Below are 132,989 nucleotides of genomic sequence, written 5' to 3' on the forward strand. Positions count from 1 at the left end.
GCTACCTTCTATAAGAGGGCTTTCTTGATATGAGCACACTCTTTCCCCCTTGAAACTATTTAGTGTATACTTTATAGTTTCTTATTTGGGATCATGTTATATATAGTTCACTTGCCCAACCAGATAAATGGTAGCTCCTTAAAGTCAGGGTCTATTCACTTTTGTCTTCATATCCCCAGTTCCTAGCACTGTGCTTAGCACTTTAATAAAGGTTTGTTAAATGTATTTATAAAAGAAAGTTTCAAGGAGGAGAAAGTGATCAACAGTGCTAAAGATCTGCAAAGAGGCCAGAGAGAATGTGGATTGAGAAAAGGTCATTGGATTTGGCAACTAAGAAATCATTAGTAACTTTGGAGAGAGAAGTTCTGGTAGAATAATGAAGTGAAAAGCCAGATTGTAAGATGTTAAGAAAAAAGTGACAGGAAAGAAAATAGAAGCACCTATTGTAGATGGGCTTTGCTGTATGACCTTGGGCAAATCACTTAACTTTTTTTTTTTTAGGCAATTGGGGTTAAGTGACTTGCCCAGGGTCACACAGCTAGTAAGTGTCAAGTGTTTGGTTGGAGGCCGGATTTGAACTCAGGTCTTCCTGACTTCAGGGCCGGTGCTCTATCCACTGTGCCACCTAGCTGCCCCAAAATTATATTTCTATGGACAGAACTTCCACTTTTTTTTTTTTTGCTTTTTGGTGAGGCAATTGGGGTTAAGTGACTTGCCCAGGGTCACGCAGCTAGTTAAGTGTCAAGTGTTGGAGGCCAGATTTGAACTCAGGTCCTCCTGACTCCAAGGCCAGAGCTCTATGCACTGCGCCACCTAGCTGCCCCCAAATCACTTAACTTCTCAACTTCTGCCTCAGTTTTCTCAATTGTAAAATGATCTGGAGAAGGAAATGGCAAGCCACTCCAGTAACTTTGCCAAGAAAACCCTAAATGGAGTCACAAAGAGTTGGACACCACCGGAAAACAGCAAACAACAGTTTTTATGAAAAAGATATCTAGAGGTTTTACTGGATTTTCAAGTTCAGTATGAATCACAGATCCTAGTTTTTATTATTACCCCCATTTTACAGGTGAGGAAACTGAGGCTGACAGAGGTTAAGTGACTTGATCAGGATCAGACATTGAGTAAGTGTCTGAGGTCAGATTTGAAGTGAGGTCTTCTTGAATTTGGGTCTGATGCTTTATCTACTGTGCTAGCAAGCTGACTTTAAAAATAATTTACAAAGAGTAGGTGTTAATTCCTCCTTAAACATTTGATAAAATTCACCTATAAATCCACCTAGACCAAAGAGTTTGCCCCTCTCTTTGTCAGCTCCTTTATTGTTCAATATCTTTTTCTGAAATTGGGTTGTTTAAGATCTTTATTTCAAGTTCTATTTTCTTTGACATATTGTTGTGGACAATTATAGATTTAAAAAAAATTCTTGATTTTGCTAGCATGTAATTGCGTATAGAAAATTCCGATAATTTTATTTTGTCTTTGTTGCGATTTCCCTTGTTTCCTTTTTTATTTTATCAATTTGATTTTCCTTTCTTGCTTTATAAAATGAGATTAATGTTTATCGATTTTATTACTAATGTTTATCAATTTTTTTAGTCTTCAAAGAACTAGATTTTAGATTTGTTAATCATTTCTATTGGGTTATTTGCTTTCCATTTTATCTATTTCTCTTTTAATATTCTTATTCATTTGTTTTTTCAGTATTTTAACTTTAATTTTTTACTATGCTAAAATTGATAAACATGAACAAATATCAATATTTCCTTATACAAAGAATAGAAAAAGAGGATCATAGTGCATGAAACCCCCATTTTCTTACCACCAACTAACACTCCAATTCTATCTAGCTAGTTATTGTTACATACTGTTTATATATGTGTATGTATGTATATATACATAAACACACATACACATATGTGTTACATATGTGTGTGTATACTTTCAACATATTAGACGCAAAGCTATCCTACTTGTCTGTTTCTCTCCCTGAACCTTGTGCTGTTATCTTCTATCCACTGACTTTTTTTTTATTGACATTCTTTCTTTCTTTTTGACGTCTCTGTGTAGTACCTCTACCTCCGTTATCCCCCTCCCCTAATAAAAAAATCCAACCATTCTCTCAAACAAGTGAGTACAATCAAACAAAAAAAACCTACACATTGATCATATCTGAAAATGTCTTATTCACCATCATCTCTCTGTCAAGATGTAATTGAAAGGATTACGTGCTGCACAGATTCAATTTAGGTTTGGATCCCAAGATAGAATGACAAATACTCAGTGTAAACTTAACAAATAATCACATTTATTTTACAATGATTAATAATGATTAAGTCAAAACACACACATAAAGATAAGAATAACATTCAATATAATAAGTAATAATCAACATAAGGGAAAGTAGGAATAAGAAAAGGATACACACTTACTGACCAGGCAAGCTCAAATACCTAATAGAATGGGGAGACTGGAGAATGGCCCAGAGGTCTGCTCAGGGAAGCCGATGGAGCGGCATCCCGCTCTGACTCAACAGAAGCCGTGCACGCGGTCCGCTTCTGAACACAACAGAGTTTCGGCGTCCCTATCTCTGAAATCAAAGTCTCCAAAAATCCCCTTCCAAATGACCCCTTTTATATCTATATATAAACCAGGGAAAAAACAATCTTGATATTTTTTTTTGTGTATGTATCCTTGGTGAGCTCATGTCCAGGCACGCACACATCTTTAACAAAAGTTGGGGCTTGATCAGAGCCCCAAATACTTGTTTGTTGTGTAAGTCTTCAAGGAGTGATCAATTCCTTGGACAGTTACACACCTTTCTCAAGAAAAATGTTCTTTAAAAAAAAAAAGAAAAGAAAAATGTTCCTTGAGATATATTGCTTTCCCAGGTAACATAGTTTGTTGGTTGTTTAATGTTTCATCTCCATGGTCAGCTCTGGCCATTCATGGTAACTCCCATCTATATTTATGTTAGGTCATGAGGCACTTACACCATTAGGTCATGAGATGGTTACACAGGGGGCTGAGAAGGATCTATCCTCCTCAGTTTCCCTTACACAAGAGGTGGGAAGGATACTGAACCATCAGTCTTTTGGTGTTGTGTTTGGTCACAGTTTTTAAATCTTTCAAAATTATTGTTTTTTTTTTATAATGGTACAGTTGTATAAATGATTTTCCTGGTTTTGTTCATTCTATTCTGCGTCAGTTCATATAAGTCTTCCAAGGTTTCTTTGACTCCATTTATTTCTTCCTTTCTAATGGTACCATACTATTTCATTAATTCATTTACTATAATGTGTTCAGCCATTCCCCAGTTGATGGGAACCCCCTTAGTCTCCAGTTCTTTGCTATAACAAAAACGCTGCAAAGAATATTTTTGTATATATATACCCTTTCCCTCTTTCCTTGATCTCTTTGAGATAATGTCATAGATCAAAGAGTATCAATTAATGTACAGGTATTTACTAAGCACCTCCTACATGCTAAATACTGTACAAATACAATGAGTGAAATAATATCTACTTGTAGGGAGCTAACATTTTGACATGTTATATTTTAATAAAATAACCCTACATATCAGCATATGTAAAATAAACAGAGTAATACAGAGTAGTTAAATATAAGGTAGTTTGAGAGGGAGGGTACTAGTAACTAGCAGTTACTGGAGATCAGGAAAGTCTTCACATGGAAAGATGTGTCTTGAAGCAAAAGAGGGATTCGGTGACTTGGAAATAAGGAGGAAGTGTGTTCCTGAAATGGGGGACAGCCAGTTCAAAGGCAAGAACATAGGAGAGCCTGTGTCTGTGTGTGAGCAAAAGAGATAAGGTCAGTTTGGCTGGATCACAGAGTATGGGAAGGGAAATGTACACAATGAGATTAGAAAGGTTGGGAACAGGTTGGAAAGGACTTTAAAAGATAAATAGAGGAGTATATGTTTGATTCTAGCGGCAATAGGAGGCCACTGGAGTTTATTGAGTGGGAGGAAAGGACGTGATCAGATCTGTACTTAAAAAGATGCTTACATAAAAGAAGGGAATAGAGGATGTAATAATGCCTGTTACTGGACAGGAGTGGGAAAGGGAAGTCAGAGAAAAGGTACTTTGGAACTTTTTTCAATTCACAGCTTCAGTCTGAGTTCTTTGTTCCAAGATGCTCAAAGGGATCCAATAACCCACCTGGATTGTGCCCTTTTGAAAGAGTTCAGCTCTTTTTTTCCTCTTTTTGTCTGTTGCCTCTGTGCCATTTCATCCTCCACCCCCGTGGCTCAGTCCTGAGTGGGTCTAAGGATGCCCTCTGTTGCTCAGCTCATGTAGTTCACCCTCTTCCCTCTCCTCCTTTCTGGGTATGCCTTTTCAAAATTCTCAGGAATGATTCAAGTTTGCCTGCTGGTCTAAACCACTTTCAAGGATTAAAGGAAATGTTTGTCCCTTCAAAATACAAATCCTAGAATGCCAGTCAATTCTCAGACCCCTATTACATTCAATTGACAAAAAAAGACTCTTTTTCCATGTTCAGATATAGTATTTTTTTCTTCCAGCTTTTCTATGATTTTGTTTTGTTTTGTTTTATTTTTGTTGTCAGGCTCTGGGCTCACTCTCCCGACCCCGTGTTACATCCTCAGAGGGTGGCTCTTCCTCTTCTTAGGTTTCTAGATGTAATGCAAGAGGGAGAGTGGTGGTTTCCAGTGCTATTGATCATAAGCCTCAGGCCAGTATATTTTCCCCAATATCAACCTGCTCAGTTAATATCTCCCTTATGTTTTTAATTAACCAGTTGACATCAGTTAGCTTTATTGTTGTTCAGTTGTGTCTGACTCTTTGAGACCCTATTTAGAATTTTCTTGCCAAAGATACTGGACTAGTTTGCCATTTCCTTGCTTTTTTTTTTTTAAGAATTTAAAAAAAATTTATTCTGAACTTAAGAAAACGAGCATTTCCATAACATAGTAGAACAGAAAAAAAGATGATTGCACGTGAAACTGCAAATCTGTTATATGCAATTTGCTGTTCCTTTTAAATATGTAATAAAGTTATGTAACTTTTTTCTTATTTTTTTCTTTTCTTCCCTCCTCCCCTCACCCTAGAGATGGCTACCATTAGACACAAATTTGTGTGTATATATGTAAAACTATATCATACATATTTCTATTTATCAGTTCTTTCTCTGGATGTAGAAACTGTCTTCCTTCATAGGTCCTTTACAGTTAATTTGGGTATTTAGAATAGTCAAAATGACTTAGTCACTCAAAATTGCTCTTAAAACAACATTGTTGTTCTGTATACAATATTGTCTTGATTCTGCTCATTTTACTCATCATTATTTTGTGCATGTCTATCCATGTTTTTCTAAGATGATCAAGTTCACCATTTCCTATAGCAGAGCATTCCATCATGATCATATGCCACAATTTTTTAGCCATTCCCCAATTGGTGGACATCCCTGTGACTTCCAGTTCTTTGTCATCACAAAGATTGCTGTTATAAATATTTTAGAATATATAGGTTCTTTTCCTTTTTCCCTAATCATCTTGGGAAACAGATCTAGTAATAGTATTGCTGGGTCAAAGGGTACATAGGCAGTTTAATAACTCTTTGGGCATAATTCCAGATTTTTCTCCAAAAGGGTTAGACTAGTTCACAGTTCCACCCCCAGTTTTTCCACATCCCCTCCAACATTTGTCACTTTCCCCTTCTGTCATTTTAGCTGATCTGATAGGTATAAAATGATATCTCAAAGTTGTTTTAATTTGCGTTTCTCTAATCAATAATGATTTAGAGCATTTTTTCATATGACTATAAATTGTTTTGATTTCTTCATTAGAAAGCTGTCTGTTCATGCTACCATTTATCAGTTGGGGAATGATTTGTGTTCATATAGATTTGACAGTGTCTGAGGCCATATTTGAACACAGGAAGAGGAGTCTTCCTGAGTCCAGGCCTGGCTCTCTCTCCACTGTGCCACCTACCTGCCCTGCAACTAGCTCTAAGAAAGGGATATTTAGTGGGCGGCTAGATGGTGCAGTGGACAGAGCACCCGTCCTGGATTCCGGAGGACCTGAGTTCTAATCTGGCCTCAAACTAGCTGTGTGACCCTGGGCAAGTCACTTAACCCCACTGCCTAGCCAAAAAAAAAAAAGGGGGCATTTAATAAGAAGCTACAGCAAGAACTGAAGCATAAAAAAATCCTCCTCAGAACAGGGTTACACTTTGTCCTTTACATACCCTCTTCAACCTTGGGCAGAATGCCTTTGTTCCTATTCATATGCTCCTAAACAAAGCTGGAGAAAATCAAGAAACTATGCTGAAAGATTTAACTACAAATTGGTGTCACATAATCTCAACTGGCATCACTCAGAGACCTTCCCCCACTACTTTGTCCTACATCCTTGTAGCTCATGAAGAAGTGGCCCTTCTTGCCAACGCAAACTCTCTATGTGCACAAGTGATCTCCTTGTCTTCTCCAGCAAATTACCACTCGCCCACTCTATTCAATCTCTCTAGCTGCATCTTTACTGCCTGGAAACATGCGTATGTCTCTCTCATCTCCCTCAAACCTTCACTTGATGTGCCCGTCCCTACTAGCTATCATCCTATGCCTTGGCCGATCAGGTTTGGCTTTTATGACTGTGGGCAAACTCTATTGTAGTGTCTAGCAGTTGGACCTCTGACAGCTCTTCCAACCCTTTGAAGCTCACAAGGTTGTAACCTGGTCTGTTCCACCTCTGACGTCCAATCATTTAAGACCAGGAAAGAATAAGCATGACAGATACAGAAGCAATGATATCATGCATTTGTAGCCATATGGTGTTTGGGTGGGGAGGTGAGGTATTCAGTGGCCACCTGCTGCTGCTTTTGCTGCTGCTGCTTCTCAAACTCAGAGGCTTACAGCAATTCTTTCCCATTTGCCACCAGGGAAGAAGAAAGAGTTTGTGTGTTCAAACCTTTTATACGTCTGAAGCTTTTGCTCAGTAGCCAATTAAGTGACTTTATCACTGCACTGCAGTAAGCTGATAGGAATCAGTCACAGGATATCTGTTTCATGCTCTGAATGGAAGAAGGGGAGAGGAGGGGAAAGACCCTCCATCATGCATTTCTGGAAACAGGTTCACCAAGCCTCCATTCGAATTGGCAGTAGGTAGCACATGCTCTAAGGACTGGGCTCCCCTTGGTCAATGCTCCCATCAAATTAAAAAACAAACTATTTTTAGGTCACTACTCTAATTAGTTTATTCTGTTCTTTGGTGTGTCATGTGGATTTCTATACCTATTCTTGAAATAATTCCATAAAGAATATTTCCATGATCTGAAGTTTCTCTTTCAGTGCCATTACAATTTGTTTGTATGTCCTATCAATCAGTCAACCAGCATGTATATATTAAACACCTACAGAGTCAGGCACTTGTTCTTTTCTCTTGTACACTCTAAGATGACTTAGGTGGTGTCTATTTTTGCTACACCTGCCCCCTCCTGCCTTCTCTTAATACCTCCTATCCTGCCTATACACATTTCTTTCATTTGTCTTTGATTTTAAGTGGGACACAGAGAAACTAGAGCATTGTTGTTCATCCTTTATATTTGAAGAAGACCAATGACATCACGATGTTGGAGTCAAGATACAATGTTTAACTATGGCTGATCAGTCCAATATGAGCAGGGAAGGCTCTACCACAGGCCGGGCACAAATAGTCCATTTGGGGATATCTCTAGATTTGCTCATTTTACATTTCCTTTGTGCTACTGCAATTCTGCTCTGCTCATAGAGCATAACACCTTCTTTGATGTGGCCATGCCATGCTGGGTGATCCTCTACTAGCATCTCTCATTTCTCACAATTGATTTCAGAGTTCTGCAGAGAGACTTTGAGAATGTCCTCGTGTCACTTCTGACTTCCACGTGTCACTTGCCTTGTGTGAGTTCTCCACAAAATAATCTTTTAGGTAAATGTACATTTGGCATTTGGGCTATGTGGTCTGCCCATCAGAGTTGCGCTCTCTGCAGTAGAGTTTGAATGTTTGGCAGTTTAGCTCAAGCGAAGAACTCAGTGTCTGGTACCTTATCTTGACAGGTGATCTTCAGAATCTTCCTAAATCAATTCAAATGGAAGTGAATCAGGTTTCTGACATGGCCCTGATCTGTCGAGTAGGGGGTTGAACTCAATGACCCCTCCAGCACTAAAATTCTGTGACCTATGACCTGTTCAAGGTCACATAGCTATTAAATGGAGTGTCAGGTTCCTTGACTTCTAGTCCAGCTCTATTTCTATTACACGATGATGTAAAAATGACAGCCAGGGTAAGAACTGTGAAGATTCTATATGCTTGGCATCTGACAGATCTGATTTAGGGGGCTCTGAACAAGAAAAAAAAAGAGTGGGGTGAGGAGAAGAGTGACAAAAGTACCCAAATATAGTTTAGAATTCTAGAAGGCAGCTGGTAAGACATAGAAAAATAGAGTTGGAGCGTGCTGGAGCTAGCTCAAACTAGCTTGCTAGAACTGATTGTTAAATTTTTAGTGTGAGCGTCTACACCTTGAGAATTGGCAAATGCTACAAATCAGGCTCGATTTATTGTTTTGTTGATTGTCTAATCATAAGAAAGTGATGGAGAAAATATTATTAATGCAGATTAAACTTCAAGTGTGCCATGGGCATATTCTTTTTTTGTTTTTGTTTGGAGAGCTGCTTCTTAAACATTTACCAGCACACTTCTGAACAGAATACTCAGTAATCTAAAAAGAAGAGGACCACAAACCATATTTATGGGCTCAGATGGCCTGCTATGTTATAAAGAGAACTCAATAGGGAGACAGAAGGCTTGGATTCAAATATTGCTTTTGCAATTAATAGCTATGTGACCTTAAGCAAGTCACTTACATTCCCTGAACCTCAATTTCTTCAGTTAGGGGAGGAAATACTTTCATTGTCTGGTGCACATTGAGCAATTTGGGGGGATTAGGACAGCAAGTGGTTAATTGTGAGAATTGAATGAACCACACTGACTCTGTCTTGTGACTCAATTCAAGAGCTATCTCAGTCCCCTCTTGGTTCAGTTATGGGTTTAATCCAATTTCTGCCTTGTGAGAAAACTTTATTCAATTGTGGGAATTGGGAGAAAAACTTTATTGCATTGTTCGAATCTAGCCCTGTGTGTCTGGGAAGGTAGGCCACCTCTCCCTGCTGCTTAGAGATTTAAACTAAGAACCTTAATCCCAATCAGATCTGAAGACTGATGCAAGGAATTTTCTCACAATTGCACATGTAAAGCAACCCATATGTTTTATCTGAAAACTGGCCTGATCAGTTATTATTTCCATATTCATTTGATTGTTTACAGACTCTTGGGGGGAGTGGGACACCCCTTTCTGAATTCAGGGAATTACATCAACTATTGGTTAATAGGATAAAAAAGAGAGAAGAAAAATAAATTAGTAGTATCAAAAATGAAAAGAGTAAGTATATCACTAATGAAGATGAAATCAAATAAATTATTAGGAGTTATTTTGCCCAATTATGTTCCAATAAATTTAACAATTTAAGTGAAATGGAAGAATATTTACAAAAATATAAACTGCTTAGATTAATAAAAGAGGAAATAGAATATCTAAATAAACCTATTTTAGAAAAAGAAATTGAACTGGCTTCCTGAGAAAAAAGTGTCCAGACCAGAAAGATTTACAAGTGAAATCTACCAAACATTTAATGATCAACTAATTCCAATATTAAATATGTTATTTGGAAAAAATAGGCAAAGAAAGAGTCCTACCAAACTTCTTTTATGAAACAAATATGGTGCTGATACCTAAATGAGGAAGAGCAAAAACAGAAAAAAGAAAATTATAGACCAGTTTCATTAATGAATATGGATGCAAAGATTCGAAATAAAATACTAACCTGGATACTGCAACAATATATCACAAAGATTATATATGGTAAGCAAGTTGGATTTATACCAGGAATGCAAGGATGGCTTAACATAAGGAAAACTGTTAACATAATTGATTATATCAATAACAAAAGTAATAAAAATAATATGGTTACATCAATAGATGCAGAAAAAAACCTTTTGACGAAATACAACACTCATTCCTATTAAAAACACTCAAAAGCATAGGTATAAATGGATTTTTTCCTTCAAATGATAAGAAGCATCTACCTAAAACCATCAGCAAGCATTATCCATTATGGGGACAAACTAGAAACCTTCCCAATAAGATCAGGAGTGAAACAAGGATGCCCAACATTATTCAATATTGTATTAGAAATGCTAGCAGTAAAAGAAAAAGAAATTGAAGGAATTAGAATGGGCAACGAGGCAATAAAATTATCTCTCTTTGCAGATGATACTATGATATACTTGGAAAATCCTAAAGATTCGACTAAAAAATTAGTTGAAACAATGGATAATTTTAGCAAAGTAGCAGAATACAAAATAAAACCACATAAATCATCAGCATTTCTATATATCACCAACAAAACACTGTAAGAAGAAATAGTAAAAGATACGACATTTAAAAAAACAGCAATTGTAGACTGCATAAAATACCTGGGAGTATATCTGCCAAGACAAATCCAGGAACTAAATGAACATAATTATGAAACACAAATAAAGTCAGATTTAAATAATTGGAGAAATATTGTTCATGAGTGGGCAGAGCCAATGTAATAAAAATGACAATGCTACCTAAACTAATCTACTTATTCAATACTATCCCAATTAAGCTACCAAAAAACTGCTTTACTGAGCTAGAAAAAATAATAGTAAAATTTATTTGGAAGAACAAAAGCTCAAGAATATCAAATGAATTGATGAAAGAAATATGAAGGAATGAGGGTTAGCAGTACCAGATCTAAAACTATATGATAATAAGGCAGTAATTATCAAAATTATCTGGTACTGTGTAAGAAATAGAAAGGTGGAACAGTGGGAAAGAATAGACATACAATACACAGTAGTAAATGATTATAGTAACTTTGTATTTGATAAAAGCAAACATTTAAACTTTTGGGATAAGAATACACTATTTAGCAAAAATTGTTGGGAAAATTGGAAAGCAGTCTGGAAGAAATTAGGTATAGAGCAATATCTTACACCATTTACCAAGATAAGGTCAAAATGGATACATGACCTAGATAGAAATGGAGATATCATAAGAAAACTAGAAGAACATGGAACATATTACCTATCAGACTTACGGATAGGAGAAGACTTTATGATTAAACAAGAGATAGCATTGTGAAATGTAAAATGGATAGCTTTGATTACATTAAATTAAAAAGGTTTTATACAAATAAAACCAACATAACCAAGATGAGAAGGAAAGCAGAAAAGTGGGGCAAAAATTTTATGCACAGTTTTTCAGATAAAGGTTTCATATGTCAACTACATAGAGAATGGTCAAATTTGTAAGAATGTGAGTCATTCCCCAATTGATAAAAGGTCAAAGGATCTTAACAGGTAGTTTTTTGAGGAAGAAATCAAAACTATATATAGTCATATAGAAAAAATTCTCTAAATAATTTTTGATTAGAGAAATGCAAATTAAAACAACTTTGAGATATCCTCTCACACCTATTAGTTTGGCTAAAATGATAGAAGAGGAAAATGACAAATGTTGGAGAGGATGCGTAAAAAGTGGGACATTAATACACTGTTGGTAGAAGTGTGAATTGATTCAACCATTTTGGAGAGTAATCCGGAATTATGCCCAAAGAGTTATAAAATTGTGTATACCTTTTAATCTGGCAAATTTAACACCACTAGATCTGTTTCCCAAGGTGGTCAGGGGAAAAGGAAAAAAACCTATATGTTCTGAAATATTTGTAGCAGCTCTCTTTGTGTTGGCAAAGAATTAGAAATCGTGGGGATGCCCATCATTTGGGGTTTGGCTGAACAAGTTGTGGTATATGATTGTGATAAAATACTACTGTGCTATAAGAAGTGATGAGCTGGTTGATTCTAGAAAAAACATGGAAAGTCATGTATGAAATAATGAAAAGTGAAGTGAGCAGAATTAAGAGAACATTGTACATACAGTAATAGCAATAGTGTTTGAAGAATAATTATAAACAACCAAGTTACTGGGTACTATAAATACTTGGATCAACTATAAGGACTGATGAAGGAGATGCTATCTATATCTAGAGAAAGAACTGATAAATAGAAGTATGCATAGTATGGTTTTACATATATTAAATCTGCCTCAAATGGTGACCTTCTCTAGTGCAGGGTGGGGAGGGAAGGAGGGAGGCGATTTGGAACTTAAAATGTAACACCCCCCCAAAAAAAAAAGAGGAAAGAAAAGAAAAGAAATTTTTAAAAATTGTACGTATCAAGTAACCCATATGTATTATCTGAAAACCGGCCCTATACTATCTAATGTTGTGTTGTTTCCTTTTAATTAATTGGCCTTTTCTGATGAATTCTTCTTCTTCTTTTTTTTTTTTTTTTTTAGGCAATTGGGTCAAGTGATTTGCCCAGGGTCACACAGCTAGTAAGTGTCAAGTGTTTGGTCTGAGGCTGGATTTGAACTCAGGTCCTCCTGACTTCAAGGCTGGTGCTGTATCCACTGCACCACCTAGCTGCCCCTGATGAATTCTTTTTAATGTATAAAAGTCTGTTTCTCCCTGTATTAGAGGTCCAGCTCTAGCTGAAGAGGTGTAGCCCTGATTTGTTGTACAATTGCCATGTATTGCTTAATAAATCGATATGCTAGAAAGATTGAACTTTTGTTTCCTTAGTCATTTCATCTGTCACCCACCACAACATCAATAAGTCAATAAACATTTATTAAGTACCAACTATGTGCTAAGCACTGAGGATACAAAAAGAGGGAAAAAACAATCCCTGCCCTCAAGAAGTTTACAGTCTAATAGGTAAGACAACATGCAAACAAATCTATTCAAAGCAAGCTATAGACAGGTTGAATAGGAAAAAAATAATAGAAAGAAGGCACTAGAATTTAGAGGAGTTGGGAAAGGCTTCCTGTAAAGGACTGGGGAGGTCAGTAGGCAGAGCTGGAGAAGGAGAGCATTCCAGGCATGGGGGGCAGCCAGAGAAAATGCTGGGAGACAAGAGATAAAGTGTTTTGTTCACGGAACAGCAAGGAGATCAATGTCACTGGATTGTGACTATGGTGAGGAAAGTACTGTGCAAACCATAAGGTACTCTATGAGTTGTTATTATTTTCACACACCAGAACATTAAGCATGAGAATATAGTTTGAGGAGAGGAAGGAAAGAAGGAAATGAGCATTTATCAAATGTCTCCTATGTGCCAGGTGTGCTAAGCACTTTACAAATGCCATTGCATTTGATTCTCCTAACAAATTGGGGGATAGATGCTATTATTATCCCTATTTTATAGTTGAGGAAACTGAGGCAGACAGGGTAAGTGACTTGCCCAGGGTCATACATCTAGTTAGTGTCTGAGGCTGTATTTGAACTCAGATCTTTCTGATTCTGGGCCCAGCATTTTTCTTGGTAAATATGAGGTTATAGGTATTTGAAGGATTATTGAGAAAGAGTATTAGATTTATTTTGCTGGACAGGGAAAGGCAGAACTAATAGGTGGATGTTTGAAGAAGGCATATTTTAGTTCAACATTCCAGAAAAACATTTTTTTTTGAAGAATTAGATCTGTCTAAAGGTGGTCTATCATGCTTCAAGGGACAAGAAAGCGGGATGTCCCTGTGTCAGGGAGAGTCTCAGGTGCGGATTCTAAGCTTTCCTCTGACTCTAGGACTGCATCATTCTTTGTTTCACATTGATTGAATCATATTTATTTCCTTTTGCTGTCATATCGGTTAAGAGACAGGGATCAACATATTTCATACCTTGGCAAGAAAATTCTCTAGGATAAACAGCCCATTTTGACACCAATGCGTTAAGATTTAGATCTGGATCCATGGCCAGCAGACTGGGGTCCAACCCTAAGAGCTAATGCATTTATGCTTTCATCAAGTCCGTTGACCTTTATTTCCTTTCCAAAGTAAAAGCCCTCCCCCTCTTTTTTTTGCACCTTCATCATACACTTCCCTCCACCCCTTTTCCCACTTACCATCGATATAGCGCAAGTTTATTGGATGAGGCCCAAGTACTCTTTCTGTTTTATGATTCTGACCTTTTTTATGAGCAAATACATGGAGTGGACTTTGATTTGTCTTCTTCCATTCTGAGGCTTCTGTTCATGATTTGCTAATATATGTGTTCTCTAAGCCCTGGGAGTGAGTGCTGGGCAGTGCCAGCGAGGTGGGTGGAGTAAAGCTAACTGAGGGAACCAGCTGGAGATCATCCTTTTAGATTCCCACTTTTCTTTATAATCTCAAGTCCAAGAGCAGTGAGCGTGAGAGAAATGGGCTTGAGGTGAGGGGGTCATGAAGAGATTAGTGCTGGTTCTGACTCTGTGGTCCCTCCTCTCTTTCCAGGGATGGGGGTGGTTTTTGCCTCAAAACAAGGCATGTTACAAAGATCATTATGGGATCAGTGTATTGATGATGAATAACTCAGCCTTCCTGGAACCGCTGGAAAATCTGAGACTAGCTATGGACAGGAGCTTGGAAGTGGTGAGAAACCTGCTCAGAAAAGGTAAATATACAGTGAAAGGATTCGCTCCTTATTTTCCTTACTAGCATTGTTGTCTGGGGTACAAATAACTTCCAAAGATTCAGGTCTGACCTTCTACTCTTTTTCTTACCCTAATTTTTCTAAGTGCCTGATGACCCTTTTGTGTCAAGGTAGTAGACCCATAAGGGGAAGACTAATTTATAAAACTGACCACATAAATTCTATCTACAAAAGACCGATCCGTAGGTAACAAGGTGCTCCAAGAAATAGTACAGTAGTGACATGACCAGGGTATGCCTGACTTTATAGGTGTTTTCCTTGTTCTTCTGTCTAAAAATAATCTTTTTTGATATCCTTTGTTTTAATATCACCTACATTCCCTCCTGTATCCCTCTCCTGTCCCTTCCAAGACAGCCATTCCATATAACAAAGATTTTTCTTAAAGAAAAAAAAAGAGGAAGAAGAGAAAAAAAATATAGGTCTTTTCTGTGGAGGCAGAGATGTTTTGTTCTTTTAGAGGAAAAAAGATATTAGTGACTTGATTTTGAAGTTAAAGTACACATGGTTATCTGTTGAGTTCAGTAGACCGATCAAGGGCACAAAATTCCTAAATTTTTGCTTCCTTTGGGGCTCTTCCTTAGATATTTCCTGTGAAAGGTATTGTGATTGCTATCCTTGGGAGCTGAACATCTGATATAAAGAAACTTTAATTCATTTTATGTTGTTATTTTTATAACATCGAATGTACTTTCCTTCTATAGTTTGAAGATGATTGTACATTCTAAATTATTAATTATTATGTAATTATTGTGTATCAGCTCAGATGTGTTCAGAAATTCAATTTAATTTGCATTTATTAAGTGCCCATGATGTTCCAGGGCCAGGGATTACTAAGAGCTGGGGCTGTAAAGACAAACACAAAATAGTTCTTGTCTTCAAAAGGTTTGTATTCTATTGGGGAAAACAATACATACTTGGATAATTGAGGTGGAGTTGCATCATGCTAATTAATTTAAGATAATTCAAGTATAAGACATTTGGCAAAAAAAATAAAAATAAAACAGAGAAAAAATAATAATGTAAATGGTGCCCACCATTCCATTGAAAGAACAGACATGAATATGAGATGGAGAAGAGGACAAATATGAATCTGTCTTCAGCCCTTCTTTTGCACATAGCATAGCCTCCCCAGACACAGAACCCTTGCTGTCCCTTCCCTTTCAGGACAGAGTGCATAGGTGGAGGAAACTCTAGGGGAGAGAGACAGTAAAGGAGGGGGCAGCCATCTCCCCTTTGGAATTTTAGCCCAACCAACCCCGGCCCTTAGAGGCAAATCTTTATCTCAAAAGAACATACCCCGCCTGCTGATATCTCTTTCCTACAGTGTTATAATGTGAACAGTCTGTAGACTGTGGAGACTTGCTACAAAGAGCAGTAATTTTGACTCTATGAGGTTTTTGTTTTATATGCAGACTTTAAACCCCAACCCTTGTTTGACGTGCAACTCCACAATAAATATGAATATACTTCCAAAGTAAATATACCATAATTTGTGGGGGCTGAGGGAGCACTATTAACTTGAGGGGACTAGAAAGGCTTTGATTTGACCCTTGAAAGAAGCAAAAGTATTCCAAAAGGCAAGGGTGAGGAGGGAGAGCACTCCGTGTACAGAAGCCAGGCTGTACAAAGGCATGAAGGTAATGAAAGTGCAAAGAAAGAATGCCACATATGGGGAAGACCTTTCTGTTGTCACATTTCCTTAAGGGAGATTTATGATGAGGAAACTATGACCTGAGAAATGAAATAACTTATTCTAAGTCACACAGCTAGTAAATGTTGTAAGCTATCTCTCTGTTTCTCTCTCTGTCTCTCATTGTGTTTCTTTCTCCTTCTCTCCCTCCTTTTCTCCTCTGTTTTCTGCTGCATAAGCTGTACCTCCCCACTACCATATTCTTGGATTCCTATTTTCCCCCCACCAGCCATCTCATCTCCGATCTGCTAGGGTACCGTGACTAGAAAGTCTCTTTCTGATGAAGACAGTTTTCAGATCTTTTATTACAACTAGGGGTTATGACACAGCTAACAAAATGGTATTGATTCCAACTTCAGGATTCTTTTTATTATAACATTATTATGTAATTACTAAGTGCAACCTTGGGTATGCCCAGAAACTCAACCTAATTAGCATTTATTAAGTGCCCATGTTGTGCTATGCAAGGAAATCAGTCAAGAGAGACTCATGAAAGGTAAGAACTATAAGAGACTTTCGAGATCATTGAGTTTAATTCTCCCCTCAATTTACAAATTAAGAAACTTAGGTCAGATGTAGTCCAACTGGGGCAGAGTACAGAAGGACTAATTCCTTTCTTGTTCCAGATACTATATATCTTTCAGAGAGACATAAACCAAGATGCCACTATTAAAAAAAAATTTGGCCATCATGTTAAACTGTTGACTCACACTGAGTTTTCAGTCCATTAAAATTGTTTTCCACAATAACTGTTATCTAGCCATAATTCCTCCGATCTATGCTTGTGATGTTGATTTTTGAACTTGGGAGCAGAAGGATTTTCCTGAGCCCAAAGATTCCTAATCTTTATAGTTGATACTCATTTTCCCCCCCAGGACTACTGAACAAGTTGTAATTCTTAGGATTATTATCAGTGTACCACTGAGGGTACTGTCAATCATTTGTGGGTCCCCCAGAAAAATTACTCCAAGTTCAAGTTATATCATGGTTTGGTATTTACTTAAAAGCAAAGCTCACAAGTGCCTACCAGTGTTTTTACTTTAACTAGACCAACCAAGGGACATATTAGTTCAAAGTAAATGCTTTTGATGAAATAAGCTGAGTAAAAAAATGGCAATACAAACCCCTACCCTGCATAAACCTGAGGCATACTCTACCATAAATAGATTGGACACATGCTTGGCCAAGGTACATGTATGGAACAGCACACCTGTAGGGATCACATATGGCCAGGGCACACATGTAGATGGGCAGTGCAGGCTCTTAACATTACAGAGCAGCATATATCTTTTGGTGGTGTCATTATACTACTATTCCTCAGTTTGCTCCATGCTAAGTGCCTATCCCTGTTGATCCTCCTTCTAAGTGTTGTGTTACATTTCTGCTGCTTCCTAGGTGGGTATTATGTCTTTGCTGTTTTCTCTGACTATTTGGCTATCTCTGTCTCTGTCTTCTCTTTTCTCCACTACATACATCACTGTAGTGGTCTCACATGTTGCTTCCTACTATCATATTCTTGGCTTCGTGTCTACTCCAGCCCCCACCAGCCATCTCAATTTCAATCTATTAGAGTGCAGTGGCTAGAAAGCCTCTCTCTGATAAGGGCAACATATAGATCTTTTGTCACAGCCAGGAGTTATGAGTCACTATACACAGCTAACAAAATTCAGGTAAAACATCCACAGACTAAGCTTAAATCTTTTCTTTTTACCTGTTTCTAGGCCTGAATCGCAGTCATTTGTCCCAACCAATTATACTATTTACTTGATGTTCAAATGAATTTGAGCCATAATAAAATCTTAGAAAAGGAAGCAAAATCATTGTTCTGTACCCATCTGGCCGGTACTCCTAACAACAAAACTTCCTAGCTTTGGTGCTATATTTTGGTCAGCAAAACATTTTGCTGTCTCCTGATATTAGCAAATAGAAATGACGTTAGTTTTTTGTTGTTTTTTTTTTCTTCCTCATTTCTGGATGACAGACATAAATGTGAGCATCTACTACCACTACTCCTTAACTTCAATCTACAAGATAAATGACTGCTCTACTAGCACTTGTGAAGGCTTGAGTGTTCTTAAGGCTATCAGAGTAAGTATGGAAACCTTACTGTATTTTGATAGAAACTACTTGTTGTCTTTCAGCAAAGGGCAAATTTTCATGGCACAGAGTAGGTATGTTTGGCTCACACTTCCCTTACCTACATGTTTCTTAATGTATCTTACTGATTACAGGATAGGGTCTACAGTAGATTTAGATCTGAAATAGCTTGCTATTTCAGATATGAACTATGTCTAGCTATGTTTAGTCAGAAGTCTAGGGGAGAATATCGGTTGTTCAATACCTCTACTCTGTTTGGGATGTGTAGTGAAATCATTTTATAGTCTCTCTTTAAACATTTGTTAAGTTTTCTCTTTCAACATTAGTTTAAGATGATTTGTTCTGGATAAGCTACTGACTGACCCTTTAGGAGAGTGTCTGGTATAATATAAACTGAGATTTTTGAATCTTTAAGTTTAGATCTGGGCTAACTAAAAGTTTTTATTTGCTAAAGAAACCATTGTATTAAATAAACACAGTGTTCTCCACTAAGGTCCTATTTCAATGCTTCCTCTTAATATGGAGGTGAGAAGGTTCTCAAAGACTAGGCTAACTCAGTGTTAGCTCTGGCAAATTCAACCAAGCTTCCAACACTTTTACTGTCATCAAAGGAACGGCCCAGATAAGAGCAATAGCTCATCCCCAGGAGGCTGGTCACTTGGTAATGAATCTTTTTGGACATAGCAACTCATGGAGACTATCTACTGAGGTGTAGAAGAATTCAGTCTCCATTGATGGGGTAGTAAATACCATAGTTAACAATCAGACTCCCATTGGCTTCTGATCACATGTAGGGGGAGTGGTGTAAAACAATCCCTCAATCAAGAAGCATTTATAGGGGCAGCTAGGTGGCACAGTGGATAGAGCACCGGCCCTGAAGTCAGGAGGACCTGAGTTCAAATCTGGTTTCAGATGAAACACTTGACACTTACTAGCTGTGTGATCCTGGGCAAGTCACTTAACCCCAATTGCCTAAAGAAAAACCCCAACAAACAAACCAGAAAACAAAAAAAGAAGCATCTACTACGTGCCAGGCACTGTGGATATAAATACAAAAGTGCTATAGTCCCTTCCCTCAAGGATCCTACATTCTATTGGGGAAAACAACATGTGCACTTATAGATATATACAAAATACGTATAAAGTCAGTACAAGGTAATTTGAGGTAGAGAAGTACTAGCAGATAAGGGAATCAGGAAAGGCTTTATGTAGGCAGTAGTACTTAAGGTGGGACAGCTAGATGGCTCAGTGGATAGAGCACTGGGCTGGGGATCAGGAAGACTCATCTTCCTGAGTTGAAATCTAACCTCGAACACTTACTAGCTGTGTGACCCTCGGCAAGTAATTTAATCCTGTTTGTCTCAGTTCCTCATCTGTAAAATGAGCTGGAGAAAGACATGGCAGACCACCTCAATATCTTTGCCAAGAAAACTCCAATTGATGTCACCAAGAGTCACACATGGCTGAAAAAATGACTGAACAAAGCACATAAGACGAGCTTTGAAAGAAGTGAGGGACCCTAAGAGGTGTAGGTGAAGAGGGAATTCATTCCATGTATAAGCATGGAGTCAGGAGAAGGAATATTGGACAATTACTTCCTTCTTTTTAGAAGAGAATGTCAAATGGCTTATCCCAGGGGTGGTGAACCTGCAGCCTTAAGGTCACATGTGGCCTTCTAGGTCCTTAAGTATGGCCTTTTGACTGAATCTAAATTTTATGGAACCAATACTTTTATTTTTATTAATACATTTTTGTTCATCTTTTATGTTTTTATTTTATCTTTAAAATGAACATATTTAAAATACCAAAGAATAAGATAAGTTTCAACAAAATAATCCTCTCAGATTGACCAGCACAATTAGTATATTAGTAAACCATAAGGGCTAAGTTGATGGCTGCTATGCTCATTATTTAGTTCTAACTTTCCCCGCCTGACTACCGCACAAGGCTGGTTGGCAAGTGCTTATAGGAATCAAGTATGCCAGTCTGTTATCAGCTTTTGACAACAGTGCACTGCATTTCTCTTTGAAGTGGAATTTGTGAACAGTTGCGCAGCTCGACGTTATTTTTAAAATTCTGTCTGCTTAACAGCCCATCATGTCAAAGAAAACCAAGAAAACTCTGAAGAAAGAAAACAGTTTTTTAATGAGGAATGGGAATTGCGATATTATCTTGTTTCTGCCAAAGATAAGATGATTTGCTTGCTCTATGATACTGCAATATCAACATTAAAGAAATTCAATGCTCATCAGCATTGTAACGCTCATAAGGACTACAAATACTTTAAATTAAAAGGGAGAGGCAGAAAAGGTTGTAGTACAGAAATTAAAAGATAAAAAGCAAAACCAAAGACAATTCTTTCAAGCATCAATAAAACCTGGAAATAATGTCACCGAAGCAACTTACAAAGTAGCTTATACACTCAGGAAAAAAAAGGGAAGCCATTCAGTGATGTAGAAATTGTGGAAGAATGCATTGTTGAAGTTGCGGGATGCTTAGACCCTGATAACGTTTTAAAGTACAAACAGCTGCCTCCCTCAAGGAGAATCATAATTGATAGGCAGCATGAATTAGCCTTCAACTTAACAGAACAACTTCATGCAATACTTCAAAAGGAAATATTTATTATTCAACCACTTCAGATGAAATCAACTGATACTACTGATTTGGTGCAGGTTTTATACTTCATTCAGGTCACAACAAAAGATTTTCTTTGCTATGAAGAGTTACTTGCTTTGGGCACTCTTGTGAACAGAACACAGGGAATAGATATCTTCAACAACTTTCGAGATAAATGTCGTGAAGTTGGACTGAATTTGGTAAATTTAGTGTACCATGTGTATGTACGCTTTCCATAGCAGGAAAACATGAAGGATTTATTACACAGAAAAAAAAAGTATTAACAGATCCAGATGCTCTCATTTCTTTTCGTTTTTGTATCTTGCATCAGCAAAATTTCTGTGCTAAAGAAACTATATTAAGTGACACTTTGCAACAAGCTGTAAGTATTGTTAACTCTATTCATGCAAATGTAACATGGCATTGTCAGTTTGGTAACATGCTAAAGTTGAATGACGATGAAATCAGTGTGGATTTGCCGTGTCATTCTAAAGTGTGTTGGCTATCTCTGGGACAGAAGGTAGCCAAAATTTTATCTCTGTGAGAAGATGATTAAGTTTTATGAAGAACAGAATCAGCAATGTGAATTATTGAAAGATTTCTGTAGGAATGCAGTATTTCTGTATGATATCATGTCAAACCAAAATGACTTAAATATTTCTTTGTGAGTTAAAACTAAGTCTATATATGATATGTGGCAAAAAAAAAATCCAAGCAGTTTGAAAAAAGCTGTCTTTTTTCATAACACTTCTTCAAAAAGGAAATTTCAGATGAACATTTTCCCCAGTTAGCAAAGTTCGTTGATGAGCAGGATGATATATGTGAATCATTTGAAGAATATGCAGCTGTTAACAGACCTATTAATTGGAGAATATAATTAAAGGTTCACTGACTTTGGGAATCATGACATCACGTTCAAATTAGCATTTCAGTCTCACTTAGTTACTACCACCAAAGCACCTAAAGAACTACAGATGGAATTGATTGAGTTCTCACTAGATGACGTTTTAAAGTCATTGTCTGATGCTAAGAAAGATCCAATTGAAATATGGGAAAACCCAGTAGAATACCCATGTCTTTGGTGACATTCCCGAAAAATGCTTTCTTGTTTTTCAACCACTTATTTCTGTGAATCTACATTCTCCTATCTAATCCAAATCAAGATGCCCTTAAGGTCACAGATGACTGATATCCATCTAGAGGATCAACTTCAGACCTCCATGCTGCAACCAAATATTCAAGTGCTTTCCAACAAAAAGCAGACACAACAAAGTCATTAAAAGATTAGTTAACTTCAAAATTAGCAAATAGTTTTCATTTTTTGAAATTATTAACTACATAGTAGTTAGATTTTAACAAAATAATGCACATTTTAAAGTATATCTAATTGAAGTTTCTTGAATGTGGCCTTATTTGCTTCTGGCTAAATGTTAATGTGGTTTTCCAAAATGAAAAGATTCCCCACCCCTGGTTTACCTAGTTAGGGTAGAGATTTACTATTAGGCTGGAATATCTATTCTTCTGCTTCTGATCTTGTGGGACAGGGGGAAGAAGCAAGAGAAGACACCAAAAATACCAAATAAAATAACAAAACTAATCTCTTTGCCCTAAGGGCACACAAGGTAAACAGGGCACTTATGGTTAGGATAGGAGAAAGACATGGCAGTGTGGTATAGTTGTAATAGTGCCAGATTTGGAATCAGATGAGCTAGTTTCAAATTCCAGGTCAGGTGCTTTACTGAGTGACCTTGGAAAAGTGACCTAACTTCTCTTGGTCTCAATTTCCTCGTATATAAAATGAGAAGTTTGAACTGTATGATCTCTAAGATCCATTCCAATTCTCAATCCTAGGAACAACCTAGTGATTTTTGAATTCAAGGTATCCTAAAGTCTCAGAGATTATGGATAATTTCTGGAGAGGCAACTAAGGCCACGAAAGGACCGGATTGAAACTGAATCATAAAAAAGTGTTCTAACAAAAATAAAACAACTCTGAAATTTCAACCCATACCAAGCATTTTGGCAAAAATGAAAAAAGATGAAAAAAAAAGTCAATATCATAAGGAAGACAGACACACTATTATACTATTACTAGGGATGTGAATTGGCCAAACTATTTTGGAAAACAATTTGGAATTATGGTAAAAGAAAATGACTAAAATGTCCATACTTTTTCATCCAGTAAGAACACATTGGTCTTTTATCATATTTTGTATATTTCAATGCTGCTTTGAAGCTCTCTTTGCTGACTTAATCTTGACTTCTCTTTCCCCACAGTCTGTCTCCCATCCTGCACTAGAGATCCCCTTGATACTGAATTCATAGAAGGACTGGTCTATGAATAATGTTCCCATTCCACTCTGCAGTTCCAATCTGGTACATAAACACAAGTTGGCCAGTTCACTGTCACGTGGATCTATGATTATGTCTTTATTTTCATCAACGCCCATGGTTGCTCCTTTCTTTGACTTCTAATGTCTTGGCTTGTTTCCCAGACTGATACCAACCATAACTCTCATTTCTCTACTTTGCACTCTAGTATTTCTAAGCTGCCAGTCTATCCTGTGACCCTCCCTTCCTCTATCGATATATTCTTTTATATAGCTAAAAAAACATGGAACACTTCATGAATATGCTAATTCTTCTCCGTATTGTTCCAATTTTAGTATATGTGCTGCTAAAGCAAGGACCTATTGATGTATTCTTATTTTTTACAGGACAACAACTCTGTGGGATGCGCTCTCCTGGGACCTTCCTGTACCTATTCCACCTATCAGATGTAGTAAGTAGTTTCCTTCTTTCTTTCCTTTTCCCTTCCCTCCACCCCTCCCTCCTTCATTCCCTTTCTTGTCTCCCTTCCCCTCCCTCCTTTCCTTCCTTCCTTCCTTCCTTCCTTCCTTCCTTCCTTCCTTCCTTCCTTCCTTCCTTCCCTTCTTCCTTTCTTTCTTTCTTCCTTCTTTTCTCCCTCCCTCCTTCCCTTTCTTTTCCCCTCCTTCCCTTTCTCCTTTCTGCCTTCCTCTCTACCTTCCTTCCTTCATCTTTTCCTCTACCTCCTCCCTTCCTCTGTTCTTCCCTCCTTCCTTCCCTTCTTTTCTTCCTTCTGTCCTTCCACTTTCCCTTCTTTCCTTCCTCTTTCCATTCTTTCCTTCCTCCTTCCCTCCCTCTTACTTCCTCAGGACATTTGTGAGCTTCTCTTCCCTTCAGAATTGGGGCCCAATTCAGAAAAAGTCTCTGACTTTGACCTTATCTGATTTGCCAGGAAAACCCTTCTCCCAACTTGAATATAATGCCCTAGACACAGAAGTCACACAAAGTTCAGGGGCAGTTTGGACCCCTTGTATCTCAGAACATGTAATCTCTGGCATCCCAGGAGTGAGATTCAACCTACATCAAGTATCTCTCGTATATTCCTTGTAAGAAGGTCATTTCTTCCACGTGTTTTGCCTAACTCTAGTGTACCTTAGAATTCTCTTTCACAATTTTTAAAAATTAATCCTCCTTGTTCTTTTACTGTGGCATAGTGGATACAGGGCTGGTCTTGAAGCCAAGAAGACATGGGTTTAAGTCTCTGACACATACTAACTGGCTCATATGTGCCTCCTTCTCTTCTGCCTCTGCTACTATCCTGGTGCAACCTCTCACACCTGAGGTATTGCAATACACTATTGAGGTGGTTTGCCTGCCACAAATCTCTCCTTCCTGCAGTCCATCCTCCACCCAGTTGTCAAAATGATCTTTCTCAAACCCAAGTCTGCCTATGTCACTCCCCCTTGCCCTACTCCTCCATTCAATAAACTCTTTTTTGTTGCTTAATCATTTCTGACTCTTCATGAGCCCATTTGGGTTTCTTTTGGGCAAAGATACTGAAATAGTTTGCCATTTCCTTCTCCTGCTTATTTTACAGATGAGGAAACCGAGGCAAACAGGGTTAAATGACTTGCCCAGGGTCACACAGCTAGTAAGTGTCATATGTCTGAATAAACTTTAAAAAAAACCTATTTATATTTAGTTTTCAACATTCACTTTTATAAGATTTTGTTTTAAATTTTCTCCCCCTCTTTCCTCTCCCTTCCCTCCAAGACAGTGCGCAATCTGATATAGGCTATACATGTAAAATCATATTAAACATATTTCCACATTGGCCATATTGTGAAGAAGAATAGGAACAAAAGGGAAAAACTGTGAGAAAGAAAAAAAAAGAGAAAATAGTATGCTTTGATCTGCATTCAGACTCTATAGTTCTCTCTCTGGATGTAGACAGCATTTTCCATCATGGGTCTTTTGGAATTGCCTTAGATCATTGTATTGCTGAGAAGAGCTAAGTCTATCAAAGTTGGTCATTGCACAATGATGCTGTTATTGTGTACAATATTCTCCTGGTTCTGCTCATTTCACTCAGCATCAGTTCATGCAAGTCTTCTCAGGTTTTTCTGAAGCCAGCCTGCTCAAAATTTCTTATGAAACAATAGTATTCCATTACATTCATATACCACAAATTGTTCAGCCATTCCCCAATTGATGGGCATCCCCTCAATTTCCAATAAAAATTTTTTAAGTGTTGTAAATGCTTTCTGGGCTTCTTATACCTTACCTGCTTACGCTCTGAAAGTCATGAACACTGGCCTCCTTGAAGACTCCTTGGTGTCTCCTTGAACTGGGCATTTTCACTTGCTTCCCCTGAGCCTAGAATTCTAGCCCTCCTCATTCCTGCTTCCTGGCTTTCCTGACTTCCTTCAAGTCCCAGTTAACATGCTTTCTTTGAATCCCCAGTACTTAGCATAGGGCCTGGCATAGTAGTTACTAGGTATGTGCTGGTTGATGAACTATGTTACCCATGGCAAATCACTTACCTCCTCGGGACTCTAGGCAGGGGTGGGCTAGTATGTTTAACAAGTGGCCTGGGGTGTGGGTGGGGGAAATGGATGTGTGCACAGACATACTTTTAAGTTTAAACTGCATTATTAACATTTTCTCCAGTACTTTCTTATATCTATACAATGAGCAAAAAAAAAAATCAAGCCCTGATTCATTTGTAGGGTTTGCTGGTTTCCTAGGTGTAAACACTCACACTGAAAATTTAACAATCAGCTCTCTGAGGTAAGATCTGGCTTTAACATGTGCCTGAACTGCTACCTCTCTTTGTAATCATTAATGAATTGACTATAATACTAGTCCCCATTCAAATATTCCACCCTCCCCCCAAAACAGGAGCATTTATCCGTATCCATTAGTATCACTGTACTAATGTCTTTTCGGGGCTGTTTTACTGATTGTTGGTAGTCATTTCAAAAGAGGATGGTTTGAATATCAAAGTATTGTCATAGATCCTTGAGAAAATTAATGAAGTCCTTGGATATTTTTATGACAACAACTTTTTTTAGAGAGGCAAATTGGGGTTAAGTGATTTGCCCAGGATCACACAGCTACTTAAGTGTCTGAGGCCAGATTTGAACTTAGGTCTTGACTTCAGGGCTGGTGCTCTATCCACTGCACCACCTACCTGTCCCTCACAATAACTTTTTATGCAGAATCAAACATGAAGTGAAGGATGCTATATCATGCTGTCATACAATTTCGTCAGAAAAAATGCTCCCCCCATCAACTCTTTTTTTTTTTCAGCCAAAGACAAGGTTTATTAGAACATCCATCATACTGGGCAGACTCTTAAGGAGTCTGAACATTAGTGAGCTATTGGCTGGATTGCAAAATCTGAGCAGTGGCTAGATTATAAGAATCTAAGCGCCTCCCCCCCCCCCCGCCCCATCAACTTGTGATGAATTCTTTGCTCATTCTAAGAATGAACTCATAGTTCCAATGATATTATAAGCTTAGTTAAATATAAGATAAAATAATTCTTTTTTGCAACTTGTGGTTTTATTTTTCAGCTTGTCCCAATCAAACTTTCCTTTACTATTTATTTGCTTTTTAATGTTGGCCCCTGTTTAAAGATGACCTTTTTAATATTGATTATCCTCATTTAAGAATAGTTTTTTAGGTTTTTGTTTTTATTTTGGGAGGGAAGGGAGAAGATTTGACAGCTAGAATTCCATATAGAAAGTCTTCATGCATTCACACAACTACCAAATAAATTCTTCTGATGCAGAGGCCCTTAAGGCAGCCATCCATCAAGGTCCTTCTGGGTCACAGAAACTTCTCAGAGGCACAATAAAGCCAATCTCTTACTCCATAGTACGAACAAATACAATTTCATTCTTCCTTTCTCACCACTTTCCCATCCTCCTCTCACCTGGCCACTTCAAGAAAGAAAGGAATGTTTGGAGAACTTGTGAATAGAAATCTATGGAGGATGGTGTATGTGGCAGAACCAAAAGGAAGAATTCTGGGAAGAAAGAGATAAGCTACAAAGATTTGGCTATCACATGTCCTGTGAATGGAACTGTATTTTTCTTCCACCAAGAACAATAGTAGTGGTAGCATGATATTTGACCCATTTCCCAATTCCTATTTAGCTAAGCTAGAACAACATGGTAAGATAAAACTGAAAAAGCAATTAACCTGTATGGAAAGGACATTTAAAAAGTTAGAACCCTTGCGTCATTTAATCCATCAACATTAATGCACATATCCCCAAGAGGTTTAAAAGTGATTAGTAATTGCATTTTTATAAAATTGACATTAATGCTCTTATCTCTCTTCTTGTTCTCACTCCCCCACCCCCTGCCCCTTTTAGCCTTGACACAATTTTGGAGTTCCCTATGATTTCGGCGGGAAGTTTTGGATTATCATGTGACTACAAAGAAACTTTAACCAGATTGATGCTTCCAGCTAGGAAGTTGATATACTTCTTAGTTGATTTTTGGAAGGCTAATGACTTGCCATTCAAAAGTGTTTCATGGAAAACAGCCTACGTTTATAAGAATAATAATTATTCGGAGGAATGTTTCTGGTAAGAAGTTTTCTTAACATTATGCTGGCTTCTGAGAAAATATCTCTGGGATTGAACCAGACTGCCTAGACACTTCTAGGTTCACTCCTTTCTTTTTGTTGAAATTTTGTTCTGAAGTTGATACCCTCTCTTCTCACACTCCCTCCATCCCCCCGGCCCATGGACATTTCTATATACATTGTAGAACTATGAATCTCCATCATGTAGGGCTTGTTTTTCTTTCCAAGCAATTATTCAATGTCATACCAATCGAATAACCAAACAGAGCTAGAAAAAATAGTGTAATTCATCTAGACCTCTAGGTCCTCAAGTGTGGCCCTTTGACTGAATCCAAACTTCATAGAACATATCTCCTTAATAAAAGGATTTGTTCCATGAAGTTTGGATTCAGTCAAAGGGCCACACTTGACGGCCTAGAGGGCCACATGTGGCCTCAAGTCCACAGGTTCCTCACCCCTGATCTAGAGGAACAAATGGTGAAGAACCTCAAGCGAAACAAATTCGTGCATTGTCTGTGTCCAAAAAATAAATGTTTCTCAATTTCAATCAATATTTATTAAGAGTCTACTGTGGGCCAACTGTGCTAAGCCCTGGGTGTACAAAAAAAAGACAAAAGACAACCCCTGCCCTCAAGGAGCTTACAATCTACTGGGGGAGACCACATGCAAACAAAATACATACAAAGCAAGCTCTGCGCAGGATAAACAGGAAATAATTAACTGAGGGAAGGCACTAGAACTAAGAGGGGTTGTAGAAGACTTCTAGTAAAAGATGGGATTTTAGTTGAGACCTAAGGGATACCAGGGAGATCACTAGTCAGAAAAGAGGAGGAAGAATTTTCCAGGCATGGGAGACAGCCAGAGAAAATGACTGGAGCCAAGAGACGGATTGCCTTGCTTGTGGAACAGTCAGGACAGTGTCACTAGATCTAAGGGTATGTATAGGTGAGCAAGGTGTAAGAAGAGTGAAGAGATAGGAGGGGACTAAATTATGAGGGGTGCTGAATGCCAAACAGAGCATTTTATATTGATCCTGGAGGTGATAGGGAGCCATTGTGATTTATTGAGTAGAGGGGTGACACATGATTAGACTTCCCTTTAGGAAAATCACTTTAGTGGCTGAATGGAGCATAGACTGAAAAGGGGAGAGATGTGGGGCAGGCAGACCCACCAGCAGGCTATTGTAATAGTCCAGGTGTGAGGTGATGAGGACCTGTATTAGAGTGATGTCAGTGTCAGAGGAGAGAAGGGGGCTCATCTGAGAGATATTATAAAGGTGAAAGCAAAAGGCAACTGAGGGGATTAGAACACCAAGTGGTAGTGGGGATTAGTGAATCATATAGACTTTATTTTGTGACTCAATTCTGGATCTAGCTCAGTATTCAATTATAGTTCTAGTCCAATTCCTGTCTTGTGAGAAAATTTTATTCAATTGTGGGAATCGGGAGGAAATGTTATTGCATTGTTTGAACCTAACCCTGTGTGGCTGGGAAGACAGACCACCTCTACCTACTGCTTAGAGACCCTTAATTAAGGACCTAAGTTATGCTGACTGGAGACCCAGTCAGATCCAAAGATTGATGCAAGAAGTTTTCTCACAATTATATGTTTCAAACAACCCATGTATCTTATCAGAAAACTGGCCCCATGCGGGTCAATCAGTTATTCTTTCCATGTTCCTTTGATTGAATATCAACACTTGAGGGGGGAGTGGTTTCAGAGAATTGTACCTATCTGCTCTTTCCCTCCCACTTTGGAAAGTCCCTAATCTTTCCTCTGGTTAGAAATCAGATTACCTAATTTTGTATCCTGGCTAATTGTTTATTTTAAAATTAATTGGTCTTATTTGATTATTTTTAATGTGTTAAAGTCTGTCTCTCCCCTGTATTTGGGATCCAGCCCTAAGCTGAGGGGATCTGGTCCTGATTTGTTAGATAATTGGCACGCATTGCTTAATGAATTGGTGTGCTCAGAAGCTTAAACCTTTGTTTCCTCAATCATTTCATCTTTCACCCACTACATAACAGATTGGGGTGGGGGGGGGAGGGTGAGAGATAGTGAAGAATCCAGGATCACTCCTGAGTTGTGAGCCTAAGGGATTGGGAAGATGGTGTTGCTCTCTACAATAACAGGGAAGGTTGGAAGTAGGAAAGGCAAAGGGGTAAGATAGTGAGTTCTGTTTTGGACATATTGAATTTAAGATATCTATTAAACATCCATTTGAGATGTCTGAAAGGCAGTCAAAGATGTGAGATTGGAGGTCAACAGAGAGTCTCAGCCAGGATAGGTAGATTTGAGAATCTATATATAGAATCTATATATTTGAGAATCTATAGAGATGGTAATTAAATGCCTGGTAGCTGATGAGATCACCAAATGAAGTAGTATAGAGGGAGAAAAGAAGAGGGCCCAGGACAGAACCCTGAGGGACCCCTACAATTAGTGAGTATGATCTAGAAGAGGATCCATCAAAAGAGTGAGAGAAAGAGTAGTCAGAGAGGTAGCAGGAAAACCAGGGGAGAGTGGTGTCCTGAAAACGTAGAGAGGACAGTATCAAGGAGGAGAGAGTGCTCATCAATGTTGAGGCGATACTCAGAGTCTGTCGCCTCTGCCAGGAGTAAGGTAATATGTTTTATTTGAGTTCTCTGGAATTATAGTTGGTTATTGTGTTGAATTCTTAAGTCCTTCAAAGTTGTTTGTTTTCATGATGTTGTTCTTACTATATACATTATTCTTCTGTTTGTAATCACTGTGTTCTGCATCAATTCATAAGTCTTTCCAGATTTTTCAGAAACGGTCACTTTTATAATTTTTTACAATGCAATAATATTCCATTATATTCATATATCATTTTCCTGTTGATGGTCACCCCCTCAGCTTCCCTTTCTTTGCTACTTTGAAAAAAGCTAACATAAATATTTTCTGTACATGTGGATTCTTTTCCTCTTTCTTTGATCTCTTTGGGTTATAGATTGGTTATCAATGGATCTAAGAGTATGCAAAGTTCAGTGACCTTGCAGGCATAATTCCAAATTGCTTTCAAGAATGACTGTACCACTTTATACCTCCTCTGGCAGTGTAGTAATATACTTGTTTTTCCCATAGCTCCTCTAGCACTTGTCATTTTCCATTTTTGTCAATTTTGCCAATCTGATGAGTGTGAGATGAAACTTTGGGGTTATTTTAATATGAGGTTTTAAAAAAAAATTTAGTGTTTTGAAGCATTTTTATGTGGTTTTTTAATAGCTCATATTCCTCCCTCTGAAAACTGTATTTTCATATCCTTTGATGATTTATCAATTGGGAGATGACTTATCCTTTAGAAATCAGAATCAGTTCTTTATATGTCTTTGAAATGAAACCTTTACCAGAGAACCTTGCTACAAAGATTTTTTTCTATCTTTTGTCCATTTCTCTCCCAATTTTAGCTGCATTCATTTTATCTAAGTAAAACCTATTTTTTTTGGTTTTATGTAATCAAAACTGTCCATTTTACCTTCTATCACCATATATATTTCTTGTAAGGTTATGAGATTTTTTTCCCCCTAGCCATAAGTCTAACAGTAATTTCTTCTTTTCTCCTCTAGTTTTTTTTTTTATGTCAACTTTATTTCAAAGTCATATGCTCATTTGTAGCTTATCTTGGCATATAGTTTGAGATGAGATGCTGGTCAATACCTAGTTTCTGTCAGATTGATTTCTAGTTTTTTCAAGTTTTTTTTTCAAATCACGAGTTCTTACTCTGATAATTAGGATCTTTGGGTTTATCAAATACTAAGCTATTGTGTTTATTTGCTTCTGCATTTTATGTACCTAATCTGTTTCACTTATCAATCTCTCTGTTTCTTAACCAGTACTAAATCATTTTGACAAATACTACTTTGTAGCATAATTTGAGATCAGATATTGCTAGGCTTCTTTCTTTCCCCCCTTTTTTTCTTTATTTCCCTTGAGAAATACTTTTCCTTTTTGTTCTTCCAGATGAATTTTGTTATTTTTGTCTAATTATAATTTATTGATAGTTTGATTGGCATGGCACCAAATAAGTAAATTATTCATATGTCATAAATATATGACAATGACAATTGACAATATGACAAAAAATGACAATTCATTTTTATTATATTGGCTTGGCCAACCCACGAGAAGGTAATATTTTCCCAATTATTTGGATTTGTCTTTGTTCAGAATGTTATTGGAAAGACCTCTAGTATATCCCCTATACATATAATGCTGGCTGTTGGTTTTAGATAGATACTACTTATGATATTAAGGAAATCTCTGTTTATTCTTATGCTTTCTAGCTGTAGTTTTTTAAAGCAAGAATGGGCATTGTATCCTGTCAACAGCTTTTTCTGCATTCATTGATGCAGAACGTCCATTGATGCTTTTCTGCATGATTCATATTTTTTATAAAGGTGCTTTACACACCTGAAAAATATGTATCTTCCTTTCTATTTCCATAATCTGCTTCTGAACATGCTCTTTGCTCAGTGTGTAGCCTAGGGTTTGTGACTGCTCATTACCTAGAGTGCCACCTGTAAGTGAAGGTCCTTTTCCTCTGCCCAACCTAATTCTATGACTTGAAACTGCATAGTAAATTATCATGCTGATAGTTGGTATTTATTCTCTCATCTTACATAAGGTGGTAGTTTTCTGATATAGATAGATATCTCTTAGATCAAGAGTCTGGAACTCTTTTTATGGTACACAGCCTTCCTTCCTTCAGTTCCTGTGTACTAGAATGCTTTGTGCAGCTCTCTTCTGTCCAGACCTCATCCTCAGTGCCCATAGACCTCTCTGTCTCCCTATGCTGACTTGGGTTAGAAAAATAACTCACTGTGAAATTTTTCCCTTTGAATTTCCCAATCAATACTTGATCATCTGGGCAGCTAGGTGGCACAGTGGATAGAGTGCTGGATCTAGAGTCAAGAAGATTCTTCCTGAGTTCAAATCTGGTCTCAGATACTAACTGTGCAACCCTGGACAAGTTACTTAACGCTGTCTGCCTCAGTTTCCTCATCTGTAAAATGAACTGGAGAAGGAACTGGCAAAACACTCTAGTATCTTTGTTAAGGAAACTCCAAAAGTGGTCACAAAGTGTTGGATATGACTGAACACAACTTGATCTGCTGCTTTTCCTAAATTTTTATGGAGGAGTTGTGGAGGAGAGCTTGGATGTCTTTCTTGTTACTCTGTCCCTCTACCAATTCATTTTTTATTCTCTTGCCTTGCATTTGACTGATCACAACTATTGCTTCTTGTCTTTCTGAAATCTATTTCTTCAGTCATCAGTTATGGGAAATGGGACTCTGTAGTTTAAAGGAAGTACTTGCTACAACTATTCTAGCTTAGTCATTCCAGAGGATTCACCTGAGCCATAACGAAAGCCTAGGAAAGTGCTTCCTGCTCTCTAATCTTCAGGGTAACCTTATCCCTGTTCTTCAACTGGTTTAGGAGAGGTAGTGTGGTACTGTATTGAGTTGGTAAGCAGGCAAGCAAGTCTATCAATTAGTGTTACATGATTTTGTGGGCTTGGCTACTCCTCTCTTTTGACATGATTTTCACTTCAGCCACTCCTTTGACCTCTCTCCCCTCTGGGAGTGGCTTTCCTTTCAAAATAGTTAAGGTGCTCTGTCTTGTGACCTGCCAACCCAGCTAGTCTCAGCAGCCACTACTGCTGACTCAGCTTCCTAGAGGAATACTGGTACACACACACACACACACACACACACACACACACACACACACATTATAGAGTCTCTATATATGTATATATATGATATGACATGATATGATATGATATGATATGATATGTAAAACACACACATATTCTATGCCCTGGGAAATTATAAAATTGAATCAATAACTTTTTTTTTCTATAACTGAGCTCCCAGCTAGAGATTATACTGCAAATATCTCAGTTTTAAATTTATCTTTCTCTCTTCCCAGGAAATTTCCCCAATAACTTCATATTATTTGGCGCATGTTAACAGTTCAGGGTAGTTAGCATCCTCTATCGCAATTGCCTAAATGTTTAAAACACAGGGACATAAACAAATTTAAGAATATGGATAAGCTTCTTGCCCGTAGAGTAAAACTTTAGGTTCAGACCACTCAGTACAGAAGAGAAAGAGGAAAACAGAAATAAAGGTGCCATTCTTCAGTTCTAACCAGTTTCAGCAGCATAGCATCTAACCCATGTCTCATGTATGATTTCTTGTATGTATGAATCTTGTTCAGATTCTGGAAATCTGGCACATATTTCTTATGGCTGCTGCCTCCTCCTCTACTTCCATTTTCTCAGATCATAGGGATTCCTCTCTCCAGATCCCACCTTGACTTTTCTTCTCACAAACCTTTAGGATGGGTGGGACTAGCTAATGAGTCACATCAGTCCCACTCTGCCAGTCCCAAGGTCAGAGCAAAGCTTTCCAGGAAAAAGTGCATAGAGGACTCTCGGAGGTGTCTGCCATAAATTGGCACACATCTACCTCTATCATCCTGAACTCCTCGGCAACACCAATAATAGGAATGATTAAGACAACACTACATTGGGACAGAATGATTTTAAGGCCTTTCATCTTGGTCACCCTTTTATGAATGTACTGTAGCCAATGTCTTTAAAATAAAATCTGAGTCATTCAAGCACCAAACAGTGAAGTTGAATGCTCTCACATTGGTGACCCAGAAATCTATGGCTTTCCACTATTCCCTATCTACATTTGTTTATTGATCAATAGATGGAAGGAGGTAAGTTGTTCTTATTGTATGAGAATACAACTTCACTGTCTGGTCATTTAATGACTACGAGGTGCAGTTTCCCAATAATTGGCTAACTACATTCCTTAAGTGTCAGCAGTTGGGAAAATTGCAATCACATGTGACCTGGCAGTGAGTTTAAAAACTAATTTTGAAATAGTGATGAGCATAAACCATATTTTGAGATATCTGCAATAACTGTAATCTGAAATGAAAATGTGGTTTCTATTGGTGGCAAAGTTACAGATACTGCTAATACCACCATAGTTTGTTGCCTACATTCATAATTAAAGGAAATTAACTTAAAAATTAGTAAGAATAAAAATGTATTGTTTTCCTCATCCAAGTTCATGGATCCCTGCCCCCCGCCCAGATCTATCCACATCTCTTTGGGGGTCCATGGATCCCAGGTTAAAAATTCCTGCTCTAGATGAATTTTCATTAGATGATTTCATCTAATTTTATGAAATAATCCTTTGGCAATTTAATTGAAATGACACTGAGTCTACAAATTAATTTAAGTACTATTGTCATTTTTACTTGATTGACATGGCCCAACCTTGAGCAACTGTAATTAATTATTTTATTTATTTATTTGGTGAGGCATTTGGGGTTAAGTGACTTGCCCAGGGTCACACAGCTGGTAAGTGTCAAATGTCTGAGTCCAGATGAACTCAGGTCCTCCCTGACTCCAGGGCCGGTGCTCTATCCCCTGGGCCACATAGCTGCCCCTGAGCAACTCTAATTATTGAAGCCTTTATTTCTGTAAAAAATGTTTTATAGTTGCATTCATACAATTCCTATTTGTATCCTGGTAGGTGGGCACCTGGATTTTTTTTTTACATTTTTTTTTTAAATAGACTTTATTCTTCTACCTCCTCCTACTGATTTTGTTGGCAATATACAGAAAAGTAGGCAAACAGGAAGTAAGTATTTATTAATACTTACTACATGCCAAGTGTTGTGCTTAATGCAGGGATACAAATAGAAATAAAAACAAAAACAGTTACTGCCCGCAAACGAGTTTACATTCTAATGATGGAAAAGAACATATTAAAAGGGAGTTGAAAATTGGAATGGAGTGAGGCATGAAGAGGTGACCTGTGCTGAAGCATGATGGCAAAGTCCTTAGAGTCAGACGTACAGCTAGGAGAGAATGTAGCACAGCTCTCTTGGGCCCATCCATGAAATGGTAGCCCTGGAAGGAACTCTTCAGTGGGAGAATAGGACCAGCATGGCAGAAAGATGTATCCAGTGAGATGTATCAGAGATATATCCAAATGCTGAGGGAAATTCCAGGGTAAGAATGTAGCTGAATCAAAAATTCATGATTAGAGAGGGCAATAGGGGCAGCTAGGTGGCACAGTGGATAGAGCTCTGGCCTTGGAGTCAGGAGGACCTGAGTTCAAATTCTGCCTCAGACACTTGAAACTTACTAGCTGTGTGACCCTGGGCAAGTCACTTAACCCCAATTGCCTCACCAAGAAAAAAAAGAGAGAGGGCAATGATTTTTGAGAGATTGTGTTACAGCCTACTACTTAATTTGAGTTATTGTTCAAACTAATTTTTATTTGAATCTTTAGGTTAAGTAAACCATGATGTCATATGCAAAAAAATGGTTGTTTCCTTTTTGCCTCTGCTTATTCCCTTAATTTCTTTCTTTCTTTCTTTCTTTCTTTCTTTCTTTCTTTCTTTCTTTCTTTCTTTCTTTCTTTCTTTCTGGTTTGTTTTGGTGAAGCAGAGTTAAGTGACATATACAGCTAATCTCTTAATTTCTTTCTTTTCTTTTTGTTTTTGGTTCTATGGTTATAGCTAGAATTTCTAGAACTATATCAAATACTAATGGTGGAAATGGACATGCTTGCTTTATACCTGATCTTTTACCCTGGAAAGGTCTTTAGTATTTCTCCATTATAGGTAATAATAATGATGACAATAAAAACTATCATTTGTATAGTGTCAACTATGTGCTAATGCATTATGCCAAGCTGTTTATAAATATTATCTCATCTGATCCTTGTAACAACCCTGGGAGGTAGGTGTTATTATTATCCTCAATATACAGTTGAGGAAACTGAGGCAAACAGGTTAAGTGACTTGTTAAAGGTCATCTCGTTAATAAGCAGCTGAGGCCAGATTTGAACTTAGGTCTTCCTAACTTCAGATCCAGCTCTCTGTATACCATACTGCCTCCATATAATATTAGTTTCAGGTTTTAGATAGATACTATTTGCCATATTGAAGAACAATGTGTTTATTCCTATACATTTTAATGAGTTTTTTTTTAACATAAAGGGGTGTTTTATATTTGTCCAAAGTTTTCCTGTATCTATCAATCAATTAATAAGCATTTATTAAGCACCTACTATGTTCCAGACACTGTTCTAAGTGATGGGGATACAAATCCAAAGAATGAAACAATCTTTACTTGCTTATGTTTTAATGCAGAAGACGAGAAGTATCAGGCACTTAATGGCTATGTGACCTTGGGTAAACTACTTAATCTCTGTTTACTTAAGTTTCCTCAACTATAGAATAGATTTAATCATAGCATCTGCCTCTTACAGTTATTGTGAGGATCAAATTAGATAATATTTATAAAGCACTTAGCACAGTGCCTGGCACATAGTAAATGTTATACAAATGCAAGCTGCAATTATTATTAATAATAATAATTCTTCAGTCAATAATCATTTATTAAATACTTATTATTTGATCATATGGACAAATATAAAGAGGATAAGTATAAACAAATGTAAAATGGTTAAATTTTAATACCTAAATAAAAAAAGTTCACAGTAAATAGTTAAAGAAAAAGTGCCTTCCAAACATGGGAGATGGCCATTGCAAAGGATGAATGAAGGCTAAAAGACCACATGAACTGGCAATTAAGAAATCATTGTTAACTTTGGAGGAGTAGTTTCAGTTGAATGATAAGGTTGGAAGCCAGATTACAAAGGGTTGAGGAATGAGTGAGAGGAGAGGAAGTGAAGCAATGACTGGAGATAGGGTTCATTTTTTTTTTCCTAGGAGTTTGGCTAAGAAAGAGATGAGAGATATTGGATGATGTCTTGAGAGAATGGTAAGGTCCAGTGAAGGTTTTTTTGTTTTAGTTTTAGTTATTGTTTCTTAAGGATAGTGGAGACTTGGGCATGTGTGAAGTCTACAGTGAAGGAACCGGTAGCTAGGAAGAGAATGAAATGATTTTTATTATTTTTGCTACTAATATAGCCTATTGCATTTACATGTGTTCAGTTGTTTCCATCATGTCTGACTCCTTATGATCCTATGTGCGGTTTTTCTTGGCAAAGATACTAGAGTGATTTGCTGTTTCCTTCTCCAGTTCATTTTACAGGTGAACTGAGGCAAACAGGGTTAAGTGACTTGCCCAGGGTCACACAGCTAGTAAGTGTGTCTGAGGCCACATTTTAATTCAGGAAGATGTCTTCCTGATTCCAGGACTGGTGCTCTATCCACTTCCTCACCTAGCTGCCCAATTGTATTTACAGTTTTCTCAATGTTGAGAAAACTGCTGTCCTGGTATAAATTGAACCTAGTCGTAGTGCATAATCTTTTTGATCTATTGCTGTAGCCTCTTTGCTAGCATTTTATTTAATATTTTCCCATATATGTTAGAAATGTTGTTGCATATTTTTCCCTCTTTCCCATTACTTAACTTGGATTAAGTATCAAAACCATGTTTATTTCATAAGACAAGTTTGGTAGAACTGCTTTTCACTCTATTTTTTGCAAGCAGCTTATGTAATATTGGAAATGTTTTTTCTCTGGATGTTTGATAGAATTAAATTGTAAATCCACCTGGTGCTGAGGGTTGGGTGGATGCTGTTTCTTTGGAAGTTCATTTGTACCTTGTTCAATTTCTTTTTATGAGATTGGCTTATTAAATGCCTTATTTCTCATTATGTTTATCTTGAAATATTATGTTTTTAAGGTATTCATCCATTTCATTTAAGCTATCATTCTTGTTAATATATAATTGGGCAAACAGTTTCTAATAATTCCCTTCATTTCTTCTGAATTGGTTGTGAATTTTCCTGTTTTCTTTTCATCAATTAGGTTTCCTATATCTCCCTCTACCAACCATTGCTGTTCTTCTCCCTTGATTTGATTCTTTTGCAGTTTTCTAATTCATTAATCTGTTCTTTCTCTCCTTTGTTGATGCAGGTGTTTAGATATATAGATTTTCCCCAAAGGGCTACTTCGGCTGAATCTAAAAGGTTTTGTTATATTTTCTGATTATTGGCATTTTCTTTGATGGAATTTTCCATAGTTGCTATTTGTTCGCTGACCCACATATTTTTTCAGATTAAATTCTTTGGTCTTTGTTTAACTTTGGATCAGTTCCTCAAAGTCCACTTATTGACTGTCGTTGTTAGGACACTGTGGTCAATAAAGTATGTGTTTAGTATCTCTACTTTTTCCCTGTGTTTCTGAGGTTTTTATGCCCTAGCACATGTTGGTTTTCGTAAAGATGCCATACCCAGCTGATTTATCTGTCTGTCTGCCTACCTAACTACTTACTTATACAACCCTGTGTTTATGCCATTTGTAGGTTGAATGAATGATTTCTTGACACTCACTGTACCTGCTTGAGGCACAGAGCTAGTAAGAGTTTGGGAAAGGAGAATTCTTGCCTTCTAGCTTTCAGATTTGAGCAAAGACAAATGTGGTTCTAGGATCTCTTCAGGGAAAGATTCTTTGAGGGAGACAAAGACTTTGGGAAGAAGTCAGCGTATAGAAGAGCTAGCACCTTGAGGACATTTCTATTTCTAGGTGCCTCACTAAAGTCTTTGGATAATTTCTCCCTGTGTGAAATTGGGAATTTTCTGTTGAATTAAGATATCTTACTCCCAGAGGGAGTGCTCCTTCACTCTCTGTATTGTCTGTTACATTCTAATCTTTATACATTTTCTGATTTCTGTTTGCTGTCATCTTGGATAAATGGGCTTGCTATTCACTGTTGTGATGGTCTTTGTGTAATTGGCATTAGGAAGGAAATGAAGTCAAGCCTTTGGATAAAGCTTGGGACACTAACTCCCTAATAGGGGATAACAATCGGAAGAGTTGCTTGAACTTAAAAAAAGCTTCCCCCTAGACCAGCAATATTTAGGACGGCAGATGGATTCTAGTCCAATATCCTCTTGTCCAATATTCTCTATTCATGGAGAGGAGAGGAAAGGATGCCAGCCCTTGTCCTCTGTACCCTCCTGGTAGGAATCAAAGTCTTCTGTGGAGAAGGATGAGTGAGATCCCAGAAGTATTTGTTCATGCTTCCCTGCTAATGGCATTGAGTCAGATCCATAATCTATATGAGCAACACATTTGTCTTCCATATACACACACATAGACAGGTATACATGACATATACACACAGATATGCACACACATGTATATATGTGTACATGCACAGGCATCACACATTATACACACACATACATATATACATATGTGCACACATATATATGTATATATGCCCCTTTTACTTCCTATTTAGAAATCACAAGAGAGCTAACTTTTCTAAAATTATATTCAAAGTCTTAAATTCTTTCCTGTTCATCTTTTTGTTAGATTTGCATAGGTGAGAAAGGAGCCATGTTGAGGATCTTTGCTTTTTATTTGTCATTGTAACTGTTTTAATTTTTCTCTTAAATACTTAAATGCTATTCCTTTTGGTGCATATATATTACATATTTATATTACTTTAAAAAAATTTCTACTGATTTTAAATATAATGTAATTTACTTGCTTAATGTCTTTCAACACAGCCATTTTTACCATTGCTTTGTCTGAGATCATGACTACTAATTCTATTTTTTAATTACCAAATATATAATAAATTCTATTGTAGCCGTTGTTTTAACTCTGTGAATGTTCCAAATGTATTTATTTTTCCCAAAACAATGCATTGTTTGATTTGGCTTTCTAATCCATTCTATTATACTCTGTTTTACTGGTGAATTCAGCCAATTCATGTTCACAGTTAGGACTGTTATTTACTTCATTCCATCATATTCTCTTTTACTTTTTCCCTACTTTGTCCTCTACCTCCTCTTTCTACAGAAGAAAGAGGTAGTGAAATAGAAGGAATTTGATCAATATGAGAAATTTGTAATCAAAATAGTTTTCAGAGCTGTTCTAGAACCAGGTTGAACTGACTCATGAGAACTGACTGTTAAATTTTCAGTGTCAGCATTTACACTTCAGAAATGAGCAAACACTGCACATCGGGACTTGGTTTATTGTTTTGTTCATTGTCTAGACTTGAGAAAATGATAGAGGAAATGTTTAAACTTTTAAATGTGCCTTGTGCACATCCCCCCCCCCCCCCCCAGAGAACTGCTTGTTAAACATTTACCAATACACCACTGGTAAATGAGTAAGCCTCATTGGATGCTCCTTTTCTCTATGTTTGTATACTTTTCTTCTCACTCTTCACTTGTGAGAAATAGTAAGTTCCTCATTTCTTTCCTACTGCATTCCTTTTACCTCCCCTTTCTCCCCTTTTAAAATAAATAAAACAGAACAAAATCCCACCCAGGTGTTTGTCTTTCTCAGCTCCCTCTATGACCTTAAAAGATTTTGGGCTTTTGAAGAGACTATTGTCTTCTTTCCCCCTCCATTAGCATTAATACCCTTTCCAATTGCTCAAATTTATTTACCTTTTTAACTTTCTATTTTCTTCTGTGTTTGTGCTTCAAGGTCTGTTTTGTTTTGTTTTAATCAGAAATGCTTCAAAGTTCTTCGTTCTATTAAGAATCCATTTTTTCTTCTATAGAATTATACTCAGTGTTGTAGAGTTAAATTATACATGATTGTAAAAAATTATCTTTTGTCTTTTGGAATGTTGTATTCCAGGGTTTTCTCTCTTTTATATTAGTTACAACACAGTCTTCTGGGAACCTGACTATGGTTCTTTGGCCCTTCCATTTCTTTTTTTAAAGAATACTTCATTTTCCTGGATAGATAATTGACATTTTTGTTTTTTTATGTGTCTTCTGTCCATTACAAGGTCCTGTTAGTGTATACAACTAGATTAACCTTGGTACGTGTTTATCATTACAGTGATAGAGTCAGACAAATTCTAGAAAGCAATCCAATAAACAATTCAGCTAATTTGAGAGTGTGAAATATTACTGAGAAATGCAAATTGGTTTGCCAGAATTTCTATTGTCTTCCAGGTACCTCAATGCTCTGGAAGCTGGGGTTTCCTATTTCTCACAGGAACTTTACTTCAAGGAGGTGTTGAGAACTGAGGAACAGTTTCATGATATCTTGAAGAACAGGAACAGACAAAGCAATGGTAAGAAACCCTTCCACCTTTTTTCTTCAGAACAGCCTCTTCTAAAGTCTTTCTACTTACTTTCCCCCAAATCTAGTACAGTTATTCTTGCTACCCTTTTCAAGGTTATATTTTTAGATTTCTGCCATTTTGTATGATTTGTGATATCACCCCCATTTTATTCATTTTATATTAATCATTGAATGAAGTTCAAAATCTACACTGAAATAAGAAAACAGAATTTTCAGTTATCAATTGACAAAGAAAAGAAAGAAATGTCATTTTTCATATGCTAAAATGATGCTTCCCACGGAACATCTATAAAATGTGCATTTTTAGTTCAATAAATATTTAAGCATCTACTATTTGTTCAATGCTGAGGCTATAAAGAAAAATCAGAACAGACTTACCCTCAAGATACCAATATTCTCTCAGGGGAGAAACTATACACACACATGCATATGTATATGTTATATACATGTACATACATATATATGTGTATATGTATACATACCATAGTTATTTCTTCCAATAATGGAAAGGAATTTATGCTGATTCATTCACATTCTCTTGTTCTTGAAGGGGCCTATCTATGCAGATCCGGTGTTGGGAAAAATAAGCAAAATTTATATTTGAAGCCCCCTCATCTCCTTTTTAGTGTCTTATTTCACTTTATGAACTCTCACAACCATTTCAAGTGCCTATTAGTCCTCTCAGCTAGTTGTCAAGGTTGAAGAATGAGTTAAGAAATCTATCCCAAATAAGATGCTAGGTGATACAGGAATATTTATTTTTGTTTCTAAAATGAGAACTAAAACAAAGAGATGTTTGCTGTCATACTGTCATGGAACATGTGTCAGGAAAAGTTTAAATGGAAGAGGAATTTCCTATTGATGGTGAATGCCTTCAGAAGCTCCTGTTTAGGGGTGGCATTGTGCTGATCGCAAGACATCCTTGAATACTACAAGAATGCACATTGCCAGGATTTTGTCATGGAGGAGCTACAGCTTATTGAATTAGTCATGATGATGATGATGATAATAACTACTAACATTTACATAGTGTTTACTATTTGCCAGGCACTGTGATAAGTGCTTCATAATTATTATCTCATTTGATTCTCATAATCCTAGGAGGTAGGTGTTATTATCCTTCTAATTCAACCTCTTCATTTTATAGATGAGGAAAAAGAGCTTATGTAACTTCCAAGGGTTATAGATTAGTAAGTGTCTGGGGGCCAGATTTGAACTCAGGTCATCCTGACTTCAGGCCAACACTCTATCCAGTGTGTCACCTTGCATAGATGTAGGTAGTCTCTCCATAGATAGATATCATTGCTTATACTTGTATCCTTAGCTTCTAGCACAGAGAAGATGCTTAATAAATACTTGTTGACTGATTGATTAAGTAATTGGTGGCAATCACACAAGAGGAGAATTCATGGATGGTTTGGGCTCTGCATTATTGGAGGGAGTACCCACACAGATGACATAATGAATCTATTGAAATATTGTAGGATATATTTAAAAAGGGCCTCTGGATGACCAAAAAGACTTTGAGAACCAAAGTGTTTAATTTCTAGGACTTGCAGTTCCTTCACATGTAAAACTAAGATAGTGATGCACTAACTACCAACCTTACAAATGTTAATCCGAAGGCCAAATGAGATAGTATATAGAAAGTGCTGCTTACCTTCTATTTGCCTTAATTTTCTCATCTGTAAAATGGGAATAACCAACTCCCAGTGTTGTTATAGAAACCAAATGAAATAATATTTACAAAAGGCTTAGCTCAGTGCCTAGTACATAGTAGGTACTACATAAATGCTAGGTATTATTATTAATAAATCAAAAACCACTATGTAGACAAAAGGCATTATAAACTAGTTTTTTTTTAATTGAATGCTAAGAACTTCAGGTACCGTAGAAGGAGGAGAGACTTTCAATCAGGGAAATTTTTCTGGGTGCTCCTCAACAGACCCTGAATGGAACACCCAGCATGTGCAACATACTCTACTAGGTACTAGAAATACAAAACTATGTCACTCTTTTCAAGAAGATTGCAACCTTGTTGAGGAGATGGAACTTACACAGAGACACTGTGTATTTGGTCACAAGCTTTTCTTATTCCTAAAATCAGATCTATCTTTATGAGGTGACTGGCTTGAGGGCTGACTACTTTCAACAGTCAATGGATGGAGAGAAGTTAGCACACAAGGTTCTAATTCAGGTCTTAGAGATCATTAGTGCCATATCCCAATTAAGTGATTGTTCAACAAGCCAAGTCAATAAGTATTTTTAAGGGCCTACTATGTGGTAGGCACTGTGCTAAGTTTTGAGTATACAAAAAAAAAAGGCAAAAGTAATACTTGCCCTCTAGGAGTTCACAGTTTAATGGGAGAAACAACATGTAAATAATGATGTATAAACAAATTATATACAGGATAAGTTAGAAGTAATCACAAAGTAAATGCACTAGCATTAAGAGCTATTAGAAACGTTTTTTTTTAAAGGAGGGATTTTAGTAGGCACTTGAAGGAACCAGGAAAGGTGGAGATAGAGGATGACCACAGAGATAATTTGAGGTATCAATGACAAGGCAGAGTTGGGAGACAGAGTTGCCTGTTCAAAGAACAGAAAGGAAGCCATTGCTACTGGATCTTAGAGTATATGGTGGTGGGAGTGGGATAAGTTGTAAAAACACTGGAAATATAGGAATGGTCCAGGTTTTGAAGGGCTTTAAAAGTCAATTAGAGGATTTTATATTTGATCCTCAAGATGATAGGAAGCCACTAGAGTTTATTGAATGGTGGGGGTTGGGGGGAAGAGCCATGGTCTGACATGTGCTTTAGGAAGACCACTTTGATAGCTGAATGGAGGATGGATTGGAGTGAGGACAGACTTGAAGCAGAGGGACCAGCCAGAAAGCTATTGCGATATTATAGACATGAGGTGATGAGAGCGTGTCAGAGAAGACAGAAGGGAATGTAATAGAGAACTGTTACACAGGCTTTGGTAACAGATTAGATATAAGGGGCGAGATAAACTGAGGATTTGCAGATAATACCTAGGTTGTGAACCTGGATGAGTAGTAGAATTATGGTATCCTTTGGTGAGTAGGACAGCAGTAGGAAAAGAGGAGAATTTTGAGAAAAGATAATGGATTCAGTTTTGTATATGTTGAGTTTGAAATGTGAGATTGGAGGTTAGGAGTAGATAAATAGTTTTGAGGATCATCTACATAGAGATGATAATTGACCATGAGAACTTTCACCAAATGAAATAGTATAGAGAAGAGAAGGCCCAGGACAGAGCCTTGGAGGACAGTCAAGGTTAGTGAGTACCAACTGGATGAAGATCTAGCAAAGTAGATTGAGAAGGAGTGGTCAGATAAGTAGGATGAGGGCCAGGAAAGAGTAGTATTATGAAAACCTAGAGAGAAGAGAGTATCAAGGAGAAAAGGATTATCAACCGTGTCAAAGGCTGCAGGAAGGTCAAGAAAGGTGATGATTAAGAAAAGGCCCTTAGATTTGTTGATTAAGAGATCACTGATGACTTTGGAGCAGTTTCAGTTGAATGATGAGGTAGGAAGCCAGTCAAGAAAAGAGAGTGAGAGGAAAAGGAAGTAGAGGTGCCTATTGTAGATGGCCTTCTCAAGGAGTTTAGTCATGAAAGGGGGCAAAGATAAAGAAAAATAGCTAGTAGGAATAGATGGATCCAGCAAAGATGCTTGGAAGATGGAGAAGAGATGGGTATGTTTGTAGGCAGTAGAAGCAGTCACTAGACAGAGAGAGACTGAAGATTAGTGAGAGAGTGGGGATGACAGAGGGGACAATCTACCAGAGAAAGCAGAATAGAATGGGATCACTCATGCATGTAGAGAAGTTAGCCTTGAAAAAAAGAAGGGCCACAGTGCAGCTAGGTGGCATAGTGTATAGAGCACCAGCCCTGGATTCAGAAGGACCTGAGTTCAAATCTGTCCTCAGACACATAACACTTACCAGCTGTGTGACCCTGGGCAAGTCACTTAACCCCATTGCCTAGCCAAAAAAAAAAAAAGGGCCATCTCCTTTTGTAAGATAGGGGTGAAAGGAGATAGTAAAGGAAGGCTGAAGTGATGTGAGATGAGGAGGAGAGTAAGGGAGCTCCTCACAAATGGAGGGATGAAAAGATTTAGAAAAGCTGATTTGGTGAGTGGGATAGTGAATCAGTTAAGGAGGTATGAAAAGCATTGCCCTGCTACCATAAGGGCCCCATCATGATTATGTAATATATATTTGTTGTAGGCCCAATCAGCAGTTTTATGATTTTCTCCAGCTTCATTCAGCAGCATGTAAGTAGAAATGAAGGCAGCAGATGGTAGAAGTATATCCAAGACTGAGACTTAGTAGGACAAGATTGATGGTAGGATAAGTGGACAAGGAACACTATATAAGAGGAGGAGGTTGAACTGGTTCACCATAGGGTTGAGATAGGGAAGGGAGGAGCTTGTAGCCAGGGCAGGATGATGGCCTACCGAAAAACAGAGGGATTTGAGTCACAGTAAGGGTAAGAAGAAGAGTTGTGGACAACGAACTGTGATCAGATGAGGAAATTTCAGCATTCACAAATGTGGAAGTGGAACATCTGTAGATACTGACAAGATCTAGGGTATGAACAATGCTGGGTAAGACCTGAAGTGGGATGAAGGCACAGGTGATGGGAAATAAGTAAGTTGAGCAATTGAGAGGCTAGATTGCTCGAGGGAATATCAATATGAATGTTGAAGTCCTATAGGATGGGGATGCAAGTTGGGAAGAAAAGAAAGACAGTGAGCCAGGAACTAAATTTGTTGAGGAAAGGAGAGTGTCCTGGAAGCTGGTAGATAACAGGTATTAGAATCTTGATTGGATATTGAATATGGATTCAATGAAGCTCAAAGGAGGAGAGTTATTGAGGGAGAGCCTGGCAGTAGTAATGCGGAGCAAGGAGTATTCTGATCAGTGAGTAAGGAAGGCTATGAGTAAACTGTAACCAGTGTTTGAAAGGGTGGCAAAGGAGGCTGCATCATCAAGAAGGAGTCAGGTCTCAGTGAGAGCAAGAAAATTGAAGAAGTGAGAAAGGAAAAGTTTTAAGATGAAAATAAGTTCACTACATACGGAGCACTGTGGAAGGGTTGGGTACTTTTAGTGTGGAATGATAGGGTACGGGGGTTGGGTTAAGGAGGGTGAGAATAAGGCAGTGGGCAGTGGGGGATGGAGAATGAGGTTTGAACAGTAAGACGTGGAGGGTTCATAACCGCTGGGATGAAGAGGGTATGATGAGCTGGAATTATGTTAATTATTGAGGAATGAGTTCAGGCAGGATAGCATAACCAGGGCAGGGGAGTTATAGGGAGATGTTCAGCCTGAAGGTTAGTTATTCCGGGGCAGCAGGCAGCAGAGTATAACTGGAAAGGAGTGGGAGGGGACCCATTTAGTAGCAAGGGCTGGTGAAGCAACTCATGTGGAGATGGTGTTGTAGGAGGCTGGAGAGAGTGTTGTTGAATTAAATTACTAAGCTACCAGACATATACTTTTATATGAGGGAATTCGTTGATGTAATTAAAACTAAGGAATGTTAGTTTTAAAGAAATGTGTTAGATTACAGTTCACACATCTTCTTTTTTAAGCATAGGTTTGCTGCCCTTGGCCAAACCCCATATGGAATATTGTGTTCAGGCCTGGATGCCAAATTGTGTAGGCAGGATATTGACAAGCTAGAGTGTATTCGAAATTGGGAGATAAGAGTAGTCAAAACAACTGAAAAAGTGCAAGAGGGTGGAATCTGTAAACTATAGGCTAGAGGGGTTTGACTTTTATTACTGGAAAAATTCTTGAGTTTGTGAGTACTTAAAAAGTGGAATAGTGATCTAAAAGTTGGCATAATAGTCTCATCAGAAACAGGTTATGCCAGATTAACTTAATTTCCCTTTTTGACAGAGTTAATATTAGGTAAACGCTGTAGACGTGATATACTTAGATTTTGATAAAGTCCTTTGATAAGTTTTTGATAAAGTCTCCCATGTTACCCTAGTTATACAATCCATAAGGGATTAGATGACAGCACAGTTGATGCATTTGGAGTCATTATGATCCAATTCAACAAACATTTATTCAGTGCCTACTATGTAATAGATGCTGGGAATGCCAAGACAAAAATGTTGTTCAGTCACGTCCAATTCTTCATGACCCCATTTGGGGTTTTCTTGATAAAGACAGTAGACTGGCTTGTCATTTCCTTCTCCGGCTCATTTTACAGAGCAAGAAACTGAGTCAAACAGGGTTAAGTGACTTGCCTAGGGTCAAACAGCTAGTAAGTTTCTGAGGACGGATTTGAATTCAGGTCTTCCTGACTCCAGGCCTGGCGCTCTATCCATTGTACTACCTAGCTGTCCTCAGACAAAAATAGAGGAGCTTTTGTCTTCAAAGAATTTAAATTCTACTGGGTGGGTGGGTAGGTAGAGATAATATCTACACTGATTGTTCAATGCTAAATTATTTGAGGAGGGAGAAAAAACCAAAAAGTGGGAGATAATTAGGATTAGAATCATGGAGAAAGTAGCATCTGACTTGAGCTTTGAAGTAAGATGAAGGATTCTTAGAGGTAGTGATGATGAGGGCGTACACTCTAGGTCTGGGGGGACAGTTTAAGCAAACAGATAGAGGATAGAGGTGGCACAATATTGGCGTGGAAAGAGGTGTCCAGTGGAATGCCCCAGAGATCCATCCTTGAGCATGTGGTGTTAAACACTTTAATAAGTAATTTGGATGAAGCCATAGAAAGCATTCCTGTCAAATTACCAGTTATTATGATGATGGGAGGGTTAGCTAACACACAGCATAACAAAGTCAGGATCCAAGAAGATTTTGTTAGGCTAGAACAATGGATCAAGTTGAGTAAGACAGATTTAAAGTTAGAAATAAATGTGAAGTCTCATTTAATCCTTCCATAGCTGCTATCATCTTATGCCTCTTCTGCCCTTTGTAGATAAACTCCTTGAAAAGGCTATCTTCAGACCCCTTGAAAAGGGGTCTACACTCTCTCTCCTCTCACTCTCTTCTTAACCCTTCTTAACCTTAACCCTTAACAATCTGGCTTCCCACATCATCATTCTACCAAAACTACTCTCTCTAAAATTACTAATGATCTCTTAGTTGTTGATTCCAATGGCTTTTTCTCAATTCTCATTCTCTTCAACCTCTCTACAGCCTTTGACACTTTAAAAAATTTAATATTATATTTTTTCAATTACATATAAAAAGAATTTTTGAATTTGTTTTTTTTTTTAAATTTTGAATTCCAAATTCTCTTCCTACCTACCCTCCTCACTCCTTGAGAAGGCAAGCAATTTGATATAGGTTATAAATGTGCAGTCATGTAAGACATATTTTCTTATAAGTCAGATTGTGAAAGAAAACACAAATAGAAAAAAACCCAACAAAACCAAGAAAAATAAAGTTTAAAAAATATGCTTTGATCTGTATTCAAAATACTCCATCAATTCTTTCTCTGGAGTTAGATAGCATTTGTCATCATAAGTCTTTCAGAATTGTCTTGGATCATTGTATTGCAGAGAATAGTTAAGTCATTCACAGTTGCTGTTATTGTGTGTAATGTTCTCCTGGTTCTACTCATTTGACTTTCCGTCAATTCATGTTAATCTTTCCAGGTTTTTCTGAGAGCATCCTGCTTATCCTTTCTTGTAGCACAACAGTATTCCATCACAATCATATACCACACTTGTTCACTCATTCCCCAATTGATGAACATACTCTCAATTTCCAATTCTTTGCCACTACAAAAAAAAGCTGCTGTAATTTTTTTTTACATATATGTCATTTTCCATTTTGTTTTTTATCCCTTTGGGATATGGACCTAGTGGTGGTATTTCTGCATCAAAGGGTATGCACAGTTTTCTAGCCCTTTAGGCACAGTTCCAAATTGCTTTCCAGAATTATTGGATCAGTTCACAACTCCACCAACAATGCATTAGTATTTCAATATTCCCACATCCCTCCAACATTTGTCATTTTCTTTTTCTATCATATTAGCCAATCTGATAGGTGTGAAGTCATACCTCAGTGCTATTTTAATTTGTATTTCTCTAATCAATAGTGATTTAGAGCATTTTTTTCATATGACTATAGATATCTTTGATTATTTCATCTGAAAACTGCCTGTTCATATCCTTTGACCATTTATCAACTGGAGAATGACTTGTATTCTTATAACTTTGACTTGGTTGTGTATATATTTGAGAAATGAGGCTTTTATTAGAGAAACTTGCATTAAAATTTTTCGTAGTTATGATTACTGTGTATTTCCTTCCTTTTTATTTTCCCTACTTATCCTACTCTTTCTCTTTCCTCTCACCCTGTCCCTCCCTGGAAGTGTTTTGCTTCTGACTGTTATCTCCCCCAATCTGCCCTCCCTTCTGTTTGCTCTGCTCCTTATTTTATTCCCTTCCTTTCCCACATTCTTGTAGGAAAAGATAGATTTCCATACTCAACTGAGTGTGTATGTTGTTTCCTTTTTGAGCCAATTCCAATGGGAATAAGGTTAAAGTGTTTCCCCCCACATCTCCCATCTTTCCCTCCATTGTAAAAGCTCTTTTGCACCCCTTTCATGTGAGATAATTTACCCCATTCTACCTTTCCCTTCCCCCTTCTCCCAGTGCATTTCTCTTTCTCATCCCTTAATTTTACTTCTTTTTTCTAAAAAAGATATCATCTCATCATATGCAACTCATACCCATGCCCTCTGTCTATGTATATTCCTTCTAATTGCCCTAATAATGATAAAGTTCTTAGGAATTGCAAGTATAGTTTTTCCATGTAGGAATGTAAACAGTTTAGCCTTATCAAATCCCTTTTGTTTTTTCTTTCTTGTTTTCTTTTTTATGCTTCTCTTGAGTCTTATATTTGAAAATCAAAATTTCCATTCAGCTCTGGTCTTCTCATCAAAAATGCTTGAAAGTTCTCTATTTAATTGAATATTTGTTTCCCCCTTATGTTCAGTTTTGTTGTATAGATGATCTTGGTTGTAATCCCAGCTTTTTTTGCCTTGCAGATCATTATATTCCAAGCCCTTCTATCCTTTAAGGTAGAAGCTGCTAAATCTTGTGTAATCCTGACTATGGCTCCATGATATTTGAATTGTTTATTTCTGGCTGCTTGAAATATTTCCTCCTTAACCTGTGAGCTCTGGAATTTGGCTATAATATTTCTAGGAGTTTTCACTTTGGGATCTCTTTCAGGAGGTGATCAGTAGATTCTTACAATTTCTATTTTATTCCTTAGTTCTAGGATATCAGGGCAGTTTTCTTTGATAATTTCTTGAAAGTAATGTTGAGGCTCTTTTTTTTTTTAATCATGGCTTTCAGATAGTCCAATAATTCTTACATAATCTCTTCTGGATCTATTTTCTAGGTAGTTGTTTTCCCAATTAGAAATTTTACATTTTCTTCTATTTTTTCTTTTCTTTTCTTTTTTTTTTAAAGGCAATTGGGGTTAAGTGACTTTCCCAGGGTCACATAGCTAGTAAATGTCAAGTGTTTGGTCTGAGGCTGGATTTGAACTCAGGTCCTCCTGACTCTAGGGCCAGTGCTCTAACTATTTTTTCATTCTTTTGATTTTGTTTGATAGTTTCTTGATGTCTCATGGAGTAATTAGCTTCTACTTGCCCAAATCTAATTTTGAAGGAATTATTTTCTTCAGTGAGCTTTTGTATCACCTTTCATATTTGGCCAATTTTACCTTTTAAGGAGTTCTTTTCTTCAGTGAATATTTATATATCTTTTTTCCATGTGGCCAATTTTGCTTTTTAAGGAGTTCTCTTCAGTGAATTTTTGCATGCCTTTTTTTTCATTTGGACAGTTTGCTTTTCAAGGACTTTTTCTTTTCAATGGATTTTTGTGTCTCTTTTACCATTTGGCCTATTTTGTTTTTTAAGGTGTTATTTTCTTCAGTTTTTTTTTGTCCCTCCTTTACCAAGCTGTTGAATCTTTTTTCATGATTTTCTTGCAACACTTTCATTTCTTTTCCCAATTTTTCTTCTACCTCTCTTATTTGATTTTTAAAAATCCTTTTTGAACTATTTTAAGAATTCTTTTTGGGGTTGAGAGCAATTCACATTTTTCTTTGAGGCTTTGGATATAGTGGTTTGACTTTGTTGTCTTCTTCTGAGTTTGTGTTTTGATCTTTCCTGTCACCATGATAACTTTCTATGGTAAGGTTCTTTTTCTTCTTTTCTTCTCTCTCTCTCTCTCTCATTCTCTCTCTCTCTCTCTCTCTCTCTCTCTCTCTCTCTCTCTCTCTCTCTCTCTCTCTTTTTTGTGCTCATTTTCCAGCCTATTTCTTGACTTTTAAATTTGGGTTCCGCTCCTGGAATGGAAAAGGCACTGTCCAAAGCTTCGGGGTTTTTTGTGCAGCTATTTGCAGAAGTAGTTCTGAGGGTCTGTAAGTTTTCAGTTCTTCCAAGGTGGTATGATCTAAGAAGAGGTGTATTTACTCCTCTTCTGGCATATGCTCTGGTCTCTAAGCAACCACATGTACTCTTTTCTCCTCTGGCACTGTGATCGGGGTCCCACTCTATTGTGGCAGCACGCTCTGGTGTGCTAGAGCTCCTTCTCACCCTGGGACTGAGACCCAAGTCTGTGATACAGATCCTTGCATGGGAAATGCAACAGAGTTCTGCACCCAGTACCAGCAAAAGGACCTCTTCAATCTCCTTTTGACTGGTTGTCTGACCCCTTTACTGTCTGTGGCCTGAGAACTGTGGAAGCCACTACTGCTGATTCAGTTGCCCCGAAGGCCTGCTGCTGGCTTGCTAAAGTGGGACCTGCTGTTGACCTGCCTTCTTCCTCTATATTACTTCACTAGGAGATGCCATCAGCTCCTGTGGATTTAATTACCATCTCAAGGCTGATCATTCTCAAAGCTACATTTTCTGCCCCAATCTCTCCCCTGGCTTCCAATCTCATATCTCTAATTGGCTTTAAGACATCTTGAATTGGATGTCCAGTAGATAACTTAAACTCAGAATGTCTAAAACAGAACTTATTGTCTTCCCCCACAAACCCTCCTCCCGCCTCCCAGCTTCCCATTACCGTAGAGGCAACACCATCCTCCCAATACTTCAGGCTCTCAACCTTGAAGTCATGCTGGATTCCTCACTATCTCTCATCCTTATATCCAATCTGTTGCTAAGGCCTGTTGCTTTTACATTTGCAACATTTCTTGAATATGCCCTTTTCTCTCCTCTGATGCTGCTACCTCTCTAGTGTAGGCCCTCATCACCTCACACCTAGAAGATGTCACAGCCTGCTAGCGAGTCTGCCTGCCCCAAGTCTCTTCCCACTCCATCCAGCCACTAAAGTAATTTTCCTAAAACTGGGTCTGATCATGTCAGCCCCCTACTTGATAAACTCCAGTGGCATCCTATTGCCTCTAGGAGCAAATACAAAATGCTCTATATGGCATTCAAAGACCTTCATAGCCTAGCACTTTTTTATTTTTCCAGTCTTCTTCCACCTTACTCCCTAACACATAGTCTTTGATCCAGTGACACTGGTCTCATGGCTCTTCTACCCCATCTCTTAGCTCTAGGCATTTTCTGACTGTCCCCCACCTGGAACATTCCTCCTCTGCTCCGACTACTAACCACCCTGGCTTCCTAAATCCCAACTAAAATCCCATCTTCATAGAAAGACTTTTCCAACCCCTTTTAATTCCAGTGACGTTCTTCTTTTAATGTGTGCCTGTTTATCCTCTATATAGCTTGCTTATATATACATTTGTTTGCATGGTGTCCCTCCCCCATTAGATTTTTAAACTCCTTGAGGTCAGGGACTGTCTTTTTCCTGTTTTTGTATCCCCAATACTTAGAACAAATGCTTGGTATATAGTAGGAGCTTAATAAATGTTTACTGATTATACTCATATACACATATATACATATGTATATATGTGTATGTATGTGTATGTGTGTGTACACATATACATGAAAACAGCTGCCTTGGGAGGTGCTGAGTTCCGCCCCCCCTCCCCGCAAAGGTTTTCAGATAGAGACTGGACCACCATTGCTTGTGTTATTGTAGAGAGAGAATGTCTGGTTGGGTGTGAATTAGACTACATGACCTCTGAGGTCTCTTCCTCCTCTGAGTTTCTGTGTTTTTATGTCTGGCTTTGTCTCTTTTCCTTCCCCTCGCAGTGATTATCATGTGTGGCACACCCGAGTCTGTTAATACCCTCAAGAGTAATTACAAATCAGATGAAGAAATTGTCATCATTCTGGTGGATCTTTTCAAGTGAGTATTGCTTCAAGCCTCTCCTCCTCTTGAGACTGTGATAAAGAAAATGATACAGTGAGTAAAGCACTGGGTCTAGGCTCAGAAGTCCTAGTTCAAATCCCACTATTACCTTAAGTAAGCCTTTGCCTGGGCCTCAGTTTTCTCTTGTATAAAATTAGGGGGTTAGACTAAATAACTTCTGAGGCCCTTTGTCACTCTCAAGCTATGATCTTATGAACACTCTTCCCCATGAAACAGAGTCTCCTGCCACATTTCTCATGGCATCTGTGGATGATGTACTGAAGACATATTTTGTTTTTAGAACTACAGCTTCATTTCTTCTTTAAATTCCATTCAATTAAAAATCACAGACTTTTTGGACTGCGACAGACATTAGAAATGATCTAGCCTAATTTCCTTATTTTGTGCATGAGGGTACTGAGATCCAGAGAGTGATTTTTTTTGGCTAGCCAATGGGGTCAAGTGACTTGCCCAGGCTCACACAGCTAATAAGTGTTATGTGTCTGAGGCTGGATTTGAACACAGGTCCTCCTGAATCCAGGGCCAGTGATCTATCCACTGCACCACCTGGCTGCCCCAGTGAGTGATTTTTAATAAACATTTGTTGAATGGCTAAAATTTATAAGGCACTATACTAAGACTGAGGGAGATACAGAAATAGATGACATGGTTTCTAACCTCAAGGAGATTACAATCCATTAAAGGGAGATAAGATATGCATGGCTAAATATTATAAAAAGCGGAATATAATAAATGAATGGGGGTTCAAAATGAGATAACATATTGAAAGTGCTTTGTAAAGTATCAATAGTAGAAATGAAACTATTCTAGTTATTTTTAGTGCTCTTACTACTAAGAAAACAAAGCTTTGTGAAAGTTCAGAAGATGGAGAGATGACTCCTAACTAGAGGAATCAAAGAAGGCGGCTATGCTATTTGAGCTGAGTGATAAGAATGGGTAGTATTTCAACAGAAAAAGCTTGATGGAAGAGCATTTCAGGTATTAGGAATGGTGTGAACAAAGGCCTGGAAATAGGAGAGAAATTTGGCCGTAGTATAGAGTGAGTGAAGGAGTATAGCAAAAGATAAAGCTGGAAAGATATGATGTAAGTAACCTAATTATCAAGGATCTTGAATGTCAGACTAAGTAAAATTGACTTTACTACAGTAGATGACATGATGGGGACCCATGGGAAATTTTGAATGGGGCAATAATGTCATGAGAACTGTGCATTCAGAAGATTCATTGGGGAATTATTTGTAGGATGGTTTAAAAGGAGACTGGTCTCGAGGTTAATGCAATAGCTTAGGCAGAAGTGATTCAGGCAGTGAGAGTGGAAAGAAAGAAAGGAATATGAAAGACATTTTAGAGGTAGAGTAGCTTGGGAGAGAGATGAGGAAGAATCATAGGTGATTCCAAGGTATAAAATCTAAATGAGTTGGAGGATAGTAGAGTCATGAGCAGAAAATAGGGAAGGTGGGAGGAAGAAGAAAAGGAAATTTGGCAGGTGTGTGGGGGAAGATAATGAGTTTAATTTTGCTCATGTTGAAGGTAATGTCCAGGGGCAGCTGGAAATTCCCCATTTGATTCTACTTAGTTTTACTGCTAGCAGTGAACAGACTAGAATTCATTATAAGATGAAATAAAATAGGAATTTGAAAGCTCCATTACCCTGCACTCTCATTCGCCTGCCTAGCCAAGTCTAGCAGGAATGATGAATCAACTGATTACCGGCTTTATACACCCAAGAATGTAATCAGCCTTTCCATTACTAACAGCCTTTGCTCCCAGTTTACTTTCCTTAGGCCTGTTTTGGTAAGAGGTGAGTTCTAGATAAAAAGGCCTGACTTGTATAATTGATCTTTACCATTAGGTAAATATAAACTATAAAATATATAGAGGCTTTTAAAAAATTCTCTCTTTACTGAGACCAGGGAAGGAGAATTCTGGATAAGGAATTTCTCCCTCTTTTACCTTCCTTCTTCCTTATAACTACTATAAATTAATTCAGAGTAGACAGCCTTACAGAAGAGCCAATGGGCAACTCAGTAAGTGGTGATTCTCTGGCCATTTGCTTTAGTTTGAGTCACATGATTGTTTCCTTGTCTGAGGGGATGATTAATTATCGCTTATCTAAGTTTAAATTTTAAAAGTTCAGGCCAAAGGCTATTGCTTTATTTACTACATGCCATATTTTCCTAGCCTTATCATCCACCCTGAATGCATTTGAGTGGTCATGTTTTCACCACAGGGGGAAAAGCATGCTTTTCTGTTTGAGCTGAATGTTAAATGCTGGGAAAAAAATCAGGCCAGCTGCAAGGTTTGGAGTTCTTCAATAGTCTTAGTATATTGAGCCAAAGGAACACTTTGATTTTCTTTTCATTGGATCATGGATCAAAGGACAGAGGCCATCTGGTCCAAACTTATCATTTTATAGACGAAAAATCTATGGCCCAGAGAAGTGCCCACACCACATAGGTAATATGCATTAGAGGACAGATTTGAACTCAAGTCTTCTGATACCAGGCCAATGCTCTTTCTACTGTACTACACTATCTTAAAGTACTCTATAAATGATATTACTAATTTAAAAAGTTGGATCCCTGCATATTTGTAAGAACAACATCAGAAAATCAAATGCATTTTTTTTTGAGGCAAAGAGATATGAGGAAACTAGTTTTGAGGCTGATTTAAACCTCTTTTATATTGTAAGAAAGTTGCATCTTTGTTTTGGGGTACTTATTTTCAAAAGGCAACATATGCTTTTTATTTCAGTAACCAGTACTTTGAGAATACCACATCAGCTCCTTACATGAAAAACGTCCTCGTGTTGACATTGATGCCTGCGAATTCCAGCTTATCTAACTTATTAAATATCTCATTGGTAATCCACATTTGGTACAATTTTTTTTTCTGTCCAAGGGGGCCCTGTATGCTAGACCTGACTACAATTTCTGCTTGTCTCACAAACTATTACCATCATTAAGGTCACATAACACTGCACTAAGTGTTGTCATGAAAGCTTCATATTGAGAGAAACATCTGTCAAACATAAGTAGAAAGATGAACATGGGGAGCTCTTAGGAGTCCCCTAGTTTTGCCTTTCTGGTGGGCATTGATATGTAATAACATTTGATGAAGGATGAGAAGCTTCTCATTCTACCTCCCTTCCTCATCCTGCTAAGTATCTCAGACAAGCCTGTCACCATTAGAGATTCATTTTTGGATTAAGATATTGTCTGTTGTTAAAATTAATATACCATTGGGGAGGATGGGTAGTACAGTAATAAATCACTATTTTAATGTGAAAATGTTTATTCAAAACTTTTTAGCTTAGAGTCTTGGGAAGGCTAAATTTGGATAGGTGAAGACTGATGTAGGGGACCTTGGATATATAGTAGACATTCTGAGGGCCCCGGGAACTTGGAGGGTTGGTCCAGGTTGAGGTGAAGCACACAAATAGGTGGTATTATGTAATTTGACCAAGAGCTATTTCATGCCATAGTCTGAGACTCTTCTATACAACTCTACTTATGTCCTATCTTAGGGTAGAAAGGGTGCTCTTTGGAGAGTCAGGAGACACCTGGTTTCAAATCTGACCCTTACTAGCTGGGTGACTATGGGCATTTAAGCTTTGTAAGCTCCAGTTTTCTTGTCCATAAAATAGGGAGAATACTACTTGTAGCATATATTTCATAGTGCTGTTTGTGAGGATCAAATTAAATAATGCATAAATGTCAGCTATTTCCCCCTCAATGTTACTCTCTTGTGCTGAACTCAACTACATAGCCTTGTGATATGAGCCTAAAACTAGAGTATTTGTCTAGACTCAAATTTTCTGTGGGGTGCTCCCCATAATCCCTTCCTTTTAGGTGAAAGATGACTTTGTTCTTGCCCACATGGATGGAATCATGCTGTTTGGACACATTGTGAAGCAATCACTTCAAGAAAAGTTTACCGCTTTTCCTTATGCTTTCCGAAACCTCACTTTCCAAGGTACATATGTATAAAATGCGTGTGTGTGAAATCAGTACCTTTTAAAGAAAGTTGAAAAAAGGTTTTGACATCTGAATTGACTGTAGGCAGCAATGGAAGGATTTGATGGGATGGTCACTCAAAACATTATCATGTATCTATTATGTGGAGATCCATAATTCAACTTCTAAAGAGGACTAGGTAGGATTTAAGTTGGCAGAGGGAAGGCTAAAAAGGAGGATGTCAAAAAAAAAAAAAGAGAGAGATCCACCCCAGGAATTCTAGAATTGTCTAATTTATTGAGACTAAGTATCCTTAAAACTCCCCACATTTTCCCCCTCACCAGTTCTAATTAGCTAGCCAAAAAATATGAACTTAGACCTCAGGGATCTGTGAATTACATCTGTGTGGTATAGATTACAGTTATTCCTTCCACACTGTACTTGTTAATGGCATGGCACCTCCCTTCCCCCCATCTGGAAAAATCTGCATAAAAATTTTTGGCCCTCCCTTCGTACCAGAGAAGAAGTCTGAATTATTATGATATTAAATGACGAAATATGTTGGTATTATATAATACTATACATATATTTTACACACTTCTGAATTTCTAAACTTTTTCTGCACTGTCTGTGGCTTCTGCAAAACTCCAAAATATTTTCATTTAGTTGATGCCAAATCCCGATACGTAGAAACCATAATGGGGAAAGTTGCAATGTGGAAGGGATAACTGTACAACCTATTTGCACTTTGCTTGTGTCGTTAGTTGTTACGGACAAAAATCTATCACTCAAGTACTAGCCTTGGAAATATGGTGAGTCTTTCTAAACTTAGCCTGGCTAAATTTCAGACAATACACACACACACACACACACACACACACACACACACACACACACACACACACGCACACACAAATTTCCTTTACAGAGGCTTGTACTTGAAGCCTTTCTACCTTGGGAGGGCTTGTCAGAGTTTTTACTCCATTAGTAAAATTTTCAAACCCTTTGGGTCACATCCATCCCATCAGACCAGTCCGTTGATGGAGGTTGATCTTCCAGACCAGTGACATTTACCAAGCATATTTGTTGCCTCTTCTATAGTGATGCTGCAGACCTGTCTTCTACCTCACAGTTCCTCTAATGCATTAGCTATTGCTGTTCCTCCATTCTACCTCTTTCTCCTTCACTCCAGAACCCTCCATCTTTCTGATCTCTTAATTTCTTGCTATTGGATATTACAACAGATGAAGCTGCCTGATTTCTGTTACACAAAGCACTGTATACTCCATTCATCCTGTATATTTTTTGAGTATGAGGTATCACACACTTGGGATAATTTCTTTTTCACAAAAGAAATAATTTTGTGGACTACCAAAAGTATAAATTAAAAACCCATACTGAAACAAAAAGCTACTCTCCATGCTCCCCATGCCTCTTCCATGAAATTTTCTCTAGAAACTGTCTTGCCACACAAGAACAGAATGGTGCAGTAGAAGGAGCCAGGGTTTTGAAGTTGAAGACCTAAGTTCAAAACTCCTGGCTCTGCCACTTCCATCCCTGAAAAATCTCTAAGACCCTTTTCATCTCTACGTTTATGATGCTAAAGTCCATCATTCCTTCACTAATTTCCCCTGCATTGAGTTCTTAATGAATCTCCAGAAGGTCAAGCTGGCAAATTGGAAAGGGAAGGGAATAAGCATTTCCATTCCAGTAACCTATTATGTGCCAGGAACCGTGCTAAGTACTTGGACATATATTTATTCTCTTATTTGATCATTTGAAAGGGCAACTCACAGTCAGAAGATCTGAGTTCAAATTTCACTTGTTGTATGACCTTCTTATTTCCTCACCTATAAAATGTGAGATGTGTACTAGATGTCCTTGAAGGTTCCTTTTAACTCTAAATTCATGATGCTATGATACTCTCTAGGAGAGGAATCATCCCCCTGAGAAGATGAGTCTCAGCATTCTCCTCGATGACTGTTAGCCATGAGCTACTGAAATCTCTTTTCCAACCTTTAGATGGCAGCATAGTTCTACACAATGTATGTGATAGGGGTGAGGTAGGCAGAATGTATGGTGCAATGACTGGTAAAGAAAGATCACAAGTTTTTCTTCCTGTATTCCGGGACCTATGGGGCATGGGTGCTAAAGTGGTGGATTGGGGAGAGAAAGAAAAACGTGCTTTGGGTTTCTTCATCCACTCTAATGATCACTTAAGAAGTCATTGATGGCTGTGTCTGCCTAAGGCTGTTCCAATTCATTGCTGGCTAAAATAAGCTGGAAAATACTATGCTCCTGCTATTTCAATCAGTCTGTCAATACAAATTGCACAAACTACAGCTGGTCGAATCCATTGCTTAATGGTTGTTCTGCTGCAAGTGGCAAATATGATCAACTGTACTTGAATCTTTGACCCAATACACATTCTTAGGAAAATGCCATTGTTAAAATCATCAGGAAACCTCCAGGAAGTGTCTAGTTACTTGTTGTGCCAACCTGGATGCTGTGTGAAAAGAGTTTTTCCCTTGAGTAAATAAAAACACTTACTTTTTCTTAAGCGTTCTTCAGAGATTTCCTGGGAAAACCAATTTAGTACATCCTTAATTAGCTATTGGAAACAAAAGGTACTTCATTCATTCATTCATTCAGTTTCATTGCAGCATGACATCACCTATAGCCAGAAAATATAAGAAATTTGGTGGTGCGATTTGCTTTCACATTATGGTGCAAGGTACTACAAGCTTGGGATAATTTCTTTTCCGTAAAAGAAAATAATCTTGTGGACCACCAAAGGTGTAATTTAAAGCCCAGGCTTTGAAGCAAAACGCCATTCTCCCCATACCTCTCCCATGAGATTTTCTCTAGAAACTCTCTTGCCACATAAAAGCAAAATGGTGCAGGGGAAGGAGCCATTGTTTTGAAGTTTTGCCTCTGCCACTTTGAAGTCTGGGGATTTTGGTTCTGTCACTTCCATCCCACTTCACTGTCTTAACATCTCTAGGACTGAATCTGAATATCGACTACTAATCCTTACTGATTTTCCCTGGCAGGAACTCTAGGTCCTGTGACTGTGGATGAGTGGGGGGATATTGATAACAATGTGACTCTTCTGTACACGTCAGCAGACACTGATGAGGTACGTTGGCCTCCAAAAGCTGGATAAGGAGGGATGACTAGAATAGCAAGAATACGGTGGGCATGTGGCCTAGCGGGTAGAGTGCTGGACTCAGGGTCAGCAAGAACTGGGTTTGAACCTCAGACACTTGCTAGCTGGGTGACCATGGGCAAGCTATTTAACATCTTTTAGTTCAGTTATATGTGAAATTATAACCTTGTTACCTGCGTTAAAAAGTGGCAAAGTGCACCTTAAATATAACACAATAGTTACAAAGCTGCTTGTCTGTGTCCCCTCCTCAACTTCCTTCTCTGTTGTTTGTAGTGTATAATTGTTGTTCTTTTTGTTTTCCATCACTCTCAATATCTATTAACTCCCAGCCCACCCAGCCTCTCAAATTATAACCGATAATTAATAATCAAGGAAACGAATCTACATTTTGGCCCTGTCTAAAATTATGTGCTTCCTTCAGCATCTTTAATTTCATTTCCTCTCTGATGAGAGGTGGGAAACACAGGTATGCTGCAGCCATCTCATATTGGTCAGAGAGCCAATTGTTTAATTTTCAGTGTGAGTATTCACACATCAGAAATCTGCAAATGCTATAAATCAGGGCTTGATTTGTAGTGGTTTTCATTGTCTAGACTTAAGAAAATGACGGAGAAAATGCAGATTAAATTTAAAAGTATGTTCTGTGTACATTTTTTTGAGAGCCAGTAGTTAAACATTTACCACCATACTCCTAGATACATACTTAATCTTTATCAGTCTTCCAGAATTGCTATTGATCATTGCATTAATCAGAATTCTGAAATTTTCTGAAATAGTTCTTCTTTATATGGTTGTGGTAATCATGTAAATTGTTCCCCTGGCTCTACTGGTTTCACTGCATTAGTTCATATAAGCTTCATAAAGTTCTAACAAAATGCATCTTTCTTTTTACTGGCTTTCTTTTCATTTACTGCCACAGTACAAAGTTCTTTTGTACTATGACACCCACCTAAATAAGACCATGTGGTATGAGAACAGCCCCCATTTCACTTGGAAGAATCAAAAACTTCCCTATGATGAACTACGAAAAGGTAAGCAAGGCATCTTTGATGCATTTTCACCTATTAAAGTAGTTTCTGATAGCAAGGAATAGATCCCATTGTTGAATGCGGCTTGTGTTTCTAGGGTTTTAATCTTAAACATATTATCTTAAATATTAGATTTGCCAATATGCTTATGTAGGTGGAATATGGCTAGAGCCAAATAACTTTCTTCCATTTCACTTTCAAACATCTTAACTAGTGCTTTGTCTGAAAATGACATAGAATCAGTCCCAAATAGTCTTTCTTAGTCGCTGATTCTCTGGTCTAGAGCTTTATCTAAAAGTCCATGAATTTAGGGGGAAGGGATACTAAGGAATAACTTACATTGGCACTGGGAGTTTCCATCCTGGTCATATATAGGTTGATGAAGCCTGGCTTATAAGGTATAGAAGAAATTGAGATTAATTTTAGCATAGTTCCTATAGGATTAAACACCAAGTAATAGATGGCCTGCCTACAAAACACTTTAGAAGATTCTCAACAAATTAATTCCAGGAGAATATTCTCAGGCAAACACTGCCTGTGAATAAAATGTTGACGTCTGTTACCTCACTTTGGATTGTGATTATGCTGCTGTTTGGGAATAAGACATACCTTTTTACATGTGATCTTAGAAATCTTAGACTCTCCCTACAGATTTCTCTTCAGGTGAAGCACTCCTACTTCCTTTATTAACTTATGAGGCTGCCATGTTGAGCTATTGATTTATATTGAGCTAAAATCACCAGATTTTTTCCATACTACCTTCTGTCTACCAAACCTTCCCTGTCTTGTGAAGATGGCTGTTGAACCCAAATGCAGGACTTCAAATTTGTCCCTATTATATTTCATCTTATTAGATTTGGCCCATCATTCTAGCCTACTGAGATATTGTTGGATTCTGATTCTTTCATGCAGTAAGTTAGCTATCCCATCTAGTTTCATGCATGTAGTCTTCAATTTCAATAAGCATGTCATCAGGACCTTCAATTAAGTTATTCATGAAAAATATTAAGCAGCACAGGACCAAAGACAGGTCCACGAAGCACTCCAGTAGAGACCTTCCTGAATCATTCTATCAACCTAATAATGATAATTTTTAGGTATGGTCATTCAACCAATTCTGAATCCTTATAACCATATTATCATCTAGCCTAGCAGCCCACAAAACCAAGCTCCTGAGTGCTTCCTGAATCAGATTCGAATGTAATTGGGAAATGTTTAATCAATAAATAAAAATAGAATACAACTTAGATAATGTTAATTTGTGGTTTTCTAAGTCAATATGCAGCTTACAGGGATCTGTTTCAATTTGAGTTTGACATCACCGATCTAACCTATCTCCATTCTTTGTATAGCATGACTTCTCAATTATTTATTTATTTATTCATTCATTCATTTATTTATTTATTTAATCACTCGTTTATATCTATCTATCTATCTATCTATCTATCTATCTATCTATCTATCTATCTATCTATCTATCTTTCTATTTATTTATTTATCCATTCATTCATTCATTTAGTTTTTGGCTAGGCAATGGGGTTAAGTGACTTGCCCAGGGTCACACAGCTAGTGTCATGTGTCTGATGCCAGACAGATTTGAACTCAGGTCTTCCTGAATCCAGGGCTGGTGCTCTATCCACTGCACCACCTAGCTGCCCCAATAGCATGACTTCTACTCCCTTTACTGGATTGCCTTCCTTTTCAGACTTACTCCAGGTAGCCAATGTCTTTAAGAAACCACAGAAAAATTATTTTTCTAAGCTGTCTAATACCACCGCTTACTTTTTAAAAGATCATTCCCATAGTTTTCCATCTTCCTATTCTAGCATTGCCTTGAGATAGTGATTTTCTATCTATTGGGGCAGCTAGGTGACATGGTGGATAGAGTTCTGGGCCCAGAGTCAGGAAGAACTGAGTTCAAATTCATCCTCAGACACTTACCAGCTGTGCAACCCCAGGCAAGTCACCTAACCTTTGTTTGTCTCGATTTCCTCATCTGCAAAATGAGGATAATAATAGGGTTGTTGTGAGGATCAAATGAGATAATAATTGTGAAGTGTTTAGCACAACACCTAGCACATAGTAAGAGCTATATAAATGTTAGTTGTTATTTTTTTTCTAGTACAGCAAATTTCTATCATCAAAATTGTGTGCATGCTGGAAAAATAATTTTAATGCCACACGGCTCTGCATGCCCTGATTTAAGAATATTCAACAGAATTTTTGATAAGAGAGAAGAGATACATAGTGCAGAGGTGGCTGCATCATCCTTTCCCCTTCTTTCCCCTACCTCTCCCACATCCAGTGCAGCAGTCTAATGGTATGGTTTCTTCTGAGGACAGGGAGAAGAGCACATATAGAAGCCAAAGAAGATGAACCAAAATTCAGGAAAACGTTTGGATAAAACCTAGACTCTTGCTTCCCCTCTAAGTAGCATTGACAACTGTGATTTTTAAAATAAATGCTTTTAAAGGTTTCTTCTCAATGATTTGCAGTAACGCATTATTCTTTGTCTCTGCTACCATAGATCCTGAAGTCCTGATGACTGCTGCCTTTGCACTTACAGGAGCCATCATATTGGCACTACTCATTGCTCTGCTGGTGTTCAGGTACCACCTCTCCTATTGGGGGGCAGGACACACACACACACACACACACACACACACACACACACACACACACCCCTTCTACTATTCAGAATGATCTTAATCCATACTTTCACACAATGCAGCATGGTGTAGTCAAGAAGACATGAACTCGTAAAGTCTGGAAATTAGATCTAAATGTGGGAGGGACCTCAGAGATCATCTAATTAATTAATTAATTACACAATTAATTAATTAATTGCTCTGAGGGGGTTGCCCTTATTTTATAGATGAGGAAACTGGGACCTACGAAGGCTAAGCAAATTGTTCTAGGTCGAATAGATAGTAAATATTTGAGATAGGATTTGAAACTGGGTCTTCTGAACATACCTTGATGCTTCCCGGATCTCATTTCTGATATTTACTAGTTGTAGGACCTTAGGTAAGTCTCAACCTCTCTGAGTCTCAGGTTCCTTATCTGTAAAATGAGGATAAGAATACCTTTAGTACCAACCTCTCAGAGTACTTATGTGGTTCATATGAGCTAATGTATGTAAAACTTTTTACAAATTTTCAAGTGCTACAGAAATGGCAGTAGTATTATTCCTTATTCTAATTATACTTGATAATTATGTTCCTAATATAGACAACAAATTCAACAGACATTTATCAATCTAATCTGTTTGTTTCTTTATTTATTCATTTTGAGGGATTGTCTGGACCTGCTTATGATTTTATCAGTACAGGGAACTCCCTATACCAGAACAGAATATGTGTGTCCAAAAACAGGCCTACCAAGCCTCCACTTGGACTGGAATCAGGAAGGCATATTGTGCATGCTTTAGGACAGAACCCTCATTGGCCAGGGCCCTTTCACATTGCTTTCTACATGTATCTATTTATCTACAGCTATGCTATATAATTGTATGCGTGTCTGTGCAGCTCCCTTTCTAGTTAGCAGGGATATATAGAAGCTGGAGATGGCCAGCATGGAAATCTCCCAACATTCTTCTTAATTCTCCAGGAAATAACTCTCACGTGGACTAATGTGGTCATACTAATTGACAAGTTTGTGATGCTCTGTGTAAATGCCTGAGGGCGTGGACTAGACCGAAGCACACCAGAGAGAGTGAGCTGGCCATAGGCTCCCCCATAAGCAGCTATGCCAGAAAGTAAAGATGTGGGCATAAATCTGGCATGGAAGCAAGTAGAGCCACCATCATCACTGCCATGGCAGCAATGTTGGGGCACCAAGACCAAAGAGCTGTAACTCACCGTCGTTCATACCTCAATCAGCCCATTTCAGGGCAGCTAGGTGGCACAGTGGATAGAGCACTGGCCCTGAAGTCAGGAGGACCTGAGTTCAAATCCTGCCTCAGACCAAACCCTTGACACTTACTAGCTGTGTGACCCTGAGCAAGTCACTTAACCCCAATTGCCTAAAAAAAACCCCCAAAAAACAACAGCCCATTTCTATGATTCCCTTTCAAATCATACATTTCTTGGATAATATCTTTTATTTAACTACTTATATGCAAACTACTAGTAGTAAAATGCTGCAGCCAATTTATGCCTTTGCATTCTCTTTGAGTTACCCACAATTTTGATTCTTCAAATACTGTGGTGTTCCATGACTCATAACTATATAGCAGGAGAGGATTTTTGTTTTAAACCAGACTTGTGATTTCTTTACCACAAGAAGTTAGGGTGAGCAATTTCCTCCTACCGAAGCAGATGGGCACTTTCTCAGCCACATAGAGACTCAAAGAATTGCCTGAGGCAGAGAGGTTATGGAACTTACTCTGGGCCACCCTGGCAGTGGGTGGCCAAGGTGGCCTGAAACCCAAGTCCTCCTGAGTCCAAGGGCAGCCCTCTAGCCACTAAGTCATGCTGCCTTTCTGGGAGGACACTAATGTTTAAAAGATACATTTTTGGGTCAGGATTAGCTTGAGATCATTGAAAGCTCTATGCTATTTCTCACATGGAGTCCAGCTCTCTTTCTTTCTGTCTACTACAGTATATATTTGTATATGAATGTGTATATTACAAGTATATATGTGTGTATGTATGTATATATATATATATATGTGTGTGTGTATATATGTATATATGTGTGTGTGTGTGTGTGTGTGTGTATATGTGTGTATGTAAATAGTTATCCCTCCCACGTTGTGGGGATTAGGGGTGTGGTTCTCCTGCGATCTGGAAAATCCATGTAAAATTTTTTGGCCCTTCTTTCATACCAGAGAAGGGGTCTGAATTATTATGATATTAAAAGATAAAATATGTCAATATTATATAATTTATATATATGTTTTATGCATTTCTGAGTTTCTAAACTCTTTCTGTGACATCTGCTGGCTTCCACAAAACTCCCCCCCCAACTCCCATTTAATTTCTTTTTTTGTTTGTTTTAAAATATGAACAATATTATTTTAGTGTAAATAATGTGATTTAATATCTTCACTTTTTTAATTTTATTTTTTCCACTTAATAGTATTTTATTTTTTTAATTACATGTAAAGATAGTTTTCAACATTCACTTTCATAATATTTTGAGTTCCAAATATTTTTCTCCCTCTCTCTCCTCCCCTCTCCCCAAGGTGGCAAGCAATCTGATACAGGGTATACATGTACAGTCATATTAAACACATTTCCACATTAGTCATGTTGTGAAAGAAGAATCAGAATAAAAGGGGGGAAAAAACCATGAGAAAGAAAAAAACAAACAGAAAAAGCGAAAATGGTATGGTTTGATCTGCATTTAGACTCCATAATTCTTTCTCTGGATATGAATGGCATTTTCTATCATCCTATTTAATTTCTTTTTTGTTTTTGTTGTTTTTTGCTTTTTTAGTGAGGCAATGGGGTTAAGTAACTTGCCCAGGGTCACACAGCTAGTAAGTGTCAAATGTCTGAGGCTAGATTTGAACTCAGGTCCTCCTGACTGCAAGGCCAGAGCTCTATCCACTGCACCACATAGCTGCCCCCCACCACTTAATATCTTATGCCAACCTGCGATATATTGAATCTACGATGGTGAAAGGTGTGATATGGAAGGGATAACTGTATATCTATATGTGTTGTTGTGTTTGTCCTTCATTCTTGAAGAGAACCATGACATCAGGGAGATGAAAACATGACTTGAAATTGACTTTGATTTTAGTAGGGGAGGGCTGTGCAAGGTTGCCAGCCTCTCTTTCTCCTCCAGAGCCATCTGGGTCCAGTGGAGAGATACAGATCAGAATGACTGGAGATGGCCCTGAATGCAATGGGAGACCTTGGACTTTTTAAGCTAATGTCTTCTCAAGTTCTCACTTTAAGTGAGGCAACGCCCATTCAGTGAATGAGCCTCTTTAAGGAGTGAGTTAAGGGATGGCCCTTTTAATTAAAAAAAAAAAGGAAAGAAAAGAAATCAAACAGGGAGGGGAAGACCTTCAGGGTTGCTCACCAAAAGAGAAACAATTCCTATTTACATTCACTCTGAGCAAGGACGGCCCCAAAATAACCATTAAGTGGTGCTTGGGCAGGGACCTGTATGCACACTGGGACATGTGTATACATACATACATACATACATACATACATACATACACACACATTATATATATATACACACACACATATGTGTGTATAATTTTAAAATTAATTCTGATTTAATAGAGAAATGATTTTAAGATTGGTTGTCCATATGTTGTCTATGCATAATTTTCTTTTAACCAGAATATTTAATAAACAAGAACACCTCTGTTCTGGTATGGACCTAACTGAGGCCAGTCCTTTGGCAGTTTAGGTTTAATACTGAATGAAGAGAAGACATTCATAGATAATTCAACAGTTAACAAAAGGTAATTTACTTAGCTATAGCAGGAGGAGAGGCACTGAAGATGGCTCAGGTTGATTTAACTGGAAGAGGCTCCGTAGACTGAGGTGTCCATAGTGATTAAAGAGAGCCTCTGGTGCTCCTCATGGCTGCTTCATACTCAGAAACCAGGAAGTGATGACACAGGCTGAGCCTTTATTTTCCCCAACCAACCAATAAAAACTGACCTTATTTATATGGGGAGAAGGATTAGGATATTGCTCCTATCACATTCCCTTTCTGCAATTCTGCCTAGACTAGTTTGTTGTTCAGTTGTTTCAGTCGTATTCAATTCTTTGTGACCCTATTTGGGGTTTTCTTGGCAAAGATACTGGAGTAGTTTGCCATTTCCTTCTCCAGCTCATTTTACAGATGAGGAAATGGAGGCAAACAGGATTAAGTGACTTACCCAGGGTCACACAGCTAGTAAGTGTCTGAAGCCAGATTTGAACTCAGGAAAATGAGTCTTCATGATTTCAGTCCTGGCACTCTATCCACTTCACCACCTAGCTGCCCAGATGTAGGTTACTTTGTGTGTATTATACATTCTTTGATCAGCCAATCAATAGTGTCTAACCTAAGGACCCCACTCCTCTAGTTTGTTATTTAGAGGTTTATACAGGGAAGTGGACAAAACCTTCTCCCCAGCATGATGGAGAATGTTGTGCTTAGCTATTCTACCACTGGACACAGAGAAATTCAATATTTGGGAGGGTCTTTTGTATATGGGTGGCTCAAGAAGGAGAATCAGTGGCCTCCTGTAACTTCCCAAATTGAGAACCTTGGGGAAGGAAATTAGTCTAGAATAAGGTTGTAAATATTTTTTTCATAAAGTGGTATCCCAAATAAGGGAAACTATCTAAAGTAAAGGTAAATCTCAAAGAAGTAGATAATTGTAGAGAGATAATAGAATTTGCCTACTGCCCTAAGTATCAGAGATGAAGATTATAGATGAACAAAAGAGCTCTCACAGGGGAGGTTTACTCCCGTAGATTTCCATTGAAGTGTTCTATGACAATTCATGAGGTCATGACCCACAACAGGGGGTTGAGAAAAATTTGACAACAGTAAAAGATTTCTGAAAGCACAATGACCAAAAATTAATTAAAAATCAAATGCTTAGTGAATCTAAGGTGTTTCTGGCAGTGCTTGCCACTGTTGCAATGTGAAATTTCACTGCAGCTTTGGTTCTGAACACATAGCATGCGCACTTTGCACTACACATGCCCTCAGGCCACACAACTACCACAAAGCCAACTAATACTGCCTAAACATGAAAAAGGAGTCACAAGTGGAAAAAGTTTAAGAAGCTCTGTTCTGTGTAAGAAAAGAAGCTAACTATTTGTGGGGCCCTCTTTCCCAACATGAAAGTCATTTGGCACTGCTGGGGTTAGAAGCTGGAATGTCCTTAGTCATGACTGGGGTGAGCAAATATGCATTCACTGGGACCCCAAACACCTGGCTAAAGATCCAACTGTGTGCCATTTCATAGATTCTCAGAATGTCAGAGCTGGAGGGGGCCTTAGAGATTATCTAGCCCAGTCCCTTCATTTTATAAAAGAGGGAAGCTAATGCCCCATGAGTTTGTAACTTGTCTAAGTTCATGCTGTTTACTGGCAGAGCTCTGATTTGGGCCCAGGTTTTCTGATCACAAGTCCAGTGCTCTTTCTACCAAGTTAGGCTCTCTCATAGAATGTTAAGGGATTTCGGCACTTGTGCTGAAAGAGCTCAAGTTTTCTGCATGACAGATGAATGATTAACAAGGAATCTCAGAGGCAGTCTAGTTCAGGTGTATGAAATAGTTGTAAGGCCAAAGCTGTTTTTATACAAGTTGATATCTACACAAACTGGTTCCTCTGTTGCTGGACAATTTTCAAATTAAAATTTATCTTTGAGGCTCTCATCTCTTGACGTTTCTCTTTTACTTTTCAGTGTGGTAAAGTGAAAAGGGCACTGTAGCTGAGAGTTAGGAGATCTACATTTTAGTCCCATCTCTTTCTGTAGCTCACCATGTGAGTATGGGAAAAACAAACAAACCAAATAAAAACAAACATTTGTCCTTTCTAGGCTTCAGTTTCCTCATCTGTAAAATGGGCATTAGGTTGAATAAGATGACATCCATGGTCCATTACCATTCTACAGGTCTATGACTATTAAAAGGAGCAAAGGGGGCTCACATCCAGGGCTAACAAGGGGGCATTAAGGTTCAATAGAAAGCTTTACTGTTAGAGGTAAACCATTATCTGGGAGAGCCAATGTGTTACAAATTTCTTTGATTACCATGAAGCTGTATGACATGGTTGCTGATAGCCACCAATTGACCAGTTCTATTTATGTAAAGGGCAAATAGAAAGAATAATGAACTTCGTCAGAAGAAGTGGTCCCATATTCCAACAGAACAGATCGTACTTCTGCGGACTAATGAGACCAGCCATGTGAGCCTGAAGGTAAGGCCAAAACCCTTTCCAACCCCCTTTCTTTTTAAGAAAATCAAGAATGGGTTAAATGTTTCTGTGTATAATCTCCTAAGACCATGTCCCGTGCTAGACAAATGCATTACCTTTCCTCTCCCTAACTTTTGCCAACAGAATTTTTTTGATAATTGCCCTCAATCCCTCAAGGCCCTGCTCTCTGCTTTTCTGGATGGAAACTAATTAATTTGATAAACTCATTGGTGCTGGTGCTGTGTTAGTAGATGCTCATGGCTTAGTATGTTATGTTTCACATTTGCATTTTAATAGTAACTTTCTGTAGATTCTGAGGCGAGAATTTCATTCAGGGATGTGCTGGTAAATGTTTAACAGCCAACTGTCAGAAAAAATGATGTAGGACACACTTTAATCTGTTATTAACATTTTCTCCATCACTTTCTTAAGACTAGAGTGACAATTGATAAAACAATAAATCAAGCACTTATTGGTAGCATTTGCCTATTTCACCCTGAAAAACTGGCTCTCAGGAACCTGTGTTTATCATATCCTCGGGTTATTCTTTACAGAAAACCAGTACAGGACATTGCTGCCACACTAGGGCATTTGTTTCTCTTAAAAAAACAATCAAACAGGGACAGCTAGGTGGTGCAGTGGATAGAGCACTGGCCCTGAAGTCAGGAGGATCTGAGTTCAAATCTGACACTTACTAGCTGTGTGACCCTGGGCAAGTCACTTAACCCCAATTGCCTAAAAAAAAAACAAACCCCAAAACAAAAACCAATCAAACAAACCCTAAGCCCCTCAAAAACTACCTATTCCAGAAGGACCTAACCTGTTCAGCAATGACCACTGTAGCCTGATCAATACTCTCTGATAGACAAAAGATGTCACTACTCTGTGATCAGTGTTGTCAGACTTCATTCTCCTCACATTGCCCTCCAGCTGCTCAGAGTCACCCACTTCCAGCTCCACCAAAGTGTGGCTTCCTCTCAGCAGTGTCTCTTGTTCCAAAATGGTGTCTTCTCTTCCCTGATCACCCTCAAAACTGGCTATCTCAACTAGGTATTAAGAGGAAAATGAGCTGATTAAACTAATTCACACTGAGGTGTAAATGAATGAGCCTGCCCCCTTAATTTTCCCAAAGGTGTTGGCATTTTTATAGCAGGAACCAAAGTGAATATCTGACAGTAGAAGTGCCCAAATAGAATAGTTTAAGTAGGATATACGATAAATTTTAGGGGCAATTAGGTGGATAGGGAGCCATGCCTGGAGTCAGGAAGACTCCTCTTCCTAAGTTCAAATCTGGCCTCAGACATTTAGAAGCTGTGTGACCCTGGGTAAGTCACTTAACCTGGTTTGCCTCCATTTCCTCACCTGTAATACGAGCTGGAGAAGGAAATGGCAAACCACTCCAGTATCTTTGCTAAGAAAACCCCAAAGAGGGTCATGAAGACTCAGACATGACTCAGCAACAAAAATAAGAGAAATTTGGGAGTAGGAGTGGGGTGTGGGTGGAAATCTTACAAAGCCACTTAAATCATAACTTGTAGGTCAGTGGTGTCAAACTCAAATAAAAGGGGGCCAGTAAACCATAAATAAGCAGCCTGTGGGGGCATATTAACTTAGAAAACCAGATATTAACAATGTTTTTTTTGTATTTTAATTTATTTTGTTAAATATTTCACAATCACATTTTAATGTGTTTCCTACCTCACTAAGAAGTATTATGGGTCTCATTCTGCCTTCAGGTTGTGTGTTTGACACCTCCATTGTCGGCCATCTCTACCATACCTGTGCACAAAGTCGACTCTACTTCTGCCCCCTAAAGATCTCTTCAACCACCTGCCATGCTATTTGAAATCCCAATAGTTCAGGGGCAGCTAGCAGGCTCAGTGAATAGAGCACCAGCCCTGAAGTCAGGAGGACCTGAGTTCAAATCCGGCCTCAGACCAAATACTTGACATTTACTAGCTGTGTGACCCTGAGCAAGTCACTTAACCCCAATTGCCTAAAAGCAAAAAAAAAAAAATTCCAATAGTTCATTCCTTTGGGCTAAGTAATTACTAGACTATAAGCTCCTTGAGGGCAGGCCTAATTTCTTATCTCAACTTTGTATCTCTTCCAGCTTCTAGCACAGTGCACTATATATAGTTGGTCCTTAATAAATGTTGTGTTGCTCTGTGTCCTGTGGTCTTGTATAAAGAAGTTCTCTTTTTAAAATTAGTTAACATATGTTACATTTTCATAATTAGTTATCATTTTCATAATTAGTATTATTATTAAAATGTGCCTGATCCTAAAAAAGGGTAACTCATTAAGCCATAATAACAATTAATGTTCATTCATTTATCAGATTATCCCATTACCTTGGAATGAACAATAATAATAGCATTTATGTAGTGCTTTAAAGTCTTCCAAATACTTTACAAATATTATCTCATCTGGTGTTTGAAACAACCCTGGGAGGTAGGTGATATTGTTATCCCCATTTTACAGATGAGGAAACTGAGGCAGACAGCAGCTGAGTGACTTGTCCAAGGTCATATAACTAGCAATTATCTGAAGCTGGATTTGAACTCGGTCCTTTTCTACTCCAGATATAGCACTTTATCCACTGGGTCACCTTGTTATTTATGGGAATAATAATAGCTAGCATTTATATAGCAATTCAAGGCCTTCAAAGTACCTTACACAAGTCATCTCATTTAGTATGAGAGAGGAATAAGACCCTGGGTAGATAATTTTATAGGATAGAATAGGGAAGCAATAGTAAAGAACATATAGGCATTCATATCCCACAGGGACTTGGGTGGCAATAGGAATTGGAGGTCCAGAATCTAGAATTTTACTTGGAAAGAAGGGGAACTGGCAGGTGTCTTAGGTGGTCCAGAGGCAAAATTCAAAGGAATCATCTGGGACAGGGAGAAAAAGACCATTACCATCTGTCCAAGCATGCAAAGGGTCAAGACTAGTAAGGTCACCCAAGACAAGAAACCCAGGCTAAGAGACTGGGGGGGGGGGGAAGGAAAACCAGACATAGCATCTATGCAATAACAGAGAGATATGGAGGAAATGATAGAATCATATTATTTTATTTTTTCTGGGTAATTTAATCATTTTATTAATAATGTCAGCATTTTAATAAAAGGGTGATCATCTGGCTATATCTCTTAGACCAAAGACAATCATGGTGGTGGGCTCACAGTTTATATACCCTTCCATGAGTAGGTGTTCACCAGGCTGGGAATCAACACTGATTGGTAATAATTAATGAGAGAATGAATATTACAATGAGGGGCTGAGTGTGACATCACATCACCCTTGGACAGAGAGAGACTATCTTTATACCCCTAACCCACCCTTGGGCAATTGAGATAAAAGGGTCTGTCTCCACCCAGTTTAGACAAAAGGGTCTGTCTGGACTCAAGGTTGAAAATCATATTATTTTAGAAAAGACCTTAGAGTCACCTACTTCAATCTCCTCTCCACTGCTAAAATCCCTTCTATAATATCTGACATGCTGTATAGTTTACAGATGATACTATATAAATATTAATAACTTTTGGTGAATGGAGAGGCCCCAAGAGCAATAACCTAAGGGAAGAATTTGAGAACAGATCACAGGAAGACAGAAAAAAACATAGAAATTGTGAAGCCTAATTAAAATCTTACTCTTTTTTTTGGTTAAGCAATGGGGTTAAGTGACTTGCTCAGGGTCACACAGCTAGTAAGTGTTATGTGTCTGAGGCCGGATTTGAACTCAGGTCCTCCTGAATCCAGGGCCAGTGCTCTGTCCACTGCCCCACCTAGCTGCCCCAAAATCTTACTCTTTATCTGCTGCTTAGGACTGGAATTGACCCAATAATTTAGGATCTTATGTTATTTGCTTAATGCTGCATAATCTGTTCAAGCCTATACAGACAGAGAGGAGTAAGTACATCCGGTTGAAATGGGGGTGGTGACTAAAGAGGTGGGAAAGCAGAAAGTTCTCAGCCATGGCCCAGGGAAGGTGGGACTATCTCAGAGTTCAGCCATCTTGCTGGCTATTCTGAAACAAATGCTAGGTGTAGCATTATAGGCAAAGTTATACAGCTTCCGTAGTCACAGAAAAAAACATACTCTCCAGCTTGGAAGTTAAGTCGATAAGCCAACAAGTATTTATGGAGTGCCTACTGGAAGCAGCTATGTGGTGCAGCTGATAGAGTGCTGGACCTGGAACACATGAGTTCAGATGTGGCCTTAGGCACTCACTAGATGTGTGACCTTGGGCAAGTCACCTAGCTTCTCTCTGCCTCAGTTTCTTCAATTGTAAAATGGGAATTTAATAATAATAATAATAAGTAATAATAATAATAATAATAATAATAATAATAATAATAATGATAGCCATTGTCCAGGGTTGTTGTGAGGAACAAAGAAGGTAATATTTGTAAAGCATTTAGCACCGTGCCTGGCACATAGTAGGCACTTAATAAATGCGTGTTTCCCTTCCTTCCTACTATGTGCCAGGCATTTTGCTAAACACTGGTGATACAAAAATAGGAAAACATGAACACCGCCACCACCACCAACAGCAACAAACCCAGTTACTACACTTAAGAGCTCACAGTCTAATGGAAAGGACCTCAGTAGTTATCTAGTCTCACCTATATAAGAAAGGAATCCCCATAATCCATTTAATGCTAGACAAGCTTGTAGCATCTGGACATGATATTATGCCTCTGGAATGAATAACCTTTTCCTTTGTACCAGATTGATGAAGACAAGAGACGTGATACCATTACAAGGTTACGTCAAGGAAAATATGACAAAAAGGTAGTTGGACCTCATCCTTCTTTCTTTTCTCTGACCTTTTATTAAGGAACATGTCTGTGTTTAAATGATGGATAAGAAGGGATCATTATGATTCCGGCTATTGGGGCTTCTTTCATACCTTAGCTAAAGCCCAGTGCTGAACCTTTAGAGCCAATAGCATAGTGCTGGAGGTTCCTGAAAATGCTTCAGTGGGTTCTTCCCAGGGGTGGATGAGAATGGAAAAGGTAAGAACTCTGTTACATGAGTTACAGAGCTACAATCACCTGGGCATCTTTCCAAGACAGTGTGTGTGTGAGCGTGTGAGCGTGCACCTGCTTGTGGGGGATGAGAGGGAGGATAGAGTTCCAGAGAGTACTGAGCACTTAGATAAGCTCCACTGTAGACACAGACACTAAAATCTTGTTGAGTTAGGAGTATTATGGTCCAAGGTGGGACCAGTCTTTGTCAAAGCCCAAGTTATGCCACAAGGCACACCTCCCAATTACAACTGATCCATTCTTGGCAGGTCGTGATCCTTAAAGATCTCAAACACAATGACGGCAATTTTACTGAGAGGCAGAAGATAGACCTGAATAAGGTATGTGATTATCCCCTTCTGAAAACCACATTCTGGGCTTTCCCATCATTTTTGTTAAGAGCACCCATTTATTTCTCTAAAGTCTTAAGGTCACTGAGGGGAGTGGTCAAAGGTGGGAAGAGGAGATCAGGGGCACTGTCAACCATACTCTTCTTCTCGCTGGGAATTCCTTGTAGATATTCCTGGCTGGCATAGAGGGGAATAGGTAATGTAAGGGGTAGAGCATGTGTGTATGGCTGAAACAAACTGTTTAATTTGTGAACCAGTTCAGCATTCAAAGTATTCTACTGGATCTCAGACTACCAGATTGGGGGCTAATCTGATCCAGAAGTTATGTGTGAGATTTGAGAGTGCAGAATAGTGTAATAGGCAAAAACCAACGAGCTCAGAAGAACTGGATTGGAAACCCAGCCCAGCTCCTTGCTACCTGTGTTTTAGAACCATAGAATCTCAGAGTAGGAATGGACTTCAGAGGTTATATAGTCCTGGCCCATACCAAAACCTTAAACCCTGGATTAAAAGAACCTCCAACAAGCTTCAGATTAGCGGTCTCCAGAGATGGAGAGCTCGCAACCTACTCAGGCAACCTCTTCCACTTTTAGATATCTCTAATGAAAAGAATTCTTTCCCTCATAGCAACCACAAATCTATCTCCTTGTGACTTTCTCTCATTGCTTCTAGTTCTGTTCTATGGAACCAAGCAAAACAAATCTAATTCTTCTTCCATAGGCCAATCCTTTAAACATTTGAAGCTGTATCATATTTCTCCCCTATTAGTCTTCTCTTCTATAGGCCAAGCATTCCCATTTCCTTCAACTAATTTTCACTAATTTTATCATCCCTGTCACCCTTCTCTGAGTATATGCTAGCCTCAGCTTGAAAACTTTAAAATATATATTCCTTGTAGCCAAGATTAGAAGGAAAACAGAAAGCTGGGAAAAAAAATTTTTTACAACAAGTTTCTCTGATAAAAGCCTCATTTCTCAAATACAGAGAACTGAGTGAAATTTACAAGAATACAAGTCATTACCCAATTGTTAAATGGTCAAAGGATATGAACAGGCAGTTTTCAGATGAAGAAATTAGAGCTATCTATAGTCATATGAAAAAAAGCTCTCAATTACTATTGATTAGAGAAATGAAAATTAAAACAACTCTGAGGTACCACCCCACACCTATCAATTGGCTAATATGACAGAAAAGAAAAATGATTAATGTTGGAGTGGATGTGAGAAAATTGGGACACTAATGGTGGAGTTGTGAACTGATCCAACCATTCTGGAGAACAATTTGGAACTTTGCCCAAGGCCTATAAACCAGCAATACCACTTCTAGATCTATACCCCAAAGAGGTCAAAGAAAAAGGAAAAGGACCCATATATACAAAAATATTTATAGTAGCTCTTTTTGTGGTGAAAAAGAATTGGAAATTGAGGGGATGTCTTTAAATTGGGAAATGGATGAACAAGTTGTGGAACATGATTATAACGAAATACTATTGTGCTATGAGAAATGATGAGCTGGATGATTTCAGAACTGATGCAAAGTGAAATAAGGAGAACCAATAGAACATTGTACACAATAACAGTAATATTGTATGATGATCAACTGTGAATGATTTAGCTATTCTCAGTAATACAATGATCCAAGACAATTCCAAAGGACTCATGATGAAAAATGCTGCTTGCCTCCAGAGAAAGAACTGGCGGAGTCAGAGTGTAGATCAAAGCATGCTATTTTTCACTTTATTATATTTTTTAGTGTGGTTTTTTTGGGGGGTCTATGTTTTCTTTCACAACATGACTAATATGGAAATATGTTTTGCATGATCATATATGTATAACCTATATCAAGTTGCTTACCATCTCAGGTAGAGAGGAGGGGAGGGAAGGAGGGAGAAAATTTGGAGCTCAAAATTTAAAAAATGTTAATTGCTTTTATGCAAAATTGAGAATAAATAATAAAATCTTATTTAAAAAATAAAATATGGTCCTCAGAACTTAACACACTACAGATGTGGTCACAGCAGGGTAAGAGTATACAAAGAAAATCAGGACCCTTGTTCTGGATATTATGATTCTATTAACATAGGCTAGGGTTGCACTGACTTTCTAGGGCACTATATCATTCTATTGATTAATAATGTGTTTGCTTTCACTAAAACCTCTAGACCTTTAAAAAATAAACTAATATCTGGTTGTGTCTCTCCTGCTTCCTTATCTGTGCCATTGATTTTTGGAGTCCAACTATAAGAATTTACATATATATATATATATATATATATATATATATATATATATATATATATATATATAATTTTATAATATTATCTTATCTGCAAAGAGGAAAGGGTTAACTCTGAGATCTCTGAGGTTCCTTCTAGCTTTGAATCCTCTGAACAGTTATTCATATATTTAATAATATTTGACCTCATTATCATGTTTAATATAAACAGAGGAATTTGGGATGAGAAGTATTTCATTTTATTAAGGGGTTTTAAAAAATTCAGTTTTATTTTAGTTTCAAATTCACATTCTCTCCTTGCCAACTTCTCACCACCCTTCATACCCATTGAGAAAGCAAGAAAAACAAAAAACCTATTGCAAAAATGTGGAGTCAAATAAAACAAATTCCTTCCTCGGCTTTTGTTTTTTGGGTTTCTTTTTTTTTTTTTTTTTTTGCTTTTTGGTAAGGCAATCAGGGTTAAGTGACTTGGCCAGGATCACACAGCTAGTAAGTATCAAGTGTCTGAGGCCAGATTTGAACACAGGTCCTCTTAGCTCCAAGGCTGGATCTCTATCCAGTGTACCACCTAGCTGCTTCCATATTTTTAAAAAGTATCAATCTGTACTCCGAGTTCATCACCTCTCTATCTGGAGATGGAAAGCATATTTCATAATGAAAGAATCCATGAGAATTGTGGTTGGTCATTGCGTTGAGTAGAATTCCTTTGTTAAAAGACTTAATTATAAGGGACCTCAAAGGAATAAAATGTTTTTATGCCAACACATTAATTACTGGAATTCTCTGTTGGGACTCTCTGGATGTTTTACTAAGTATAAAAATGTGTTCTCCTAGTTACTCCAGGTTGACTATTACAACCTGACCAAATTCTATGGTACGGTGAAGATTGACACCATGATCTTTGGAGTGATTGAATACTGTGAGAGGGGATCCCTTCGGGTAAGGAACCAGTCTTTCCAGATCCCTTCTTTATTCAGCTTCAGTACTTTACTATGGTTCTGAAAGAGGGAAAAAGCCTGTCTATTGATGGAGTCTAGAGAAAGCTGGTAGAGGGGACCTTCTAAATAGCTGTCTTATGGATTTTGGAGACTGAAGCCTTGATCTACCATTCAGCTGGTCATGCAGCAGATTTTAAACAATCAGTCTCTCTGGGTTACTTGAACAAGAAACACAAATAACCAGATGAGGGTTGCAAAGAATGGAGAGGGGAAATTCGTATGGTTTTCCATCTTTCATCTATAGTGAGTGATTGGAACCACATTGGAACCTTTATAAGCTCTGGGGATCCCTATTCCAACTCTTACACTGACAATCCATATCCCCAAAAGACTATGGCTACATCACCCTCTCAGGGTTCTAGGTGTACCTATGAGGGCCAGTGGGTGGTTGTCTTTTTTTTTTTTTAATTTTTAATTTTTTTATTTTTTAGGCAGTTGGGGTTAAATGACTTCCCCAGAGTCACACAGCTAGTAAGTGTCAAGTGTTTGGTCTGAGTTCAGATTTGAACTCAGTTCCTCCTGACTTCAGGACCGGGGCTCTATCCACTGTGCCACCTAGCTGCCCTGTGGCTGTCTCTGAATGCTATTGAGCCACCATTCTGCTGTTACCCCCACTATTAACTGCCAGTGATCAATTAGCTTTTATAAACCCAGATATTTACTGAGAAGACATATCAAAGAACAAAAGTTACAAAGCATTTCCTACCTCCAACACTTGAGGGCATGCTCTCCTCTGTATCACCTAGGTCTCTGAGGAGAGTAGGCCAAAATTGAAAGCAATTACCCTGAGGATTCACCCTCACTTTCAAATTTGTCATTACTGTTGGCTAAGTGGGCTTCTTAGCTACTGCTAGGTTTGGCTCCCACTCCTGAAGGCTATGCTGATGACTCGGCTCATGGTAAATGCTGACTTGGACTCCTATCACTGGACTTCCAATATTTCCAAGCTCACAATATGCTCCAATATTCTTTCTCCTAGAAGCAGGAAAAAAAAAAAACAACCAAGGACTATATATCAGCCCTACATGGGAAGGGCATAAGAGACTTACCACATTCATTAGCGATAATGGTTTATAGTTGTCTTTTTTTTTTTAAACTTTATTCTTCCATGGTTTAAGTAGTAGAATCATATATTTTTTTTTATGCAAGGACAATGGGGGGATGCTTTCTTTGTTGATATTTTTAGGAATAATTTTGTATCATTTAACTGATGAATTTTATAAAGTTTTTGTTGTTGTTTTTACTATTTGGGAACCTTAGTTTAAGTACGGCGCAAGAAACTCAACGTGGAGCCACCTGCTTATGAAATGCCAACTCTCTCATATATGAGTGGCTTGTACTCAACCTTTTCACAGAAATAAAAAGACAAAGAAACATCTAGAAGCCATATTGTTATGGCTACCTTGTAGGTCTTCCTAGTGATCAAATATACTTTGACAATTTTTTTAAACTCCTCTAGAAAACTCTAGGGTATATTGTCCCATTCTAATCTTTGCTATTCAAGGCACCTTCATATGGAGGTTTTTTTTTTTAAATAAATTAAGAGTAACATTTTTCTTTGCCACCAATAACCCTTCTCCTTTTTCATCTCGCTTAGGACGTTTTAAATGATACAATCTCCTACCCTGATGGCACCTTCATGGACTGGGAATTTAAAATCTCTGTTATGTATGACATTGCCAAGGTGAGTACATGGCTTGCTAACATTAAGTGCACTTCTGTAAGTTACCTAGAGAAAAATGTATCACATTATCATCTCTACTCTACATTCAAGGCATCATACTTTTCAGCCTAGATATGTCAGATAAAATTCATTCATTTCTTATCCTTGTATTGAATTACTGTAAAAAACAATCCCTAAAACATACCAAATAAAGTTTATACTTTTCTGACCTTACTTAGTAAGAAAGGCCCCTTTCCAGTTCTCCAAAATTTGCTATGCCCTTCTGCCTTTTGAGGTGTGATTGGTGATATAGTTTCTGAATATAATATTAAGTAGTATATGAATGATGGATTGATGATATATAACAAATTAGGCAGAGAGTAGTACACTTAAGTAAATGGAAAACAGAGTAGTGAGGAAACTCAGTCTGGCATAAAGTGACTAAGAACCGGGTGAAAATCTGCATATGCAAAAAAAATAAAAGAGCACAGTGACCTTAAAAAAAAATAAAATGTTGGCTCTATCAGAACAGAATGACTGGATCTGATCTAAATTCTGGTCCTCTCCCGGTGCCTAGCATGGTATTCTGCATACAACAGTCCATTCTTTCTCTACTGGGTTCTCCAAATCACTGCTGTCTTCCTCATGGACCACCATAACCTCCCTCCAAGACCTACTCTGATCCCCTCAGTGGCTAGTGCACTACCCTACACAAATTATGGATGTATTTTATTTTTACTTCTCTGGATAAAGTTGTTCACCCAATAGAATGTAAGCAGAATGTAAGCTCCTTGAGTCAGGAACTGTTTCATTTTTGTCTTTGCAGCTTGGTACCTGTCCCTCATCTAGTGCAGAGTAGGAGATTAGCAAATGTTTGTTGAATAAGTGAATAAACAACTAGCATAGTGCTTTGCACATAGTTGATTTTTAGTAAATATTGGTTTAATTGAATATATTTATAGGTTGGAGGTGGAGGAGGCCCTACAGTTTTACTAGGTAAATTTCTTGAAGAATATAGCAATGGAGGCTACATTAGCCCTTTAATAAGCTCTGGACCTGAAAGAAAAATTTTCTTCCTAGAGAGTAGTCGTAATATAGTGAGGAACATAATGGGCAGTGAGCCAGAAGGTCTATGTTTAAGTTCCAGCAGAGTGACCTTAACGCAAAGTGCTTTCTTCAGTCTTGTTTCCTAATCTTTGAAAAGAGAAAATCATGTAGTAGAGAAAACCCAGAACTGAAATTTGGGTCCTAATACCAGTTGTTTGGCCTTGTTATTATTGTTCAGTCATTTCAGTTGTGTCCAATTCTTTGTGACCTTATTTGTATTATTCTTGGCAAAGACATTGGAGTGGTTTGCCATTTCCTTCTCCAGCTCATTTTACAGATGAGGAAACTGAAGCAAACTGGATTAAGTGACTTGCCCAAAGTCACACAGCTAGTAAGTATCTGAGGTTGGAGTTGAATTCAGGAAATGGACTCTCCCTGACTCTAGGCCTAGAACTCTATCCACTATGCCACCTAGCTCCATCTATAATAAAACCTACTGTACTCTCCTTTGGCCAAACCATATCTTGTGCTTTATATTCATTTCTGAGTGCCACATTTGAGCAATAGCATTGATAAGCTGGAGAAGGTTCAGAAGATGATAAACAGGAGAGTGAAGGGCCTTGAAATCCTACCCTATGAGTATGACTTGAGGGAACTGGGGATGTTTTGTCAAGAGAAAAGAAGACTTGGTGGGTTGAGAGCAGGAAGTACAATACAGGCATCTTCAAGAAATCAGAAGGCTGAGATGTGAACATCAGTTAAACGTGGTCAGTTTGGTCACAGAGGGCAGAACTGGGGGAAGTGACTGAGTTGTAGGGAGCTAAGTTTAGCCTAAAAGTCAAGAAAACTTGCTAACAATTAAATTGAACCGGCAGCTTTGGAAGGTGGTTTGTTTCCTCTTCTTGGAAGTCTTCAAGCAAAGATGGGACAACTTATCAGGCAGATTGTAGAGAGTACCTCTGTCCAGGTACAATTCAGACTAGACACTGAAAACCTTCCAACTGGAAGATTCTGTGATTCTGTGACTTGCCCAAGGTCACATAGCTAAGAAGTGGCAGACCTATTGTGTGAACTTAGGTGCTCTGATTCCAAAATTTATAGTTCATTCCACTGTATCATACTTTCTCTTTTAATAGGCCTAGGACAAGGATTGAAAATATATATGTATAAAATACCAGATCACCAGTAGGAAAGTAAAGGCTACCTTGGCTAAATTCCAATTCTTTCCTAATTCCCTCCCGGAAAGAATGAAAAGCACTGATTAAGCACTTATTGTAAGCCAAGCACTGACCTAAGTACAAAGAGATTCAAATACAAAAGATATAGTCCCTGCCCTCAAGGAGCTTACATTCTAATTGGGGAAGACTCCCCCTAGTATCTATGCAGTATTGGTTTGATTACATTTCCTCAGTCAGTCAGCATTTATTAAGTGCCTTTTATTTGCCAGGCACTGTGCTAACTACTAGAAGAGCAAGAGGGGGAAAGGGAGGATGGGGAGTACTTCTTTGGTTACATGGCAAGAAAATGGTCCATTCAGCTGTGGGATTTTATACTCATTTACTCATCAGTTAGAGCATCATAGACCCTAGAGTGGGAGTGGCAAAGATGAATGGGTTAAGGTCTCCCTTCCCCACAGGGCAGGGTCTCTGCAGGTCCAGTGGTACAAAGGGTGGATGGCAAGAACTTTGCCAGTGTAGAATGAGAAGATAATTTCATGTATTATGATACGGAAAAGCAGCTGTAACACTCCTGGCGACCAGGGGATGGAGAACATAAGACTTCCATGATAGAATGAGGCATAGACTAGGAAGCATAGAATCATAGATCCTAGAATCAGAAAGAACCTCAAGAAAACATTTGGTCCAAATCCTTGCCTCTTAAGTATTATTTTGCCCCTTTACAGATTAGAGAACTGAGGTCCAGAGAAATGAAGCAATTTAACAAAGGTCATACACCAAGGAAGTGGTGGAGGAAATTATAAACACCCTTGTAACCTCCCTCCTACAGCAGTTTCCTTTTTATAATGGAAATTTACTGTCCTTTTGTTGATGAGAAACTTAAGTTAAACTATTTATCTGCTTATCTTGAAGATAACCAAGGTTCATTGCATTGTTAGTATGTCACTTAGGCCTTATATGCTGAGAAAAATATGTGTACAATGCTAGGTGCATATCAGGTCCTCAATAAATGCTTTCTGATTTTAATTTAGTTAATGAACTGAAAAGTTTAATTGACTGAATGGGTAGATTGCTGTATTCATTATTTGCCCTGAACTTGTTCACTATTTTAAAAGAAAAATAAATCTAAAAATAAAATATCTGTGAATTTTCAGTTATTTCCAAGACTATCAGCTATTTCATTTTTTTTTTCCTGTTTGTTATTGAAAAATGATAGGGGATGTCCTATCTGCACTCCAGTAAAACTGAAGTACATGGTCGCCTGAAATCTACTAACTGTGTAGTGGACAGCAGAATGGTGGTGAAGATCACTGATTTTGGTTGCAATTCCATTTTACCTGCAAAGAAAGGTCAGTAATTATCCCATTCAACTGTCATTTCCGTACTTATTGATGGCTTTAACTCTGAGTTTGAGGGTTTTTTTTTTAATAGTCACAGCTGGGCCATTTGTATTGTAGAATAAGGTAATGGGAAATCCTATCCTAGGTGGCACAATGGTTAGAGCATGAGGCCTGGAGTCAAGAAGGCCTGAGTTCAAATGTGACCTTAGACACTTATTAGCTGTGTGACTCTGGGCAAGTCACTTAACCTTGTTTGCCTCAGTTTTCTCATCTATAAAATGAGCTAGAGAAGGAAATGGCAAAGCACTCCAGTATCCTTGCCAAGAAAACTCCAAATGTGGTCATGAAGAGTCAGACATGACTGAAAATGCACACTATATATGTATATACGTATACATTACATTATCAATTACACTATTTAGCTGCTATGTGTAAGTAATCACCATTTCTCCTGGGTAAAGAAGGGCTCCTGGGAACCCAAGCTGAGGCCTGTTCCACTGGGACTTATCATTTATCCTTCACAGGAAGTCCCCGAGAGAGCATTACATGACATGTGTTCCAGAGGGGGAGCAGAAACTGTCTGTCATTGTCAAATGATGCATCATCCCTTCTCCTCAGTAAATCAGGTTGGGTACCTAGGACTCATTTGTTCATATTCTAAATTACAGAAAATTCTGCAGGGTCTTGGGGTCAGGTAGCAAGGGGATGGAGCAGCTCAAATGTCTTTTCAAGTGCTTCTCCCAATGCTTTGTACTAAGAAGTCTAAATAGGGCCGCTAAGTGGCATAGTGGATAGAGCACCAGCCTTGGAGTCAGGAGGACCTGAGTTCAAATCCAGCATCAAACACATAACACTTATTAGCTGAGTGACCCTGGGCAAGTCACTTAACCCTGATTGCCTCACCAAAAAAAAAGTCTAAACAAACTTCATGTGGCACAGTTTTCAATGGCATTGATGCTACATAAAAAAAGTCCCATTCAGCACAGTTCTTAGACAATTCACAGCCTTCAGGGAGGGACTAGGCCTGGATATGACAATCATTCCCAAATATAATTATTCATATTCAACAAATGACACTTTACTGCATTTATCATCTTCAGAGCATTATTCTCAGACTCGGAATATATTCATATCTCTCCCTAGTTGTTGAATGTTCACAGACAGTTTACTCTTTAATCCCACTGGGTCATTAAAGACTCCTTCCTTGTCCCCTTGAGAGGATTCATGGTATGTGATCAGAAGTACCTTCAGGGTCCAAGCCTCCCACATCGGGGCCTCCAGTCACCTGGCATCCCCTTTCCTGCACATTCCCCTTCCCCAGCTAGAACCAGAAAGTCAGCAATTTGGTCATTTCAATTCATTACTTCCAGCTATGCCAAATGTTCTGGTCCAGGTCTGATTCATTTTGATCATTTCTTATGGCAAAGTAATATTTGATTATGACAAATCAATCAATCCCCTTTATGAATAGGAAGAATTCAGGGAAGTATGGGAAGATGATACCTGTCCTTACTTTGTAGAGGATGAGGACTATAGGAGTGGAACATTGCATATATCAATGTCAGACTCAGTTCATGAGCTGGTGAGTTTTGCTGAATTCTCTGCTCCCCAACTTCCTTTTTTACTCTTTGTTACAAGTGATACTTTGAGGGGTATAGAAGGGATATGTTAGGGAATGAAGGTGATGTTAAAAGAAATCAATAAAAAAAATTTTTTAAAAGAAAAGAAAAAAAGTCCAATTTTAACAAAGGCTGTAAGGTTAAATGCTAATCCTTTCCCTAATGCCAGCATTACAATAAACTTCTACTAGGTCTTGAATGTCTCAAAAGAAAGGTGTGCTTCCTCTAAACTCAAGAAAATCTTTCTTTTAGTCAGGTCAGATTACGCAAGGAAAGGACTTGGAAGGAGAAAAGGGTTTTGGGGGGATGGATGAGGAAAGAGATGCTAACCACTCTCAACGTTTTTGGCACCTCAGATCTGTGGACGGCTCCTGAACACCTTCGAGAAGCAAATGTGTCTCAGAAAGGTGATGTGTACAGCTATGGAATCATCACACAAGAAATCATACTCCGAAGAGAAACCTTTTACACATTGAGCTGTCGGGATCAGAAAGGTAAGGGTATACAAGCTGGGTGCCACAGAAAAGAACACTAACCTAGATGGCAGGAGATGCATGTTCCAGCTGAGGTTCTGGTACTAACTCTGACGCAAGGTAATTCATTTCATCCCTCGGTGATGAAGCATGCTGAGTCCCACTTCTCTTTTTCTATAAAATTAGAACATGATCTCTGTTCAGAGAGGTAGTATGGTATAGCGGACCTCAGAGTCAACAAGACCCGGCCGGGTTGAAGTCTTGTCTCTGACAAGTACTGGCTGTATGATCCTGGACAAAGTTAATTAGCCCCTTAGTGGCCCAGGAAAATATCTATGACCGTAAATTGCAGAAGAGTTGCTGATCTGCCTTAGTGGAGGTAGCTTTGTCAGTCGATAAACGTTTATTATGTGCATATTAATTGCAGCTGGGGGAGCCATAGTGCATAGAGTATCAGGCTTGAAGTCAGGAAGACTCTTCCTGAGTTCAAATCTGATGTCAGACACTTACTAGCTGTGTGACCCTGGGCAAATCACTTAACTCTGTTTGCCTCAGTTTCCACATCTGTAAAATGAGCTGGAAAAGGAAATGGCAAACCACTCCCGTATCTTTGCCAAAAAAACTCAAAAGAGGTCATGAAGAGTCAGATACAACCAAACAACAACAACGAGGTGCCAGCCATTGTGATAAGATCAATTTCATATACCAGTGAATTCACAGGTCTGGTCCGAAAAAAAAAATCACTACGCTATCTATTTTACAGAGTTCTTATGAGAATTAGATGAAACAACTCATGTGCAAGTTGTTGGGATAATATAAATGCTAAACAAATATGGAGCATCTTAATTATAATTATTATTGTGGATTGGAAGACCTTACCATGATTCCAGTTTTATTTCCTTTCTTTAATGATCCCAATAGAAGAAGCATTTCTATTTGATACCTGTGCTCAATCATTCACTCTAGCTAGATGACATGGGTCATGTTCTTAATCATAGAATATTGGCAGTTGTTACCTTGACTAGCTCCAAATACACCTCATCCCTGGGTCTTATGATGTCACTGCCACAAGGGATAATTCTCCTGTCCCTCTGACCCTCTCACCTGGTGGTTTTGCTTAATGTGGCTGCCAAGGACACCAATAGCGCTTGTTGAGGTGATATTTGCTGAAAACAGAATTCAGGCTGCTGTTGAAATGCCTAACTACTGTGTATTGTCTCCTTAGAGAAACTTTACAGAGTGGAGAATAACAAGGGTTCAAAACCATTCCGCCCAGACCTCTTTTTGGAGACAACCGATGAAAAAGAATTGGAAGTAAGGCCTATCCTCCAGAAGACCCTTCTCCTCCCTCCAGATCATATTCTTCTACTCACATAAGCCATTTCTGATCAACCAGATGATGATGATGTCCAAAAATGTTAGAAAGTGGAGCAAGAATCTTCTGCTTTACCTATCTTTCTTCCTTTCCTATTCCTTATTTGTCCCCCTTCACCACTTGGTCGTTGTCACATTAATGTATCAGCTCACCATCTTGCTTGTAGTCACTTGGTTCACATCTATGGTCATGAACGCACCCCATTCCATGCTCTTCCTGGTCTCAGGGAGACACTTTGATGCTGTAGAAAGAGCCCAAGACATGGATTTAGAAGACCTAGCTCAACCCCATTTACTTGTCCTTTGACATTTGGCAAGTCATTTAACTTTTTTGGGTCTGTTTTTTCATTTATAAAAGGAAAGGAAAGGGAAGGAAAGTAAGAAAGGGAAAGGAACAAGCGTTTATATAGTGCCAGGTACTGTGCTAAATGCTTTGCCAGTATTATTGCATTTGACAAGGTGACAAAATGTCATTCCCACCTCATGAGGACTGTTGTAAGAATCAATGATAGAATGTATATAAAACACTTGGGAAGGAAATTATCATTTATACTACTATGTATCAGGTACTATGCTAAGTGTTGTTACAAACGTTATTTCATTTGATCTTCATAACCCTGGGAGTTAGATACTATTATTATCCCCATTTTATATCTGAGGAAACTGAGGCAAACAGAGGTAAGTGACTTGTCCAGGGTCACACAGCTAGTAAGTGTCTGAGGCCAGATTTGAACCCAGATCTTCCTGACTCTAGGCCCAGCACTCTATCCACTGAGCCATCAGTTGCCTGTAAATTGCAAAGCACAATAAATGTCAGCTTTTGTATATTTTTAGTTTCTTACATTTACATTTCACACATATGTGTATGCATTTGCATATTGACGTGTAAGACAACAAAACATAATAGATAGAAGGATGACCATCAGTCAAGACTACATCAGTGATGTAGTGTTTCCTGATTTGCTCATGCTGAAAAATGAACACTTGGCTCTTGTAAAGTCGGTTCAAGCTAACTGTAGTACATCCCTGGAATACATGCATGTGGCTATGTTTGTATAATACGCATATTTGCAATATTTATCATTTCAGTACTCTACTTAAAAAATCTGTGATGACTCCCCACTATCAACTAAAGTCCTGGTGCTTTATAATTTCCTCACCTATTAAAGGTCCTCTAATATTTAGCCTCAACATATCTTTCTAGAGCCTTCCCAGTCACCTTACAATGCTTGGAAAGAGAAGAATCAACAGAAAGAATACTATGGGACTATTTTTGAAAATTAGATTGGAGGGAAGAGGAGAATAAAAGGGAGTTAGAACTGCTGTTTGCAGTGGTTGGGATATAATGACAGACGAAAGCGAGAAGGCAAAGATGCTCAGCTCTAATTTTGCTAATATTTTCTCTGACAAGAGAATCACCTTTGGACTAGAAGGGACAAAACAAATAGGGAACTGGTAACCAAGATAAACCAGAGGATATGGAGGGCCTCTAGCTGCCCTCGGTGAATCTGTATCTGACCCTTATAAACAACATTTTCAGTGCCTGAAAGAACCAGCAGATGTGGGACATGATTTTTGAGTCACTCTCAGTGATCTGTGAAAGACCATAAAGATTAAGAAAAGGCAGATGTGGTCATGATTTAAAAAAAAAAAAGAGGAAGGAAATGCAATCTGCTGACTCAATGCCAGCAATATTGACTTTGATTCCTGGAAAAAATTCTAAACTGCATTATACGAAAGAATGATTGGTAAACATCTAGAAATGGAAGTGATGATTAAAGAGCGACTTGGTGCAGTGGGAAGAAGGTTGGATTTGGGAGTCAGAGGACCCGGGTTTGAATCTCAGTTTCACTGCTTACCTTGAGCACAGTCATATCTCTCTGGGCCTCAGTTTCTTCATCTGTAAAATGAAAAAGTGACTTTCTTCCAACTCTGAATCAATGAACTTTTTGTTTTTTTGTCTTTTTGTTTTCCTTGTGATCCGAATCGGGGACAAGGTCCTGCGTATGTCTCTGTTTATGTTTGTGCTTCTTTTGGGGGGCTGGATGTGAATCAGTGGACACTGTTTCAGCCATGGGTCAGTGTGCAGGTGGAAGCCTGCCAGCACGGTGCCCATGATAGAGTTGAAAGACCCTAAAGGGCCAGTGTGGCTTTTTCAAGGAATAGACTAAGTGTTTTTAACTTTTTGGTCTTGTTCAATCATTTTTCAGTCATGCCCGACTCTTCCTGACCCCATTTGGGGTTTTCTTAGCAGGGAGACTGGAGTGGCTTGCCATTTTCTTCTCCAGCTCATTTTACAGATGAAGAACTGAAGCAAACAGGGTGAAGTGACTTAACCAGGGTCACACAGCTAATAAGTGTCTGAGGCCAGATTTGAATTCATGAAGATGAGTCTTCCTGACTCTAAGTCCAGTGTTCTATCCACTTTGCCAACTAGCAGGTTTTTTTTTTAAAGTTTAGTAAATGCTCGTTGAGGGCAGCTAGATGGTGCAGTGGATAGAGCCCTGGAGTCTGGAAGACCTGAGTTCAAATCTGGCCTTAGACCCTTACAAACTGTGTGACTCTGGGCAAGTCACTTAACCTTTTTTGCCTAGTTTCCTCATCTACAAAATGAACTGGAGAAGGAAATGGCATCTTTGCCAAGAGAATCCCAGATGGGGTCATGAAGAGTTGGACATGACTAAAATGACTGAATGAAAACAACAATAGCAAATGCTCATTGACTTGACTTTTTAACATAGTTAATAAACTGGAAAATTGGGGGAATGCTATAGATGTATAATAGCTTACCTAGGTTTTATCAGGGTATTTGATAAGAAGAAAATCTTCAAGCTATTCTTGGGAACAAGAGAGAAGTAGGCTAAATAAGAGTATAATTAGGCAGATTTGGAGTTATTTGAATGACTGGCCCTGGAGAACAGACATTAATAACATGATGTAGTTTGGAAGGAGGTCAGCGGTAGAGTTCCCTCAGGGTTCTCTTCTTGGCCCTGTGCTGTTTAACATCTTTATCAATGATTTAGATAAAAGCATACATATAATACTCATCAAATTTGGAGATGGAAAACAAGTCTAGAGGGACAGCTAACAGATTTGATGACAGAATCAGTTTTAAAAGATCTTAAAAGGTTGGAATTTTAGCTAAATGGAATACAATGAAATTTAATCAAGGGCAATGTTTAAAAATTGACATTACAGATAAAAGATGGGAGAGGTATGTGATTAGATAGCAGTTTGTCTGAAAAAAATCTATGGATTATAGTAAATTGCCGCTTGATAAGAAACAATAGCGTGATATAAACTGTAAGGAAGCTAATACGATGGATAGGCTGCACTCAGAGGTATAGAGCACCCAGAAACAAGTTGGTGATAATCCTACCATACTCTACCCTGGTTGGGGCACATCTGGAGTATTGTGTTCAACTGTGGGCGCCATGTTTTAGGAAGAATACAAACTAATAAGCTGGAGAGTGTCTAGAGGAGGTCTAGTGGACTGATGAAAGGCCTTGAATGAAAAGTTGAGCTGTTTAGCTTGGGGAAGAGAAAGAATGATGGGGATGGAAGGGGTAGGGTCAGGGGATGGAAGGAAGCATGATAGCTACAATCAAGGACTGTGATGTGAGAGATTAGATTTGTTCTGTTTTCCTCCAGAGAACACATTTACAATCAATGGTTGAAAGTGGCAAAGAGACAAATTGAGGGTAGATCTAAGGGAAGATTTCTTAAGGATGAGCTTTCCCAAAGTGGAATGGGCTGCTTTCAGAGCTGGCAGTTCTTCTCAATGGAGGCCTTCAGTGAAAGGCTGGAGGATTACTGCCAGATATGTTGTAGAAGGAATTCCTTTTCACATATGGGTTGGACAGGATGGCCCCATGACGTTTCTTCTGATTTTTGATGTTTTGGAATGATGTGACAATTACTTTCTTACATAGAATGCTCCAACCAAACTAGATGCATCTGTCATTATTATTTTGCCCTCTTTGCTCAATCGTGCCTGGAAGAAATTCCTTTTACCCTCATCTGGGACTGTTGAAATCAGTCCCTTAGATGAAGGTTTAACTCAGGTGTTGCTATCCCCCTCACAAAGCTTTCCTTTATCCTGCCCCCTGTCCCAACACCCCTACATATGCACACACACATACACACAGAGGAATCTCTCTCTTTTCTCAAATTTCTCATATTACGTTAGACTTTCCCTTTTCCTTACCACAATCCGCCTTATGTCGTAGTTATTTGTGTACATACTTCCTCTTCACTATTAGATTATGAGCCACTTGAGATCGGGAACTCTTATAAGTTCATCTTTCTATCCATAGGCCCCTACAGGTAGTGTGTTGAACTTGGAGTCATAAAGAGCTGGGCTTTAATCCTCTCTCACACACTTATTAGCTGGGTGACTCTGGGTTCAAATACCTAAACTCTTTTCATCTCAGTTTCCTCATCTGTAAAAGTGATAGAATTGAACTGAATGACCTCTAAGCTCTAAATTTATATATTACACACACTCCCTAGTCCTTTCCCCCTTCTGTTTTCTCCCTGAGCTACTCCAGAACAAGGTAGTGAGTACAGCCTGATGCAATAGGCTGAACTTCATCGAGAATTTTTAGGCCCCATTCCTCCTTTTGATGGTACAGGATATTTGGGGGGTAAAGTGAAGCCCATGGCAGTGGCTGGGGAAGGAATCTAAAGATTAGTTAGTAGACTGGAGCTCTCCACATACCTGTTAGAATTGTAGCGCGAGCTTAAAACATTCATTGGGGTTGCTTTTAATCTACTGTGGACAGGAAGATAAGCAGGATTCTATCATGATTCATCTTGTTGCCTTGACACAACCTCTCTCTTGGCTCATCTTCCCCCTGCTTGCTTCTAGGTACATCTGCTTGTTAAAAATTGTTGGGAAGAAGACCCAGAGAAGAGACCGGACTTCAAGAAAATTGAGAGCACCCTGGCTAAGCTATTTAGGTATGAGTGATATTCCTTGTTTTCTTTCCAAGAAATTCAGATTGTTTCCTCATCCGTAAAATGGGGCTAATACTCACCCTGCCTCTCTGCATGGGTTGTTATAAGAAAAGTCCCTTGCAAACTGTTAAGCACTATATATAGCAAAGGCTCTTATCAGAAGGAAGCTGGTAAATGTTAAAAACTGGCTCTTGGGGGGTGGGGGTGGGGGAGAATGTATGCATGACACTCTCTTAACATTATTTAACATTTTCTCCATCACTTTCTTAAGTCTAGACAATCTACCAAACAGTAAATCAAGCCCTGATTTGTAGTAATTGCCAATTTCTGAAGTCTCTAAAAATTTAACAATCAGCCCTTTAAATGAATAAGTAAAGTAGAACACAACCCTGCATTTAACCAAATATTACTCTGGTTTATTCAGAGAAAAAATATCCTATTTTTCTGTATAGGAATTCTTACCTATTTTGTAAAAATGACAAATATATTTCAGAGGATTAGACTCTGAAAACATAAAACCACAAACTTTCTGCCTATCACTTTTGCAAACGTTAATCACTATATAAACATAATGATGTTTTAAGCAGAATTCAAGTATATTTAGAGTTGATTTCAAGGAGTCTTAATCACTCAGTCAGTTCTACATCATCTTCCCTAGCTATTCTGAGACCAATGTCAGCAGTCAGAGTGCAAGCTGGTACAAGGTCAACAACAGGATATTATGCAAAAGTTATGCAAAACAACAGATTTCACATGACCTCAGAGTAGGATATACTCTTGTTTATAAATCTACGAGTGTGTGTGTGTGTGTGTATGTGTGTGTGTGTGTGTGTGTGTGTGTGTGTGTGTGTGCATGTAAGTAGTTCATGTATCTTGGATACCAAACTCTTAGCAAAGAAATTTGTTACAAAGATTTTTTTCCATTTGACCATTTCCCTTTTTATATTCTCCGTATATTAATGTTGTTAATGCAGAAGCTTTTTAATTTTGTGCAATTAAAGTAATCTACTTTAGTTTTTGAAATTGCCTCTCTCTCTCTTGTTTGGGTAAGAACACATCTCCTACCCATGGGGCGAGAAGTGTACGTTCTGCCTCTCTTCTTGGCATAGATCATTTAAAGTGATTCATTAAACAATGAGATTCCTAATTTTAGGCCATCTGCTTCCCTGACACATCTCTCACCAACCAGACTAAAGCACAGAGAGTATTTTTTCTACTGTTTAATCTCCTGTACTATCTTGCCCAATGCCCTGCCCACATTCAATAAATGCTACCAAGCTGACTTAAGGCCCTTAGGACTTGCTCACAAAAATAAACAAACCTACCCATACTTTCCACACTTTTCAGTATAATAGAAATGTTGAAACCCAGGTAAGCATTAGTAGCCTAAAAAGACACACAGAGGATCAGATCTATGTGCTCTATTTTCAAACTGGATTTAAAAATGTTTTCCTTGTCATCAGTATGCTTCCTTTAAAGACGTTGGACCTATGGACCTGTGCTAATTTGCATGGCAGGCATGGCTCTTATATGATTCCACCCCCACCCTTACTTCTGGTCTTTCCTCTTGCGATAAAATAACTTTTCTTTATCTTTCCTATAGTAATTTTCACAGTCAAAACAGTGAGAGCTACATGGACACCTTAATCCGAAGACTTCAACTCTACTCTCGAAATCTAGAACACCTGGTGGAGGAAAGGACCAAGCTATACAAGGCAGAGCGGGACAGAGCAGACAGGCTTAACTTCATGTTGCTACCCAGGTGAAATGAGGCTTCCCGCTAGTGTGGTTTCCCAGCATTCCATAGGTGTGCTTCATAGACTGTCACTAAACTGTGCTTCAGCATGTCCTTTAGGGGTTCTTTCTAGTTCTCTCTCCTCTCCTCTCCTCTCCTCTCCTCTCCTCTCCTCTCCTCTCCTCTCCTCTCCTCTCCTCTCCTCTCCTCTCCTCTCCTCTCCTCTCCTCTATGTTGGACAATTACATCTTCAACTATTTTAGGGCCCTAAAGGGTTAGGAGGGTTTTTCTAATGCTATTGGCTCAAGCCCCCATTTTGGTGTGTGCTTACCCATCCTAATATCAATCATCAGTAACTGTTGCCCTATATTATCTAATCATATATCAAATAGGTTTTACAAAGGCATATATATTGAAAAGATATAACAAAAACAAAGTCCAAAATAAATTTGTTCTCCCCTCCACAAAAAAATCCAAAGCACACTGTCACATTTACTACCTGGGTCTCTGAAAGAGTGAAGACTTAAACTCATAGTGGTTGCAGCAAGTCTCTCTAATGAAGTACTCATATCTAAGATATTTAAGAAAATGATTTAAATGTATTAGACTGAGATCCGTTCCCCAGTGGATAAATGGCTAAAGCATATGAACAGTTTTCAAAGGAAGAAATCCAAAATATCAACAACCATGTAAAAATGCTCCAAATCACTAATAATTAGAGAAATGCAAATTGAAGCAACTGTGAGAATCTACCTGACACTATGAGACTGGCAAAAATGACCAAAGATGGAAGGACTGCAGGAAAAAACTAAAGCACTGTTGGTAGAGGTATGAATTGGTAAAGCCATTCTAGGAAGCAATTTGGAACTATGCTCCAAAAGGTTTTACACGGTTTATAACCTTTGACCCAATGACACCATATATGACTAGGTATATGCCTCCAAAGAGATTAAGGAAAAGGAAAAGGAGTCCATATGTACAAAAATATAACAGATTTTTTTCATAGTAGTTCAAAACTGGAAACCTAGGGGGAATATGCCCACAGATTGTGGATTAAACAAACAAGTAATGGTCTGTGAATGCAATGGAATATAATTATATCATAAGACATAGCAAAATGGACAATGTCAGAGGAAACTGGGAAGACTTCTATGAACTGAAGCAGAATGAATTGAATAGAACTAGAACAATCTATTCAAAGATTACAACATTGTAAAGAAAAACAACTTTGAAAGACTTTAGAATTCTGACCAACCAAGGATAAATCCTGATTTCAGAAAATGAAATACCTCCTGCCAAAGAAGAGATGGACTTAAAATGCAGATTGAGAAATACATTTTTGGACAATGTGGAAATTTGTTTTACTTAATTATGCATATTTGTTCTGAGGGTTTTGCTTTTATTTTTTTGTTATTTCACTGGAAGAGGGGGAGAGAAAAAGAGATAAGTCCAAGTTAATTAGGCAAAAAATAAACTTTCAAAAGAAACAACAAAGCATTTACCAAATCAAGCTCACTTCTGAATTCCATTGCCAATGGACAGAGTTGCTCCATTGCTTGCTGGGCAGAGTATCAGCAATAAAAGAAATTAACTGCACTCTATTCAAAGTGATATCTCAAAATATTGCAAGCAATGAGTGGGTGATCAGTACCTAGACACCTTAACAATCAATGCCTTGTACTTAGAAGCTTAAACCATTGACCAATGGTTTTTAATGTTGGGCTTGAGTAGGGTCACACCCACATAGCAGAGAACTAATTATGATATATGAATGTAATAGAACATGATTGTGCCATAAGAAGTGATGAAAAGGATGGGTTCAAAGAAATCTGGGAACATACACTCCACACTTTCAGAGGAATGTTCTATAAAAATTGTCCATGTCATACCTCCTTGGTAAGTACTCCTTTTAAAAAACTAATTAACTATGGCTGCCTAATTAATAATGGGAAGAATACTAAATGGGGTCTTGTAAATAGTAGAACTAGATAAACCACACCAACCCATCAGGTCAGTAATAGCTTTTCTTGACATTAAAGCAGATAGCTTATGTTCTTCTTAACTAGAAAAGGAGGTGAGCAGGTAATACAGAGTGAGATATAACAGATGGAATGTGAAAGTGCTAAACTAGTATTTATGAAATAGTAAAAGAAATGGTAAGGGGCAATAACTTAATCTCCTATGTAAGATTTATGTAAAAACATGAATAATAATCACACAGTACTTTGTACATATTAGAAACCTAACCAATATTTATTGAGTTAATGCAAAGGTATGATGGGTTGCTATTGCACCAATGAAGGGAACAACCACACCAAAGATATAAGTCCACTACAGCATTGCTAATAAAGTAGGACTCTGTGACTAATCTTTGCTGTACTCTCCTACCCACTATCTAAGGTGGCTCTGGTCCAGTTTCCTGAAGGCTGACTCAGCACATGAAATACTATAAATATGCCTGCTCTATGACTAACCTTCTACTTTTCCACTTTCATCTCTACTGCTTAGATATAGTAAGGATCATTTGACTTGGTACGCAAGAGGTCCCATACTCTTCAATTTTATCATTATAGCCTGGGTTCTCCCAATGACTGAATTTACTGTTTAAAGAAACCAAACATTTTTTTCCTTCAAACATATTTTCAAACATTCATGACATTCAAAACTAATTTTTAAAGAAGATAAAAACACAGTTATCTTAAACAATTTAATATTTATGGCTTCAAGGAGACACAAATAAAACTGCTTAGGAAGTCAAATGTGTTTTGTTTTTTTTTCAACTCTAGTAAAATTGGACAAGAATTTTAGTTTGGTCTAGATCTTATTAACCAATTAAGAACACATTTTTTCCTTATAATCTTATAAAGGACATTCTGGCTTTGAATATTTTCTAATTCTTGGTCAGTGAGTATGCTTTTAGACAGTGTTTTGTTCATGAGACAGCTTGGTGATGCAGTGGCTAAAATGCTAGATTTAGAGTCAGGAAAAGCTGAGGTGGAATCTTGCCTTAGTCACTTATTAGCTGTGTGGCCCTGAACAAGTCACTCAACCTCTCTCAGCCTCAGTTTCCTCATCAGAAAATGAGTATAATAATAGCATTTACTGCATAAGGGTGTTCTAAGTATAAAATGAGAAACCATGCATAAAGCACTTTGTAAACCTTAACCTGCTATACAAATGCTAGCTATTATTATTATTATTATTTAGCAAACCATTCATGATTTTCTTATATTTAAAGTTTGCATAAGATATCAGTTGATGTAGAAGTGTATAAGAGAGTATTGTGTATTTGACATAATGTACATGTATTAATTATAATGCTCAAATATCAAGCTATTGGACATTATCCAAGCCATACATACCTTCACATGTTCCACACATGTACGTACACATATGTACATGTTTGTCATTTCTCTTCGGTTCCTCATTGTGAGTAATGAAGCAATTGGGTTCATTAGGAGTCCAACAATCTAGATTTAAGGGTACATATGACAGATTTGTTGCTGCTACATGGCAATGGTTTGTGGGATAAAAGAATAAATGGCTAAAACTAGAAGCCCTTTTCTTTGTGTTCTTTCCCTTCTTTAGGCTAGTGGTAAAGTCTTTGAAGGAGAAAGGTTTTGTGGAACCTGAACTGTATGAAGAGGTCACAATTTACTTCAGTGACATTGTAAGTTTTACCACCATCTGCAAGTATAGCACCCCTATGGAGGTGGTTGATATGCTCAATGACATCTACAAGAGCTTTGATCACATTCTGGATCACCATGATGTCTACAAGGTAACCTTTTTTTTTTTAATATGAGGCAAATTGGGGCTAAGCGACTTACCCAGAGTCATGCAGCTAGTGAGTGTTACATGTCTGAGGCCAGAGTTGAACTCTTCTCCTGACTCCAAGGCCGGTATTCTATCCACTGCACCACCTAGCTGCCCTAAGTTCTTTTTTTTTTTAAGGCAATTGGGGTTAAGTGACTTGCCCAGGGTCACACAGCTAGTAAGTGTCAAGTGTTTGATCTGAGGCCAAGATTTGAACTCAGGTCCTCCTGACTTCAGGGCCGGTATTCTATCTACTATGCTACCTAGCTACCCCAAGGTAACAGTCTTAAAATACCCTTAACAAAGCTGAATAGATTGAGAGAAGAGAATCAATATGTATGGTGAAGACTGGTTGTCTTCTTACTTGTAGTATTTTTCCTCCTCAGAAGAAGGAATTTTCCCAATTTTTAAAAAAGAAGTGGGAGGGGGTTGGAGGATAGAGTCTATAGATTATAAATTGATGTGCTTGACTTCTATTCTTGAATAGAAATGAACTCTAAAATGAATTATTAAAATGTGTTACCCTTGTAGACAAGATGGAAAGATGCGGACTAGACAATGGTATAGTTAGGTAGATTCAACAATGGTTAAATGACCAGAACCAAAAAGTTGGCTGATGCAATTTGAAATCTCTCCTGGAGTGCAAGGAATATGTCCTTGGCCAAGTGTTGTTTGATATTTTCATCCAAGACATATAAAAGGCTGTGGAATGCTTATTAAAGTTTTAGCTGGCATGAAGTTGGAAGGGATGTCCGCTAACACACTGCTGAGAGAATCAGAATGCAAAAAGATCTCTAATAGTGATAAAAGCAAAGTCTTACAAATGAGATCAATAAATAAACTTCATAATATGGGGAAAGTATGACTAAGAAAGCAGGTCATCAGAAAAAAAAGATCTGGGATTTTCTCAGACTGCAAACTCAATGTGAGTCAACAGTGTAACATCATAACCCCAAAACTCATGAATGCAATGAGCTTTTTTTATTGCTTCAAAAAAAAAGGTATTGTTCATAATGAAGGAGGTGATGGTCTCACTGTACTTTGTCTTGGTCAGACCACATCTGGATAATTGTATTCAGTGCTAGTTGCAAAGTTTTAAGAAGAGTATTATCCACACATCTCTAGAGAAGGGAAATCAAGATGGTAGGGGACTAGAGATGAAGATAGAAGGACCTGGGAATGTTTAGGTTGGATAATAATAATAAAAGATGGAGCAGATCACAGCTGTTTTCTTCCTCCTGCCCCTCCCCCACTTAATAGTATTTTACTTTTTTCAATTACATGTAAAGATACTTTTCGACATTCACTTTTATAGGATTTTGAGTTCCAAATTTTTTTCTCCCTCCCTCTCTTCTTCCTTACCCAAAATGGCATGCAATCTGATATAGGCTATACATGTACAATCAGTCATATTAGATGTATTTCCACATTAGTCATGTTGTGAAAGAAGAATCAGAACAAAAGGGGAAAACTATGAGAAAGAAAAAACAAAACAAAAGAGAAAATAGTATGCTTTGGTCTGCATTCAGACGCCATAGTTCTTTCTCTGGATGTGGATAGCATTTTCCATCATGAGTCTTTTGGAATTGTTTTAGATCATTGTATTGCTCAGTAGAGCTAGGTCTAACAAAGTTAGTGATTGCACAATGTTGCTGTCACGATGTACAATGTTCTCCTGGTTCTGCTCACTTCACTCAGCATAAGTTCATGTAAGCCTTTCCAGGTTTTTCTGAAATGTGCCTGTTCATCATTTCTTATAGAACGATAGTATTCTATTACATTTGTATACCACAATTTCTTCAGCCCTTCCCTAGTTTATGGACATCCCCTCAATTTCCAATTTTTTGCCACCACAAAGAGAGCTCCTATAAATATTTTTGTACATGTGGATCCTTTTCCTTTTTTTTTTTTTAATTATCTCTTTAGGGTACAGACCTAGTAGTGGTATTGCTGGATCAAAGGGTATGCACAGTTCTGGCATAGTTCCAAATTGCTCTCCAGAATGGTTGGATCAGTTCACGACTCCACCAATAATGCATTAGTGTTCTGATTTTACCACATCTTCCAAAACATTTATCATTTTCCTTTTTTGTCATATTAGGCAATCTGATAGGTATGAGGTGGTACCTCAGAGTTGTTTTAATTCGCGTTTCTCTCATCAACAGTGATTCTGAGCTTTTTTATATGACTATAGATAGCTTTAATTTCTTCATCTAAAAACTACCTGTTCATATTCTTTGACCATTTATCAATAGGAGAATGACTTGTATTCTTATAAATTTGGAAATTAGGCATTTATCAGAGACACTGGCTGTAAAATTATTTCCCAGCTTTCTGCTTCCCTTCTAATCTTGGTTGCATTGGCTTTGTTTCACGACGATGTTCAAGAGTTTGTAGGTCTATCTTGTGGAAGAGTGATTAGGCAATATTTGCTTGACCTCAGGGACAGAACTAGGAATGCTGGGTTGAAGTTGCAAAGAGGTCTTGACTTAAGGAAATAACTTCTTAACAACTAAAGCAATTGTAAAGCTGTTGGTTTCAGCTTCTCTTCCTACCTATCTGACTTTCAGTCTCCTTTTCTAGAACATCCTCCAGGTCTTCTCTCCCATCCCTTGATATACCCTATACCTCTGTTCTGGGTGCTTTCTTTTTCTTTCTCTACATTTTCTCTCTTGGAAATCTCATCAGTTACAAAGGACTCAATTATCATCCTATACAGATGACTCTATAATCTATATATTTTGCCTTTATATGTCTCCTAAGCTCCAGCCTGCCATCACCAGCTGTCTGTTAGACACCTACATCTGGACTTCCTATAGGCATCTGAAATTCAACATGTCCAAAATGATCTTTCCTCTTAAAATACCTTTTCCCTAACTTCCCCATTTCTGTGAAGGACATCATTATCTTTATTGTCTCCTAGGTTCAACATTGGATGAATTAAAAATAAAAATAAGATAAAAGGATGCATGTACTCGATAACAATATCAATCTTGAGCTAATTTTTAGGAAAAAAATTAGAATCTCTAGACTAAGGAGTGTGGAAATAATAATATTGATAATAACTGATGCTTACATGTCACTTTAAAGCCTACAAAGAACATTATATACATTATATCTTATCAAAATAAGAACTGTCAATTAAAAAATGATTCCCAAGTGCGAACTGGTATTTGGAAAATGGTCAATGCTAGAAAATATGTTTTTAATATACTCTGCCGAGTGGGGTGAGATAAAAAATAGAAAATAAAGAGAGAAATTTCAATGAAGGAAATAGAGGCTTTTGGGAAGTATTTCCTAATTTTTCTCTCCTGAGGGAAGTGGTGGAAGGCTAGTTGTTGGAATCACATAAAAGTATTCTGTCCAATTCAGTATTTGTATAATAATCATCAGAGTATGTAGGTGATTTATATTGTTAATTAGTTCATTGTGCTGTTAAAACATATGGGAACTGTTTTATTATTCATCTAACTAGATTAAATGACATCCTAGAGAAGTTATTGTAAGAATGTTCTTAATCTGGTTCCAATAAGAGAAATTGTATCTTCTCAAAGATAATTCTCACTAGTAGTGCAGTGCTATGCTCACAGTGAGCACTCAGTCCATATTGTTGATGATGTAAAATGACTATTGTTGCATTAATTTCTGTGATTTTCCAAGGAGTAAGACAGCTAAAGAAAAAACTATTTCCACAGGTGGAGACCATTGGAGATGCCTACATGGTTGCTAGTGGGTTGCCAAAGAGGAATGGCAATCGACATGCAGTAGACATTGCCAAGATGGCTTTGGATATCCTCAGTTTCATGGGATCCTTTGAACTCCAGCATCTTCCAGGCCTCCCTGTGTGGATCCGCATTGGAGTACATTCTGGTATGGAATTAAGAGTTATTCCAACTACATAATGCTTACTTCTTTGCATGAACTGAGTCACTACGGAGAAAGGGTTTCCAAATGTTATCTCTGTACCAGTCTGTCATGAATATTTTGTTATCTCTTTAAATTCTAAGGGTATGTAGATTTCCAGGAACTATCAGATGTGGCTCCTGAGTGCAAGGACTCCTGGGCAGGTTTCAGTTTTTCTCATTTGAATCCTTTTGATCGCCAAGTGAGAGAAGCCACCTTTTGAGACCCACCACCCCGTGCTTCAACCTCATTAAGTGACTTGAGATTCTGTTGCCTTTTTTTCTCCATATATTCTTTACAGTGATATCATCAAATTATTTTTGGAAAGATTGGATTATTTGAACAAGACAAGCTGGGCAAATTCCATGATGAGAGGGCACTGTTGTTCCTCCTTCCCATGGTAATCTTACAAAAATGTAGGTCAACCCAGAATAAGGGTTCTTCACCTTTTTGTTTTGTGTCTTAAACCCCTTTGGCAGTCTGGTGAAGCCTATAAACCACTTCTTAGGATAATGTTTTTTTAACGTACAAAATAAAACATACAGGATTACAAAGGAAACCAATTATGTTGAAATAGTTTTTTTTTTAAATTCACCAATTCCAGGTTAAGAAGTCCTAATCTAGAAGCCACTAACCTATGATCTAGGATCAGCAAAAGAGACTAAAGAAACCACCACAATGCCTGAGTATAAGAACAGTTGGCCAAACACACATAGCTAAAGTCATCCCTGGAACACAATGAAATGATCACTGTGGCTGCTGTACTTTGGGCTCTGTAGTGCTCTGATGCCAGCAGCTGGAGTTAGGCAGTAACTTAGGGAGGTAGTAGGCAAGGAAGAAGGAAAGAAGGTGGGACTTCCAGCCAGCACTAAAACAACAGACTATGTCCCAGATGCAAAGTCAGCATGAAGATGCCACCTTCATCCTTCTTCCATCATCAAGGCAGCACAGAGCACCAAGACTAGCTGCTTGGGCAAAATGCGTTTCCTTGTCTCCATTTCAATAAGCACCCAATTCAATCTGCAAGTTGCTGCTCTGAGGTCTTTTTCCTTTTGGTTGTCGCTTTTCCTTGCAACATTTTTATCTATTGCTGTGTCTCATTTGTCCTCAGTGCTATTTTGATTAGGGAGGCCTTTGGTATTCATTTTAACCACATTATACTTGTTAAAAAAAAATCGTGTATGATGTGTATGATGAGATGTGCTTCAGATCAGCAGTGCTTTAAGGATTCCACCACCCGCAACCACATAAACTATGCACCACAGGAGCTTATGACCACCAGAACACGTGTCTCAGTGGGAGCTTTTGAGTTCTAGACCAAAAGTGCCCCCCCCCACCTTGACCATGCTGAAAGCACTCATATGGGATGCAAAGGTGATCTAGTATCCCACTACTACTTCTCTATCCAGTGGTCAGGTAGCGCTGGTACAGTATATTTTAAAGCTCCATTCACTGAGAGGTTTGAAGAGAGCTTCAGTCTTCCCAGGTGTATAACTTTAAAGCATTATAAAATGGTAGTTATTATTATTATTATTATCAAACCCCTGAAGCTTGTTCACTGTCTAGCAGATCTTGGGAGTGCATCTGTCCAATGCCATTGATGAGAGAATTGCTTTATATCCACACTGGCACAGAAGGGTTCTTTTCCTTGTAGGCATTATTTATCTTTATCACTGCTTTATCATTAGTAATAAGAACAAGAAGATAAATGAATTTGCATTTGTGTAGCTTCTTTTATTCAAAGTTCTTTCAAAGCTCCTTTGAATCTCAAAACAACACTATGATGTGACTGGTATTATTATCCCCATTTTATGCACAAGGATAAAGAAGTGGCAGGGACTTGCTTAAGGTCACACAGCTAGCTCTTGGCAGGACTGAGGCTCCAGACCTCCTATCAACAGATTGCTGTGCTAGGAACTTTCTGTTCTACCCTGTTGTCTCCAAGTTTGTTTGCCCCATTTTTCTTTGTTTTCTTTTTTTCCGGTGAGGCAATCAGGGTTAAGTGACTTGTCAAGTGTCACACAGTTAGTAAGTATCATGTGTCTAAGGCTGGATTTCAACTCAGGTCCTCCTGATACCAGGGCCAGTACTTCATCAACTGCACCACCTAACTGCCCCTTGTTTGCCCCATTTTTCAAGTGGGAGAGACTTAACTTTCTGGAAAAGAAGGCAAGATGGGAAGAAATCTATAATTACCTTCTTCAAGAAGCAGCAACTTACTTATGTCAAATTAAAATTTTTCTTGAAGTAGAAATGTCTTATCAATTGATGCCTAGTGTTTGAAGGCAGATTTTTTTTCTTGGTAGGGGATGGTAGTGATGTATAAGAACGTATTCTTTTCAGGATTAGATTATGTAAACAATATTAAAGTCCAAAACCACCAAGAAAACCAACCAGAAAATAAAAAATAGAAACATGAGAAACCTGAAAAGTTAATTGCATTTGGTATTTTTTCCCACTGTTATTTGCTTAATGAATACCTGATTTTGCTTTTCCTGAGTTAATTTTTAACTTTCAAAACTCCTTATTCTCAAACATTCCAACCGAATACTTGACTGAGCAGCTGTTTTACCCCCATCTGACTCTCTGCACTGAATCCTTTTTGTCCTTGGCAGTTGGAATGAAGCATGTAGGCCTTGGAAGCACACAGTGGGGGTACTTGCTACAGATGCAGCTCCCAAACCCCGGGTGTCTCAGTCAGAAATACCTCATCCTATCCATAGGTAGTCTTGCGGTCTAGTGCCCTTAAACAGAGGCCCATGCATGGAAGAACCCTTCTCTTCCCCTACAGGAATGACCTCTGTCCTTAAATCCTCCCCATGATGGTCAGCCTAGAAAGCCAACACACTGAGAGAGAAGAAAGATGGCAGGAGGGAAATGCAGGCTTTCAGCATGGTACAAAGGAAAGGGTGCTGGGTTTGGAGGTGGAGGACCTGGGATCAAATCCTCATGTGGCTTCCTGAGTGTACCACTGCATCATAACAATTGTGAATCCTTCACTTCTTTTTTATTCCTTAAGTTTAGAACTCTGACTTGAATGTAAATTCTTGTCTTCAAGGCTACAAATGTGTGCTAAACATTGCTAAAAAGCAAATTTTGGTTTGTGTCTACAGAGTGGAAAACAAATAGGAAAGTTATGTATTTAGGCACCCATTTAGCCTTGTATTTCCCAGGCTAATTGTTAAAGTAAGATTTTATGTTTTAATTAGGTTCATGGACATATGAGAATAGGCCTGAAATCCTTGCCCCTGGTACAGAATGCAAGACTTCTAAAGGGCAAACATTCCCTTACATGTTATACCATTCAAGCATAGAATTCATAGTCTGTAATAAACCTTAGAGGCTACCACATCTAACGCTTCTTTTTACAAATGAGGAAACTGAGTTTGAGAGAGGGTAAGAGACTTGCCCAGGGTCAGTTAGAAAGAGTATGAGCCAAGATTTGAACTCATATCTTCCTGCTTTCAAGCCCAGTACTTTATCCATTATGCAACCTAACTCCCCTCACTTGAAAAATTAATGTTCAGGACAAGATCTTAGCAAATACCTACCACAGTTACTAATTGTTCTTGCCTTCCCAGACATCCATTCAAGGCAAGCCTCATTTAGTGCTCTGCAACCTCCTTTGCCTCTTTCCAGTGACAAAGAGTGCCTAGCCCTGTAATGAGTGTATTCTATCAGACTTAAACTGCACCACGTTTCAAGTTACAAGTTCTTTTCTTCTTTCTCAGGCCCATGTGCTGCTGGAGTTGTTGGAATCAAAATGCCTCGTTACTGTCTGTTTGGAGATACTGTGAACACTGCCTCAAGGATGGAATCCACAGGCCTCCGTAAGGCTAGAAACTGGCTTTCACTGTGGCCTGAGTATCTGCCAAAAGAATAGCATTGTAGAAAGAGCAGAAAAATAGTATTAGAGATAAATAGGACAGGGAGATGAGTATCCTTTTCTTGGACTGAGAATTCTACTCTTACATATAAAAACTTTTTCCTCTGACATCAGTCACATTTTTCATCCTGGATCATGTGTAATGAGATAGGCATGAAAATGAGCATTGGTGCATAGGATCAGAGAAAGCTTAATGGTGAGTAGGCCCAATGAAAAACTGAATATGTTCCATCTTGCCTTCCTATCTCCATTTTATTTGGTTATCATGTAGATTCACACTAGTGAGGGAAATATAAGTGTATTAGTAAATAGACTTATAGGCAGATACTTATATAAAGAATCATCAACTCATAAATACACCATGTTCCAAAAATTTGATTGCTTTCCAAATATTTTCCCCTAGAACTGACGTTATGAAGATTCCCTAGGTCAACCCAGTCTTTGTGACCTGATCTGGGGTTTTCTTGGCAAAGATAGTGGAGTAGTTTTCCATTTCCTTCTCCAGTTCATTTTACAGATAAGGAAACTGAGGCACACAGGATTAAGTGACTTGCCCAGGGTCACACAGCTAATAAGTGTCTGAGGCCAGATTTAAACTTAGATCCTCTTTACTCTAGGCCTGGTACCCTATCCACTATGGCACCTAGCTGCCCACAAAGTCAGCCTACAAACACTTATATGATATATTGTGCCTACTCTGATACATAAGTACTACTCTGATGCCTCTTTGTGTTATATAAGCAGCTCTGGGCTCATGAAGGCTGTGACACCAGAGCATAGGCTCTATGAAAGCTAGACAGGCTTGTTGTAATATAGATCTGGTGATGGTATGCCTGTCTTATGGGCAAGGCTCATTACTGGGTTGGCTATGTGTAGGATGGTAAGTTTTTCAACCATGGTGATATCAAGTTGCATCAGTGGAGGGTGTATCCCAGGATGAAATGGCAGATCTTTGAAAATGGTGAAGTATCTGAACTAAACAGAACCAATAGTTCTGTACAATTATTCTACCATTTATAACTTTGTGGCTAAGGAGAAACACTTCCCGTGTTACCACTAGGAATACAAGGAACACATCTACCATTTCCCACTCATACTTCTCCCCATCCTCTCTCCCCTCCTCCATACACACACCTAAAACGAGTATTACTGCTCTTCTACCCTATTTCTATTGACCTGGTTTTGTTTTTTTTTTTTAGAGCTTTGGGGCTGAGAGATGGCCTCTTAGAGTTATGGAGATGCTTGGTCACATAGGGATCTGGAAGCCATGGGTAGCGGTGAGAGCTCCAGTGGTTTCTTGGGAAGGAGTGTGGTGTTCCAGGAGCAAAGGGAATAGGAGAACTGAGACTCTGGTAGCCACTGTTCCCATGGGATCTGACAGAGATGAAGTAAGAACTCGGGTAGGAGGAGTATGTGGGATCCTCCCAGTGTTGTAAATGGTAAATTGGTAAACAATTAGCTGCCCAGAAAAAAATGTGCATGGAATACTTTTACATTTAAGCTACATTATTGAAATGTTCTCCATCACGTTCTTAAGTCTCGGTTAATAAAATTAATCAGCAAAATAATAAATCAAGCCATGAACTGTAGTATTGTCTATTTCTGAGTTGTATATGCTCACAATGAAAGACTGACTCTCAGAAGCAGGACTCCAGCCCAACATTTGATCCTCCAGCTACCATGTTCCCAAGAGGAACAGGGCCTCTTTAACTAAAGGAGAAAGGGTTATGAGGGTATTACTAGTGCCTTCAGGGAGCTTTCATTATCAGCCACTGGCTTCAGTACTCTGTAGATCAATGGGACACAGATGTTAATAGGGACCAGGAATAGTGACTTGGATGTACAACTTAGAATTCGTAAGTCAAGTGTCCTCCAATAGGGAGTCTATACTGCTTCAGCCTGATAATGAGAAGTATTGTAGCTAGGTGGTCCAGTGGATAGAGCACTGGGGTTGGAATCAGGAAGACTCATCTTCATGAGTTCAAATTTGGCCTCAGACCCTTACTAGCTATATGACCCTGGGCAATCCACTTAACCCTGTTTGCCTCAATTTCCTCATCTGTAAAATGAGCTGGGGAAGGAAATGGCAAACCATTCCAGTATCTTGCCAAGAAAACCCCAAATGGTGTCACAGAGAGTCAGATATGACTGAACAATAACTGATAATGAAAAAAGTATTAGAATAGTCACTTATACATGGTGGAAACCCAGCAAATATTTGTTATTGATGATTATGAGAGAAAGCCATGGTACAGTGGAAAGAATGGATTTGAAATCAGAGGATCTAGGTTTAAAATACAAGTCTGCTACTCAATATCTGTGTAACTTTGGGGAGGTCACCTAACATTCTCTGGGCCTTCATTTCCTCATCTATAAAATAATACGGTTAAACTAAATGACCTCTAAGTTCCCTTCCAGACCTTAATCTATGAATTCTACAATACTATTATTATAATAGAAGGCTACAAAGTGGAAAGAAATGGTCTTAATGAGGAGGCTCCTAAAAACTGGATAGGCCAAATAAGATTTGTGCTAACAATTTTTTGTGAATTATGTATGAGGTTGGTTTGGGAGATGTTAGTTTTAAGCTTTTGTTGAGTATTTATAATGGAATTGGTAATTATATAGCAGTGGTTTCCAACTTAATTGGGACTCTGGCTTCTCATTGTTAGTTTTTCATATGGGTGAGAGCCGAGAGCAGGACTTGAGAGAATTGAACTCTTTCTAGTCACACATCATTAATTGACTGCTAAGTATCTCCTCTTGTATGTCCTATAAACATCTCAAACAAATTATGTTCAAAACCGAAATTTTTATCTTTTTCTATGGACTTGCCTTCATTTCAAATTTCCCTTTTTCTATTGAGTCTATTCACTTTTCTATTTTTCTATTCACTATCCTCCCAGTCACTGAAGTTTGTAAATATAGAATCAGCCTTGACTCTTCCTTTTCCCTCCTCCCACATAGCCAATATATCACTAAATCTTGCTAGTTCTACACCCACAGTATCTCCCATACTTATTCTGTTCACTCACATGGCCACCACCCTAGTGGTGCTTCTTCATATTACATCATAATGCACGCAAAGTCAAAATCCCAAGTTCCCTATCCCAAGCTTGGACACATCTACTGCAACTGTGGATAGACATTCATGAACCTAGGAAACAGTGATTAGGAAACATTCGACAGAATAATGAAAATCATTTGCACTCCCATGTGAAAGGATATGCTTTAAGTAGGTCACAAAGTCTCTTTTAAGAGGATACCTAAGATAATAAGAACAGTTGAAACATATTGCTAGAGTAAGTGAGAACATATGTGGCTATGAAACTGGATTCTGAATAGAAGTAATTTAATTTTGCTTCTTTCCTTTTTAGCTTTGAGGATTCATGTGAGTGGATCCACTATAGCTATTCTGAAGAGGACCGAATGCCAGTTCCTATATGAAGTGAGAGGAGAAACTTACTTAAAGGTAACAGATATATAGAAACACCAGCCACTACTTTTGTTTATTTTAACTATATTTAGAAATATTTTCATCCGATATCTCTCAAGACCCAGAGTTGGGGAAGGTAAAGATAGAATCTAACAACTTTTCCCCAATTATCCTTTCTATCTTCTCCTCACAGATTAATGATCAATGTGAGAAATGTTAACTTCTTAGTTTTGTTTCAATTAAGTGGTCTCAGATTTGGTTTTAACGCCATGCAATTTTTTTTTCTGGTCTACATTCAGGGGCTGATGAAAAGGTTCTAGTATTTCTGTCACATACATATCAGTACCTTCCTCTTTACCTTTCAGCCAGAAGAGGTACATCCTCCCAAATGGGAATGAAAGAGGTACAGGAGTATACTGATAAATATTTAACAACTAGCTGTCTAAAAATTGTTTAATCTCCATTATTAACATTTTCTCCATCACTTTCTTAAGTCTTGACAATCAACAAAATATAAATCAATTTGTTTGTGGATTTGTAAGGCATAAATTTACACTGAAAATTTAGCTACCCGCTCTCACAATACATTTGTCTCTGGCATACCCCTGGAGGGTTTCCTGTGGCAAGGGAGGAGTTTGGGCTAGTGAGGTTAGTGATTCAGGCCTTCATCACCTCAGTCACACGCTCCTGTTTCCTCACTTCTTGCATTTTACATAAAACCATGTCAGCATTCTGCTGCTAAATATAATCTGTCTTCTAAAAAGGTATATTGATGCCTTATATTTTTATATTACATTAATTTCTGAATATCCTCTTCCCACTGTCACTCAACCAATGATTCCACCCTGATAAAAAAGATTCTTAAAAAGAATAAAATTTTATAAAAGCAATCAGCACACCAACCATGTCTGACAGCATATGTGTATGAATGTATATATCTACATAATCAACATTCCAGTGAAAGGAAGGCAGTACATTTTCTCATTGCTTCTCTGGGGCCAAGCTTGGTCATTATAATCACACAATATTCTGTTTAATTTTATTCCTTCTATTTACATTGTTGTAGTTACTATGTCTATTGTTTTCTTTGCTATGTTTATTTTACTCTTCGTCAGTTTATGTATCTTCCCAAGTTTCTCTGCATTTCTCATATTTATCATTTCTTGGGGTACAATAATATTCCATTTCATTTATATACCATGATGTGTACATAAATCACCTTCCCCAATCATGGAATTAGAACCATAGAATTTTATAATTGTGAACAAATTGCGGTATATGATTGTTTTGGAATACCACTGTGCTATAGGAACTGATGAACTCAACGATCTTAGAAAAACATAGAAAAACTTGCACAAAATAATGAAGAGCAAAATAAGTAGAACCAAGAGAACATTGTATACAATAACAGCAATATTGTTTTAAAAACAACTTCGACTGACTATTATAAATACCTAAATTAACTCCAAAGACCTATGATGGAAGATGCTATCTGCATCCAGAGAAAGAACTGATCAATAGAATATGTATAGAATGATTTTACACACACAACACACACACACACACACACACACACACACACACACACATATATATATATGTATATATATATATACATATGTATATACATATATATATATATATACACACACACATATCTGTGTCTAATGGTAGCCATGGGGGGAGGGAGGGAAGGGAAAAAAGGGGAAAAGAAAAAGAAAAAAAGTTACATGAAAACTTTATTACATTTATATTTAAATATATATTTATATATATTTAAATATATATATATATTTAAAAGGAATAGGAAGTTGTACATAATAGATTCTCAGCTAAATGTACAATCATTTTTTTTGGTTATATTATGTTATGGAAATGCTTGTTTTCTTCCATAAATTAAAAATAAAATAAATAAAGCTTTAAAAAATTATGAGGAATCTTCTGTGTGCCTCTAGGCTGCTAGAAGTGTCCTTTTAGTTCAACCCATATGAGGAAAAGAGAACTATTATGACATATATAATAAGGGTCAACTAGCCTCTACATGAAGTCTTCTGATGAGGTAGAACTCACTGCCTCATACCTATTCCACTTTAAGGTAGCTCTCATGGTCAGAAAGTTTTTCCTTAGAACAACCCTAAATTTGCCTTTTTTCACTTCTACACATTAGTCCTGATTCTGTTTTCTGGGGCCAAATAAAACAAGTCTTATCCCTCTTTTACACCATAACCTTGATGACCCCTATAATCTCCCTTCTAAGTCTTCTCTTCTCCAGGCTAAATACCTCCACTTCCTTCAGCCAGTCCTCATGTGTCATGGTCATTGTTTGGATTCTGATGGCTCAGAGAGACTGTAAATAGCAGTTGTTTCTATTTTGGCCAGAAACCTTGAGGGTCTTCCAGCCCAACCAGATTGATTTTATTATTATTATTCTTTTTTTTTCCTAGGTAAAAGATGCCATTCTCTGCCTCATTTTTACCTAGTCTTAATCACTGAATGGGCATTGCCTCAGACAATTAAGACCTGGGAAAGACCTTATCTTAAAAAGGCCAAGGTCTCCTCCTGCACCCCACATGGCTCCAGAGGAGAAAGTGAGGCTGGTGACTTTGTACAGTGCTCCCTCACTTAAATCCAATTCACTTGCTGATATTGTGGTCTTCCATGAGAATGAAGGACAAATAACATGTCATGTACTCGAGGCATTTTTCCACCCTTGATCATCCTAATCACTTTTTTCTAGATGTTCTTTAGCTTACCACCATCGTATGATACCGCAAATCAAATATGATACTTCAGATATGATTTGACCAGGGAAGAGTACTGCATAGCTGTCACCTTATCCCTAGAAGCTATTTAGGAATGTAAATGCTTCACAATCAGCTCTCAAAAAAAATGTATACATGACATAGTTTAAAGTTTAATCTGTATTATTAACATTTTTTTCCATTACTTTCATAAAAAAGTCCAGGAGTGGGGAACCTGTGGCCTCAAGGCCACATGTGGCCCTCTAGGTCCTCAAGTGTGGCCCTGACTGAATCCAAACTTCATAAAACACATTCCCTGGAAAGAGAGCTGAATTTGGAGTTAAGAGATGTGAATTCAAATCCCAGCTCTGCTACCTACTACTTGTGTGATTTTAGGAATTCTACTTTGCTTCTCTGGGCCCCAGTTTTATAGTCTGTAAAATGAAGAAGTTGGATTCAACAACCACTAAGATCTAAATCTATCAGTCTATGAGCCTATTGTTTGCCAATCTGCTTTCCAGTTTTCCCAGAAGTTACCATTAAACAAGGAGTTCTTCCCCAAGTAGTTTATGTTCTTGGGTTTATTAAACATTGAGCTTGACAAAAAGTTTGATAAAGTTCACTTTTTTTTTTAGTTCTTGCTTTTCTAGTCTGTTCCACTGTTCTTTTCTTTTTTTAAATTAGTACCAAATAGTTTTGATTACTGTTTCTTAGTATAGCTTGAGGTCTAGAAGTGTTATTGCTCCTTCCTTTTTTTTTTATTATTTCCCTTGAGATTCTATTTACATCTCTTCTTCTTCTTCTTCTTCTTCTTCTTCTTCTTCTTCTTCTTCTTCTTCTTCTTCTTCTTCTTCTTCTTCTTCTTCTTCTTCTTCTTCTTCGAAATTGGGGTTAAGTGACTTGCCCACAGTCACACAGCTAGTGAGTATTATGTATCTGAGGCCAGATTTGAACTTAGGTCCTCCTGACTCCAGGGCCAGTGCTCTATTCACTGCACCACCTAGCTGCCTCATCTATTATTCTTCTAAATAAATTTTGTTATTATCTACTTTTTAAAAGTAATCCCTTGGGCACCTTGTGTGATGCCATGCTGATGTCATGGCTTGCAAATGAATTGAATTTAAGTGAGGGAAGGGTGTGCAAAATCACCAGCCTCACTTTCTCCTACAGAGCCATCTGGGTCCAGTGGCCAAATATAGATCAGCATGACTGGAGATGGCCCCACCTTGGGTACCTTAATATGTAGTTGATGGAGCTGTGAATTGGCATAGCCAGTCTAGAAAGTAGTTTGAAACTCTGACCCCAGTCACCAAACTGTGTTTACCTTTTGATCCAGCTATACCTCCACTATATCTAAAACCCAAAGAAAGAGGAAAAGGACCATAGGGGTGTACAAAAAAAGTTTTTTTAGAGCAGCTCTTTTTGTAGCTACAAAGAAATTGAAACTAAGAGGGGTAGGTGCCCATCAGTTGAGGAATTACTGGATAAGTGCTGTTGTGCTATAAGAAACGACCAAAGGCACAGGTTTAGAGAAATCTGGAAAGATGTGTATGAATTGCCTTATTCTATCACTAGCAATGTGTCTCTTTTCTGTCTCATTAGGGAAGGGGAACGGAGACCACCTACTGGCTCACAGGAGTTAAGGATCAGAAATATAGGTTGCCAACACCTCCTTCTGAGTAAGTTATAGAATGGGGAATAAAGGACAGAAAGAAAGGGAAATTGGTTATCGGTTCTTGAGTCTAGACTAGCAGTTTTCAAACACTCAAACTTTTTGGTCTCGGAAACCATTTATAATCTTAAAAGTTATTGAGGATCCCAAAGAGTTTTTATTTATGTAGACTGTATTTAACAATGTTTATTATATTAGAAAACTAAAATGGATAAATTTGAAAAATATTTCTTAAATCATTAAAAAATAACCATAATAAATCCTATCATATATTAACATAAATTTTTTATGAAAAATACCTGTATTTTCCAAAATAGAAAAAATTTTCATGAGAAGAGTATTATTGTTTCACATATTTTTGCAAATATCTTTAATATCTGGCTTAATAGAAGACAGCTGGATTCTTTTATCTGCTTCTGTATTCAATCTTTTGCTATATGCTATTTTGGTTGAAGAAAATCTGGCCTCACACAGATAAGTAGTTGGAAAGGGGAGGAATTTTTAAAAGGCAAATAACATCTTAGTATTATTATGAAAAAAAGTTGTGCTCTCAGTGAAAGGTTCTTGGGGACCCTCAAGGGTTCTTAGTTCATACTTTGAGAAATGCTCTTCTAGACTTTACTATGTATAAGAAATTCAATCTTTGATAGCTTCTGTGGACAGGAAAATAATGTATCAGACATGACTAGACTATAAAACTTCACTTTGGGGGCTTCTTGGGGGCCTGTTTAGGTCTTTAGTGGCGTACTACATTACTTTCCAACCTTTTTTTTGGGGGGGAGGAGTTTTTTGGCTAGGCAATGGGGTTAAGTGACTTGCCCAGGGTCACACAGCTAGTAAGTGTTGAGTGTCTGAGGCCACATTTGAACTCAGGTCCTCCAGAGCCAGTGCTCTATCCACGGCACCACCTAGCTGCCCCTCTAACTTCTGATGAGGCAAAAAAACCACAGAGATATGAAAACTTCTGGTGTGCCACAAGAGTTGTAAAGGTAGTTTCTACTTTTATGCCTGGAGAAAAATTCAACTAATTGAGTAAGAGCTCTGCTCCTATCTCTTCCATCCTTGAATCTTCAGATCCTATCTAGTCTTGGCTGATGTCACTTGTGGTGTACTTTGTTTTATAACTACAATGCAACCAGCAAGATCACCTGGGAGGTCAGCAGGTTTTCAGGCCTTGGATACATTGGGAACTTTTAAAGTTATCTAGAGAAGCCATCCACCTAGTAATTATGAGCACAGCCTAGACACCAGGGTTTCTGGCATTTCGAAAATCTTTGAGTATGTCTAGAATTGAGGTGACAATTCCTATACTTCAAAGACATTCAGTAATTAAGGGCATCTAGGTTTCTCAGCAGTTTGGGTGGTGACTGAGGCTGTAACAAACATTCTGATAGCTTTTTCCTTGGCCTTTGACAAAGACAAGAAATTGACTTCAACTCTATGAGAGGGACTAAAAGCCCCAAATTAAACCAGACTTTCTCACTTGCCCTGAGAATAGCTCTATGACCTGTAGCCAAGATAGGACCAATTCAAACTCTTAGAATATTCCTATTGCTGTGAACTAAGCCTACATTTTCCTTTGACCAAAAGGTTCAAGGTTTGTGAATCAGTCAGTAAACAAGCATTCTTAAGTACCAGGAGCTGTGCTAAGCAATGAGGGTAGGTAGAAAGACAAAAAAACACCTCCTGTTCTCAAGAATCTCACAGTCTAATGGGGGGGGCAATATTCAAACAGCTATGTACTAACAAGCTACATACAGGATAAATTGGGGATAATCAAGTGGGAAGGTACTAGTATAAAAGAGGATGGGATAGGGTCAGCTAGGTGGTACAGTGGATAGAGCACTGGCTCTGGAGTCAGAAGGACCTGAGTTCAAATCTGTCCTTAGACACATAACACTCACATAACATGTGACTCTGGGCAAGTCATTTAACCCCAAATACCTTACAAAAAAAAAAGAAGAGGATGGGATAGACTTCATATGGAAGATGGGATTTTCTGGGGGACTTGGAAGAAGCCAGAGAAGTCAGGAGACAGGGGTGAAGACAGAGTTCTAACCAGGGGGAACAGCCAATGAAAATGCTCAGAGTCTGGAAAGGTTGGAAGGGGCCAGGTTTTAAATCTACCTTCTTTAAAATCAATAAGCATTTACTGAGTGCTTACTATGTGCCAGGCACTGTGCTAAGCACTGGGAATATAAATAAAGGTCAAAAAACAAACAAACAAACAAACAAACAAACACAATCCTTGCCCTCAAGGAGCAGTACAGCAGAAGAAGGTTGATAAGATACTAGTGTGGCAGCATGGTGGAGAAGTCAGGAAATTCAGAAGTAGAGTTGAGAGGGGACTGAGGGGTGAGTATGACTGCCCTAGGCACTTCCTCAAAATGGAGGTTCAAAGAGGAACTCACCAATTGGAAGAGGGGGTTCTCATGGTAGAGGACACTTCCAGGGTGAAAAGGTTGCTAGGAATGGTGGAGACTTACACAGAGGGAGAATCAGAGCCATGAAAGGTTATGGTTTTAGCCCTTCCAGCATCAGCATATACAAAAACAGTTCAACTTGATTTTTATTCCTAGCAGGTTGAATTGGGTTTTTGCTTTGCTTTGTTTTTACAAACCAAACCTATTTCTACCTGCAGCTGATTCTATTCAAAGGAACCAACGTCTGGGGAAGCCCTGAACAGCAAAGCCCTGTACAAATATAAAGTAATCTGTATTTTACACTCAAGGGTGGTCACCATCGTTGGTTGTAGAACTTATTTTACAAGAGTTAGAGGCAGAACCACCTAAGACAACCCTGGAGCAGGGTAATTATCTATATGAAGATTGCCTCAGTTTCCTCATCCGTAAAATGAGCTGGAGAAAGAAATGGTAAACCACTCTAGTGTCTTCGCCAAGAAAACCCCAAGTGGGGTTCACAAAGAGTCAGACACCACTGAAACAGCTCAACAATAACGAAAACTACGTGTGATGAAAAGCAGCTGGGTGGATGGTGTTCTCCTTTAATGTTTCAATCCTTTCCTTCTTTCTAGGGAGAATCAGCAGCATTTACAAGCAGAATTTTCCAACATGATCACTGAATCTTTGCAGAAGAGGCAAGCCCAAGGTTTACCAGACCGAAAGCCAAGGCGTGTGACCAGCTATAAAAAAGGCACCTTGGAGTACTTGCAGCTGAACACCAAGAATGATAATGACACCTATTTTTAAATCTAAGCAGGTGCTAAGACTTCTGTCAAATCAGAATCCACATACGCAGGAGATCTTGTTTATCTTGGAAGTTTGCCTTGTCAAGAAGACTCTAAAGAAATAGAAAAGACAGAGAAGCTTTCTATATCTTTTTGGTCATCTCCTTGGAACACATTTTCTTCTATGAGTGAGATTCATTTCCTTAGTTGACATAACTATATGTTGCTATGTGACCTTAACCGTTTCTCACTGAACTTTATACCTGATAGAAAGGAAAGATAATTCTATACTAGAACTCAAGGATATTCCACTCTTGTGGGGTTTTTGTTTCCTTTTTAGATGGCTCTTTTTCTTGCTATTTCCATTTTGGTGCTTTTTTTAAATTGTCATGATTATATTTTAAATAAGTTATCTCTGTAAGATTATCTTTGACTTGTAATTTTTGGAGGAAATGTTTTATTCTATTTGATAGGAATGAAATAAAGAACTTGTTTGGTTCTATGTATGAGCTTCCACATATTTGATCCACTTTCCTAAAAGAACCAATTCAATTATCCTAGGTAGGTCAAAACTGATGATGAAGCGTGTGACCTTCAAGTAAGTCATTCAAGGTCTCTGGGCCTTGATCTTCTCATTTATAAAGTGAGGGCATTTGAGCAGATGATTTGTGGGTTCCCTATCTGGGTCAGGTTCCTTAGTCTAACAGCCCATTGGTTCACGTTCGATGTTAGGATGAAATGAAGTAGGTCATTGAACAGCTAACAAAATGAGGTTTACTTCTCTCTAACATAGAAAGGATAATCCATGAGAATGCTCCAACACTTAATTGCACTTCCCCTCATCTCCGTATGGAAACATAACTAGTCAGCAGGGCAAGGTGAAGGGGTTTGTGATCTTGGTACATCCACCAAGTCTGAAGATCTTAAATCCCATAAAGATGGGTCTTTTTATGCCCTAAGGCGACTATAAAGCCAAGCCAAAGGCACCTGGGCCATTAAGTTCCCAGGAAAGCATTCTCATCTTTTAGGGGAAAACTAGCCTAACCTATGTTGCGTGGAGAGAGGGGAACCCTGGCTTTTTACATTTACCCTCATAATCCTATGGCTCCTCTCCTGTCCCCAGGCTGTTATCCTTTCAATTTGCTGGTCTCCAGCTCTTAGAGTCCCAAACCAGCTCATTAGCCCCATTAGGAAGGAAGAAAGGAAACAAGCATTTATTAAGCTCCTACTGTGTGCTAGGAACAGCGCTAAGCAATTGGCAAATTTTGTCTTATTTTATCTTTACAACACAAACCTGGAAGGGAGTTGCCATTATTATCCTCATTTTACAGTTGAGGAAACTGAGGTAGACAGCAAAGTTTAAGTGATTTGCCCATGGTCACACAGAGCTAGTAATTTATTGTCTGAGGCTGGATTTGAACCCAAATCTTCCTGACTCCAGACCCAGTCCTATCCACTGCACCGCACTGCTGACTCTATATTGGAGTCTGAATTTGTTGAACAAAATCTAGTTGATTGTAAAATTAGCACCCTGGAAGTATACATTTACATATTGTCTATATTGGACACATAAAATATGTCTACAACAGCAAGGAAGTACTAAACACATAATTAGAGTTGGGGTGGAAAAGCCTCATTTATCATAAAGATGACTAAACATTTGCTTTCTAAGTACCATGCCGTCACGTATTTATTTTTTATTTTGGCATATATTGAGGCTTGGTATCTGCAGTGGAATCACTTTTGGCCAAGAAAGATCTGAATTTTAACCTTACCTCTAAACCTATTAGCTGTGTGACCATGATCAAGTAAATTAACTTCTGTAAGCCCTAATTTCCTCATCTTTAAAATGAGGATAAAAATAGTCCATCTTTCTATCCACTGAGCCACCTAGCTGCTTCATTTTACAGATCAGAGGATCACAGATCTGGAGGTAGAAGAGACCTTGGAGGCCATCTATCTATCAATGAATTAACCAGTATTTATAAAGCATCTTTTAGGCACTCTCCTAGGCACTGGGGACAAAGACAAAGAATGAAACAATCTCTACTCTCAAGCAATATACAGTCTAATGGGGAAAGACAGCTAGTACATATATGATATATACAGAATAAACATAAAGAGGGTAAATAAAATGAATACAAAGTAATTAAATTCAAGGTAGATAGGGAGGGCATTAGCAGTTGAGATAAGGAAAGGCTTCATGTAGAAAGTTGCATGTGATCTGCAACTCCAAGGAAGAGGTGGAGGTGGAGGTGAGGAGGTAGAGAATTCCAAACATGGAGGACAGTCATATCCAAAGGCATGGACATAGGAGATGGAATGTAGTATGTGAGGAACAGAGAAGACCAATTTAACTGGATGGAAGAGTGTGAGAGAAATAGTGTCCAGTGAGGCTGAAGATGTAGGTTGAGGCTAGGATGTAGATGAGGCAACTGGGTGGCACATTGGATAGACCACTGGGCCTATCATTGGAACCTGAGTCCCAATATGGCCTCCAATACTCTTAGGTGTATAACCCTGTGCAAGTCACTTAAGCTCTGTTTGTTTCAGTTTCCTGATCCCCTTTCCTTTGGAGTCAGACTTCTCCAGGAATAAACATAGTTCATTTAAGCCCAGAGTTGGAGCCATTCATGAGAGAAGGGTATTCCCTGGGCAACAAGTAACAGATTTAGGAATTAAATCCCAAGATGGCTCCATGGAAAGAAAGTCACTGTCATCTCAATACTATGAATGTACAGTAATGCTCAGAAGTATTCAAGACCTGCAGTCTCTGTTTTATTTAACGTACAGCAAATGGCATAACATCTAAATTCTTAAAGGAAAGGTTAAATAAGTTACAAAAGAAATAGACAGTAAAACTACAACAGTGGAAGACCTCAATTTATCCCCTGTCAGAGCTAGATAAATCTAATCATAAAATGAACAAGAAATCAATCAATAAATAAACATTTATTAAAACATCCACCATGTGTCAGGCATTATGCTAACTATTGGGGATAAAAAAGAAAGCAAAAGACAGTCCCTGACTTCAAGGCACTTACAATCTAATAAAGGAGACAAAATACGAGTATATACAACACAAGAGGGCAGCGAGGTGGCACAGTGAATAGAGTGGTAGGCCTAGAGTCAAGAAGACTCATCTTCTTGAATTAAAATCTGGCCTCAGATACTTACTAGCTGTGACCCTGGGCAAGTCACTTAACCCTGTTTGCCTCAGTTTCCTTATCTGTAAAATGAGCTGGAGAAGGAAATGGCAAACTACTCCAGTATCTTTGCCAAAAAAAAACATTAAATGGTGCCACAAAGAGCCAGACATGATTGAAAAACTAATGAACAACAACAACAATAAACTATATACAAAAATAAATAGGAAATAATTAAAGCACTAGAATTAAGAAGGGTTGGGGAAAGCTTCCAGTAAAAGGCAAGTAAAGGCTAGGCCTTTAAAGGAAGCCAAGGAGGTTACCAGTCAGAGCACAGGAGGGACAGTGTTCCAGGAAAGAGGAGAAAATTTTCAGAGCAGAGAGATGGAGTGTCTTGTTCTGGGAACAGCCAGAAGGCCAGTGTCACTGGACTGAATAATATGTACTGGAGTCAGGTATAAGAAGACTGGAAACGTAGGAAAGGCCTAAGTTATGAAGGTCTTTGAATGGCAAACAGAGCATTTTGTATTTGATCCTGGAGAAAAGAAATTAAAGAGATGAATTGAATTTTAGAAAAGTTAGATATGCTAGACCTCTGCAGAATATTGAATGGGAATAGAAAGTAGTATATCCTTTTCTCAGCAGTATATGACAGCTTCACAAAAATCAACCATGAATTAGGGCATAAAAACATCACAAACAAATGCAGAAATAGTAAATGCACCTTTCTGTCCATAATGGATCAAAATTATATTTAATAACAGGCTTTTGAATTAGATGAAATAGATTTGAATAGATTCAAAATTAAATGGAAACTCAGTAACTTAATTCTAAAGATAGGTCAAAAAACAAATCACAGAAACAACAATTTCATTAACGATAATGGCAACAATGAAACAACATGCCAAAATTTGTGAGATGTAGTCAAAGCAGTACTTAAGGGAAGTATTTATATCTCTAAACACTTACATCAGTAAAAGACAGAAAAGGCAGATCAACAAATTGGGCAGGCAACTAAAAAAAAACCCTAGAAAACCAATATTAAAAAAAAACTCCAATTAGACACTAAAATAGAAATCTTGAAAATCAAAAGAGAGATTAACAAAGTTGAAAGTAAAAAAAAAAAGAACTAATAAAACTAGGAGCTTTGTTGGGGGAAAAAAACCCCAAACAGATAAACCGTTGGCTAATCTGATTTTTAAAAGAAAGAAGAAAACCAAATTACTCTTCTAAAAAATGAAAAAGGTGAATTCATAACTAATGAAGAAGAAATAAAAGCAATTATTAGGAGCTGTTCCACCTAACTACATGCCAATAAAACTGACAATCTAAATGAAATGGATGAATATTTCTAAAAAAAAATGTAAATTGTCCAGATTAATAAAACAGAAAAAAGGATATTTAAGTAACTCTACCTTTAAGAAAAATTGAACAAGCTAAAAATAAACTCCCTAACAACAACAACAACAACAACAACAATGACCCTCAGGGCCAAATGGATTCACAAGTGAATTCTACCAAACACTTAAAGAACAATTAATTTCTTTTTTTTAAAATTTTCACATTAGTCATGTTGTAAGGAAGAACTAGAACCAACAGAAGGGACTATAAGAAACAGAAAACAAAACACAATAGAAAAGAAAAAGAGCAAATAGTATGCTTCAATCTGCATTCAAAATCCATAGTTCTTTCTTTGGATGTGTATAGCATTTTCCATCTTGAGACTTTTGGAGGTGTTCTTAGATCCTTGCATTGCTGAGAAAAGCTGTCTATCAAAGTTAGTCATCACACAATGTGCCGTTACTGTGTACAACATTCTCCTGGTTCTGCTCACTTCACTCAGCATCAATACAAGTCTTTCCAGGTTTTTCTGAAGTCCACCTGCTCATCATTTTTATAGCACAATAATATTCCATTACATGTATACACCACAACTTGTTCAGCCATTCCCCAATTGATGAGCATCCCCTCAATTTCCACTTCTTTGCCACCACAAAAAGAGCTGCTATAAATATTTTTGTACATGTGGGTTCTTTTCCCATTTTTATGATCTCTTTGGGATACAGCCCTAGAAGTGCTATTACTGAGTCAAAAGGTATGCACATTTTTATAGCCCTTTGGGCATGGAACAATTAATTTCAATACTACATAAACTTTCTGGAAAAACAGGTAAAGGTGACCCACCAAATTCCTTCTATTACATAAATACGATTTTGATACCTAAACCAAAGAGAGTTAAAACCTAAAAAGAAAACTAGACCTATTTCCTGAATGAATATTGATGAATAATGAAAAAATTAAATAAAATACTAGCAGAGAGATTACAGCAATGTATCAGAAAGTTCATATAATGAAGATTTATACCAGGAATGCAGGGCTGGTTCAATATTAGGAAAACTAAGAATAACTGACAATTTCAATAGCAAAAACAACAAAAATCATTTCAATAGGCGTAGAAAAAGCACTTAACAAAATGAAACACCCATTCTTTTAAACAAACTAACAAACAAACAAACCAGAAAGCATAGGAATAGAAGGAGCTTCTCTTAAAATGATAAGTAGTATCTATGTAAAACCAAGAGCAAGATTACCATCTGTAATGGGGGTAAGCTAGAAGCCTTTCCAATAAGATTAGGGGTAAAGTAAGGATATATGTTACCACGATTACTTTCAATATTTTACTAGAAATGCTAGCTATAGCAATAATATAAGAAAAAGAAATTGAAAGAATAAACAAAGGCAAAAGAGGAAATAAAACTTCACTTTTTGCATATATGATACTTAGAGAATCCTAGAGAGTTAACTAAAAACTATTCAAAATAATTAACTTCAGCAAAGTTCCAGACATAAGAGATAGAGAAATTTCATTTAAAAGAACTATGAACTACTGTTCATAGTATAAAATACTTGGCACTTTATCTCATAAGACACATACAGGAATTATATAAACACAACTAGAAAACCCTCTTCACAAAATAAAGTCAGATCTAAATAATTGGAGAAATATTAATTGCTCAATAGTTCAAGCCAATAACAATAGAAATGACATTACTTAAATTAATTTACTTATTCAGTGCCATACAAATCAAACTACCTTGGATCGCTTTATAGAACTAGAAAAAATAATAATAAAATTTATCTGGAGGAGCAACAGGTCAAGAGCCTCAAAAGTGTAATTCCTATATAGAAATACTGTTGATTTTTTTGCGGGTTTATTTTGTATTATTGAATCAATCTTCCATAGGCTCAGAGAAGTGGTAGCAACAGTAGGATAGTTTGTCTCCTCTTTGTCCATGTATATGCTTTTAATTTCATTTTGTCTTATTGTTATTGCTAGCATTTCTAGAATTGTCAAATAACAGCAGAGAAATAGTGCATCCTTGGTTCGTTCTGGTATATATTGTAAAAGCTTTTAGTGTTTCCTTATTGCATACATTGCTAGCTTTTATTTTTACATATGAACTTTTTTATCATCTTAAAAAAAGAGTCCTTCTATGCCTATGCTTTGAATGGATTTAGGCATAAATGAGTAGTACTTTGTCTTTTGTTTTTTTTTGGTGAGGCAGTCAGGGTTAAGTCACTTGCCTGGGGTCACACAGCTAGTTAAGTGTCAAGCGTCTGAGGTCGGATTTGAACTCAGGTCCTACTGACTCTAAGGCCAGAGCTTTACTCACTGCACCATCTAGCTGCCCCCAAGCAGGACTTTGTCAAAGGATTTTCCTGAAAGTATTGCCATTATGGTTTTGGATATTTTTGGTTTTGATACAAATAATCATGTTAATTATTTTCCTAATAGCAAATCATCCTGGCATTCATGGCATAAATCCAACTTGATCAGAGGCAATAATTTTTTTAATGCTATCACCTTTTGCCAGATTTTTATTTAAAATTTCTGAATCAATATTCATTAATGATATGAGTCTACAGGGTTCTTTCTTTGCTTTGTTTTCCTCTGGTCTAGGTATTAGAACTTTACTTATCTCATAAAAAGTTTGGTAGAATGTCTTCTTTTCTATTTTTTTTCCCCAGTAACTAAAGATTTTTTTTAAATTTTTTTTATTTTTATTTTTTTAATTTTTTTTCCATATGCTTTGAGTTGAAAATTTTTCTCCCTTTTTCTCCCCCCCACCCTCCCCAAGACGGAGACTATATTCAGCTTTCCCCTACTTTTCTACTATAAATTCTAGGAAGGAATACTGTAGTTGATTCTTCTTCCAAAATTACCATAACTTCCACCCCAGAAATGAGTACTTCCTAATGATGAGAATTGAAAGAAATTATTACTTTTATCATATTAATAATAAATTATTAAATTAGGATTAAGGTTTTTTCCTTTCTGTGTCCTGATTTAGGGACCAGCCCTTATAGGTCATTTAGCCAGTCTCTGAAAGACAAGATGAGATTGGTTTATGATTCAGGGTACATACTCCATCATCTTGGGCAGACCCATACAACTAGGGACTTTACTTTTGTTTATAGTGTAAAAAGAATCTAATCCAGGTGCATTCTAGCCCTAAAGCATTGGGCCTATGTGATTGCACTACTGTATTAGAGTCTAGGGGACCCAGCTTATGTAGGAGAAAACAAGAGTGGTATGGACACAGACAGACTTCTTTGTCCAGTCACTGGAGTTGGCTGAGTCTCGTGATCAAACCACATTCTCAACAGGAGTAGCTGAAGACTTTTAGCCTACCTCCTCATTTGAAAGCCCATCCCTCATTAAGTATTCACCACTCAGCCTTGATTTTACCTGTCAGGGGCACTTCCTTTTCTAAGAGTATTTAAACATTCAGGGATCTCCATGGTAGGGGCTTTAGTTACAGAAACCATTGGCCACCAATTTATTGATTATTTGCTAGTTTGATTAATAAATTGATTATTAATTACCCAGGATGGTTGCATCACCAAAGGGGAAAAAAAGGGGTTATATGTGAGAGATGGTATGGAGGTAAAATCATCAGACCTTGGCCACAGATTGGATAATCCATTGGCTAGAATGCATTCAGAGGTGAATTTAGTAGGGGTGCAGGCTTTAAATAACTGCTTTAAGTGTAATCCCACTGTCACAGGAACTTAAGTAATATATGGGAGAAGGTTTAGCTTATTTTGGGGGAGGAATAGTTGGACTTCTCTTCTTGCTATAACTTTTTCGGTAAATATTCCTTTTAAAGCTCAAGGTTGTTTGATTGGTTAGATCATATTGGGGCACTGATTGGTGGTATTTAAGGAGCTTATTATCTTTCGCTGGTTAGATGATATTAAAGAGCTAACTGGTAATTGACATTGGGGAGAACCCATAACAATGGGGGCTTGAGCCATTATCATTAGAAATACTCCACTACAGGTACCCCTAGAGTCCTAAGAGATCCTCACTCTGGGAACTCAATTTGTCAGTAATCTTAATCACTGAATGGGCGCTGCCTCAGTCAAACTAAGACCTGTTAAAGACTTTATCTTAAAAAGGCCAAGGTCCACCACTGCATCCTGGGCCATGTCCAGTCACCCTGATCTATATCTTGCCACTGGACCCAGATGGTTCAGGAGGAGAAAGTGAGGCTGGTGACTTTGCACAGCCCTCCCTCACTTAAATCTAATTCACTTGCATGTCATGTCATCCCTTCCCTGATGTCATGATCCTCTTCAAGAATGAAGGACAAACAGCAGCAGCAAAGTGAGAATTGAAATAAGGACCCTCAGAGTTTATAAGGGCTCAGGATTTCATTTAACACATTTAAAAATCTCTGTTGTCTGTCCTTGACTTTCTGTGATTATGTTAAGTAGGCTAGGTAGAGGTGGAGAACAAATTCTACTCTCTCCCCCATCAGAATGTGAGCTCTTTGAGGGTAGAGATTGTCTTGTGCCTCTTTTTGTATCCTAAGCACTTAGCACAGTGTCTGGCACATAGGAAACAGGGTCTGACTTGACAGGTCAGATCAGTTTCTTTGAAGAAGCTTTTGCACAGTTGATGGCTTTTTTTGTTGTTTAGTCATTTTCAGTCATGTCTAACTCTTCCTGACCCCATTTGGGGTTTTCTTGGCAAAGATACTAGAGTGGTTTGCCATTTCCTTCTCCAGATCATTTTACAGATGAAGAACTGAGGGAAACAGGGTTAAGTTACTCGCCCAAGGTCACACAGCTAATAAGTATCTGAGGCCAGATTTGAACTCAGAAAAAATGAGTCTTCCTGACTCTAAGCCTGGTACTCTATCCACTGCACCACTAGCTGACCAGGTTGAATGCTTATATGCTAGTATTTGTATTACTTTGCCCATTACCAACTACAAAATTAATAAATATTTGTTGACTGACTACATTGGTTTGCCTTCCTAATTTATAATGCTATCCCATTAACTCATTTATTTATCCTGTTTCCCTTGAATAAGGTGTACATATTCAGACTCACACTAAAATAATGGGTCTCATTCCTCCATGTTTCAGTGATATCTATGGGATCAAATTTGCTTTCATTCATTTTGCTTGTTTCAGTCTCTACTGCTTCACTGAATGTAATATGCTCAAGAGGCATGCCCAGGATCTAACACTCTGCTCTCTCCATCCCTATAACCTCTCCAGGTACTGGCAAAAAGGCTCCAGGCCGTATCCAAGTGACTGCAACCTGTAATAGATCCAAAATCAGCAAGGGGAACTGTCCTTTCTTTTACCTTCTAAATATCTTGCACTGTGTTCTCTGACTACATTACCACCTGTGATGGCAATATCCTAAAGTTAATTTTTCCTCAAAAAATATTGAAACCATACTCAGGACTTAATTGACCCAGGGAACTAAAGGCCAAGGACAGCTTCCTGGTGCCCTAAGTACAAGGGCATGGCAATGACTTAGCTGCCCTCTCAGGCTCAGACCATAGACCACCATAGACAATACAGAGTCAGGGAAGCTTCACCCAACTGAAATCAATGTGATATCCTTGCTGAATGTCCTTTCTTTACTCTGAATAGCTTTCCCCTGCTATGGCTAAATAAAATTTGTGTTAACAGGCTACTAGTGTCTCACTTCATTCTAACCTGAGCTACCAGACCAATCTGAATCAAGTCTGGCATTTTATACCATTATATATTATATTATTGAGTTTTTGATCCCTGACAAGCAAACTAAACAGATGAAGCTAAAACAGAATGTCAGTGTACCATCAACTATCTGTTATATGTAGGAGCAGATAAGATCACCAAGGAAGAGGATGTAGAGAAAGAGGAGGGCCCAGGACAGAACATTGGGAGAAACCCACAATCTCTTTCCAGTTCTAACATTCTGTGATTCTTCAGTTCCATGATTCTATGAGTACACAGAAGGCAAAGATCAATGTAGATAAGAGGGGTGGGTTAGGGTCATGAGCTGAGCCTTGAATATGATGTGGACAGGTAAAGAGGAGTGGGGAGGGCTGAGAGAATGGAATAACTGTAGGAATTGTCAAGGTGTTCCCCAGAGGACGGTGAATGGAGCAGAGTCATTTTGAAAAATGATGGGAAATAAATTTGTATAGATGGGATTAGATAATGAAGGCCCTTGAAAACTGGACTAGAAAGCAGGTAATAAGGAACTGCCATTTTGTTTTGTTTTGTTTTGTTTTTTTAACAGATGAGATAAAATAAAAGCAGTGTTTGAGGACGATTCATTTGATAGCCATGTTTAATTTGGCTAACCTGATATGGTTTTCCTATTTCAGAGGGTACAATGGACCATTTCAAAACTCCATCTTCACATGAGCTAATAAATCATCTGGCATCATAAAAAATGGGTCCAATACTTTCCAGAGAGATATTCTGAAAGTTATTCAGATTTTTGTTTTGTTTCTCTTGAAATAAAACACCATGAGAATTACATGAGTGTAAGTTTCTAACAGGAGAAATTAGCATCTGGAGTTTTTGCTTCCTAATCTCATGCTGTTGAAAAAACAAACCAACTGTCATTTAGGGATTATAATATATTTCTATTTTGTGTTCTTGGAAGGTCAAAGTTCTTTATGTTTATTGTTTAGTTTCCTGATACAGATTAAAAAATTGTAACATCTCTAAGAATTAGTAAAAGAAGTAGGATTTTGAACAACTGTTTCCTAATTTTTTATTCTAGTTCTCCTTAAACTATTTTTTAATATAACACAAAGGAGGACTATAGACCTCTAAAGAAAGGAGTCAGGATCATAGATTTAGAGCCGGGAAGGACTACCTTAGGGACCATCAGATCCAAACTCCTCATTTTGCAGATGGTGAAACTGAAGTCCAAAGTTATATGACTTGCCCAAGAGATTGTGAGATGGGTAGCAAAGAAAGTCCAGACACATCAAAGGCACCTTAACCTCCCGCCTCATCTAGCCTTTTTCAATGTACCCTTCAGGGAACCATGTACAGCTCCCATATGTTATCTTCCTTTCCAACTTTGTTCAGCATCTTCCCCCTTTATGACCAGTCGGGTCCACAGGAGCATGGCCATGTTATCTAGAAGACTGGAAACCATCTCATACAAGAATTGGGCCAAGGCACAGGGGCTGTTAAGTCTGGACAAGGGAAGACTTAAGGGAAACATAATGACTACTCACATATTTGGAGAGTTGTCATTGGGTGTTTAAACTTGTTTTTCTCGAACCTAAAGATCACAATTAGGAGTGATATGGTAGAAGCTGTGGAAAGGCAGATTTTAGTTCTTTACAAGGAACGACTTCCTAGCTGTCCAAAAGTAAAATGGAGGGACTCAGGACATAGGGAGCTGCCCATTTTACTGCAGATATCCCCTTTGTCAGGGATGTTACAGAAGAGGGTCCTGCTCAAGTTTACATTGGACCAAATTGTTTGTGTGAGAGGACCTGGGTTCATATCCTGCCTCAGACAACTTTATGATTTTGGTTATGACCTCTCTGGGACCCAGTTTCCCCATCTGTAAAATGAGGGATCCTGGATCAGATGGCCTGTAAGGTTCCTTTCTGCTCTAAATTTATGATACTATATATTCCAAGGGCTAGCTGCTCACTTCCTTCTTTATGAATGGTCTCTTTAGCTCAAGATTTATGCTTACCATTTCATAATTATCAAACTCGTTCTGCTCATCCTATGCTATGCAAGTTAATTTTATAATCTAAAAGAAAAGCTCTCAAGGCAGTCACATATCAGTAGATAGCTGTGAATGTAAAAAGTGTTAGCTATTTTAAAAATGGTGGTTTACAATTGATTTCTTATTTAGTGTTTTCATTGTGCTGTAGGAAAGAAGACTGGGGAAAGTAGGTGCCCAGTCTTTCCAGGGCAGGACCTTAAAGAGATCAATCAATCTACAAGCATTTGTTAAGAATCCACCATGTGCCAGTCTCTGAGGATTCAAAGACAAAACTGAGTCTAGCACTCAAGCAGTTGACAGCCTGTAGGTACAGATTGTGTATAATATATACACTTAGCAATATATACAAAATAAATATATAAAATAAATAAGACACATAGTGGGGTGGGGGTGGAGGATTAGAAAAGCCTTATGTAAAATGTGGTGCACGGGAAGAGTTTTGAAGGAAACCTGGGTTTCTAAGAGCTAGAGGTGAGGAAGGCAATCATTCCAGGTATAGGCTAGTCTTCCAGGACAGCCCGTGCAAAGGCACAGCTATGGAACACAGATTTGTACCTCCTACTCAGGTATGTAGCCTCCCCTTTTAGAGAGGAGTAAGAGATGGTTTAAGAATTCAGTGAAAGGGGCAGTGCACAGAGAACACGTTTAAAATATAATTTTTGTTTCATGAAACACAAGAATGTCTCCGTCTGCATATTTGGTGGGTTAGCATGGGAGGGTAGGACACTTTATCAGAAATACTGTTTACTTTCCTGTATAGGTGGACAGTGTGCTAACAGGGTGAAAAGTTTATGATTATTATCAACTTGTCCTGAGTGTTCAAAAGCCACACAGTCAGGATAGGACCAGACTGGCAGCCTTTCTGCTTAAGTAGCTTCTAGATTAGACCCAGACCCAATTTCTTTCCAGGGTCTTCTTAATCACCCACTACTGTGGATGGTTTTACCTTCATTTTCCCCCCAGTCACCACCACCTTCTGGTTTACAGAATGTAGCTGCTGTCTCTGCCTCTGGATCAGGGAAGCTGGATACAAAAAGTACAGTGGTCAGTATTTGGATTGGCATTCAGGCAGGTGAGAGCAGGGCTAAAGTAGGGTGACCAAGGTAATTCATTTAGTTTCTTGTTGCTGGGAGAGGGGGATTGTTCTGGGCAGGATTACTCTAATGTCTCAGCTCCTTTATTCTTTCACCACTCACACTGTCCCCTGCCCCCGGCCTCCCCCCCCTCAAATTCCTGACTTTGGTAAGGAAAGTCCTCCCACTTTCACCATGGAGGTACACACTTGGTCTGAAATTTTTCCCAAGAGCTATGTTGGGAATTTATTACTTTGTGTTAAGCATTACTTTCATCCCTCAGTTGTCTTTTTAAAAAGCAGATTACATACCTAGAATCTCGGTGAATGAGTAGATGAAATCACTTTTCCTCCCAGCCCAAGAGAATGCAAAACAGAAGACTAGTGACCTTCTAAATTAGGGGAGAGATTGAGTTGCAAAGGACCTAAGAGAGAAGGTGGAGGCCGAGCAAGAAACACTTCCCCCAAGGCATGACCCTGCTCAAGAATATAGCTCCAACCCTTGGATGCCCAGTAACACAGTGATAAGAATACTGGTTCAGAGGTCAGAGGATCCAACATCAAATTTTGTTTCTGTCACTTCCATTAGACTAAGAGTTCCTTGAGAGTCAGGCACTATCTTTTACTTTTCTGTGTATCACCAGTGCGAAGCACAATGTCTGACATATAATAGATGCTTAATAAATGTTTATTGACTATCTATCATTGGGCAAACCTGTTTCTGTAAAATGAGGCAGTTGGACCAGTAAAAGAGGCACCACAAGCTACCCTTAACTTCATCTCACATTTAACACTCTTTGCTGTCATGATTTTTAACCCTATGATACTTACAGCTGTAAAGCCATGATCTCTTATAAATCATGCTCTTATGAGGACTTCAGCTATTGTGAGAAAAGGGAGAGGGGATTGGGTCTGGACTCATGATTTCCTTAATGTAAACATTTCCCAGAGGAGGAAACTCCCTCTACCAATGCAGGTCTGTACCCTCTCTCCAATTTATCGCCTCAGAGTTACTAGAGCACTAAGAGGTCAGGGACTTGACCAGGGTTGTACAAACAGTACCTATTGAGAATGAACATTTGAACCTAGTTCTGCAAAAGGGAAAATATATATGTACATATACGTATATATATATAGCTACAATACATACATATAGACACACATATATTTATATATATTTGTGTGTGTATATATACATACAGAGAGAGAGAGAGAGAGAGAGAGAGAGAGAGAGAGAGAGAGAGAGAGAGAGAGTTCAGTGGATAGAGGTGCTGGACTTGGGTTCAGAAAGAGCAGAGTTCAAATCTTGCCTCGGATAATTATAATCTCTGTGTAGCCCTAGGAAAATCACTTAGTTTCTCTCAACCTCAGTTTTCTCATTTGTAAAATTTCTTATTTTCTCATTTGCTACAATAATAGCACCTACCTCACAGGGCTGTTGTGAGGATTGAATGAAATATAACATGTGTAAAGCACTATATGAATGCTAATATATATATATATATATATACATATATATATATATATACATATATATATATATATATATACATACACACACACACACACACACACACACACTTTTCTCAAAAAAACATAACTAGAGAAGCTAGATTTGGGTTAGACACCATACCAGTGAAGAGTGTTAAATAACAGAACAAATTTTGGGAG

At 38.1% G+C, this 132,989-nt stretch overlaps 1 protein-coding gene across 1 annotated transcript; it reads left to right on the top strand.

The window, feature by feature from the left end:
• The first annotated feature begins 14,369 nt into the window (after positions 1 to 14,369).
• Positions 14,370 to 118,418, top strand: GUCY2C (guanylate cyclase 2C). Its single transcript, XM_020994327.1, has 27 exons — positions 14,370 to 14,580; positions 18,291 to 18,397; positions 23,743 to 23,807; positions 27,717 to 27,932; positions 41,893 to 42,014; positions 54,224 to 54,320; positions 57,099 to 57,207; positions 58,196 to 58,319; positions 61,354 to 61,439; positions 62,389 to 62,500; positions 65,025 to 65,106; positions 71,286 to 71,391; positions 76,129 to 76,191; positions 76,697 to 76,768; positions 79,847 to 79,951; positions 81,608 to 81,694; positions 85,115 to 85,247; positions 87,214 to 87,351; positions 88,556 to 88,644; positions 93,575 to 93,666; positions 95,267 to 95,425; positions 98,987 to 99,179; positions 102,910 to 103,084; positions 106,849 to 106,947; positions 110,381 to 110,475; positions 114,783 to 114,859; positions 117,887 to 118,418. Exons 1-27 carry the CDS (start codon positions 14,370 to 14,372, stop codon positions 118,059 to 118,061), a joined length of 3,189 nt encoding a protein of 1,062 aa, XP_020849986.1. The 3' UTR covers positions 118,062 to 118,418.
• The last annotated feature ends 14,571 nt before the right edge of the window (positions 118,419 to 132,989 follow it).

This window comes from Phascolarctos cinereus, unplaced genomic scaffold (genome assembly GCF_003287225.1).
Source record: "Phascolarctos cinereus isolate Bilbo 61053 unplaced genomic scaffold, phaCin_HiC Scaffold_1;HRSCAF=81, whole genome shotgun sequence".
NCBI lineage: Eukaryota > Metazoa > Chordata > Mammalia > Diprotodontia > Phascolarctidae > Phascolarctos > Phascolarctos cinereus.

Coding starts and splice junctions, on each gene's coding strand:
- GUCY2C (XM_020994327.1), top strand. CDS start 14,370: ATGAAGAGATTAGTGCTGGTTCTGACTCTGTGGTCCCTCCTCTCTTTC. Junction 18,398..23,742: donor GTGTTCTTAAGGCTATCAGA/GTAAGTATGGAA, acceptor TATTTTTTACAG/GACAACAACTCTGTGGGATG. Junction 27,933..41,892: donor TATTCGGAGGAATGTTTCTG/GTAAGAAGTTTT, acceptor ATTGTCTTCCAG/GTACCTCAATGCTCTGGAAG.